Source organism: Mesoplodon densirostris, chromosome 15 (genome assembly GCF_025265405.1).
Source record: "Mesoplodon densirostris isolate mMesDen1 chromosome 15, mMesDen1 primary haplotype, whole genome shotgun sequence".
Lineage (NCBI taxonomy): Eukaryota > Metazoa > Chordata > Mammalia > Artiodactyla > Ziphiidae > Mesoplodon > Mesoplodon densirostris.
Genome location: NC_082675.1, coordinates 51397962 through 51542140, shown reverse-complemented (window position 1 = coordinate 51542140; position 144179 = coordinate 51397962). Strand labels below are relative to the sequence as shown.

Sequence of the window (144179 nt, the reverse complement as noted above, 5' to 3'; positions counted from 1 at the left end):
CCAAAAAGGTTGGGGACTGCTGGTATAAATTATCTTATTTGCAAAGCAGAGAGAGAGACATAGACGTAGAAAACAAATGTATGGATACCAAGGGTGTAAGGGGGTGGGGTGGGAGGAATTGGGAGATTGGGATTGATACATATATACTATTAATACTACGTATAAAATAGAGAGCTAATGAGGACAACGGTGTAGCACAGGGAACTCTACTTAATGCACCGTGGTGACCTAAATGCGAAGGAAATCCAAAAAAGAGGGGACATATGTATATGTATAGCTGATTCATTTTGCTGTACAGTAGAATCTAACACAATATTGTAAAGCAACTATACTCCAATAAAAATTAATTAAAAAAAAAACCCTACAAACAGTGAGAGCTGGAGAGGGCATGGAGAAAGGCAACCCTCCTATGCTGTTGGTGAGAATGGAAATTGATAATAGCCACTGTGGTGAACAGTATAGAGGTTCCTTAAACAACTAAAAATAGAGCTACCAGTATGATCCAGCGGTCCCACTCTTGGGCGTATATCCAGAGAAAGCCATGATTCGAAAGGACATATGCACCCTAAGGTTCATTGCAGCCTTATTTGCAATAGCCAAGACATGGAAGCAACCAAAATGTCCATCAACACATGAATGGATAAAGGAGATGTGGTCCATATAGACAATGGAGTATTACTCAGCCATAAAAAGGAATGAGATAATGCCATCTGCAGCAACACTGACAGACCTAGAGATATCATACTAACTGAACTAAGTCAGACAGGGAAAGACAAATATCATAGTATATCACTTATAGATGGAATCTAAAAATTGATACAAATGAACTACTTGACAAAACAGAAACAGACTCGCAGACTTAGAATAGAAACTTATGGTTGGGAGGGGAAGCGGGGGAGGGAGGGGTAAATTAGGAGGTTCGGATTAACATATACACACTAATATATATATAAAACAGATCATCAACAAGGACCTGCTCTACAGCACAGGGAACTCTACTTGTTACTCTGTAATAACCTAAATGGGGAAAGAATCAGAAAAAGAATAGATATATGGATATGTATAACTGAATCAAGTTGCTGTCCACCTCAAACAAACACAACATTGTAAGTCAACTCTACACCAATATAAAATAAAAGTTAAATTTAAAAAAAAAAAAAAAAAAAAAAACGTTTGCCATCAATGCAGGTGAGCCAGTAACAACACTCTGGAGTATGTGATGTGCTCCCAGATCTGTGATGACATCAGTTGGCCACCACCACGTTCCAGGCCCCAAGCTAGGGACTGGGGATAAATTAATTCCTTAATATTTGTGTACATATAGGTGAAGAGTACACAGGAACTCTCTACTATCTTTGCAATTTTTCTGTAAATCTAAAATTATTCCAAATTTAAAAAATAAAAAGATTTGTGCACAAGAATTATTGTGATGCGGAGAAATACCACTTCCATGTACCATAGTATTGTGCCCACACATCCTCTCTCCTGGCAACCTGCATGGGGCAGGCTCCAGGTCCCCATGCCCCCAGTTGGCACGACCTGCCATAGCTAAGCAAACAGACTTGTTGGTATAATACTCAAGTGCAACAGCTCTGCAGACCATACCTGTCCATATCCGTAAGGAGAGTTTTGTCAATCAAACAATGTGAAACAAAACTCTGGTTTTGGAGAAACACAGGAAACAATGCAGAACATTTTACCATGAGTTAACTTGCCAGTTTATTACTGGGAAGAGATGAAATGCTTGCATTATTTCTGTTAATTTTCAAGGATTGTTCTGTGCAGCCTGATTGCTTATTTGGCTTCCTGGAATTCTTTGCAAACCAAAAGTCCTGACAGAAAGTGCAAGCCCGGAAATAAATGGATGTTCCTAATGAATCAATCTCTTAGAAGTTCAGCTTTTATAATCTGGGATCCACAACAACACTTAGTCATTTTAGCCCTCAAGAAGATGACTTACAAACTTAGTATAGTGAAATTTATTTTCTATGCAGCTACCCTGTTCACCATAAGGCATTTTCATTCTTCATGAGATTTCTGTGGTGAAGAAAGTAATGATTGAGACAATAGAATTACTTTACTTATTTACTATTTCTCTCTTTTTTTTCCCTTGGCCGCACCGTACAGCATGTGGTATCTTAGCTCGCAGACCAGGGGTGGAACACGTGCCCCCTGCAGTGCAAGCACAGAGTCTTAAGCACTGGACTACCAGGAAAGTCCCCCCTGCCTTTTTTTTAAACTATTTCTTATCTATACTCCATATCTCTTCAACAAGATTTGAAAGCATCAAAAATACATGTCATAAAAATAGTGAGGAAATGAATGGAAGGGAAAAATAAGACAGTGTTGTGGATAAGGACTGCACCTTGATGGTAGCCCATCAGCCTTACAAGGTTCTCCCACTTCTAAAAATTACTCAGCACTATTAAGGATTAGTTCTGGTGTAGACAATGCATCAGGAGCTTAAAATGGGCTGTCATTTTTAGCAATCATGCTTACCTTTCTCTCTCGCCTCTCAGAAAGCTTTTGGAAAACATTTCGGTTTCTCTGCCCAGTTTGCTGATCGATGCAAATCATCTGGCATCTGTGACAAGGTCCCAAAACCTGGGAGGTGAGAAGAGAAAAGACAGCGTTGCCATGAAAGTGACGAGACTGTCACACTCTGCAGGGAGGAATCTGGGTCCGGGAAGAATCGTTGTAAACAGCCAATTTCAGAGTCACAGAGAAATACTCAAACTGCAAGGAGCCAGGAAGTGCCACCTCTTGCCAATGCCCGCTCGGGAAACACCCACATTCGTTTATCAGCTTAAAGGCTACAGCATCAGGGCTTTGGAGAAAACAAAGAGTGGTTGTGACTCACAGGTTGTTATCAGGGAATGTTGGGCTTCCTCCAGGGAAGAAAAGAACTGATTGGAGGGCATACTGGGAGAAGATGAACAGCCACACACCCTGCGCTGCTTTCGTTGCCACAGATCGCTGGAGACTGCGGGACTGCAGCAAGTAGCTCACGCAATCACACGCGCCCCCGTGAAACACACTCGCTGAGAGCTGAGAGCTGCTGGCTTTCTTTCTCTTTTTTAATTACTCCACAATACATAACGGACATTGTTCGGTGTCCGTTCACAGACAGCTACCTCATCCCCGGATTTTGCAGTTTTCACCATGGCCTGGCATTCCCAGGGGTTGATGCGCTTAGCTCTTCTCCTTTGAAGCCATGTGCATGATTTCTAATGCTTTGCTGTAATCAATAATTTTGCAATAAAGGTCTTAATTCATATAACTCTCTTTCCTGTTTGAATTTTTCTTTAGGCTAAATCTCCCAAAAGGAGATTATAAAGTCAACAGGTATAAACCTTTTATGACTTGATGATATCCAGTGAAAAACTGCTTTCCAAAAGAGATGTGTTAGATCTTTCCGCCTTGCAACTGCTTCAGCACTGAGTATTATCACCAACAAACATCTCTTAACCATTTACTTAAAAAAATTTTTAATTGAAGTATAGTTGATTTACAATGTCTCAGGTACACAGCAAAGTGATCTGAAAAAAGAATATAAATTATATAAATATATATATAATATTTATATTTATATAATATAATAATAATATAAATATATTCTTTTTTCAGATTCTTTTCTATTATAGGTTATTGCAAGATATCGAGTATAGTTCCCTGTGCTATACAGTAAGTCCTTGCTGTTTATTTTATGTATATTAGCATGTATCTGTTAATCCCAGATTCCTAATTTAGCATTTACTTTCTGAAAGGCACAGTATTAACTATAGCTTATACTTTTTAATGCCTGCACAGGACAACATTGTATGGATGTAGTGTACTTTATTTAATCAACTTCCCTTTTATGGAGACACAGATGTAGAAAACAAACATATAGATACCAAGGGGGAAGGGGGGTGGGTGGGAGGAACTGGGAGTTTGGGATTGACATATATACATTATTGATACTATGTATAAAATAGATAACTAATAAGAACATACTATACAGCACAGGGAACTCTACTTAATGCACTGTGGTGACCTAAATGGGAAGGAAATCCAAAAAAGAGGGGATATATGTGTATGTATAGCTGATTCATTTTGCTGTACAGTAGAAACTAACATAATATTGTAAAGCAACTATACTTCAATAAAAATTAATTTAAAAAAACTTCCCGGGCTTCCCTGGTGGCGCAGTGGTTGAGAGTCCGCCTGCCGATGCAGGGGACGCGGGTTCGTGCGCTGGTCCGGGAAGATCCCACATGCCGCGGAGCGGCTGGGCCCGTGAGCCATGGCCGCTGAGCCTGCGCGTCTGGAGCCTGTGCTCCGCAACGGGAGAGGCCACAACAGTGAGAGGCCCGCGTACCGCAAAAAAAAAAAAAAAAAAAGAAAGAAACTTCCGTTTTGGGCTTCCCTGGTGGCGCAGTGGTTGGGAGTCCACCTGCCGATGCAGGGAACACGGGTTCGTGCCCCAGTCCAGGAAAATACCACGTGCCGCGGAGCGGCTGGGCCCGTGGGCCATGACCACTGGGCCTGCACGTCTGCAGCCTATGTTCCGCAACTGGAGAGGCCACAACAGTGAGAGGCCCGCGTACCGCAAACAAAAAAAAACTTCCCTTTTATGGATATTTAGGATATTCTCCAATTTTTCATATTTATAAAGTATTGCAATGAGTAATTTTGTAATATATCTTTGCATATTTGTAAGAGTATAATTTTATGGGATAGATTTCTATGAGTGAAATTATTGGGTCAAAGGGCATGCTTATTTTAACTTTCATTAATTGATGTTTATTAAGTATCATGACCTAAAGAAAGCAAAGCATCTCAGAAAGGTTTTTTTAGAGTCCTTCTTGTATTCATGTACTCAGGTACCTTACAACTTACTTGTTACAAGGTAAGTTTCTGACAGTGATCCTAGTCTAGTTGTAGTGCTTTCTCTTTTCCTTCTTTTCTTCCTTTATTTCTCCCTCTCTCTCCATCTACTCTGTACCACGCAGGATGTGTAAGAGCAGGTTTGTTTTTTTTTTTTTTTTTTTTTTGGCGGTACGCGGGCCTCTCACTGTTGTGGCCTCTCTCGTTGTGGAGCACAGGCTCCGGACGCGCAGGCTCAGTGGCCATGGCTCACGGGCCCAGCCGCTCTGCGGCATGCGGGATCTTCCCAGACCGGGGCACGAACCCGTGTCCCCTGCATCAGCAGGCAGACTCTCAACCACTGTGCCACCAGGGAAGCCCTTTTTTTTTCTTTTTTAACATCTTTATTGGAGTATAACTGCTTTACAATGGTGTGTTAGTTTCTGCTTTATAACAAAGTGAATCAGTTATACATATACATATGTTCCCATATCTCTTCCCTCTTACGTCTCCCTCCCTATCCCACCCCTCTAGGTGGTCACAAAGCACCGAGCTGATCTCCCTGTGCTATGCGGCTGCTTCCCACTAACTATCTATTTTACGTTTGGTAGTGTATGTATGTCCATGCCACTCTCTCACTTTGTCACAGCTTACCCTTCCCCCTCCCCGTGTCCTCAAGTCCATGCTCTAGTAGGTCTGTGTCTTTATTCCGTCTTACCCCTAGGTTCTTCATGACCTTTTTTTTTTCTTAGATTCCATATATATGTGTTAGCATACGGCCTTTGTTTTTCTCTTTCTGACTTACTTCACTGTATGACAGACTCTAGGTCCATCCACCTCACTACAAATAGCTCAATTTCGTTTCTTTTTATGGCTGAGTAATATTCCATTGTATATATGTGCCACATCTTCTTTATCCATTCATCTGTTGATGGACACTTAGGTTGCTTCCATGTCCTGGCTATTGTAAATAGAGCTGCAATGAACATGGTGGTACATGACTCTTTTTGAACAACCCAACCCAAAAATGGGCAGAAGACCTAAATAGACATTTCTCCAAAGAAGATATACAGATTGCCAACAAACACATGAAAGGATGTTCAACATCATTAATCATTAGAGAAATGCAAATCAAAACTACAATGAGATATCTCACACTAGTCAGAATGGCCATCATCAAAAAATCTAGAAACAGTAAATGCTGGAGAGGGTGTGGAGAAAAGGGAACACTCTTGCACTGTTGGTGGGAATGCAAGTTGATACAGCCACTATGGAGAACAGTATGGAGGTTCCTTTAAAAACTAAAAATAGAATTACCATACAACCCAGCAATCCCATTACTGGGCATATACCCTGAGAGCAGGTGCTTTATATAGCATGGCAGGGACACAGCAACAGAAAATGAAGAAGAGTCAGCTGGGATGGAGGAAGGAGTGGAATGACAGAAGGCTGGTGCCAGAGAGGTCTGTGGAAGAGAAGAGAGATAATTCTTTCAAGGGGGAGCAGCTTCCAGCATAAGAGGAAGTTTAGAGAGTTAAATGGATAACAAAGATCTTTCCGACATCTTTTTCTTCTATTGGTGCCACGCAGTTTACCCCTACCCCAAACCCCAGACCTCTGAAATCCTTCATTGAGGGTTAAATTATTGTTTACTGCTTTCCTGGAAGTTAGAGTGATGTTGCATTTGAGTGCAGTAGCCCTATTACAATCAGTTTATACAACTGACTAATTACTGTTATTAAGATAATTTCATTCCCCACTGAAGAACTGGGGACATTCTGTGCAGATGACCCATCCTTCTGTCCCCAGCTATTCCATAGCTTTCCTGCCCATTCATTCCATCAGCAGTTTGGAGCACTTACTCTGGGTAAGGACTGTCCTAGACCCCAGAGGAACAGCAGGGACGAAACAGACTTGGTCCCCACCCTCGTATGCTCTGAAGAAATAAGGAGACACTGTGCAGAGTGTGACCTTGTGGTGGGTCAGGAACAGCCTTTCCAAGGAGGTAACATCTGAGCTGAGACCCTGTAGGAGCTGGAGGAAAAGTGCTCCAGGTGGAATGGACAGCAGGGCTAAGGTGCTAAGGCAGGAAGCTTGGCTTGTTTAGGGAATGGAGAGAAGGTCTGCAGGACAGGCAGACGGGGAGGGGTGATGAGCTCAGGGAGATGGGAGAGGCTGGGGGATCAGGTCTCGGAGGCCTTATCCACCCTGCGGAATGTAGATGTTAGCTGAAGACTTCAGGTTTGGAGAACCCAAAGCCTGGGGAGGGAGGGCATCCTGGAGGCTTTGCCTCTAACTGCAAGCTGCTCCCCAGCTGCCAATGAGGCCAGAAGCGAGAGAGCATGGGGAGAAGGTACAGCCACCCAGGGCACTGAAGGACCATGAGGCATCTGGGTCCTCCTCCACAAGCTCCAGACAGCGAGAAAATCCAGCAAGTTTCAGGAGGAGGATGTTCTCATAGACACAAGCATTCCAAGAAACAGAGTTGAAGCCTAGACACGGCGACAAAGTCTGTACCTTCATCACCTGTACGTTCTCTCTTCCCCACGTGAAACTGCTGCCCTCCTCGGAGGAAGGAGAGATGGATCATTCCAAGGGGCACCCCAGGATGCAGATGTTACATACCCTTCTGCTGAGATTTTGTGGGTAAGAGTCAACGCCTGGTGGGGGAGGGGGGGCACGTGATGGGGCATGGGATTCCCTGCTACCTGCTACCATCCCGGCCTAGGACTGAGGTCAATCCCCATTGGCAACCCTTGAGGAAGGATAATAGAACTTCTGGGAACTTACCTGGAAATGCAAGGAACCAACTGAAACTTCATCCCATTTCTCTTCTTCAAAAGCCCTTGTTCCATTGGTAATAATATTGGCACGGAAACGTGACATGAGATTGTTCACTGGGAATAATTCTTCCTTTCCATTCTCATCACTGTTTAAGACATACCAAAAAGAGAAAAGGTGGGGAGGGGTGGATAACTGCACTATTGTAATAATTCAACATTTCTACCACTCGATGCCCGAGTTCATCAATTGTACTCTGGCCTGAGGCTTCGATGATCAGAACAAGCTTTTATCATGAGTGCAAGGCCAAGAGACACACATCTGTTGGACAGACCTCCATGATCTCCCTGGAATATGGTCCCATCTCCATGGAGAAGCCCACAAGAGGCAGTGCAATGGGTGAGTAGATCTTTGCTGAAGAGATGAAAAACTTTGGAAACCAAGTGAACTGGGATCGAGTGAATAAACTTATGAGAAAATACCAATTCTACAGACTCAGGACAAGGCATTTAAAGACTGTCAACAGGCTTAATTATCAAGGACCTAAAACGTATCAAGAGCTCATACTCTTTTTGGATATTAGAACATCCTAAAGCAACATAGAGTATACATGGGAGGTTTTAATATTTATTTCCTATAGAGAACTGATTGGTGGTTGCCAGGGGTGGGGGGAAGGGTGGGCAAAATGGGTGAAAGGGGTCAAAAGATACAAACTTCCAGTTATAAAATAAACAAATCATGGGGATGTAATGTATAGCATGGCAACTATAGTTAATAATACTATATTGTCTAAAAAACGACTGTATTACATATTTAAAAGGTGCTAAGAGAATAAATCTTAAGTACTCATAACAAGAAAAAAATTTTGCGGGACTTCCCTGGTGGTGCAGTGGTTAAGAATCCACCTGCCAGCGCGGGGGACGCGGGTTCAATCCCTGGTCTGGGAAGATCCCACATACCGTGAAGCAACTAAGCCCATGTGCCACAACTACTGAGCCTGCACTCTAGAGCCCGCGAGTCACAACTACTAAGCCCATGTGCCACAACTACTGAAGCACGCGTGACTAGAGCCCATGCTCCACAACAAAGACAAGCCACTGCAATGAGAAGCCTGAGCACCATAACAGAGTAGCCCCCACTCTCTGGAACTAGAGAAAGCCTGAGCATAGCAATGAAGACCCAACACAGGCAAAAATAAATAAATAAATAAATTTATAAAAAATGAAAAAGATATAAACAATCTTTAAAAAAAAATTTCCAGCTATGTGTGATGACAGATGTTTACTAGACTTACTGTGATCATTTCTCAGTATATACAAATATAGAATCATGTTGTACACCTGAAACTAATATAATGTTGCATGTCAATTGTATCTCGATTAAAAATTTTATTTCCGGGCTTCCCTGGTGGCGCAGTGGTTGAGAGTCCGCCTGCCGATGCAGGGGACATGGGTTAGTGCCCCGGTCCAGGAGGATCCCACATGCCGCGGAGCGGCTGGGCCCGTGAGCCATGGCCACTGAGCCTGCGCGTCCGGAGCCTGTGCTCCGCAACGGGAGAGGCCACAACAGTGAGAGGCCCACGTACCTCAAAAAAAAAAATTTATTTCCTAGCTTCCATCCCGTTTGCAGTTTTAACTAAGCATATGCTATTTTTGTAATTCTTGTTTAAAATTTTTGTTTATTAGCACAAGTTACCATAAAACAGCTCCCTGCATCTCCATGCACCCCCTCCCCTAAGGTAAAAAAGCATCTGAAAACTTCAACAGAGGAACACACTGTCTGATCCCATTAAATTGAGTTTAAGAAAAGGTGAAACTATCTAGGGTGAAAGAAGGCATAACAGTGGCAACCTTCAGTGGGGTTGACTAAGAAGGGACATGAGGAAGGGGTCTATGGTTCTAGAAATGTTCTCTACTTGATCTAGATGGTGTTTACGTGGGTATATACATGTGTAAACATTCACTGAACTATGTACTTATGATTTTTGCACTTTGTTGTACTTTAATGAAAATTTTTGAAGTTTGAAGGGAGGGAAATCCTTGAGCATGACTGGAATTTGCCCTGGAGACAGAACTGAAAGACGCTGGCGGGGAGTAAGGGGTCCCATGTCTGTATCTCAAAGCCCTTGGCATGTGAAAAGCCAGGGACCAGGATACCCAAGTCCAACTTTACCACTATGTGCAACACCCACAATCAATGAGGACTGCAGGGCCCTTGTGGGAAATGAGAGGGTTAGCACTTTCCAGTCCTAAAATCCTTTGATTCTGGATTTACCGTCCAGGTTACAAACAACAACAACAACAACAAAACCAAAAAACAAACAAAAAACAAACAAACAAACAAAAACCCAACTCCCTTTGTGCTTTGTAATAGGGAAAGTTTTATGTCCAAAAGCTACCATGGCCCGCATGGAGACAAAATCATCCATCAAATTTGAAAACAGAACCAGGGACGCTCACTATGTACTACCCACAGGCTGTTTCTCTTACCTTTGACCACCTGGCCTTCCTACCTCCTGCTTGTCAGCCCTGCACTAAACTAGGACTGCAGGAACCAGGGCTGCAGCAAGCCTGTCCCCACCTCCTCTCTTTCCACACCAAGAATCCCAGAAAACTGCAGACCTGCTCCATCCAGGGCCCAGGGTACCTGAGGAAGGGGGTCACTCAGTACCAGGAAAACTCAGTGAATGCCCAGGGACCAGGCATCACACTTCAGCTCCTAAAGACGGCAGCCTGGACCTCGGCAAGGGAACACTGTTGTGTGTTTTTGCCAATGACTATAAACAGGAATTACTACAAACAGCCCATTTTTGTAGTTTTTATTAAACTATATGTGTACATGTTTGTTCATGTGCACACATGTGCCCAGGACCACAGGGCATGTGAGCGTCACAGGAGCCCCGGCTCACGGTGTTCACAGGTGTGGACCATGAATGATCTGCCGGTCCCAACTCTTACGTAAGAGCTGGGTGATTTTTCTTTTTTGCCCCAATTGTCTGATTACCTTGGGACTTCAATTTCCTCTGAAGGACAATGAGGGGGCTTGAATCAACCAAGACCCTTTCTAGAGCTGACCTTTCCAGGACCCTTGGGAGATCCCTGGGAGTGAGCAGGCAAGGGTGCTAGCTCTGTCTGATGATACAAACAAATAGTATCTACAATTACAACTTTAAAAGCTTTCATAATCACTCTCTTTTCACTCAAAATGACTGTGGAAGTAATGCAAGGCTCCTAGGGACCAGGGGACAGTGGGAGAGTGGGCAACAAAAGTGGGTCCAGGGGGCTTCCCTGGTGGTGCAGTGGTTGAGAGTCTGCCTGCCGATGCAGGGGGCACAGGTTCGTGCCCCGGTCCTGGAAGATCCCACATGCTGCGGAGCGGCTGGGCCCGTGAGCCATGGCCGCTGAGCCTGCACGTCCAGAGCCTGTGCTCCACAACGGGAGAGGCCACAACAGTGAGAGACCCGTGTACCGCAAAAAAAAAAAAAAAAAAGTGGGTCCAATTGCTGGCAATTACATTCAACTAAATGTTTAAGAATTGAAATGATTAAAAATGAGGGTTGGAATTCTCCACTAAGCATCTTGAGGGCATCAAGAAGGACATTGGAAGATAAAAGAGAACCCTCTAAAAGATAAAGGGAAACTGGCCTAAAAACTTTTGTGACTTCTCTGGGCCTCAGTTTCTCAATCAAGGGTCTGGACTCATGATTCTCAGATCTTTTCTCCCCAGGGAGGTGACCAGCTCACTCCCAGGGGCAAGTAGTTACACCTGTCTGCTATTCCCAAGGTAAATAGCAAATAGTACAGGGATCTTACCTGGTGCTTAATTGTCGCTGAAGTTCCAAAACACTGGATCTGTTTATCAGCAGATACTGTGCCTCATTCACCAGAGAGAGGGTGGCTGTTGTACAAGCGGATTGATCTAAAAGTGATGGAGTATTTAAAAGAAGAGTTGCTGGAGAGGGAAACAACCTAAGTGTCCACTGATGGATAAATGGTTAAGGAAATGTGATATACATACACAGTGGAATATTATTCAGCCATAAAAAATGAAATATCACCATTTAACGACAACATGGATGGACCTTGAGGGTATTATGCTAAGTGAAAAGTCAGACGGAGAAAGACATATATACTGTATAATCTCACTTAGATACGGAATCTAAAACAAAACAAAACAAGCTCATAGATCCAGAGAACAGATTGGTGGTTGCCAGAGGCGGGGTGGGGGTGGGGGGGTTGGCAAAATAGGTGAAGGTCAAAAGGTATGAACTTCCACTTATAAAATATATAAGTCGTGGGGATGTAATGTCTAGTGTGGTGACTACAGTTAATAATACTGTATTGCATATTTGAAAGTTCTCATCATAAGAAAAAACTTTGTAAACTGTGTGATGATGGATATTAACTGGATTTATCGTGATGATCATTTTGCAATATATACAAATGTCAAATTATTATGTTGTATGCCTGAAACTAATATAATGTTGTATGTCAATTATACCTAAATTTAAAAATCAAGATAAAATAAATTAGAAAAGAAGAGTTGCTTTCTTGGAATGCAAATGAATCATGCTTCCATTGACTTGCATTTTTTAAATTTAATTTTTATCTTATAGTAGAGTGTAGTTGATTTACAATGTTGTGTTAGTTTCAGGTGTAAGCAAAGTGATTCAGCTATACATATACATATATTCGTTCTTTTTCAGATTCTTTTCCCATATAGGTTATTACAGAATATTGAGTAGAATTCCTGGCCTGGTTAGTACTTGGATGGAAGACTTGCATTTTTAAACATTAGGGACTGTTTCTAAAGGAAAGAAAATGGTCCCCTGGAAATAAAAAATGTTCTAAGCATGGCTCAAACTTCTCAAAAACAGAAAGAACATAAGCTCCTAGAACATTCTGTTGATAATCTGGAAAAAAATAAGAAAATGCTGAAGTTAAATTGTTCCAGCAAAGGAAACTTGGAGGCAACACTTAGAGGAGGAGAGATGGGGCTGCAGGGCGGAGGTGGGGAAGTGGCGGGAGGGGGGGCCCTTCCCCGAGCAAGAAGAAGGGCCTTGATGAGGGTCACAGGCCCAGTGAGCTTCTGAATCTGGTCAGTGAATCTAGTCAGGGAGAGGCTGGGTTCTGCCCTTGGGCAAGTGTGTAATATTGACTTTAGAAATAAATAATACAAGTTTTAAAACTATTGAAAAGAAAAGAAAAAAAAAAAAGAGTGGAGGAAAATATCAAGGGCCTCCAGAACTACTGCAGCCCATCACCCAGCTTCCAGCTCCCACTTTTTGGGCATGCCATAGCTGTCTTTATACAGGATGTTGATAATAAAGGCTGGCCGGGCCAAAACCTAGTGAGCTGTCTCTGACCTAGGCCTGTGGACCCCAGAGTACCTGAGAATGGACACTTCCAAGAGAATCACTTACAGATTCTCTACTTCCATGTCTTCTTTGCTAAAATGGCTCTGTCAGAGCAGTGAGGTGCAATCCCAGGCCCCTCCACAAAAGGCCCTTCTCACCCTTCACAGGGCAAAGGCCGCACCTCTCCTATGGCGCACTGCCCCTGGGGGCTAAAAATCTCCAGGGTGGAAAACAAAAGACCAGCTCAAAACCCTGGGGTCTGTGCTGAGAAAATAAAAGTCTCTCAAGCTTGGGTGACTGATCCTCCTGTAGGTCAGATGGGCTCCAATTCTTTGCTAACCACAAAACTGCCGGAACTAATTAAGTTGTCAAGTGACAGATGATTAAAGTCATCTTGATGTTAGATCCCTGTGCCTCAGAAGAAAGGTTTGAGTGACAGCACATTAACCAAACACCTTCATCCCCAGCTGTTTATTGACTTAAATAAGATTCTTCAGAAGAGAACCAGTGCTGAACACCAGCTATTCTGATCATAGGTGACAGTCATTCATGGACATGGGAATTAATCACAGGTGGCCAGCCATCTCATTAAGAGATTCATTTTCCACTATTTTTTTCTCTTCAGGTTTAATAACTATTTTTCAAAATTTATAATATACTTTTGTTGCTTTCATCAACTGTGTACTATTAAAAACTATGATAAGAACTCAACCTAGGAAAAATTTCCTAACACTGAGACTCTACAATCACAGTAAACTTTAAGAAATTTTATACATTTCAATTTATATATAATTTTAGTTTCAGATAAATATGATGGGGTGCTCAAGGAAAGGTTTTCAAGCTTAAAATATATAACACTGGGCTTCCCTGGTGGCGCAGTGGTTGAGAGTCCGCCTGCCAATGCAGGGGACACGGGTTCGTGCCCTGGTCTGGGAAGATCCCACATGCCGCGGAGCGGCTGGGCCCGTGAGCCATGGCCACTGAGCCTGCGCGTCCGGAGCCTGTGCCCCGCAACGGGAGAGGCCACAACAGTGAGAGGCCCGCGTACCGCAAAAAAAAATATATATATATATATATACATATATATAAAACACTAAGATAAAATTCCTTCAAGGAAGTGGAATGGAAATACAAGTTGAAGAAAGAAAATGAAAGAAAGAAAATTTCTGTACATTAAAAAACAGTTTGTTTATACACATATTTTTTAATTAATACTCATAAGACTCAAATCACTATGGTATTGAGACTCCACTGGCTTATATTTAAAAGGGCAATGTGCAAGTTTTAATTTTAAATGACTACAGGCATACATTGTTTTATTGCATTTCACTTTATGATGCCTCGCAAGTACCTCACAGGTATTAAGTTTTTTACAAATTGAATGTTTGTGGCAACCCTGCATCGAGCAAGTCTATTGCACCATTGTTCCAACTGCATTTGCTCACTTCGTATCTCTGTGTTGCATTTTGGTAGTTCTCACAATATTTCAAACTTTTTCATTATTATATTTGTTATAGTGATCTGTGATCAGCGATCTTTGATGTTACTATGACTTGCTGAAGGCTCAGATGTTGGTTAGAGTTTTTTAGCAAGAAAGCATTTTTAATTAAGTTATGCACACTGATTTTTAGACATAATGCTATTACAAACTTAATAGATTACAATAGAGTGTAAACATAACTTTTATATGCACTGGGAAACCAAAAAATTTTTGTGACTTGCTTTATTGTAGTGGTCTGGAACCGAACCCTCAGTATCTCCAAAGTAAGCCTGTATATTTGCAATATGCTGGAAATCACATCCTTTGCAACTTTTTTTTTTTTTAATTTAGATGGGAACATAAAGAGGTAGTGTAGCTTTAAAAAATGTCTTCCAAGGTGTACCAACACAAAAATGTTCAAAGGCCTAGACCTGGACCATCAGAGACCTCTCCACCATAAGTGGCATCCTTGAAGTATAATATTCACAAGCTGACACTCCTGATCCTGTAGCGAGCAGCCAACAGATTCACTCTGCTCCCACCTTTGCCTACCCAGGCCCCATCTCCCACTAGGACAGTCACTGCCGCCTCCTGCCTGGCCTCTTTGCTTCCTTCATTTCCCTCTCCCTTGCAGCCTCCACACCTCACCAGGGGTGTCTTTCTAATGCAAGCTGCATCATGAAACTCCCCAGGGTAGAATTCTTCAGTTCTTCAACCTGAAGACAGTGCTTACTCACTCCTCAGCAGCACATTCATCTCTTCTCCCCAGCTCTGCCCCATCACTCCCCTACCCGTCTGACCCTCCTAAACCCATCTCTGAACCCATGAAATGCCAAGCTCTGCCATGCTGCTCCTCAGTAATCTTCTTGCCTCTCTCTTCCTGGAACACTTCTACTCTCCTGTTAAGATGCAACTCCAAACTCACCTCTTCCCTGAAGCCCTCCATGACTCACTCCAGGTGTAGAATTACAAGCCAGTCTCCCAGGGAGCTAGTGACTAAGCCAGGTCATTCCTGCACAAACCAGTAATGTGACAACTCTACAGTCCATTCATTTATTCATCTGGTATTTACTGAGCAACTACTATGTGCCAGGTCTGTTCCAAGCCCTGAACAAAGCAGAGAAAAATCCCTCCCTCACAGAGCTTATGATCTAACACAGGGAAGGCAGAACATAAACAGGATAACTGAGTCAAATGCATGGCCTATAGGATGTGAAAAGTGCCACAGAGAAAAATAAAACAGGGAATGAGCTGGAGGTTCAGGTAGGGGCCCTGGTTCTAAGGAGGGCAGCCAGGCAAGGCTCCCCCGAGCAGGTGACATTTGAGCAGACACCTGAAAACTCTCTCTTCCTATACGGTACCGTTAGCTCAAAGTACTTTCTTCTCCGCTGTCTCATTTTATGCTCACAACAGCTTATGGCAGGAAAAACTGTCAAAACCCTTAAATCTAAGTAGATGACATGCTGTCACAATGTTCTGCCATCGAGTTCTACAGAAGTTCAACACCCTGAGGTTCAAGGATTTGCCAAGGTCTCAACAACTACTTGGTGTCAGGGCCAAGACTAGAAATCCAGATTTTCTTAGTATACAGCAAGCTACCAAAGTTTTTCTTTAACAAAACTTAATTGTGCTTCTAAACATGCAGGACTGAGGCAGAGAGCTTGAGCAGAGGCTGCAAGCCCCCCTCGGCCTCCTCGGGCTCATCCTGGAGACCACACATGGGTCCTGCTGACCTGGGGGCCACTACAGCACCTTTCTGCCAGAGGCTGACCACCCCTACTTTCTATTCATGAGCACGTTTGCCCTGTCAATCCATTTTGTGGGCTGATTTTCACGTCTGCAAGGGTAAACCCAAGTGCCTGTCCCCTAAGAAGCCATCCGAAATGTGATACCTTTGCCTCGTTTCTTCCTTGCATTTCTTTGGAAGTCTGAACTTTGTTTGATTAAATGATATGGACGGCCAAAAAACTTTGACAACCAGCTTGAAATTTTTTCTCCACAGTCATAAGTATTTACCCTGGCAGAAAAAAAAAAAAAAAAAGGAAAGATGTTATGTAGTATTCCTTTAAATAATTGAAATAGCAAAAAGTTATGTAATATAATATTATATAATTAATATAATATAATATAATATATAATATAAAAACATGAAGCCCCCAACAAGACAGAAATCTAAAGTGACAAGTGTGCTTAGGAAATTGCAATGAGATTTCCAAGGCACAGGAAGGCCTGGGATCTGGAGCTTATGCAAAGCTTTCAGATCAAATTAAAAGCTTTAGAAATTTCTCTTGAAAGACTTTGTTTATATTACTTACAGCCACTGAGAACCACAAAGCTTGGAATTTAAGAGCTTCCAGAGCATTATTTTTCTTTAAGAAGCTCTGGAACCCAGACTGGTGTCCTGGTTTTTTTTTACTATAGGCCTGACTGGAATATCTTCTCTCACGGCCACGCTGTAGGGACTGACGTGTTTGGTTTCTGAAAAGAACACTATGGCCATAAGTCACCGATATAAGTACTTTTTTTTTTTTTTTTTTTGCTATACGCCAGCCTCTCACTGTTATGGCCTCTCCCGTTGCGGAGCACAGGCTCCAGACGCGCAGGATCAGCAGCCATGGCTCACGGGCCCAGCTGCTCCGCGGCATGTGGGATCCTCCCGGACTGGGGCACGCACCCATGTCCCCTGCATAGGCAGGCAGACTCTCAACCACTGCGCCACCAGGGAAGACCATAAGTACATTTTCTGATCTGGTTTTTAAAAACTCTTCAAACTTCTAGAATTTTTAAATAGAATTTTTAAATTTTTAAAAATTATAATCTACACATCATCAGAGCTAATCATGCAAAATTGCTAATAACTTACATTGGGATTACAAGATAGATATTATTGAAAACTTGTCCTTAATTTTTACTGGGAAAAATAGCTGCCTTTAGGCTCTAGAAAGGAAAGGGAAGAATGAAACCTTGCTTTGTAGACATTCTCTCTGGTGCTTTGAGAGATGCACCTAAGTCCATTTTTCATTATATTGAGTACTTGTGGTTCTGAGTATAAGAAGCCTGACCTCTAGCTATCGAAAAGCTTTATTAACCAGAAAACGCCATTCCTCTCAGTTGCAGCTAAATGAAATCTACAACCAGGGAAGAGCCTGATAAATAATTGCAGGTACCCCTAGATGGCTATATTTCTCTCTATGAGAAGATTTGCTACAGTGACATGCAGAAATGTTTACCCAAAATTCATTGCCCTAATTGAAAATGTGCTATGATGAGTGTTTAAATCTGCACAAGAACTAGCAAGAGGATGCAGAGTGTGCTCACCCCTTGGGCTCCAGGATGGGCCAGGGCCCATGATGCTCAATTGTATAGAGCACGATCTTCACACTATCACCTTCCCACCTTTCCTGAGCATGTAGCCCTTCATCATCCCAGCGTGACCTGGGGCACTAACAACTTGAGTCCAATTTGGATGTAGCTTGAGTATTTGACACATCATTTCATGACTTACTTGTTTGCAGTGCAGAAGGAAATGTACTCTGACTCAGTACTATGCATATCACCGACTACTGAGCACAAACATACCCACCCACTACTTTACTGTGTTAACTAATAGGCAATTAGCATTTTAAAAGACTTCTACTTGGGGCTTCCCTGGTGGCGCAGTGGTTGAGAGTCCTCCTGCCTATGCAGGGGACACCCGTTTGTGCCCCGGTCTGGGAGGATCCCACATGCTGCGGAGCGGCTAGGCCCGTGAGCCATGGCTGCTGAGCCTGCGCGTACGGAGCCTGTGCTCCACAATGGGAGAGGCCACAACAGTGAGAGGCCCGCGTACCGCAAAAAAATAAAAATAAAATAAATAAATAAAAGACTTCTACTATATATAAATCCCTACTGAACCGTTAGAGTTAACCATTTTAGCATTTGGGGGTTAAACCAGTTGGGGTATTAGATGCACTGGGAACCCATCAGATAGGGGCCCACAATCAGAAAATTTGTATTCTATGTGTTTTCAGGTTGAAATTAGATTTAGGTTAAAAGGGATGCAGAAATTTGATGTATTCAATAAATTGATTTGTAAATATTTACGATCAAGAAATAAAATGAAATCCTATAACACTCAACCTCATTTTCTACGTTTCCTAGAATTCAGCAGATGATATATCATCAATAACTCAGATTAGGTAATAATCCACAACTATATGGAAATTAATTGTTGAACTATCACCTGAAAGTTCTACAACCCGAGGGACATCTTGACACCCCCCTCATCTTCCACATCCAATTCATTGGCGAGTTCAGGTTATTCTACCTCCAGAATATATTATATCTGATGCCCACCTGATTTTCTCTCTGACCCTGATCCAAGCCTCCATCTCATCTCACCTGTGTTACTAACACAGATGCTCAGCTGGCCTTCCCACTTGCACCTTTATCATCTTCCAACTTTTCTACACCCACCAGCCAATCTTTTCAAGCTATGAATCGAGTCCCTTGACTCACCATTCCCCTGCGGCCACCCCTCTGAGCTCCACGATGCCTCCTCCAAACTGTCCCCTGCCTCACCTCACCTCCCTCCACACCACACTGTTCCAGGGTCTACAGGAAGCAACACAGACAGTCCTGCTCTCTCAGGGTTGGCATTCTAGCAGGAGGGACTGAAGGTATATGTTGGGGAAAAGATTAATGAGAAGGAGAAGAATTCAGCAGAGCAAGTGGAGAGGGAGGGGCCAGCTCCCGGGGGAGGTCAGGTGGGCCCTCTGAGAAGGAGGTTTTTCAGCACAGACCCGATGGAGGTGAGGAAGTGAACCCTGCGGGGGTATAAACAGGGAAAGAGCATTCCAGGCAGAGGGAGCAGCAAGTGCCAAGTCCTAAGGAGGGAGCATGCTTAGTAGGTGTGAAGAAGAGTTAGGAGCCAGTGTGGTTGGAGTGGAGTGTGCGAGGGGGAAGCGGCAGCAGACTGGACAGAGGACGCAGCCGAGGGCCGATGGCACAGGGCATTGCTCTCCTCCCCGCTCTGAGCCACCCTGCGGCTAGACCTGCGAGTGTCACCTGCTGCGGCCTCACCTGTCCGCACAGACCTTGCTTTGGCAAATCTGAGCCGGTTTGCTGGTCTCCTCAAGTGGCACCGCTATAGGCTCCATCCCTATTGAATAAAGGTTAGAGACAAATTTATCATCATGGAAAAAAAAAAACAAGTATGTCCAAAAAAAGTCCATTATCCTGAAATATAGAAGAATTTTAATGACCCTGGAAATTGGTTGAATGAAGTAAGTGGCTGAGTCTTGGAAATCTCTTTATAACACAGAGATTCTCTTCCTCATTATCGGTACCACCAACAGCGTGTGCATTGAGCAGCTTTGTCATGGAAGACTCTGCACTGGGGCAGTCACATCCACAGTCCCTGGAATACTACAAATTCCTCTGAAAGCTTTCTCTACCTCTGCATGACTCCACATCCTGACATCATTGCTCACTAAGCTACCTTAGATCCTTTAGAAATAGGCAGGCAGACATGAAGGCTCACTCTGTAAGGATGTCAGTATAGTGTCAATTCTCAGTAGCCCCTAGGAATCAGCATCAAATTGGATTCCTGCGTCAATCATCATTATCACCAAGGAAAAAAAACCCCAAAAATCTGTTATTATGTCAGTGGGGTTGAGAAGCCATTCTTTTCTAAAAAATTGTTACATACATCATACATACAAAGGAGTGTTTAACATATATACATAGTGGTCTAAAGAATAATAAACACTCATATACCCAGTACTCAGCTAAAGTAGTATTCATTCTTTCAATAGATTTAGAATAAAATATGTGGAAGAAACTAGAGGAAACTGATCCATGGCCACTGATGAGTGAAAGACCTTTGCTAAAGGCTGGAACGGCTGAGGGCCTCTGCCACTCTGCACTCCTTCTCATCCTTCGTGAGTCATTAAAAATATAGGGAACTGCATGAAGCCAAGACACCTGAGCAGAATTTGTGGCGGCTCCTACTCTGTGGACTCCTCCTGTGTGGCCCACCCATGCCCTGCACCCTCTCAGCATTGCCGCCAGTCACACTGCTCACTGGCATGACCCAACCTGCCCCCAGCAAGCCACATCAAGCACACCTGTATCCCTGCTCATGTTGGTTCTGCTTCATCACACACAGCACAGCAACAGGTACATCCATTCCTACTCACGAGCTTCAGATCATGACTGCTACCCAGACCCATGCCAATCATGACAAGCCTTTCACCACAACAAAGACAGAGAAGTAACAATATGCGTAAGAGGTATTTCATCAGCTCTGTCCCCTGCTTGTCCATGTCTTACACAAGCACGACCAGTTCCACACTCCTGTCCCTGTGTGGGGAAGGTCAGAAGGGGCCTCATCCAGAAAGCTCCAGAAGTTTGGAGAGTGCTGTGCTAAGTGATTAGAGATGCTGCTGTGTCAAAAGGCTGTTCATGGGGCTTCCCTGGTGGTGCAGTGGTTGGGGGTCCGCCTGCCGATGCAGGGGACGCGGGTTCGTGCCCTGGTCTGGGAAGATCCCACATGCCGCAGAGTGGCTGGGCCCGTGAGCCGTGGCCGCTGGGCCTGTACGTCCAGAGCCTGTGCTTTGTGGCGGGAGAGGCCACAGCAGTGAGAGGCCTGCGTACCACAAAAAAAAAAAAAAAAAAAAAAAAAAAAAAAAAGGCTGTTCGTGGAAGGATGGGATTGCACCGGGTGTGCACCCACAGGGGAGAATGGTAAAGTGAGTCCTGGAACGTTGGTTATGAGGAAGTAACCACAGCAGGGGACAGCACGTGTACAAATGCACGGCGGAAATGCACCCCTGGGCTGCCAGCAGGAGGCCTGCGCTCAGCCTCTTTCTACCCTTACCCAAGACTCTGCACAAATCATATATAATCATAAATATGGCCCTCAGCTGGCTTATAAAGGTCAGCGCAGGCCTCTTGTTAAACAGGCAACCTAATCTGGGGTCCCCATATGGATTGAGCTCAAGGGCTACCCCAAACAAAGTTCATGGGGATTGAGCTCATTCCGGATATACTAAGCCCTGTGCTTGTACAGCTCAGAGATACAGAGAAATAAAAGATTCCAACATCTGGACTCAAGATACCTGAAAACTTTTGGAGTGACAAGTCATTTACATAAAACAATTATAATGCCTTGTTTTAATGTTTATTATTTAGGGCCAAAAGTTTGTCCTCCATACGTGTCCTGCAAAGGATGACTTTCCTCCACCCACAGTGCTGGAAGTCCCTACAAGTGAGCAGAACATCTGATATACCACACCACCTCACAAAGTGCTGCTGATTTGGAGTGGAAGATATTTGGGTATTTGTTTTCTCTCTCTCTTATTCCTTATATTCTGGGATAAATCCTATTTAGTCATGATATACATTTTTATGCTTCAGAGAATAGAAAGAAGAGTAACCCATTCAACTCTTTTTGTATGTTAATATCCTGGGTATCCAAACTTAAACAAGTATAATAAAAGAGGGTTACATCTTAATTCAAAGAAATGGAAAGATATCCCATGCTCTTGAATTGGAAGAATTAATATTGTTAAAATGGCCATACTACCCAAAGTAATCTAAAGATGTAATACGATCCCTATCAAATTACCCATGACATTTTTCACAAAACTAGAACAAATACTCCTAAAATTTATATGGAACCACAAAATACCCAGAATTGCCAAAGAAATTCTGAGGAAAAAGAACAAAGCTGGAGGGACTTCCCTTGTGATGCAATGGTTAGGAATCCCATTGCCAATGCAGGGGACATGGGTTTGATCCTTGGTCTGGGAAGATGCCACATGCCACAGAGCAACAGAGCCCATGTGCCACAGCTGCTGAGCCTGCACTCTGGAGCCTGCAAGCCACAATTACTGAGCCCACGTGCCACAACTACTGAAGTCCGCACACCTAGAGCCCATGCTCCACAACAAGAAAAGCCACCGCAATGAGAGGCCCACACACTGCAACAAAGAGTATCCCCTGCTCACTACGACTAGAGAAAAGCCCACGCACAGCAACAAAGACCCAACACAGCCAAAAATAAATAAATAAATTTATTTATTTATTTATTTTTAAATAAAAGAACAAAGCTGGAGACATAACCCTCCCAGACTTCAGACAATACTACAAAGCTACAGTAATCAAACAGCACAGCATTGACACAAAAACAGACATATGGATCAATGAAACAGAATAAAGAGCCCAGAAATAAACCCACACACCTACGGTCAATTAAACTTCAACAAAGGAGGCAAGAATATACGATGGAGAAAAACAGTCGCTTCAGCAAGTGGTGTTGGGAAAGCTGGACAGCCACATGTAAATCAATGATGTTAGAACACACCCTCACACCATATGCAAAAATAAACTCAAAATGGCTTAAAGACTTAAGCATAAGACATGACACCATAAAACTCCTAGAAGAGAACATAGGCAAAAAATTCTCTGACATAAATCATATCAATGTTTTCATATGTCAGTCTCCCAAGGCAATAGAAATAAAAGCAAAAATAAACAAATGGGACCTAATCAAACTTACAAGCTTTTGCACAGCAAAGGAAACCATAAACAAAATGAAACAACTGCCTACAGACTGGGAGAAAATATTTGCAAATGATGTGACCAACAGGGCTTAATTTCCAAAATATACAAACAGCTCATATAGCTCAATAACAAAAAAGCAAACAACTCAGTCAAAAAATGGGCAGAAGACCTAAACAGACATTTCTCTAGAGAAGACACACAGATGAGCAATAGGTGCATGAAAAGATGCTCAACAGCAATTAATTAGTAGAGAATTGCAAATCAAAACTACAAAGAGGTACCACCTCACACCAGTCAGAATGGCCATCACTAAAAAATCTATAAATAACAAATGCTGGAGAGGGTGTGGAGGAAAGGGAACCCTCCTCCACTGTTGATGGGAATGTAAACTGGTGCAGCCACTATGGAGGTTCCTTAAAAAAACTAAAAATAGAATTACCATATGATCCAGCAATCCCACTCCTGGGAATATATCCAGAAAAAAAAATAGTTCAAAAAGATACATGCGGGGCTTCCCTGGTGGCGCAGTGGTTGAGAGTCCGCCTGCCGATGCAGGGGACACGGGTTCGTGCCCCGGTCTGGGAAGATCCCACATGCTGTGGAGCGGCTGGGCCCGTGAGCCATGGCTGCTGAGCCTGCGCGTACGGAGCCTGTGCTCCGCAATGGGAGAGGCCACAACAGTGAGAGGTCCATGTACCGTAAAAAACAAACAAACAAACAAAGATACATGCACCCCAACGTTCACTGCAGCACTATTTACAATAGCCAAGACATGGAAGCAACCCAAATGTTCATCAACAGATGAGTGGATAAAGAAGATGTGGTATATATATATGCAATGGAATATTACTCAACCATAAAAAATAATGATATAATGCTATTTGCAGCAACATGGATGGACTTAGAGATTATCATACTAAGTGAAGTAAGTCAGACAGAGAAAGACAAATATCATACAATATCACTTATGTGTGGAATCTAAATAATGATACAAATGAACTTATTTACAAAACAGAAACAGACTCACAGACATAGAAAACAAACTTATGGTTAAAGGCGGGGGTAAATTAGGAGTTTGAGATTAGCAGATACAAAAATTATATATGAAATACATAAACAACAAGGTCCTACCGCATCGCATAGGGAACTATATTCAGTATCTTGTAATAAACTATAATGGAAAAGAATCTGAAAAGTATATATATATAGTATATATATATATATATATATATATACTATATATATATACATATATTTATAACTGAATCATTTTGCTTATACCAGAAACTAACAACATTGTAAATCAACTATACTTCAATAAAAACAAATTTTTTTAAGAAGATAACTTCTCAGTCTTACTAATAAGAATAGGTACAAAAATCCCAATAAAATATTAGCAAACTAAATCCATCAGTGTATCAAAAAATCATTGCCAAATAGTGTTTTCTTTTCTCCAAGAATGCAAGGATAGTTCAGTACTAGACAATCTACTAATGTTAAGACATCACACTAATAGACTATAAGGAAAAAATATAACCAACAGATGCAGAAAGAGCATTTAGTAAGAACTATTAGTCATGATAAAACTTTTGACTAAATTAAAAAAAAACTACTTTAGCCTGGTAAAACTAATCTATTAAAAATGTACAATAAATACAACTCTTATCTTTGAAATTTTAGAAGCATTTTATTCAAGTCAGTAATAAAAAAGGATATTTTCCATCACTGCTCCATGCAGTAAGAAAAGAAGAAAAAAGAGGGAGTGAATAAAAATTGAAAAGGAAGATATGAAACTGTCATTATTAGAAGATGATATGCTTATTTATATAGAACATGCGAGAAAATCTTCAGACCAACTAATAAAACTAACAGGAATTCAGAAAAAGTACTGGGTAAAACACTGATATACGAAAGTCAACAGTGTTTCTATACTACAACAGTGTTTCTATACTACAAAAATAACCAATTAAAACATTTAATGGAAAAAAAAGATAGTGCTCAAAATACTCAAATAAACAATTATATAACAAAAAATGTGCAAAATTTTTCTGGAAAATATTATTTAAATTATTTTAATAAATTATTATTAAAATTTTGGAGTAAAGAAATCTTCATGGAGAGAGATACTATTTATATATAGAGAACTCAATATTATATGATATAAATTCTGAAATTAATTTATGATATTACAATCAAAATATGATTACAAAATATGTAATTTTGCAATCAAAATCCCAATGAAAATAATAGAGAATGTCAGAATGGATAAAAAGCATGAGCCAACTGTATGCTGGATACAAGAAACTCACTTCAAATATGATATAGGCAGATTAAATGTAAAATGGAGCCATAAAGAAAATGAAAAGGAAGTCTACACAATGGGAGAAAATATTTGCAAATATGATCTAAAGAGTGACTTATATTCAAATATATAAAGAATTCTTACAACTCAATAATTAAAAAATAAGTAAGCAAAGAATTTAAATAGATATTTTTCTGAAGAAGATATACACATGGACAATAAACACATAAAAAGATGGTCAGTATCATTAGTCATTAGGGAAATGCAAGTCAAAACCATGTGAGGTACTGCTACACACCCATTAGGATGGCTATTAAAAAAAACAACAACAGAAAATAACAAGTGTTGGGGAAGATGTGGAGAAATTGGAAGCTTCATATGTTGCTGGTGGAAATGTAAAATGGTGATGGAGTCACTTTGGAAATGCTAAACACAGAGTTATCATATGACCCAGCAATTGCACCCCTAGGTATATATCCAACAGAATTGAAAACATATGTCCACACAAAAATTTATACATAAATGTTCACAGCAGCGTTATTCATAATAACCACAAATGGAAACAATCCAAATATCCATCAACTGATGAATGGATAAAAAAAATATGGTATATCTATACAATGGAATATTATTCAACAATATGGATGACCCTTAAAAACATTACACTAAGTGAAAGAAGCCAGTCATATATTTTTTCCATTTATATGAAACATCCAGAATAGGCAACTCCATAGAAACAGATAGTAGATTAGTGGTTGCCAGAAGCCGGGGATAAGGTTGGGAATGGGGAGTGACTGCTAATGTGTATGGGGTTTCTCTTTGAGGGCGATGAAAATGTTCTAAAATTGATTGTGGTGATGGTTGTACAACTTTGTGAATATACCAAACATATCATTGAATGGTACACTTTAAATGAATACATTTTATGGGATGTTACATAAATATCGATAAAGCTAGAAGAAATAAATATAAAGGTGGAAAATGATACACCATGTAAACACTAACCAAAAGAGAGCTGAATGGCTATATTCATATCAGACAAAGAATTTCACACTTCACACTTTGGAACAAAGAAAATGACCATGTATAAAGAGGAGCATTACTTAGGGAACAATTCACCAAGGAGACATAATAATACTAAGTGAAGCAAAAACTAAGAGAACTAAGGGAAAAATAGACAAATCCACATTACAGTTGGGGACTTCAACACTCTTCTTTCAGTAATCAACAGAACTGGTAGCGAGTACATAAAAATTCAGCAAGTATAGAGAGAAAAACAGCAATACCATCAACCAACTGGTATAGAACTTACATCTATAGAACACTCCACCCAACAACAGGATACACATTCTTTTCAAGTGTATATGGAACACTCACAGCAATAAATCATATACTTGGTCATAAACCAAACCTTAACAAATTTAATTTAAAATCTATAAAGTATGTTCTCTCTTTTGGAGAGTTTATGGAATTAAACTGAGAATCAATAACAGAATGAAAACAGAAACATCTCCAAATATATAGAAATTAACACACTTCTGTAATCCATGGGTCAAAATGAATATAAAGAGAACCAGTAAGGACATAAAAAGATGCTTAACATCATTAGCCAGTAGGGAAATGAAAATTAATATCATGACGAGATAGGAGTTCCCTGGTGGCCTAGTAGTTAGGATTCCAGGCTTTGACTGTTGTGGCCTGGGTTCAATCCCTGGTCAAGGAACTGAGATCCTGCAAGCCACATGGTACGGCCAAAAAAAAAAAAAAAAAAAAAAAAAAAAAAAAAAAAACATGATGAGATGCCATTACACACCTATTAAAAGAAATAAAACAAAAAATACTGACAATACCAAAAGCTGACAGAATGTGGAACAACTGGAACTCTCATACATTGCTGGTGGGAATGAAAAATGACACGGTCATTCTAGAAAATGGTTTGGCAGTTTCTTTTAAAGGTAAACATATCCTTACCATATGACTCAGCAATCAACGCCTAGTATTTATTCTAGAGAAATGAAAACTTGTGATCAACCAAAAACCTGCACATGAATGTTTAGAGTAGCTCTATTCATAATTGCTCAAAACTGGAAACAATCCTAATGTCCTTTAACAGATGAATGGATGAACACACCCTAGTATATCCATGCAATGGAATACTACTCAACAATAAAAAAAAGAATAAACTACGGATTCATGTAGTAACTTAGATGGGACTTAAATGCATCATGCCAAGTGAAAGAAGCCAATGTCAGAAGGTCACATATTGTATATTCTATTTATATAACATTCTCAAAAAAATAAAACTATAGTGATAGAGAACAGATCTCTGATTGCCAGGTGTTAAGGGTGGGGAGAAGAGAGACTATAAAGGGATAGCATGAGGGAGTTTTCTGGGATGATGGAACTGTTTTGTACCTTGATGATGGGAGTGACTACACAAATCTGTGCATGTGTTGAAATTCATAGAGGGAACAAAGGCCAAGAATAGCCAAGACAATCTGGAAGCATGAGGTAGAAGGACATGCCCTACCAGATATCAAAATTCATTCTATAGTTATTAACATTGGCTTATTGGTTCAAGAAAAAATAAACCACTGGAACAGAATAGAACACCTACAGCCAAGAAACATAATCATTGAATATATGGAAATGGGATATATCACAAAAGTACAGCTATAAGTTAGGAGGGAAATTGGAATATTCTATACATGGTAGGTGGGGTGTGGAAGGAGAAGGAATGAGACCAAGCAGAAGTACATAGGGAATTTCAGCTATATCTGTAATGTTTTTATGTCTTAAAAGAAGGAGGAGGAGGACGAGGTAGCGGAGAAGGGAGAAAGGAGGGGGGTAGTGGGAGGTAAGAGAACTGGGGAGGAGTAGGGAGAGGAGGAGGAGAAATTGAAGCAAATGTGGCCAAATGTGAAGGTTTGTTAAAACTGGATGCTGTAAGTACGTATTATAGTATTCTCTATACTTGTGCTGTCCAACACTGTAGCCACTAGCCACATTTGGTAATTTAAATTAATTAGAATCACATAAAATTAAAATATAGTTCCAGTGTCCTGCTAGTCACATTTCATGCACTCAGTAGCCACATCTGACTGGTGGCTACCAAACTGGATAATGTAGATGTTGAAGATTTCCATCATCACATAAGGGTCCACTGGACAGAGCTGGCCTATGAATTTATATGTGTTAGTTCATAATAAAAATCCACAAGGGGGAATTCCCTGGTAGTCCAGTGGTTAGGACTCCACACTTTCACTGCTGAGGACCCAGGTTCGATCCTGGTCTGGGAACTAAGACCCCGCAAGCCGCGCTGCCAAAAAAAAAAAAAAAATCCACAAGGAAGAATCAAAGCTAGCAGAACATATGATGAGTGAAGGAATTAAAAGGAATGTAAGTAAAAGGACAACATATAATTTCAATATCTATATCTCTTTACTTTCTGATTGGACCATCAGATCTTTACCCCTTCCCCAAAATCTGCCCCCAAAGAAATCCCAAAAACACAAAAGGAACAAACTTTCCATTGTCTCTTCTAGACATCATTTCACTTCCTTTTGGATTATTTTAATATTTGGTAAAGGAAAAGCCATGACTTTACTTTCCTATGAGAAAAAAAGCTACTCTTGACAGCTGCTTTGTAAAACTGAACCCAGTTTCCAGACCTTGGGCTTTGATGACCATGATCCTTCGCTGCAGGTCAATGACGGGCTGGATCAGGCAGAGCCGGGGTTCCTGCTTCTGACTCAGGCAAACACCATTGTGATTCACAACCATCCAGCTCCGGTCGTACAGCAGCCCTTGATTTCCTAGAGGCCACTTGGTCACCTAAACAAAAAGGTCAATGTATTTTAAGCCAGGGCTCCTCAAAACTCATCTTCGCATTTATTGCACAGTGGCTGTACAAAAGCAGAGGACTTCAGAAACTCAGCACAGACTCTTGAAGGAAAAAAGGGATGAAGAGAAGGAAGTAAAACAAAGAAGACAATGCAAAGGAGACTTTGGGATTGAGATACCTTCCATTCACCCTCCAGATCCAGTTTGCACCCTTCTCCACTTCAACCTGCTTTTTAAGTAGGTAATGCATGTGCACAGTACAACATTCTGGGAGCATAAGAGTGTACTTGAAAAGTAAGTCTCCGCCCCAGTCTGTGTCCCACTCCCCTCCCCACAGGCCTCCACTGCACCTGCTTTCTGTGTGTCCTTCCACAGTGGTGGATGCCTGAACAGGCATATATCCTGGTACTACAGACTTATTGCACAAATTGTGGCTACACTGGAATGGTCCCTGAGTTGATCCACTTTAGTGTGTAAGTTTTCCTCAATTCTTCATATTTCTACAAAATTAAAATACAAATTATGCCCAGTGCCCAGATCTTGCATTTAATACCATTCTCCAATAAAAAGAACCAGGACTCCTTGGAGAAATGGTTTATTCTAGGGCTGGGTCAGAGAATATATACAAGATGAGCCAGGAGCACCCTGTAGTGCTAGAAAAGTAAGGAAGTGCTCAAAAAACAAAATGATGGAGGTATGTCAAAGGGACGCAGGAGTCAACTGAAAGCATTCCCAATGGCCAAAACTGGAAAATATTGAATAGTAATAATAATAATAATGTAGTACTGAATTATAATCCAAAGTATAAAATAAATACCCATGATTCCAAATAAATAAATAGAAAAAGTCAAATCCCTCATACAGAGGAATCCCAAATAATTGATGTAGGTGTTCCCTCCTCAAGAAAGTGGAGCATAACTCCCTATAACTCCCTACCCCTTAAGTGTGGGCTACACGTAGTGACTTGCTTCCAAAGAGAACAGCATGGGAACAGAGTAGAGGAGAAATTTTACAGCGAAGAAACCTGGCAAATACCGGGTGCTCCAGGTTCACGTCAATAGTGGTAAGTCATGCTGACAGTACCCTAATATGATACGATGAGAATAGCCCTTTACTTCTGTGGTCCTACTTCCAAAACAAACCATAACCCCAGTCTAATCCTCAGAAAGACATCAGACAAACCCAAACTGATGGATATTCTAAAAAATACCTGATGGATACCCCCCAAAGTATCAAGGTTATAAAAACAAGGAAAGTCTGAGAGACTGGTACAGCCCAGAGGAGCCTAGGGAGACACAAGAACTAAATGTCATATGGTGTCCTGGATAGGATCTGGAACAGAAAAAGAACATCAGGGGAAAACTAATGAAATTTCAATAACATGGGACCAGGTCTTTGCAGGAGTTTTGTCCACAAGTTACACAAGTTGCTTACAGCGCGGCAGGTGCAGTAGTTCCATCTGTGAGGGCTCTTCTGGAGCCAGCTGTCTGTTAAAGAAGGGTGTAGCTCAAGCAATGGCTTTGAAATAGTATTACGATTAAGAGACCAACATTCACACACTAATTGTGAATCAGTTCCATCCCGTCATTTTCCTCTGAGCACTCAAATCAACTTCTCAAAGGAATCTGAAAACTTCAGTTGGGGGTAATGAAGAAAGGAAAGCAATTTTTAACCTAGGGGCACTGTGGGGTGGGTCCTGCTGGGAGGGACCTGAGGGAAGACTGAGGCATCAGGGAAAGTGAAGGAGAGGAGCTGGGGGCCCCAGGGGGAGGGCGCAGAACTCAAGAAGAAACAGTGTCAAGGCAAACTGAACCTCAAGCAAGGTAAGCCCTGCATCCAAGACGCAGAAATGTGGTGCAGTGGGGTGGGAGTGGGGAGAGTACTTTGAGGACTGACAAACCTGGGCTTAAATCTCACGTCAGCTAGTTATTAGCCTTGGACAACTAACCTTCCTGAGCCATGGCTTTGTCATGTGTAAAATGGACATTATTATCATTTCTCATAGGACTGAGTGAAAATTAAAACAAAATATAAAATGTAAAGCAACTGAAATAGATCAGATGATCCACAGGTGTTAATCCCTTTACCTCTGCCCTTCACTTGTCTTGTGTGTCCGACCTCTCCCCACAGACTATGGCCACTTCTGCTAGTACAGCACTCAAGTTCAGCAATACTATAGTCTATATAATGGTAGCTAGGCCCAGAAACCACCATTGAATCATTATTTCTATAGGAGAACATGTTTTGAATTACAAATAACTTTTTAGAAGACAGTCTATTATTGGGAGGCATTTCTCCATGGATTTCTCATTTCTGCATGCCTGTTTCAACAACTGCCCTTTTGTTCCAGACTACCTTTTCAAGGATATTTGTATAGTGAACAGCTCTACAACCCTCTGGAGCAGAGGGCAGGTTTGCTCACAGTCCAATATTATAAATGTAATGGCTTCTCCGTGATCGAAGACTACACAGGTTGGCTGGCATCCTATTATGAAAGAGTCAGGTTTCCTGAGTTAGAGGTTCCTGAACATGAGCACAGCATCCACCTGGGCCCCTCTGGACCCTGTCTTGGGACCTGGGGGACAAAGAGAAGCAACACACCGTGAAGCTCATGCTGCGTGCTGGGTTGTGAGTAAGTCCTTTGTCTCTGACCCAGGAATCTCATGTCTTCTGTCAGCAACTATGAAACTGTGGCGGGCTGTTTCTCAGACCCTTCACGGTTCTTCACACCCATCTGTTGGAACATGTCTATCATTTACTGGCTTCCTGCGTCCTTCTTCTTCGTGTGGGCCAAGTTTTCAGCCAGTGTGTCTGTGTTGGCATGTGAGGGGTGAGCTTTCAGCTGGTGCAGCTGGGCTTTGGGTTACGGAAGGAGTTGGGCAAATAAGTATTCACTGAGGACAGTGGGAGCTAGGGTTCTCACAGGATTTACAAGTGCAGAAGGGGGGACGGCTAAATAAACTTTGTGGTGTTGGATTGGAATTGGAGGCATTAGTACGAAAGCATGGCCTATGGATAGATGATGGAGTTGGATGGATAGATGATAGATAGATAGATACACAGATACATAGATATGTGTGTGTGTGTCATAAAGTGTCTGTTTCCCTTCTGAGATACTGCACACCCTGAGAGAAGGAACCGTTTCCATTTTGCTCATCACTGCACAGCAAGTGCAGGCCCAGGGCCCAGCAGGTAGCAGGTGTTCAGTGTATAGTTTCTGAAAGAGCAGATGGATAGAAGACCTTTAGCAAAAAAGGAAACCTACTGAGTTTCAGTGTCCTTGTCTGTAAAATGGAACACTAATTCCTGCTACGCTATCTGTGCAATGCGGCTCTTCTATGGGACATGACTCATCTGTGAAAATAGAGTCCTGATACTCCTCACCTGCCTCCATTCAGGAGTGGAGGTGAACTTGCTTATTTATGGTCTCAGGTTGGAGGACAGGCTCCTGTGTGACCAGTCCGAAATGCAGGCGACAAACAGCCTTGACCATGGTATGTCCGACCAGGAGCCAGGGAGCCTGTCATCCCAGAGGCTCAGGAGGCTGGGACCTCCTCAGAGGCTCAGGAGGCTGGGAACTTTCTATGAGGCTGTCTTTCTATGATCTATGTGTGTCCCTGGGACTTGGTCTCTAGCTCCCAGCTCCAGTGACTACCAGCCCAGCATGTTTACAGACATTATGTAGTTCACCTCCACGGGGAGAGCTGAGCAGAACAGATGCATGAGAGCAGGGACCCAAGGAGTCAGCAGACCTGGATTCAAATCCTTGCTCTATCATTTATTAGGGGGTCATGACCTGGGCAAAGTGCTTAATCTCAATAGCCCCCGGGCTCCATATCTATAAAATGGGGATGATATTACCCAGCACCTCATATTATTGTTTTGAGGATCAAATGAAACAAAGCACGTACGATGCTTCAGCAGGGAGCCAGTGCACACACATTCAGTGAAAGTGACATCCTTAACTATCAACAGTAACTAGGTGGTCACACCCAGAAACAGGATCCTCTCAGGGGTCCCCATAAGCAGAGCCATGGTCAAAAGTCAGCCCAAACCAAGAAAGGCAGAATGAGAGTGGCTACTATGATTCTGATTTTCTGCATGTTTTCCTTCACTTCCTGAACTTTCTTCTTTGCTTTATCAAACAACATCATAAAGTAAACAAAAAAGAAGCAATCTCTTTAGCTGCCACTAAAACCCTTACCTCAAATGCGGCACAGGATTTGATTGGGTAGAGGAAAAGGTTGGTGACGATGTGTGACCCAAGGCCCCCAACCGGGATGCCTGCAGCTTTCTCTGAAGGGGTCTGCTGGGTTCTGGTGGTCTCCAGCAGAGGTGGGCGCAAACTCACAGCATCCACAGTGGTGGGTGAGTTGTCCCAAACCCTGGAGTCTGGGGAAGCATCTTCCTGAGGTGAAGGACTACGTCTGGCCCTGGTGGCAGGCACGGCGTTCTGAGCCTCGCTGTCTGCTGGCAGGGCTCCAGCCTCCCCAGGCGTGGCCAGAGGGTGAGGCTGGCCATGAGACGGGCGCAGTCGGGTTGCTATGATGAACCTGAGAAAGGCCTGGGCATCCTCAAGCGTAGACATGTATCCAAACGAAATCCTCACAGATCCCGTCGGCTGCCCATCTATGAGGTCCACATCATCACCGCAGACATGACCAGCCTAGAATAAAGAAATAAGTCAGCCAGAGTGACTCATTCCTCGTGGATAAAGTGGAACCATTTTGTAAAACAAGTTTTGTTAATTTTATAAGATAAAGTTAACCCAGGAATAAAGAACTACAACACTAATAGGAGCCGTGTGCCTGAGGCATAGTTCCAGAAGCACAGGGACTCACTCTCTGGACGTCTCTCTTTGCTCAACTGTGAATTGGGATCTATACCAATCTCAGGGGGCCACTGAAAAGTCTAAAAGATACAACACTGTAAATCAACTATACTTCAATAAAAATAAATAAATTTTTTTTTTAAGTTTAAAAGAAATCATTCATGGAAAGCATTTACCAGAAACACACACACAGTGCCCACCCACAGAGGTATCAAAAGACAGACCAAAGTTTCAGAAGCACAGATGGGTCAGCTCCTTGGTCTACCTAGGGCTTGAGTGAGAGGAACACCTGCTGGCCATGTCTTTTAGTCTCTCTCAGAACCAAAGGGAGGTTTGCATCCCTGACAGCTGCCCTTTGACAAGAGGGCAAGACAGGGGTGCTGCCCCTATGAATAACCGGCCCACGGCCAGGATGAAAGCCAAAGGCAGCATGAGTGTCCGGTCGGGAGGTGGTGAAAGAAAGGCAAGACGTCCCCAAGCCTCTCCAAGCCTGGCAGCCTGGTGTTGGTCGCTGCTCCAGCTGCTTACCTCCCCCAGAGCTGAACCCAAGTCAGTCACCCAAGGAGATGAGGCCACGGCATTCCACAGGATCAATATTACATCTGGAACTGCATTTGTTTGTGTTCTGAGACTCCTTCTCTCTCTTTCTATTTATTTTATTTTATTTTATTTTATTATTTTTTAACCACACCATGTGGCGTGAGGGATCTTAGTTCCCCGACCAGGCATCAAACCCACGCCCCATGCAGTGGAAGCACCAAGACTTAACCACTGGACTGCCAGGGAATTCCCCCTTCTCTCTCTCTTTTTTTTGGCTGCATCAGGTCTTAGTTGTGGCATGCAGGATCTTCATTGAGGCATGCAGGATATTTCATTGTGGTGCGTGGGCTTCTCTCTAGTTGTGGCATGCGGGTTTTCTCTCTCTAGTTGTTGTGCATGGGCTCCAGAGCGCGTGGGCTCTAGTTGAGGCGTGCGAGCTCAGTAGTTGTGGCGTGCGGGCTTAGTTGCCCCGCAGCGTGTGGGATCTTAGTTTCCTGACCAGGAACCTGCGTCCCCTGCATTGTAAGGTGGATTCTTTATCACTGGACCACCAGGGAAGTACTCCCCTCCTTTTTAAATAAAACATTGTTCACAGGTGGTTGGGATTTAATATATTCAATATTTAGTGGCAACCAAAAGAAACTTGTTAGAAACTATTCTGATATAAATAAGGGCTCTTTGCCACTCAAACCATTCTTATGAAATGGTTCAAAACAGGCTGTACCTTGAACTGACAAACCTCAGCCCAGAGGAGAGACAGGAAGAGAGGGGACCCAAGAAATGCCGAATGCCCCGTAGAAGAGTTCCTCTCCCCACGCAACCCAGACATGAGCTACCTCCTGCTTGGAGATTTCACTCTGGCAGGACCGAACTAGCTAAGGGCCCTCTGCATGTACAAGCACATTTTCACATTTGCTTGCCCCCTGTTAAAAGCCCTCTTCTGGAAAACAAAAAACAAAAAACCCTCTTCTGCCTCTAAATATTTGCCCTCAAACTAAAAAATGACTGCCAGAGAGATACTATCTTGAACTGTTTTCTATTTTTATTGACCCCTTTTTCTTTACACATTCACAGGGTGGGCTCAGAGAAATGAGCTCGCAGATCCAGCCCCGACCCCAGACACACGACCAGCCTCTAATGAAGTTAGAGGCACCACCATTGGGGTTTGCTGGCCAGCGTTTGGACCACACAGTCCAGTACCAACCTTAAGATGCTTCTTGACCATCTCATCACTTATCCCCAGGTGCCTCTGGCAGGCCCCAGTGTTACAGAAGCAGCCGGTTCGCAGGTGGATGTTGTGAAGACTGGCCATTTTATCCACCTGCGGGTTTAATATATGACACAGAACCAGTGTTAGGAGTGTCCAGTTTTACTCTGATTGCCTGGGAAGGAGTTTCAGATCCATACTTGGACCTCTCTTTCTTAACAGTAAAATGAAAATATGAGCTTGGAATTTTGCTCTAAAGTGCCATGATCTATTGTGGGTTTACTAAACACATTTTATAAAATGTTACTGATAATTAAATCTTATCCAGTTGGGTTATAAACATATGCCTGAGAAAAGTGAAGGATATCAAATTCACACCAAACTCCAAGTTAAGAGCTCACATGTAAAACAAACAATCTGATTTCTTAAATGAGCAGACATTTTTCCAAAGAAGACATACAAATGCCCAACAGGTACATGAAGAGGTACTCAATATCACTAATTGTTAGGAAAATGTAAATCAAAACTGCAATGACATCAGCTCTCAAATATCTAATAGCTAGCATCTAATATCACACCTGTTAGAACAGCTATTATCAGAAAGACAACAAATAACAGGAGGTGGAGAGAATGTGGAGAAAAGGGAACCCTCGTGCACTGCTGGTGGGAATGTAAACTGGTGAGGAACTATGGAAAACAGTAGGGAAGTTCCTTAAAAAATTTTAAATAGAACGAATTGCTGGAACTTTGATCCAGCAAGTCTACCTCTGGGTATTTATCCGAAGGAAATGAAATCACTGTCTTGAAAAGATATCTGCACCCCCATGTTCATTACAGTATTTGCACTAGCCAAGACATGGAAACAACTTAAGTATCCATCAAAGGATGAATGGATAAAAAATATGTGATTTATAAATATTATTATTCAGCTATAAAAAAGGAAATCCTGCCATCTGTGACTACATGGATGGACCTTGAGGGCATTATGCTAAGTCATAATGAAATATGCTAAGTCATAATGAAAACTGCTAAGAAATAAGTCAGACAAAGACAAATACTGTATGATCTCACCTACATGTGGAATCAAATCAAAATTCATAGATACTGAGAGCAGATTGGTGACTGCCAGAGGCAAGGGATGGGGGTCGTGAAGGTGGTCAAAAGATACAAACTTCTAGTTATAAGATAAATAAGTCCTGGGGATGTAATGTACAGCGTGGTGACTATAGTTAACAACACTGTATTGCACGTGTAAAAGCTGCTGAGAGAGTAAGTCCTGAAAGTTGTCATCACAAGAAAAAAAATTTGTAACTATGTGTGGTGATGGGTGTTAACTAAACCTGTAGTAATCATTTTGCAATATACATATACATCAAATCACTCCACTGTACACCTAAAACGAATACAATGTTATACATCAGTTATATCTCAATTGTTTAAAAATTTTTTTAATAAATTAATCTTTGAAAAAAGAGCCCACATGTTTCAAGGGAGATTCACAAAAATAAAATCTGAGGGCGGCTGGGACGTGGGGCAGCTCCTTGGCGTCCTCTGCTACCGGGTAGATTCCCGGAGCAGGACTTAGCAGAGCTACCAGTCAGAGCAGCTCTGCCTCAGCTCCCAGCCCAGGCTGCAAACATTACTGTGTTGACACTGTGTGTTATCGATTTGTTTTCATAGTGTCTCAGACTTTGGGTTGAAGCACAGAACTAACTGCTATTCAATCCAGAAGTTCCAAGGCTCTTTCCTGTCCCATGGAAGCTAGACAGGTGATTCGTAGTCCCAAGGCTCAAAGGTGAGCTGGCACGAGGGATGTTTACCCCAGCTCCTCTGTTTGTGGGTCCAGGGCTCCATTCCCCCAAGGGCCTGGGGGCCCAGTGTGGGTCCTCAGCCCTGGTGACTCAGGTTAAACTTGGGGGAGTGCCCTAAATGCATTCAAGGAAACAAACACATCTTGCCCAGTCAGAGAAGCCTTTGAAACTTTTCTCCCTGGGAAGTACAGGTGGGGGACACAGACACAGGTCACCACGTGGTCAGCCTGGCCTCCCCGCTAGGCAAGCACAGCGGTGTTACCTCCCACACACCCTTATGGGGACCACAGTGTCTTCCCTTTAGCCGTCTCCCCTGGACGGTCAGAGTGAAAAGAAGCCACTTCTGCTGGTGAAATCCAGGAGTTCCCTGCTCTCTGAGGTGAGACCTGGTGGCACCACTGGGTCTGGCCTACTCCACCTCCAGGATCAGGTGGTCTCCATTCAAGGGGCAGCCCCTAGGAAAGCCCCTCACTCCCTGACCCCAACTCTCGCCAAGCTGAATGAGAAGTCTCCCCCACCCAGCCCGTATCCACTATTCCAGCTACCACAGCCACAAAAGAAGCCACCCAAATTTGGCAGCCTAAAACAATAACCATTTTATTGTGCTCATGGCTACAGGGGGGTCAGGAATTCAGAAAGGCCCCAGAGGAGATGGCTTGTCTGAGCTGGGAAGACTAGAAGGCTGGGAGCGACATGACGTCTGGGGTTGGAATCACCTGGAGATTCAGCTTCTCATGTATGTGTCTGGCCTCCAAGCCAGAAGGGCTCAAAGCAGACAGTCACCATCATGCCTGCTTTTGGCTTCCTCACAGCATGGCTGCTCAGCGTAAAACTCCTTACCACAGTAACTCGAGGTTCCAAAAGTGAATGCCCCAGGGAACAATGCTGATGCTGCGTGGCCTTTTCTGACCCAGCCTCCAAAGCCAAGCAGTGTCACCTTCTGTAGCATTCTGTTGGTTATGAGTGAGCCATAGACCTGCCAAGATTCTAAGGGGAAGAGACAGGGACCCCACCTAGAAGAGCATGTGGGTGGAAGAGGCTGTTTTGAACACACTTACCCTTCATACTAATTTCTCATCACAACTTCATCTCCTCTCACCCTGAGACCTTTGGAATCCCATACAGGCTTGGCCAGTGCCCAGCCAGGTGAAGGAGTTGGCTGCTGGGGCAGGATGAGCGCTGCATCCAGGGAGGGTGAGAAACCGGCCTGACCACAGTGCAATAGAGCACTTGCTTCATACCAGCTCAGTGCTAAGGGGCTGTGTATTGTAACCCATTTAATCCTCGTGACAACCTATCAGCAGGGAAGATTATTACCCCCATTTCACGGAGACTTGGGGAGCTTACAATAACTCACCCAAGCTCCCAGAGCCAGCAAGAGGCAGTCCAATCTGAACCCACCCTCTTAACCACTGGGTAGACTGACTTCAACAGAGGGGAGAATGAAATTCGGAGACCTGGATGTCAAAAACAAGAACCCAAAATCTTCTCACAGAAGGCTCGATTCTTTCACGCATCCCTTGAAAAAGGGACAGCCAGACCCAGCCATGACGCCATCTGATTTTTCCGAAGGCCCCCCCCAAATCCCTGTGGAATTCCCACATGTGAAGGAGCCCAGGAAAACCCAAGATTCTCCTGGGCTGGGACAGCTGGCCATGCCTCAGCCTCGGCCTCCACTCATAGGATGAGCTTCCTCTACAAAGGCACAGAGGGAGAAACTCATCCTGTGTGATGCCTTTGAGAATGAAGGTCCTGGTGAAGTCAGCCAGGCACCCAGATAGGCTCCCTGAGTGGGAGGGGGAGTCTTCCTCTTGAGGCTTCTCTGGGCAAAGGGGGGGGGTTCTTTCACCGCTGCTTGGGCCAAGCAGAACCCTGTGGGCCCCCCACCGCCAAGTACAAAGGCTGCCTCTTATTTGTAGAAAAACTGAAGTCTCCCAAGCCTCCCATAGTCACAAAAGAAAAGGCTTGAGCAGTTAAAGATTAGGACAAGAGAGTCACAGACTCTGTGTCTGATGAAAGAATGGGATTAATGCTATTGTTCGTAATAATCTATATCTTTGTGGGCATAGGAATAACTGTAGCTTGCTCTGCCCATATATGTGAGCGGGCAACTAAAATTGTCAGCAAAGAGATGCTACAGACCCATGTCGACATCTTTCACTCTAAGATCTCAACACCTTCTCTCAGCATGAAGCAGTTACAGAAGATGGACCTTCACTCCTATTCCCATAGAAATGTAATGATGTCTGATAGTGGGGATTTGTAAGCAGCTCTTTTGCCCCTTTTCTGTTTGTTCATTTCTGTTTTCCTCAGACAGACCTTAATTGTAAAAATGAGATCACTAGGTAACATTTAACCTAACTCCGGACTTCTGCTCTACTGAATGTACACAATGCCTTGCTTAACCGGTTGATTCCTTTCCTGGATTAAAAGGAGTAAGAATGAAGAATTAAGTAGTTAAAGAATGACTGACTCTCTAATTAAGTAGTTAAAGAATAACAGCTTCCCTGTTAGCAAATTTGCAGGCGGACAACAGGGGCAAGAGAACATCCAATTGCAGGTGGACCATGAGGGCAAGACAGTACCAAATGAAGATCAGAAGTCAGTGGGTCTGCATGCAATGGAAAAATGATGAAGAATCTGATCTCCTACCTTAATGATTAACTGAGACTCTTTCCCCTTTTTCCCTTTAAAAATTGTCATGGCTGAACAGAATCTTCAGAGTTGGTCTCCGGACATGAGTCCACTTTCTCCCCAGATTGCCAGTTTTTCTGAATAAAGCACCTTTCCTTTCTACTGACACTTGCCCCTCGATTATTGGCTTTTGAGTGGTGAGCAGCCCAACATGAGTTCGGTAACATGCCTGCCACAGCACACTTCATGGTCGCTTGTCTGCCCTCCTCCACACCCCTGAAAAAATACACTTATTTTAGGTTTGAGAATGAAACTTATTGTACCAATAACCTAGAATAACATATTTGAGAAGGCAAACCTTTGGCCCCGATGCATTTTCCACCACTCCTCAGAAGCATTTAAATTGCCTGCTTCTGGGCTTCCCTGGTGGCGCAGTGGTTGAGAATCTGCCTGCCAATGCAGGGGACACAGGTTCGAGCCCTGGTCTGGGATGATCCCACATGCCGCGGAGCAACTGGGCCCATGAGCCACAACTACTGAGCCTGCGCGTTTGGAGTCTGCACAGAAACGAAGACCCAACACAGCAAAAATAAATAAATTAATTAATAAACTCTACCTTAAAAAAAAAGTTAAAAAAAAAATTGCCTGCTTCTGAGTGGTGCTGGGCTGTGTAAGTGAGGGGCAGTGTGGGCTGGGGTCTTCACAGTCAACTCACCCAAGAGACAGCTTATGGTTGTAGAGTGTTGGCCCCTGGACACCAGTGAGAACCAACATTTCCCCCAGAGAATATTTCTCAAGTTGGTTCCTCAGAAAGTTTATGGCTATTCAGAAGTGGGGACAGGATTCCCTGAGAAATGGATTTTGTTTGAGAAATTCCGGGTTTGACAAAGGTGTACGGAGATAGTGGCTTTCAAGGGAAGACAAGCACTATCTTCCAAACTTATGTGATGATCAAATCTGCTCCTCACGGCAGTTCTAGAAACCCGGGCTCTGAGAAGGGCTTGGGCTCCCCATGCCCAGAGTGTGACAGCCCAGCTGCTGACCACCTAGTGCCATGTCTGAGTGCTCAGTGTGACTCTAGACTTCTTCATGTACTGGGCAGTGACCAGCTTACTCAACTGTGGTAAGGATCCAAGCAGTTCCCAAACCTGAATTGTTTACATGGGAAAATACATACAAAGGGTGTATCTACAGAAACTATTTTATAACCAATCTACCAAATCCTCTGAACTCATAATATGGATGAACTATGGCAGACATAAGGGCTTTTGTGCTACTAAGGACATCATTCCTACTTCATTAAAAAAAAAAGAGTTATGAATTCCAAGCAACATGCAAACAAATGGTGGTAAGAGGCACAGAATTTTGTGTAACACTATGATATGATCTGATGTATCAGTGGGGCTACCAAGCTATTTGTACATGAAATGACATCAGACAGGCTGTTCTGTCTACACTATTTTAGGGTGTCTTCCCTTGCTGGCAAGCTTCAGCTGTCCCCTCCCACTGCCATCAGAGACTCGACCTCTCTCTCTTCCCATTTGAAATTGATCACCTGTGGCTAAATAAGGAGGGCTGAAGAACTAAATAGCCGTGCTTGTTAGAACAAGAGTAAAGAGCCTCTAAGGAAGGACCAGTGGCCTCTCCAACAGTGCACAGGATTCATCATGGCTATTGCAAGGGCCCAGAGGCCTTGACTGCAAATTTCAGGGCTCAGAAAGGCTTCAGAACTCCCGACAAGAGTGATTCTGTTGCGAACAGGTCAGCAAGATGAAACGAAAACCCACCTGGGAGTAACCAATGATGTTCCCATTGTCATCGAGCATGTTGAAGCTGATGACCGGACCCTGAACCTCTGGGCTGCTGAACTCAGAGTCGCTGTATATCTGCACGACAGGGGCTCCGTTGGGGTACCGAAGGGTGGACAGGGCAGCGTAGGTGTACTGAACCAGGGTAAAGGTGTGCTGCCTGATGTTCTCCATTCCACCTCAAAACAGTTATGAAAACAAAAGGGGATCATGAACTTTATGTAAAATTCACTATCTCATTTTTAAGAAAATGAGATCATTATAACTGGCAAACTTGGACCTCATATTAATGATTTTAAATACTTGTAAATAGTTCCTGGTACTGCCCACATGATAAATGATTAGGTCATTGGTACTGAACGACAGTTTACCACTGCTGCTTCTGTGGAATTTTTCCATAGGAATTGTTGTTGTCATCTTCCTTTTTTTTTTTTCTTTTCCAGCTTTTTGCACTTTAACATGTAATACTCGAGGTGCAAGAAAACTGCATCTAACATTGTCATAAGTCAAAGAAATCAGATCAGTCATCAAGGGCTCCAGAGTGAACAGCATCTTCATAACCTCCATGCTTATTGTCTTTGCTTTCTGGGTATAATTTAATAAGATCATCAATTTGAAGAATGGTGATTGCAGCTTCAGTTGCAACTTTCAAACTCTTAACTTTAACTATGGTTGGTTCAAACACCCCTGCTTGTTTGTTGTCTCGGGGTTTACCATTGACCAAGTCAAGGCCAATCCATTTTAGATTTTTGCATTCTGGGTTAACTTGAGCCTCATTATGAAAAGCTCTTAATTTTGCAACCAGATCTGTGGAGTCTTGGGCAGCATTAACTGCAAGAGTACTAGGAATAACAAGAAGAGATCTTCCAAACTCGGCAATAGCAAGCTGTTCCCGGGAGCCCGTGCTGGCGCGTAGTTTTTGAGGTGTATGGAAAGGGATGCTTCTACAGCATCCTCACCCAGAGCCACAGATTTCGACTCCAAAACTCTTCACTACACAAAGAGTATCATGTAAAAAGCCCTCCACCTCGTCACACATGAAATCATTTGCCCCACGTAAGATGACTGATGCAGAGGTATGAGCCTTAGTGCTGTTTTAAAAACAATGAAATTCTTAAATCAATGCTTTAATAAGTCCATGCAGAAATTCACTCTAAGTGCCTTGAAATCCTGCTTACACAGGACATTTAGACATGGAAGCAATGTCTAGACCATGGAGAAGAGATGAAATGGTTACTTCACCTCAATTTACAATGGCCCAACATTATTTTACCCCATGCGTATAACTGCTTATAGCATTGAAAGACTATAGCAGCCAATAAATGGGAAGTCATCTTCCTTTAAAAAAAAAATGTTACTTAAGCATTCAGATAATTTAGACCCTTTGGTAACAGATTGCAAAAATGTACAATTTTGTCTTTAAATGTATCTCTTTTTTGCTGTTGCTGTTTGTTTTCGTTAATGTTTAAATCTTTTTTTTTTTTTAGTTTCTTGGCCACACCGCACAGCATGCAGCATCCTGGTTCCCCGACCAGGGATCGAACCTGCGCCCCCTGCAGTGGAAGCTCTGCATCCCAACCACTGGAGCGCCAGGAAAGTTCCCTAAATCATTTTAACATTATACAAAGCGGTTAAGGATACTTGCTATAACATGGATGAACCCTGAAAACATTATGCAAAGTGAAATAAGCCAGACACAAAAGGACAAATATTTTATTATTCCTCTTACGTAAGGTGCCTAGAATAGGCAAATTCATAGAAACAGAAAGGAGAATGGAAGTTACTAGGGGCTGGGGGAGGGGAAATGGGGAGTTACTGTTTTTTCAGTTTGGGATGATGAAAGTCCTGGAGAAGGATAGTGGCGATGGCTGCTCAACGATGTGAATATACTTAATGCCACGGAATTGAATATTTTAAAATGGCCAAACTGGTACATTTTATGTTATATAGATTTCACCACAATTTTTTCCACAAAAGAGCCTAATTAAGTAGGAAAAATCAGGGTTTGCCTTACTGTGGGGCTGATATTGTCAATCTGCCTTCAGAGGTGCCCCTGGCTCTATCGGACCCTCTCACTTGTGGTTTGGATACCTTGCTAGTATCTGTCCTTGAGAAAGTGCTCATTTCTCAATGTCTATCTTGATCATCTCCTCTTTGTCTGGATGATGCCCACTCACCTCCCTGCCTTACTGTCACGACAGCCCTCCTATGAATTCTGTCTGCCTGTAGTTTTAGGCTTAGGCTAAGGTCCTAAGGGTCCCCTTATTATGACGAGAGAGAGAGAGGAAGGGCTGCCTAACTGCTAAGCCGCGTCCCCGGTTCACCATAACCCCATACCCATGTGGACGGTATAAGCAGTGTCACCCCGTTCTAGAAGCTTAGTCTCTGAAAGGAGCGTCCAGAGTGCAGCAGGAGTGAGGAGTCATGGCTCACCAGACAGAGGTTCTTCCAGCCTTGTGCCTTGTGCCAAGCCCCATAAGATGGGAAGTGGCATCCATCTGTGTGTTAGCCTGTGGGGAATGTCCCCCACCTGCTCACACACCCCAACCACTTGTCAGAAATGAAAACATGTATCATTGCAAAGCCCGGCAGAAGAGATAGTGTTTGGGGACTCAGGGTTAGGCGTTAGCATTGCCTGGGTTTAAACCCTAGCCCTCCCAGGTCCCGGCTCCCTGGTCCTGGGGAAGTCATTCAACCTCTCTGAGCATAAGCTCCTTCGTGGGCAAAGGGGGCTCGTCACAAAGCTCCCCTGTGGGAAGACCCAGCAAGGTAAGAGCTAAATAAGGTCTCAGGATCTGTAAGCATTCCCAGTGCAGGGACCAAGGAGGGCTCCTCTGCGTCTGTGAGGTTATTAATCTCTGGATTTGGAATGTCTCTCACTTGTTAAAATGTTCTTTTAACCGACCAAGAAAAGGTCCCGTTTCTTGCTCTTGCCTCAGAAGTCATTTCTGCAAGTTCTTTAGAATCAGCTTCATCTGCATCAGTGCAGAGCTGCCATGTGCCGGTCACCTGCACAGACTCTCTCCTTATCTGAATCCCACCCAGGCCAGGGCTCCCTCAAGGACACGGGCAACAGGAAGCAAATTCCACACAGATAAAGAGGTCCACTGACCTGTGAGGCGCTCTAAGACATCGAATCCATGTTTTAGCGCTATCACGTCAAGGAAGGAGATGGTGCCATCTTCAAACCTGTAATGGTGGTGAGGGGGATGAGGTCAAGCTGTGGCTAACTCCTCCGTGTGCGTTTCGTGTATGTGACAACCAGGCTTTGACTCTAGCCTTAGCCGTACTCTATGGAGATCTTGCCTCTGCTGCCTTATACAATGCTGCTCTCCCCTCTCCTCCTCAAGACAGAGGGCCATGCACACCGAGACATGCAGGCTGCCTCTGGCCCTGACCTGGTCTGCAGCTTACTTGGGATGGGCTGGCAGTAGTGATAAAGGGCCCTGAAAGTCAGTCACCACCTTGGAAGACTTCAGACTTGACAAAACCTCAAGTGCTGTGGGCTCTGGAAATGCTGCCCTTGACCCCAAGAGAGCACCACTGACAGGGCATCAATCCAGTCAGATCAATTGTGCAGCCATGAGGTTCTTTTTTTTTTTTTTTTTTTTATTTATTTATTTATTTATGGCTGTGTTGGGTCTTCGTTTCTGTGCGAGGGCTTTCTCTAGTTGCGGCAAGTGGGGGCCACTCCTCATCGCGGTGCTCGGGCCTCTCATTATTGCGGCCTCTCTTGTTGAGGAGCACAGGCTCCAGACGCGCAGGCTCAGTAATTGTGGCTCACGGGGCTAGCTGCTCCGCGGCATGTGGGATCTTCCCAGACCAGGGCTCGAACCCATGTCCCCTGCATTGGCAGGTAGATTCTCAACCACTGCACCACCAGGGAAGCCCAGCCATGAGGTTCTTAACAAGAGTCTATGATTCCGAAGTCTATAGGACCACAGCTATTATAAGGCTCTCGATAAACTTCCTGACTATCATTATAATTATATTTGCATTTTATAATTATTCATTTAGACAAAATCCTCATCAAATCTTTATTGTTCATGTACTGCATGCCGGCACTGTTCTAGGTGCTAAGGATACAGCAGTTAACGTGACAGGTAGGATCCCTGCCTTCACAGGGCACAGAAACAAGGAGTAACGAACAGCAAACGCGCAGGGAAACCAAATAAGCATCAAGCCAGGGGGTGACAAGTGCAATGAAGTTGCCTAAGCAGGAGGGCTGGTGGCTGCTTTAGCTGAGATGGTCAGGGGAAGTCCTCTATGAGGGAGATCATTCGAGCAGAGACCCAGTGGAATTAAGGGAGCGAAGGAAACTGCTCATTGTTGAAACAGTTTTGGAGGGAAACAGAGTTCCAGGGAGAGGGTGCAGCAAAGGCCCTGAGCAGGTAGAGCCAGAACAGCAAGGAGGTCAGTGAGGCCAGAAGCCAGAGAGCAAGGCGGAGGGTGGTAGGAGAGCACGTCAGAGGGCTTCACCCTGCATGAGACGAGGGGCCAGAGGGCTCTGAGCAGAGAGGAGTGACGGGATGGGGCCTAGGCTTTGATAAAACGCCTCTGGCTGCTTCATTAGCGAGGGGGAAGCCTGGGGCACAGCGAGGAGTTTCCAGCAAGCATCCCACAAAGGGTGGTGACAAACAGCAGTCTTACGCAAGTTGAAGCTTTCAATAGAAATACCGTGCTTTGTATTTTAACACTGTAGGGATAAGAGTTGCTCAAAATATCATTACCAGAATGTTAATATCCTTATAAAACTAATGGTAATTAATAGATATCTAGAAGTAATAATGAATCAGTTGATAATTAATTGACCATTAATAAGTTAGTAACTAATGACTCCTTAATAAATTAAACATGGGGCTTCCCTGGTGGCGCAGTGGTTGAGAGTCCGCCTGCCGATGCAGGGGACACGGGTTCATGCCCCGGTCTGGGAAGATCCCACATGCCGCGGAGCGGCTGGGCCCATGAGCCATGGCCGCTGAGCCTGCGCGTCCGGAGCCTGTGCTCCACAACGGAAGAGGCCACAACAGTGAGAGGCCCGCGTACCGCAAAAAAATTAATTAATTAATTAATTAATTAATTAAACACGATTAGGCAATAATGGCTTCTGTTATTAACTGATCAATAATAAATAATTATTGATTGATCAATAATGAACAGACTCTTAGGAGAAAAGGGAGGTTTTTTTGTTTCCATCAGGGGTTGTTTCTCACTGGGTTATAAAACAGAAAAGATTAAGAACAGGGTTCAGATGTATGTTCAAGAAACATTTGAGTTCGGTATCAAATCTCAAACTCTAGTCCTAGGTTCACAAGAAAAATATGAGGCTTCTAATGGTAAATAAACACATTCAGCTTTCTGGGAATCTTGGTGCAGCACCTGCTATAAGGCGATTCACCCAAATTGAAGACAAGAGGTCCGGCCCAGCCCAGCCCACTCATGCCGTGCCTGTAATGAGCTGCCCCACTCCTCTAGGTCTTCAGGTGCCCCTACTGACTAAATAAAGTTTGGGTTGTCATTTTGTTCTGCCTTTAATTTACATGATGTTGTGCCTGTCATTCTTTTCTCACCTGGTTATATTATATGCTACGTTATCACACTTGGTTTCACAAGGTTTTACATTAGCTTTCCTGTTTTAGAATCACGCAACTATGGAGAAGTCCTAAATGAAAGAGACATCAGATAGCCTCATAGCCTATTGATGCCATCTCAACCTTGGAGCTTCACCTATATTAGCTCTAAGGAATTGTATCCTTTTAGAGATGCACTTTATAGAAAAAACATGAGGCGCAGAGATCAAGTCACAGGCTCCTATTCCCACAAACAGTGTGCAGTGGAGCCAGGATTCACTCCCCAAGGGTCCAGCTCCAGAACCTACACTCTGGACAAGGACTCTACTGCCGAGGCCATGCCCCTACCTGCAGAACCCTTGAGTCTGCACCTGGGTCTGCGGGGGATCTGAGCCACCTTCCCATACAGGCCCCGGGGCCTTCTCAGGCACCAGCAGAGTGACCAGCTCCTGGCCCCCACCTCATGGTATCTCCCACTGTTGGACCCAGCAGAACCCTGGGTCAGCTGCTATTTTCACCCTCTCATACCTTCAACCTTGTGGGCCCTAGCCACTGGTATCTGGGGGATTCCTGGGCATAAGCCACACTGCCTGCCCCTGCACCCTGAGAATGACACATAGACCAACAAACCCAGGCAAGGAGCTGCCAGCCCTCAAACTTCCTTGGTAACCCCTGGGAGGCTCACAGAGGCTGCTGTTAGCTGTGCCCCCAAGTCTGGTGGCCTCTGATTTAACTGGTTCCTCTTGCTGACTAGACACCAAGCTGAGCTAATACTAGTTGCTGGAATACAGCTGCTGCCAACATGTATGCACACTTGTTCCAAAGGGCACCATCCTTTTAGATCACTGCTTCAATCGCTGCCTCCTCATGTCAGTGCTGTGGCAAAAGGCCTGGGGCCCATCCTCCTTACTCCCTGGAAGGCCTTCACCTCTTCTGCTCGCAGCCCTTCCCTGCAGGCTCTCATCCTCCCACAGCTGTGGAGAAGCCCACACACAGGGCAGAGGTCACAGCCCCCTGTGGCAGCTCCAGCTGACCTCTGACTCCCGGATCTGGGCCCTGCCACCCAGCACCTCCCTTGCACCATCCTACAGGTGGCATAGGGCAGACCCGAGCCTTGCTGAGCTCCAGCGCCACTCCCATCGCCGGGTTACCTTTCAGCCACCGACTCTCTGGGGATATAAAAGTCTTCTCCTGCAAGGTATGCAGCGGCCGTGCCTCCTCCAAAGTAGGTTTTCCTCAGCAGAGGAGCTGAGCGGCTATTCACCAGCAGGGCGCCCAGGCCAGTGGGGAAGCCGAAGATCTTATAGAAGGAGAGGGGGACAAAGTCGGCCCGGTGAACCGACAGGTCCAGAGGCGAGGTGCCCACGTAGGCAGCCGCATCCAGCAGCACGAACCACTTCCCAGGCCATCCCACGGGGTGCATCCGCCCAGACTTGACCTCTTCTATCCAGGACAGGGGGTACCTGGTCCCGGAAAAGTTACTCTGAGCTGGGTAGCAGAAGAGATGCGGAGGCTGGCCGTTGGGGTCGCTGGTGGCGGTAGCATCCTGTTCTTCCGCCAGCCACATGTCCTCTGGCCTGACTGGGATGGAAGTGATGTTCATGGCCGCGGTGACCTCCCTCATGCCCACCACAGACGTGTGGCTGTCAGTGAGGTAACAGAAGCGACTCCCGCTGTTTTCTGGGCCTGGGGACACCCAAGGGAAAGCCTCTGCCACCAGTTTAAGAGCAGCTGTGCTCCCGGCCGTGAAAATCACAGTGTAGTCCTCTGGGGAGGTGTGGAAGTGTGCCAGGATCCTGGAAGAAGCACAGCATCAAGGAACTCCTTGGTTTCCCTCCAGTGTTAGATGTTTGGAGCTGGTTGTATTTCAACTAAATATGACATCTCTCTACCTTAAGAGCTAGGGAAAAGCCAGATAGGCATTGCCACATTGTGAAGTTAGGACCGGGGCAGAGGAAGTTGTGGGAAGAGATGGCAAATGGGTGCAAACCGGCAAAATCACCCAGCCTCCCAAATCCCCACCCCCAAATGGAGAAGACAAAAATCCACAACTACCTTAAACTCAGTTGAAAACGCCCCTTCTTGGTCTACTGTCTGGCTCTATCATAACAAGTTTTCAATCATCAACTTGTTTAACATTGCTTTTAATACGGGCAACCCTATAGCAAAAGAGTATCATTTTCAAACTGGAAATAATTTGAAATTGTATAGATTCAAATATCTTTAGGTACCACCTAAATTATTTGCCAAAAACTAATTAATTTGCTATGTGCAAATATTAGTAAAGGGGGGAAAACTGCAAAAACAAGATGTCTAAATCTGAAATACGAAAAGAAAAAAAAACAGAGAAAGCGTATTTTTTTCTCCCTGAAAAGAAGACTTAGGAACCTGGGTCACTCTGGCCCCCAGGAACTCTGGCACCAGGCCAGAGCCACACACAACAGCTTGGGCACCTCAGAGGTGTCTACCTGTGCTTCTGGTCGGCCCCGCTCTGCACCTGCCCGGGCTCACCTTCCTGTCCTCTGACCCTGATGGTTATCAGCACGCATGTGTGGCCATTTAGCTGAATGTGATCTTCCTGAAACCAACTCAGAAGCTTTGTGGGATGTGGGCAGGTGGTAGGAAGTCCATCCACCCACAGGTGTCACACAAGTTGGCACCTCTGCTGCTCACCTGTAGCGCACCTGCTCCACCGTGTCATGGGTGAGCTTGCTGCTGATGTTCTGGCTGTGAGGATTACCTGGCAGGTTACAAAGACAAAGCAGTTGGGTCACTACTTATAGTCTCTCTCTTTTTTTTTTTTTTTTTTTTAGCGGTACGCGGGCCTCTCACTGTTGTGGCCTCTCCCGTTGCGGAGCACAGGCTCCGGACGCGCAGGCTCAGCGGCCATGGCTCACGGGCCCAGCCGCTCCGCGGCATGTGGGATCTTCCCGGACCGGGGCACGAACCCGTGTCCCCTGCATCGGCAGGCGGACTTTCAACCACTGTGCCACCAGGGAAGCCCTATAGTCTCTCCTTTTGTGTTCCTCCAAAATCGTCTCCCTCAGTTTCTCAAAATTTAAGCAAAAAAAATATCATAGGACCCAGCCTTCCCCAAGTTCCAAACAGTAAATTTAATCAGGGAAGTGAGAAAATGCAGAAAGAAAGGAAAAGTCAAGCAAGACAAAATAATAATGGTTTAGCCATTAAACAAAGTCCGGGACCTTTAGTTCCTCCTCAAGGGCTATAGATAATATTCTGGGCCATATCCTTTGAAGTATTTTATAGATACTAAAACCCATACCAGGCGGAAGAAGTGAACTGTATGCGGCCCCTCCCCAGTTCTCCATTCACATCTCCACCGCTCTCCTCCCCTCCCTGGTTCTGGGCTGGTTCCTGAAACCACCGCAGGGTCTTGGCTCATGCTGTTCCTTCTGCCTAATCTGCCCTCTCCTCTTTTCCGAGTGAATTCCTGCTCCTCCTCTAGCATCCGCCCCACTCCTGTAGAAGCTTTCTGTGACACTCACGCTGCCAACTCACCATCACTCTGCAGATACAGACCCCCATAGCGTCCGGGGCCTTTTGGTCACAGCCCTTTGCTCAGTTGATAATTTACTTTATTTACATTTTACACTACTTTACTTCTCTTTTTTTTTTTTTCTTTTTAACATTTATTTGGTGATCACTTGATTGAGGTCTTGTCTTTACTAGACCATAGTCCATGAAGGCAGGGACTGTATTTACTTTGTTCCCATTACAGCACCATGCCCCCAATACCAGAGTGGCTTAATAAACATTTACAGAGTGAACGAATGAATGAATGAATGAATGTTCCTCCTGCTGTCCCACCCTCTGCACTGTGCTGGTCCCACAGGGTCATCCCACCACCAAACACAGCACCCTGTGCCCTTCCTGCCACTGACCCCTTCTTCTGGAAGTAACCTGTGTGTCCCTGAGGCAGTCCCTCCCACCCAGCAGCACATGTGCTACAGGGACTGACCCTGGGTGCTTGCTTGCCTGACCCCCTCTCTCACGGGGCTTACTCAGCTTTGTGTGTTCAGCACTGTCCCCGCCTGCTAATGTGACATTTTATTAAGCATAGATATATTAGCTGAATGTAGTTGGCTAATGTTCAATGCAAAATCAGTTATGCTGTGTTTTTCTTTACCATAAACATTTTCCATGAGATCTTTAGTGAAGCTTGTAAGCTGGCTCTGGGGGAACAACGTGGCTCCTGCATGGTCAAGATAGACAGTTCCTGAAAGAAAACACAAAATAAAGCTGTGATTATTTTTCAGAGGTATTCCACTCATTTCAGCTAGATCTAGTTTGTGTGAACCTGACCAGCGCCCATATGGTGTGTTTAGACGTAACACCAGGCTACTGATTTCTCCCAGCCTCTTGATATGCATGCTCATTTTTTTTTTTTTCTCGGTATGCGGGCCTCTCACTGTTGTGGCCTCTCCCGTTGTGGAGCACAGGCTCCGGACACGCAGGCTCAGCGGCCATGGCTCCCGGGCCCAGCCGCTCCGCGGCATGTGGGATCTTCCCGGACCGGGGCATGAACCCACGTCCCCTGCATCTGCAGGCGGACTCTCAACCACTGCGCCACCAGGGAAGCCCTTCTGACACCTTTTGAGTTTGGTGCTATGTTAAATGTATTACCTAGCCAAAAAAATTAGTTTTAAAATAATGTTCTCGTTTACTAAAGATTCAGAAATAGAAAGGTACCACATCAAAAGAAAGGCTTTTGTCCACCCAGCATCAGGGAGACGCTCATGGGGAGCATTAGTGTCATTATTAGAAGAAGTAGGCAAACAACCCCCAAACCAATCGGCATTAGGTCTTCAAGAAAGGGAATTCCAGGGTCTCTTCTGGCTCATGCACCTTCAGTTCTTGGTTCCATGCAGGGTGAGTGACCATCAGTCAGCACCCAGAGGCTTTAAGAACCACTTGAACCACAACTGTGTAATCAATATGCTCCCTTCACCAAAACAAGGACATTCCCATCCAATGGGTTATGCAAACTATTTCAGCACTTAAAGGTTAAGCATTTAATTATCCAGAGCAACCACTTAACCAGACAAATTCTCAAACCTGCAAGAAAACTTCGGTGGGGGGTAGGGGTCAGGGATAGAAAGAGGAGGTGAATCTTACGTTATTGTGGTTTGGTTTGCTTGTTTTTCCCTGCCCTCTTTCTGGTTTGTTTGTTTCTGTGTGAAAAAAAGAGGGGGATATGTTCCTAGACTCCCAGCAGCGGGAAGGGTGAGTTTATAGTCCACAAAGTCTACTTGAACCATAATGTAGAGGAAATGCTGGGAAACTGTACTAGAGAGAGAGAGAGAGAGATAGATAGTAGATAGGTAGGTAGGTAGATAGATAATCACAGAACACTATCACAATTACAGTAGATGTTAAAAGGGCACTGAAGGCTAGCCTGGGATCCTGGCTATCACATCTAAACTTTACATTTGAGAAAAAGGGTGCTGTTCTCTGAGAGACAAGAATGAAACAAGGAGGGATCTACTTTCTACTTTCCCAGGGTAGTGTTGAGAGGAGAGGTCAGCCAATGATGGGTGTGAGGGATGAGAGCTGGAGGGGATTAGGGGATTAAGGAGGAGTGATGCTGAAATAATTACCTACTGTACGGTAACAGCTACTGGGATTTGCTTCAAAAGAATGGGGAGACTTTCTCAAGTCCTCTGCACCTGTGGTCTGAGAGAAAAGGAAAGAGAGAGAGAGAGAGAGAGAGAGAGCGAGCACTGTCTCCAGCAGGTGAATGGGCAACTAGGAAGATCGCGGAAGGAGTGAAGAGAGGCCGCCAGAGGGCCCCTGTCTCCTCCCTTGAGCTTCCCTCCTTAAGTACAGACGGCGCCACTCGAGGAGGAGGGCACAGCCCTTAAAGCTCCCAAAGGGGGAAAAAACAATCACGTTCCGGAACATGAGAAAATGACCCAAAGAGCTGAAGTCAGCTACCTGATAACTGAAACATAAATCATGGTTGCTGTTCTGCCACAAGCAGGCAAGCGGCACCAACTGTTCACCACGACAGAATAAATACACCTCAAATCCCAGTGCCCGGCGCCACGACCTGCCCACTTACCCGGCACCCCTCCCAGTTCAAACAGCACGCCCTTCTAAGGCTTGGTGAAGCCCCTCACAGAAGGTTGCTGGAAAAGGATGAGTCCCCACCCGGTGCGGAACGCCCTCCCGCCCTGCAGCAATGGGCTGGGAGGACCACTGGCCAGATGAAGCTTGTCTTCCAATTTAACCTGCCTGCTCCGCCTTGCGGAACTCGAAGGCACGATAAGATCCCGGTCCTCACATCCAATGTACTGGCTCGTCCTGTACTTAAAGTTCAAATTGCACGGTTTGCTAATTCTTCAGGTCCCCCAGAGAGCTGGACTTCCGAGGCATTGTTCTGCCTACACTAGTGAGGAAAATGAGACTTCGAAAATACAAACTGCTGGGAGTCACCCCAGCGGAGTCTGGAGCGCAGCCTCGGGAAGCTCCTGCACGGCGGCCGCAGCCCCTCGGCCCCCAACCCGCGCGCCCGCAGAGTCGCGGTCTCAACCCCGCGAGCTGGCCGCCCGTGCACCGCTCCCGTCCCCGGGCAATCACCCGAACGGTCACGGCCACCGGGCATTCCTGCATTTTGCAACCCCAGTTCCAGTTGGAACTTTAGAGCCGGGAGTCTCGTGGCAAGCGAAGGCAAAAAGAATCCTCAGCCCTATTCGCAGAGGGCGGAGACGGGTGGCAAAGGACCGCTTTGGTCCCACATCCCTGGAAAGTCTAAGGAGCAAGAAGTCTTGGGGTTGCAGGTGGTACCTCAGGGAGCCGCGTCCACGAAGAGAGGTCGTGGACACATCCCTCCAGGTCTTTCGATTCAAAATGGGTCCCTAATGAGGTAACGCCGCTCCCGCCGGGAGCAAAAGTTCCTTCCACGTCGGTTCTAGAAACCGCGTGTCCCCCACGGCCTCCCGGCAGGCCCGGCGCAGCTGCCCCCGCCGGTCTCACCTGCCAGGCGGCCGAACTCGCGCGCCCGGAGCTCATGCAGGCTGCGCCGGCCGTACCCGTAGACGAGAGGCTGCGGGCTCGAGTCCAGGAACTGCGCAAAGGCCAGCAGCTCGGCCCCCGGCTGCCCGGCCCCGCCAGCCATGACCCACGCCTGAGCGCCGCGCAGTCCAAGCGGGCTGCGCCGGGGAAGCGCCGAGGCCCGCCCTCCGCGACTCCGCCCCGCCGCGCCCCGGCCGCGCCTCCCGGCCAGCCAGTGGCACCGCGCCCCCGCCGAGGGGCGGTGCCTTTCCCGGATGGCCGGGCTTGCCCCGGGCGCGCTGACTCACGGAGTTTCACTGCTTTCTGCCCTTTTCCCACCTGGGGGCAGGGGGTGGGAGTGCCCGTGGTTGTCTCTTTTAACTGCTTTCCAACGGAGTCCACGGAGACACCCCCAGACCCTTGGAACACAAAGTTCTCGTTTACGGTACCACGGAGAGGCTGATGCAAGATGCAATGAATTGCTTTTTGCTGCTGGGCATCCTGGAACCTGGTGATCCTCCCCGCCGACTCTCCCTGGCCCGAGCCCAGAGCAGCGCCGGGGAGCCTCGCTCTCCGTGGAGGAACCCCAGTGTGCGGGGCGGGGCGTTTGCAAGGAGACTCCCCCAGTTGCTGATCCCCAGTGGGGCGTGTGCTCGGCGTTTCTGAGAATGTGGCTGAGCAAAAGGTGGAAGAGGAAAAAGATTGGGGACCGATGAGTTTGGTTAATAAGGTCGCGGCAGGTGGGCACCCTCGGGACCTGGTAGCTCCAGTGCAACCCAAACAAAAGCACCTCCTCCGCTCCGCCAGGGGCCTGCATCCCAGGACACCATTGCCTCAAGTGTGGAGAGGCGGGCCAAACCCACGGGCGGGAATTGCCGGGCCCAGTGTGAGTGTGGAAGCGGGTGGGCAGGTGGGGGCCGGCTTCCGGGGATGGAGTGAAAGGTACTGGAGGCCCAGGAAAGGTGCCCGAGGTGAGGGGAGGGCTGTGCAGAACCCGCATCGGAGGGCGGCAAAGTCTGGAGGCTTAAGTGAGGACTCAGATTCGGGTCCTTGGGGACCCAAGGTGGGGCCCCAGGAATGGACCACTGGCTCTGTTGTAGGAAAAATGGGGCGTGAGAGGGTGGTCTTGGTCATATCCCAAGTCATATTCCTGGGTCAGACGGTGCAGATAAGAATTCAAGAGCTAGCCATAGTAAAGTGAAAGGTTTATTTAGACAGACACACACTCCGTACACAGTGTGGTTCGTCTCAGAAGGCAAGAGAGGTGCCAGGGAAATGTGGGGTGTTTAGTTTTTATGGGCTGGGTAATTTCATAGGCTAATGAGTGGGAGGAATATTCTAGCTATCTTAGAGAAGGGGCAGGGGTTTTCAGGAATTGGGGCAGCACCCACTTTTGGTCTTTTATGGAACTGTCATGGCACAGGTGTGTCGTTTAGCAGATGCTAATGTATTACAATGAGAGTATAATGAGGCTCAAGGCCTACTGGAAGTTGAATCTTCCGCCATCTTGGGCCTCGTAGGTTCTAACAGTTTTTGTCACGTCCTGTTCTTCTTAATGGTTGTGTCATTCCTTTAATGGTTGTACTCTGCCCCCTTCCTTTCTGTCTCAGCTCTCAAAGCATGCTGCAGTGGGACAAGGTGGGGAGGGCACCCAGGCCACAAGTTCACTGCCTATGCTGCAGCCAGGCCCTCAGTCACCCTGTATGTGCGCTGCAGGCACCTTGGGATGCATGACAATGTGTGCAGCAGACTCCCCTGTCCAGCCTCTGCTTGTATAAAAAGCAAGGGTTCTGCTGCCTGGTGGCCCACCAGCCCCTCCTGGCTGAGCCCCCAATACCAGGTCTGAGAAAGACCCTGGGGGTGGGAGACGCGGGTTGTGGCCCAGGCCAGAGCCGTTGGGTACCGGGCTGCAGTGCTAGAGCCAGTGTCCAGGCTTCCCCTTGCCTAGGTGGCCCCTGCCTGAAGACCGCCCTGGCTAGTCTCACTCACTGCAGAATCCCCAGGATCAGGACTTCCCTGGTGGTCCAGTGGCTAAGACTTCATGCTCCCAACGCAGGGGCCTGGGTTTGATCCCTGGTCAGGGAACTAGATCCTGCATACCGCAACTAAGAGTTCACATGCCGCAACTGAAGATCCCCAATTCTTCATGCTGCAATGAAAAAAGATCCCACATGCCGCAACTAAGACTCGGCACAGCCAAATATATAAATAAATATTTTTAAAAAAGAATCGCCAGGATCTTACTCTGGAAGGAATGAACGTTATCGATGGATGGATGCCCGAGTTTGCTCCTTAGCATTCACCATACAACCACCTCCCTGTGGCATACCTTTTGGCCATCCTTGGAGCAGGAACCTTGGGCATCTTGGCCTGGCTCCCTTGCACTCTAACCTCTAAATTTGACTTCTGGCAACAGTACCGACAGGAGCAGGCACTGCACTGGGCACATGTATACTCTTATGTGTGCTAATTATTCAACAGTTAAATAAACAGATCTATGAGGTGGCTCTTACAGGTGGGGTAGCCGTGGCAGAGAGAGGTAGAGTAACTTGCTCGAGGGCACACAGCTAGAAGAAGGTGGACAAGCTAGCGCCTGGGAAGTCAGTCTCCAGAGCCCAACCAGTTAAATGTGTTCAACAATCTCTCCGGTGTAAGCCACGGTGGTCCTCAGGGCCTCCGCCTCCCCACCTCTAAGTTGGGGACAGTGCTGGGGGTTAATGCTCCCCTCACCCCTCCTTTTAATGCACTATTTCTCCCTGAGGATCTCCTTGAGGCCAGCCCTTTCAGGAATTAACCTGCCAGAATCATCTGGAAGCCTATTAAAATGCAGATTCTGATTAAGTTGGGGGGTGTGGTGGTTAAGGTTCTGTGTTTCTGACTCGCCTGGGCGATGCGGGCACTAGAGTCCTTGGACTGCACCCTGAGCAGTGAGGGCTTAGGTTACTTCCCTGGGAATGTAAGGAGTACCTCTCATCAAGGTGTTATGTGGCCAAGTAACAAATCACAAATCCACAAGGGTGTTACTTTAGGACAAACTTGCTAGGGAACAATCTGAATGGGCCAAGTCAGAACTCCTTTAAAAAAAATTTTTTTTAATTGTGTTAAAATATACATAACATAAAATTTACCCCTCTTAGCCATTTTTAAGTGCACAGTTCAGTAATATCAGGTATATCCACCTTGTTGAGCAAACAATCTCCAGAACTCTTTTCATCTTGCAAAACTTAAATTCTATACCCATTAAGTAAGAAATCCCCTTTCCCCCTCCCCCAGCCTCTGGCAATCACCATTCTATTTTCTGTATCTACGAATTTGGCTACTCTAGATACCTCATATAAGTGGAATCATACAGTATTTGTCTTTCTGCGACTAGCTTATTTCACTCAGCATAATGTCCATGTGGCAGCATGTGTTCAGAATTTCCTTCCTTTTTAAGGCTGAATAATGTTTCACTGTATGTATATACCATATTTTTTGACCCATTCATCTATTAATGAACACTTGGAATACTTCCACCTCTTGGCTATTGCAAATATGCTATGAACATGGGTGTATGAGTATCTCTTTGAGAATTTACTTCCAATTCTTTTGTATATATATAGTCAGAAGTGGGATTGCTGGATCATATGGTAGTTCTATTTTTAAGTTTTGAGGAATTGCCATAGTGTTGCCCATAGCGGCTACACCATTTTACATTCTCAGCAATGGGTCACAAGGGCTCCAATTTCTCCATATTCTCACCAATAGTTATTTTCTGGTTTGGTTTTGTTTGGTTAGGTTTTTGTTATTGTTACAGTAGCCATCCTACTGGGTGTGAGGTGGCCTCTCATTGTGTTGTTGATTTGCATTTCCCTAATGATTAGTGGTGTTGAGTATCTTTTCACGTGGTTACTGGCCATTTATATATCATCTTTGGAGAATTGTCTGTTCAAGTCCTTTGCTCCCCCCTGCTCTGCCCCCAACTTGGTTGTTTTTTTATTGTTGAGTTGTAGGAGTTCTTTATATAGACTGGATATTAACCCTACATCAGATCTATCATTTGCAATATTTTCTCCCATTCTGTAGGTTGCCTTTTCACTCTGTTGACTGTGTCCTTTGAGGTACAGTGCAGAACCCTTAAGGTCATTAAAAACCACTGAATTACCACTTAGTCAAGAAGTATCTTTAAGCCCCTGGCTCTGCCCAGGGGACTGTGTGCTCAGGAGGATGTGAAGATATTGTGCCTACATCCACGTAGGGAAATGACACAGACAATGGGGGCTGAGTGCCCTGTTGCTTCACTTCAGGATGCAAGTGTAGAATGGCAGGAGAGAAGAGAGAAAGGAGCTCCTTCCAACCAGGGAGTCCAGGGAAGGCACCCCAAAGGACGAAGCCTATGATCTGGGCCACAGTAAAGAAGGGAGGGTAGGGTGGGTGGAGACATCGGAAGCCTCAGTCTCTAATTGGCACCTTCAAGTGCATTTCACCATGATTCCCTGGGCCTCTACTGCCAGAAAGAGACTGTCAGAAATCGGATTGCTCGCTCTTACCCTGCCTGAAGCAGAACCTCCAGTCCCCTTCAGTGAACGTCTTACACGTGTTCATCGTTCAATGAACTCCTGTGCTAAAGGCCTACCACTGCTTCATCTCCCCTGGTCCATCTGCTGGCCCTGGGACCTTGGAATAGCCTGAGCTGGTCCATGCTGAGGTCCCAGGCAGCCAGCCTCTGCACCCAAAGTTCACAGCTTTGTAGTGAAACAGCTCTTCAGCTCCTCCGGACACCCCTCTCTCAAGCAAGAACTGTGAAAAATATGTCTATAGCCAGATTGGGTAGACAGCCCCAATTTTGTCTTAAAATCTTTCCCCCTTGGTGAGGCTCTGCCCCTGGTCCATCCCACTCAGCCTGGTTCTGTACTCAGGATGATGTGTTCCCTGGCAATGGACTCCATTCTTGAGAGTCTCCACAATACAGGAGACATTCATTCACAAAATATTTATTCATTCACTCACTTGGCAACAGTTCAGTGAGTGCCTGTCAGAGTTAGAGTCTGTGGGGATTGAGGAAGGAGGTGGTGCAGGTTTGGGGGCAGGTTTTGAAGGGCAGGTTTAAGTCGGTCTAAGGGAATAGGATTTCATTCCGAAGATTTTTGAGCAAGAAGGTGTCCCCAAGAGGTGATTTCAACCAAACTGTCTAATGACTGTGCCCAGGCTGGATGGGGTGGTGGAATTGGGGGCAGGGAAACCAGCTACAACCTCTTGGAACTGTCCAGGCTGAATTACTGCAGGTGAAAACGTGCTTTGGCAGGGACACTCATTCAATGTTCATTGGAAAGCTGCTTCCTGCTAGGAACATGGTAGGCGCTGGGAAGACAACAGTCCATAATGCAGCCTCTGGGCTGAGAGGCCCCCAGGACAGTGAAGAAGATGGCTCTACAGCCAGGTCACCTCTCCATGCTGCAGAGCTCAAGAAGGGGCCTTCCTTCAAAAGGTTAAGCCTCCTCCACCTAGGACTCCAGAGGGTCCTGGGTTGGGTGGTAGCATTCCACGTACAATGGCCTGAAGGTGCAAAAGGCTCAGAAAATTCCCAAAGCAGGAACTTCAGTGAGGCTGGAGCACAGCCTGTGGTAGGGGATGAGGGGTAGGGATGGGGACTGAGGCAAGAGAGCGGGGCAGACCCTACGGTGCAGAGCATGGCTGGGGTCCAGGAGGGATGGGAAGAGGTGTGTCTGAGGCCAGTGACATTTAAGGATCACCTGCCTCCATGCCACTGACTACTGAGAAGGTACAGTCAGAGAGATGGGAGGAGAGCTAGAGGAGAGCGCCTTGGTGGTAACTAAGGCTGAAAAGCCAGTTAGGACAAGCACTGATCAGATTATTCAGCTTGCTTGGTTCGGTGATATGCAGTGACCTAAGTGAGCATTTCTGTTATCCTGGTGGGGATGGAAGCTCCATTATAACGGTCCAGTCTTAAATGGTAAGGAAGGGTAGAGGTTTTCCACTGGCTAAAACCCCCGAGGCCTCTGGATCATGGAGGTAGTTGGGAGCTGCCAATTATGATGGATCATATTTTCTGCCAAGTAGTTGAGATGGGGTCAGTGTTTCAGAGGAGGTTGAATTTAGTTTGGATAATGAAATTGGTGCTTCCTGCCATGTTGCAGTGGTTCAGTCAGGGACGAAAATGAGTCCAACACACGAGATGTATGCGTTAAAGCACAGTGGTAGCAGGCTGTTGCTCGCTCAGACAAAACAGCAAAGCCCTCAGTCCACTATGGCGTATTTAGTTAAGCTTTATCTAATAGAAAAAGGTTCTTTTTAGCACAGGCTGTGTCGTCCTTGAACATCTAAGCAATGCACCTCCTTACTTTCTTATGTTCCCAATTATACCAAGGACATGCGTGGATCAGTGCCCAGAGCAATCAGTACTGCTTGCAGTCCTGAAACATTCTCACGCACCCAGCTTGTTCGGTGAGCCGACTCTTGGGTCACGTCTTTTCCCACGTCCTCAGTTACCCTGCTACACTGCCAGAAGTGAAATGCATACCTCCCTAACAATGAGAACCTGCCGACCTAGATATCCTGAGACCGGAGAAAGCAGAAGAAGGCCTGCAGAGCAGGAGGAGAGACAGCAGTGGAGAGGTTTCTCTCCAGAGCCTGGAGGTTGGAAGCTCTGGCAGAAACAACTTGAGAGTAGTGGAAAAAAAGATGAGAAAACCCCAGGAAGCTCCCTCCCCTGGAGTGACAGGAGACCTTTTTTGTGAACAGAAGCTAAAAGGGCAGCTCAAAATCACCATGTTTGGGAACAAGGCTCCGTTATATCCAGACTCATGTTCAAAACAACACCCGGCCCTCTGCCCCCAGTACTAGGCAGACAACAGGAGTGAGAGGGTGGGTGGACCCACAGCTGAGGCCCTTTTCCTGGGGGCCCCAGCTTCTCCTTGTTCATTCAAGGGTGGGTGGACTGGGCCAAACCACGCCCTTCTTTTTCCCTTCTGGGTTGACATCTCCTTCCTGCTCTTTGTTCCCTACCTCTTTATGCCACCAAGACAGGGAAAGGATCTGATGCCAATTTTCCTATTTACTGACCAGTGGATTACACTGAAGAATGCTTCCTCCACCAGCCAGCCATCTGTGCGATCAAACTTATTCTTGAATTCAGCAAATATTTGACAGAACACAGGGCCAGCTACATTGTTCTAGATGCTATGGAAAACAAGAAAACAAATCTGATGCCCTGGAGAGAGGGGGAAGATGGCAGAAGAGTAAGACGCGGAGATCACCTTCTTCCCCACAGATACATCAGGAATACTTCAACACGTGGAACAACTCCTACAGAACACCCACTGAACGCTGGCAGAAGACCTCAGACCCCCCAAAAGGCAAGCAACTCCCCACGTACCTGGGTAGGGAAAAAGAAAAAAGAATAAACAGAGACAAAAGGATAGGGACGGGACCTGCACCAGTGGGAGGGAGCTGCGAAGGAGGAAAGGTTTCCACACACTAGGAAGCCCCTTTGCGGGCGGAGACTGTGGGGGGCGGAGGGGGGAAGCTTCGGAGCTGCAGAGGAGAGCGCAGCAACAGGGGTGCGGAGGGCAAAGTGGAGAGATTCCCGCACAGAGGATCGGTGCCGACCAGCACTCACCAGCCCGAGAGGCTTCTTTGCTCACGTGCCGGGGTGGGCGGGGCTGGGAGCTGAGGCTCGGGCTTCGGTCTGATCGCAGGGAGAGGACGGGGGTTGGCGGCATGAACACAGCCTGAAGTGCGCCACAGCTAGCCCGGAGGGAGTCCGGGAAAAAGTCTGGACCTGCCGAAGAGGCAAGAGACTTTTTCTTCCCTCTTTGTTTCCTGGTGCGCGAGGAGAGGGGATTAAGAGCGCTGCTTAAAGGAGCTCCAGAGACGGGCGCGAGCCGCGGCTAACAGCGCGGACCGCAGAGACGGGCATGAGACGCTAAGGCTGCTGCTGCCACCGCCAAGAAGCCTGTGTGCGAGTACAGGTCACTCTCCACACCTCCCTTCCGGGGAGCCTGTGCAGCCCGCCACTGCCAGGGTCCGGGATCCAGGGACAACTTCCCCGGGAGAACGCACGGTGCGCCTCAGGCTGGTGCAACGTCATGCCGGCCTCTGCCGCCTCAGGCTCGCCCCGCGTCCATGCCCCTCCCTCCGCCCGGCCTGAGTGAGCCAGAGCCCCCGAATCAGCTGCTCCTTTTTAACCCTGTCCTGTCTGAGCGAAGAAAAGACGCCTTCCGGAGACCTACACGCAGAGGAGGGGCCAAATCCAAAGCGGAGTCCCGGGAGCTCTGCGAACAAAGAAGAGAAAGGGAAGTCTCTCCCAGCAGCCTCAGAAGCAGCGAATTAAATCTCCACAATCAACTTGATGTACCCTGCATCTGTGGAATACCTGAATAGACAACCAATCATCCCAAATTGAGGAGGTGGACTTTGAGAGCAAGATTTATTATTTTTTCCCCTTTTCCTCTTTTTGTGAGTGTGTGTGTGTGTATGCTTCTGTGTGAGATTTTGTCTGTATAGCTTTGCTTCCACCATTTGTCCTAGGGTTCTGTCCTTATTTATTTATTTTTTTTACTTAAAAAATTTTTTTTTCTTAATAATTATTTTTTATTTTAATAACTTTATCTTACTTTCTTTTATTTTATCCTCTTTCTTTCTACTTTTTCTCCCTTTTATTCTGAGCCGTGCGGATGAAAGGCTCTTGGTGCTGCAGCCAGGAGTCAGTGCTGTGCCTCTGAGATGGGAGATCCAACATCAGGACACTGGTCCACAAGAGACCTCCCAGCTCCACGTAATATCAAACGGCAAAAATCTCCCAGAGATCTCCATCTCAACACCAACACCCATCTTCACTCAATGACCAGCAAACTACAGTGCTGGACACCCTATGCCAAACAACTAACAAGACAGGAACACAACCCCACCCATTAGCAGAGAGGCTGCCTAAAATCATAAAAAGGCCACAGACACCCCAAAACACACCACCAGACGTGGACCTGCGCACCAGAAAGACAAGATCCAGCCTCATCCACCAGAACACAGGCACTAGTCCCCTCCACCAGGAAGCCTACACAACCCACTGAACCAACTTTAGCCACTGGGGAGAGACACCAAAAACAATCGGAACTACGAACCTGCAGCCTGCAAAAAGGAGACCCCAAACACAGTAACATAAGCAAAATGAGAAGACAGAAAAACACACAGCAGATGAAGGAGCAACATAAAAACCCACCAGACCTAACAAATGAAGAGGAAATAGGCAGTCTACCTGAAAAAGAATTCAGAATAATGGGAGTAAAGATGGTCCAAAATCTTGGAAACAGAATAGAGAAAATGCAAGAAACAGTTAACAAGGACCTAGAAGAACTAAAGAGGAAACAAGTAACGATGAACAACACAATAAATGAAATTTAAAATACTCTAGAAGGGATCAATAGCAGAATAACTGAGGTAGAAAAACAGATAAGTGACCTGGAAGATAAAATAGTGGAAATAACTACGGCAGAGCACACAAAAGAAAAAAGAATGAAAAGAGCTGAGGACAGTCTCAGAGACCTCTGGGACAACATTAAATGCACCAACATTCGAATTATAGGGGTCCCAGAAGAAGAAGAGAAAAAGAAAGGGACTGAGAAAATATTTGAAGAGATTATAGTTGAAAACTTCCCTAATATGGGAAAGGAAATAGTTAATCAAGTCCAGGAAGCACAGAGAGTCCCATACAGGATAAATCCGAAGAGAAACACGCCAAGACACATATTAATCAAACTGTCAAAAATTAAATACAGAGAAAACATATTAAAAGCAGCAAGGGAAAAACAACAAATAACACACAAGAGAATCCCCATAAGGTTAACAGCTGATCTTTCAGCAGAAACTCTGCAAGCCAGAAGGGACTGGCAGGACATAATTAAAGTGATGAAGGAGAAAAACCTACAACCAAGATTACTCTACCCAGCAAGGATCTCATTCAGATTTGATGGAGAAATTAAAACCTTTACAGACAAGCAAAAGCTGAGAGTTCAGCACCACCAAACCAGCTTTACAACAAATGCTAAAGGAACTTCTCTAGGCAAGAAACACAATAGAAGGAAAAGACCTACAATAACGAACCCAAAACAATTAAGAAAATGGGAATAGGAACATACATATCGATAATTACCTTAAATGTAAATGGATTAAATGCTCCCACCAAAAGACACAGACTGGCTGAATGGATACAAAAACAAGACCCATATATATGCTGTCTACAGGAGACCCACTTCAGACCTAGGGACACATACAGACTGAAGGTGAGGGGATGGAAAAAGATATTCCATGCAAATGGAAACCAAAAGAAAGCTGGAGTAGCAATTCTCATATCAGACGAAATAGACTTTAAAATAAAGACTATTACAAGAGACAAAGAAGGACACTACATAATGATCAAGGGATCGATCCAAGAAGAAGATATAACAATTGTAAATATTTATGCACCCAACATAGGAGCACCTCAATACATAAGGCAAATACTAACAGCCATAAAAGGGGAAATCGACAGTAACACACTCATAGTAGGGGACTTTAACACCCCACTTTCACCAATGGACAGATCATCCAAAATGAAAATAAATAAGGAAACACAAACTTTAAATGATACATTAAACAAGATGGACTTAATTGATATTTATAGGACATTCCACCCCAAAACAACAGAATACACATTTTTCTAAAGTGCTCATGGAACATTCTCGAGGATAGATCATATTTTGGGTCACAAACCAAGCCTTGGTAAATTTAAGAAAATTGAAATTGTATCAAGTATCTTTTCCAACCACAACACTGTGAGACTAGATATCAATTATAGGAAAAGATCTGTAAAAAATACAAACACATGAAGGCTAAACAATACACTACTTAATAACGAAGTGATCACTGAAGAAATCAAAGAGGAAATCAAAAAATACCTAAAAACAAATGACAATGGAGACACGATGACCCAAAACCTATGGGATGCAGCAAAAGCAGTTCTAAGAGGGAAGTTTATAGCAATACAATCCTACCTTAAGAAACAGGAAACATCTCAAATAAACAACCTAACCTTGCACCTAAAGCAATTAGAAAAATAAGAACAAGAAAACCCCCAAAGTTAGCAGAAGGAAAGAAATCATAAAGATCAGATCAGAAATAAATGAAAAAGAAATGAAGGAAACGATAGCAAAGATCAATAAAACTAAAAGCTGGTTCTTTGAGAAGATCAACAAAATTGATAAACCATTAGCCAGACTCATCAGGAAAAAAAGGGAGAAGACTCAAATCAATAGAATTAGAAATGAAAAAGGAAAGGTAACAACTGACACTGCAGAAATATAAAAGATCATGAGAGATTACTACAAGCAATTCTATGCCAATAAAATGGACAACCTGGAAGAAATGGACAAATTCCTAGAAATGCACAACCTGCAAAGACTGAATCAGGAAGAAACAGAAAATATGAACAGACCAATCACAAGCACTGAAATTGAAACTGTGATTAAAAATCTTCCAACAAACAAAAGCCCAGGACCAGGTGGTTTCACAGGCGAATTCTATCAAGCATTTAGAGAAGAGCTAACACCCATCCTTCTCAAACTCTTCCAAAATATAGCAGAGGGAGGAACACTCCCAAACTCATTCTACGAGGCCACCATCACCCTGATACCAAAACCAGACAAAGAGGTCACAAAGAAGGAAAACTACAGGCCAATATGACTGATGAACATAGACGCAAAAATCCTCAACAAAATACTAGCAAACAGAATCCAACAGCACATTAAAAGGATCATATAACATGATCAAGTGGGGTCCATTCCAGGAATGCAAGGATTCTTCAATATACGCAAATTAATCAATGTGATACACCATGTTAACAAACTGAAGGAGAAAAACCATATGATCATCTCAATAGATGCAGAGAAAGCTTTCGACAAAATTCAACACCCATTTATGATAAAAACCCTGCAGAAAGTAGGCATAGAGGGAACTTCCCTCAACATAATAAAGGCCATATATGACAAACCCACAGCCAACATCGTCCTCAGTGGTGAGAAACTGAAAGCATTTCCACTAAGATCAGGAACAAGACAAGGCTGCCCACTCCCACCACTCTTATTCAACATAGTTTTGGAAGTTTTAGCCACAGCAATCAGAGAAGAAAAGGAAATAAAAGGAATCTAAATTGGAAAAGAAGAAGTAAAGCTGTCACTGTTTGCAGATGACATGATACTATACATAGAGAATCCTAAAGATGCTACCAGAAAACTACTAGAGCTAATCAATGAATTTGGTAAAGTAACAGGATACAAAACTAATGCACAGAAAATCTCTGGCATTCCTATACACTACTGATGAAAAATCTGAAAGTGAAATTAAGAAATCACTCCCATTTACCATTGCAACAAAAAGAATAAAGTATCTAGGAATAAAGCTACCTAAGGAGACAAAAGACCTGTATGCAGAAAATTATAAGACACTGATGAAAGAAAATAATGATGATATAAATAGATGGAGAGATATACCATGTTCTTGGATTGGAAGAATCAACATTGTGAAAATGACTCTACTACCCAAAGCAATCTACAGATTCAATGCAATCCCTATCAAACTACCACTGGCATTTTTCACAGAACTAGAACAAAAAATTTCACAATTTGTATGGAAACACAAAAGACCCCAAATAGCCAAAGCAATCTTGACAATGAAAAATGGAGCTGGAGGAACTAGGCTCCCTGACTTCAGACTATGCTACAAAGCTACAGTAATGAAGACAGTATGGTACTGACAGAAAAACAGAAATATAGATCAATGGAACAAGATAGAAAGCCCAGAGATAAACCCACGCACATATGGTCAACTTATCTTTGATAAAGAAGGCAGGAATGTACAGTGGAGAAAGGACAGCCTCTTCAATAAGTGGTGCTGGGAAAACTGGACAGGGACATGTAAAAGTATGAGATTAGAACACTCCCTAACACTATACACAAAAATAAGCTCAAAATGGATTAAAGACGTAAATGTAAGGCCAGAAACTATCAAACTCTTAGAGGAAAACATAGGCAGAACACTCTATGACATAAATCACAGCAAGATCCTTTTGGACCCACCTCCTAGAGAAATGGAAATAAAAACAAAAATAAACAAATGGGACCTAATGAAACTTAAAAGCTTTGGCACAGCAAAGAAAACCATAAACAAGAACAAAAGACAACCCTCAGGATGGGAGAAAATATTTGCAAATGAAGCAACTGACAAAGGATTAATCTCCAAAATTTATAAGCAGCTCATGCAGCTCAATAAAAAACAAACAACCCGATCCACAAATGGGCAGAAGACTTAAATAGACATTTCTCCAAAGAAGATATACAGATTGCCAACAAACACAGGAAAGAATGCGCAACATCATTAATCATTAGAGAAATGCAAATCGAAATTACAATGAGATATCATCTCACACCGGTCAGAATTGCCATCATCAAAAAATCTAGAAACAATAAATGCTGGAGAGGGTGTGGAAAAAAGGGAACACTCTTGCACTGCTGGTGGGAATGTGAATTGGTACAGCCACTATGGAGAACATTATGGAGGTTCCTTAAAAAACTACAAATAGAACTACCATGTGACCCAGCAATCCCACTACTGGGCATTTACCCTGAGAAAACCGTAATTCAAGAAGAGTCATGTACCAAAATGTTCATTGCAGCTCTATTTACAATAGCCAGGAGATGGAAGCAACCTAAGTGTCCATCATCAGATGAATGGATAGAGAAGATGTGGCACAGGGCTTCCCTGGTGGTGCAGTGGTTGAGAGTCCGCCTGCCGATGCAGGGGACACAGGTTCGTGCCCCGGTCCGGGAGGATCCCACATACTGCGGAGCGGCTGGGCCTGTGAGCCATGGCCACTGAGCTTGTGCGTCCGGAGCCTGTGCTCTGCAACGGGAGGGGCCACAACAGTGAGAGGCCCGCGTAGCACAAAAAAAAAAAAAAAAAAAAAAAAAAAAAAAGATGTGGCACATATATACAATGGAATATTACTCAGCCATAAAAAGAAACAAAACTGAGTTATCTGTAGTGAGGTGGATGGACCTAGAGTCTGTCGTACAGAGTGAAGTAAGTCAGAAAAAGAAAGACAAGTACCATATGCTAACACATATATATGGAATCTAAGAAAAAAAATGTCATGAAGAACCTAGGGGTAAGACGGGAATAAAGACACAGACCTACTAGAGAATGGACTTGAGGATATGGGGAGGGGGACTGGTAAGCTGTGACAAAGTGAGAGAGTGGCATGGACATATATACACTACCAAACGTAAAACAGATAGCTAGTGGGAAGCAGCCGCATAGCACAGGGAGATCAGCTCGGTGCTTTGTGACCACCTAGAGGGGTGGGATAGGGAGGATGGGAGGGAGGGAGATGCAAGAGGGAAGAGATATGGGAACATATGTATAACTGATTCACTTTGTTATAAAGCAGAAACTAACACACCATTGTAAAGCAATTATACTCCAATAAAGATGTAAAAAAAAAAAAAAAAGAAATCTGATGCCTTGATGTTTAGGCTTTAGTAGGCTTGTATGCTTGGCTTTCATTGGCTACCTATCCAGCATCCACTGCCCCTCAGATTTTGCTTTGGAAAACCACCCCATGTAGAGCAACCACATGGTCTTAATGGGACTGACCCTGCCCCAGCTCCAGAATAGGTAATCTCATGCTCTTGCTACATGGGCAGGCTCCAGCCACTCAATGTGTGGTTTCCTCTGACCACTGTGATTAATTCAGGATGGTCCACTCAGAGTAAAGCTAGGGACTTCATGTTTAAAGGTTAATTTTTTGGTTTTTTTTTTTTTTTTTTTTTTGGCCTCACCACACAGCTTGCAGGGTATTAGTTTCCTGACAAGGGATCAAATCTGGGGCCACGGCAGTGAAAGTGCCGAATCCTAACCACTGGACCGCCAGGGAACTCCCAAAGTTTTGTTCTTTTTGATATGAATGAGCAAGGAGATATATAACCTCAAGGGCTGCTTTCATCCATCTCATAGCCATGAGATAGGACAGCCTTAGAAGACAACTGACACATGGAGAGGGCAGAGCTGAGAGAATGAGAGAAAGGGAAACAGTGTCCTGGTCAAACCATACATGGGCTTTGTCCTACCACTGGACTGTTTTCAGTTATGTGAGCTAATAATTCCCTGTATCTTTTTGAGACAAACTTTTCTTAGCATAGAAAGCATCTAATTGATACTGCTTAAGACATACATTAATAAAACACAGGAAGTAACAAATGCCATAAAAGAAAATGAGAAGAAAATACTATGAATTCAGAGAAAGAATACTTGAAATGAGGGGATTAATAAAGACTCTATGGAGATGACATGAGCTGAGCTTTATTTAATTGTAACAGTTACCAATTATTGGTGTCTTACTATATCCAGGACTTGGGCTAGCATTTTTCATGCATTGGCTCATTTAATCCTCAAAACAACCCTATGAAGTGGTTACTTTTTATGAAATGAGACTAACATTTGTTCTTTCTTCCAGAATAAAGCACTTCAATTCCCAGCTAAGGACATGACCACCTGTAATAAAGATTTCATTTCCTAGCCTCTCTTGAGGTATGGCTACAAGACAAAATTCAGGCCACAGAGATTAAGCACAACTGTATGGACTTCCAAGTTTTCTTAAAGTTAGGGGCAAGCCTCTTATGCCTTCCTGCTTTCTGCTGGCTGGGATGCAAAGGTCATGGCAGGAGGCCAAGCAGCCACCCTGGATAGTGAGGAAGCCACATGCTGAGGATGGCAGCAAAGAGCCTCGGTCCCCTGACCATGTTGAGAAGGCTCCCTGCCCAACCTGGTCTGCCTACCTTGATTGCTTTTGAGAGAGAAAACTTCTATCTCGCAATAAGCCAGAAAGAACATTTTGCATTTTCTTTCACACAGAGCTGAATCGAGGTCAGACTGATCCATTAATATTATCTCCATTTACAGAAATGAGGGGGAAAGCTTACCCAGTTATAGCCAGTGTAAGCCAGGATTCAAACACACTTTTGATTCCTTACATCGGGGTTCCAACCCTCACCCAGATTGCCTTGAGAAGTACATAGGATTTGTACAGAAGTGGGTAGGCCTTGCATTTTTCTTACAGACAACCCAAGATTTTCTATGGTGGTGAGGATAATTTAAGACAGGGAATGATTCTGGCTTCCATTTTATTCCTGAATTGGCACAGTCTCCCTCAAATCCCCACAGTCTGTCTTTGGAACCAATAACCATGGCTGCTCCCCGAGGCTACTGGGAAGACAGTGATTTGGCTCCTTGTTGCCCAAGGTAAACATGTGCTGGGAACACAATCCAATCACCTCTCCTCTATCTAGGAAAGTCACGTAGGTCAGAAGATAGCAACTGCTTAGGTTGGCACTTGGCATCAGGCTGAGCTCTGATGCTGTGACTCAGGCAGAAAAATGAAATTATCAGGGAAAACTAGGAAGGGCAGGTCAGGGATTCTGAAATACTCCTCAGCAACTCCAGAGCAAAGCTGCAAGACTGCCTTTTGCTTTAGATGTTGTGAACTACTACAGTATGGTTCAAAGTGTTCTCCTTCAGCAGATGAAGACCATCATGGTAAAAGTACAATGTATGTGTATGAAGTTCAATGTACTGTCCAAACGTACAGCAAGTCCTGGGAACACTTACTGAACGGAATTAATTACACACGTGATTACTGAGGAAGATGCTTCAGGACAACTTGGGAAAACTGTCTATTTACAACTGGCAAAACAACAACTAACCATGAACTTGGTCTCTCTAAGACTAGGCCTGCTTTCAGGAGACCTTAGTGGGTTGAGTTCTGTGCTGGAAAAGGCTCTAAAGGACTGTTAGTCCACTGAATCTGCTCTGGAATCCCATGTGCGCAGGATCTGAACAAATTGCTGTGTGTCAACGGGACGATTCAGATCCTTCAGCAGATAAGCAAAGAAATCATACTTCAGAGCATCCTGGTTTCTGAGGTTAAGAAGCTCAGGTGCTCATTGCCTTGGTGCATACACGCTCACATGCATACACACACCCCTAAGGGTGTAAGACAAGTTTATACAGATTCAGTGGTCTAGAACTGCACTGTCCAAATATGGATATAGCCACTAGCCACAGGTGGCTAGTGAGCATTTGAAATGTGGCTAGTATGAATTGAAATGAGCTATAAGTGTAAAATGCAATTTGTAGTGTACAAAGATTTCATACAGAAGAAAGGGTAAAATATCTCCATAATTTTTTATATTGACTATATTAAAATGACACATACTGGGTTTGAACAAATGTGTCATTAAAATAAATTACACCTCTTTCTTTTTACTTTATGTGGCTACCAGAAAAGTTTAAAGTACATAGGTAGCTCACATTATATTTCTGTTGGACTAGAAATACTGGGTAGTTCTGGTCTAAAAACCTTCATTTAGACTAAGTATCACTTAACTTCTTTGGAAGTAAAATGTCATGTTAGATAATAGCATAAACCCCCACCAAGAAAATCCTCGCCTCCCTCCTTCCAGCTGTTTACCACATACAGTGTGCAAAGTGGCAATCTGCCAGGTGGCGCATGTGCCCACAGGGTCAGGAGAGGCCTGGCCCTCCCACCAGTCTTCGAAGGCTCTCCCACACCCTCTCTTAACCTCTCTCCACCCAACTCCCAAGTGCTCAGCTCTCGTGGGCAGCCTCCCAAAGCTCGGCAGGCACACCCAACACTGTCTTTCTGGTGTGTTCTTCTGCCCTCTGCTCCCATCGCGCCCTCTCCCTGGGGCACATCCTTCACGCTCATGACTTCATCCTTCCTCTTGTGACTCATCCTTGCAACTTCACAGAAATTCACGTGGTTCAGACGCTACTTTCCAGCCCCTATATCTCTCAGTTACTTTAAGCACTTTAAGTCAAACTCTGAAGGAAGAATCTATGTACTTTTAAAGAATAAGAGAAGGGACCGACTACAGTTCAAACTCACAACCTGCCAAATTCCTAGAATGGTTGGTGTGTACTGGGAGGGAGGGGTCAAGACCACACTTTGTGTGGTCTGCGTATTTACAAAAAACTGTTAAAATAAAAATTGAGTAATCTGGGTTTTATCTCTTTTTATTTTCGAGGCTCTCCCTCAGAGGAGGGTAGTAAATAATGAAACATCCCAAACATTTGAAAAGAGAAGGCCCGAAATGACACAAAATTAGGCAAATTTGGTCATGAAAAAAGAAAGAATAGAGGCTCTCAATCTGGGACACACAGATACAGGTCTGAATCCCTGAAAGTATGGGCAAGGTTCTGAGACTGTGTGTATATAAACATTTTGAGAAAAGTGTCTGTAGCTTTCATCATATTTCAAAGGGTCTGAGACTCACATAAGGACTACTGCCATAGGTCTTAAGCATGAAATGCAATGAAATTATGAGGTAAAGAAAGGTTATCTATTTACATGATAAATATTTTTAAGACACCAACGAGTATATGCTTGCAGTCATTAAGTCCTTTACAGTGCACATCTGTTAACTCTGTGTATCTTCACAGTGTGATCTTCACCACAACTTGCAAAGTGTAACCATTCAGTGCCTTCTGCTTCATTCTGTTCAGTTTTTCCATTACAGTTCTTCCAGCATAATTTTTTGATAGCAAGTGTATGACTTTGGCTAAAACAAAGAGAGAAATCATGAAATGAATGTATGCTGTGACTATGAAATATTTTCCTGGGCGCTCACCTGCAGATTAATTCAATTAGTATGCTCTTCCTATTAGTGTTGTTAACATAAACAGAAGTCAAAACCTGACCATCTAAATGTACAGGTTTTAAAATCTCATCACTAATATTTTAGCAATTTTATGTTAGCCTTGAAAACATTTTACTTAATGACCAAGGACACCACCAAAAAGAGGAAGAAATAGACAATGCATTTATGTCAAATTTTGCTTTAACCATCAACTTTAACTATTAAAATCAGTCTTTCAGGTAACATTACTAAATGTGCTTCTTTTCTAAAGAATTCCAACTTTGCAACATATTCTACATTATTTGATCTTCTGACATCCCTGTAACTTGAATGGATGCTTACTCTCATTATTTACTGCTGGGTAAGGAAAGACAGTGAAAGATTTAATAAACTACCCAGTGAAAGAACCTTGGTCTCCAATGTGACCTGTAACTGCACGACCCTGGCCAAAATGTTCATATTAACGCACTGCCCCCAGCCCCCGTCCCCATGGCTGACCTAGGATGCTACCAAACATAGATTATTAATAAATCTCTATGAAATATAATATCCTCTATAAATTTAACCTGCAAACTAGTCCTCCAAACCAAAACGGAATAAGGTGAATAAGGTGCAAGTCTTAAAGCAGTAAACACTGAAAATAATCCTGAGCTCACAAATTATACTTGCAGACTCTGAGAGTCCCTGTCACCAACGCACTCTCAGGATCAAAAGAATGAAGTATAGCCTCGAAGTGATGAAAGGGTAAGGGTAAGGTAAGGTAAGGAAGGTAATGTAAGCCAGGAATTAGTTCTTGCAAATCCAAAGTCACCATAATGACTAAAAAATTTTTAAATGAAAAACTCAAATTCTGTACATGTTCCCTGCCCATACTTTCTGAGGGGCTTCTTGCCACTGTTCCACATTTGGGCCACAGAAGTGGTCTGGGTACTAGGCAGAGGCAGACCAAGCATCATGGGTAGGGCAAAGTGAAAGGAAGGAAAAGAAGAGGAGGAGAGGCCAGGAAGAGAGGAAACTTCTAGTGACCGAAACATGGAATTTCATTGGATACCTCTCTCTTCAGTAAGCCAATAGCATGAACTGTTTCAACAACTAAACCCAGCATCAGAGAGGTGGGAGAGAACCCATGAGGACAGCAGTAATAAAGCAGATCTCATTTTAAACACATTTAAATAAATACAATTATCATGAGCATTAACATGCTTTGCCGGTAAGGAGACAAACTCCCCTGGAAGGTACATCTTGTACAATATGTCTCTCAGCATCAAGCCAATGACATTCCTCATGATGCTGTTGTTTGGAATTGTATTTGAAGTTATATTTTGGATAATTTAAATACATGAAGGTTGAAGAATCCTAAAACAAATCTAACACAGAATGACATTAATGACTTTTTGAAAGTTAGTCATTTTTAATTAATGAAACGGGTAAAGAAGTAGATTAAAAAGTGTTCCCTACTGCCTAAGCAGGTAGATGAGGAGAAGGCTGTAAACAGCAGGTGCTCTGAGCAGCTCAGGTGGTAAAGGCCCACGCCCAGGGCACGAGGCTCAGAAGCACTTACTCTGCCTGAAGGCTGGTCACAGGGCTTTGAGGGGCACTTGACGGTTTACTCCATTTCAGGATGTGAGCTGAAGTGTTCAAACATGAGATTCGGCTACCAAACACAATCTATAATATTTCCAAAAAACCACCAACATTTTGAATTAAATTTTACTAAGATTCTACTTAGTCAAATTCTGAAACTCATCATTATGAAAATCACTTTCATCTCCAATGCGTTGTCTGTAAACACAGTATCATGCAAACAAGCAATTTGGTCAAATAAACTTTTAAAAAGCAAGTGCAGTATAGTAACAAACGTCAACTTCAAGAGACTGTCACAAAACACAGAGGTACAAATTAGCAGTAAGCACCACGAACAGATTTGTGTTTCTCTCCATGCAAATGTGACATAAGATTTGCTGCTAAAGACTCCATGATATTTATCTAATCTGATGGAAGCAAAAACAGGAAGGAAATACCTTTGACTTGTTTCTACACAGTGCCTCCAGTCATTTATTTCTGGAACTTGATCAGTCTTTTTCCAAGAATATAAACAAATCTTTCCACACTCTAATCCTACTGCAACAACGTATCTGTTTTTAAGGGAAGGGAAAGACGGTGATTAATTTAGCATGAACTTCTGTTATCGCCATCACCAATCTAAAGTAGTTCTTCAGTGCTCCCAACTGTCTCTGGCTTACAAAGGACTCTGTTTAAAATTCGGGCCCAGGATCCAGTGCACTGCTCTACCGTGCGCTCAGAGCCTCCTCTCCATCGAGGATGCTCACAGTTTTACCTCTGCCCTCTGCGGGCAAGGCCCATGAGCCAGTGTCTCCCTGGCTGGCAGGAGAGACCCTTGTTCTACCGAAGATACTTGTTACAGAGAAAGCACCACAGTCCTAAATGTGGTGGAATAAGAACCTTTGAGCCACACTCCCAATCCCTATTTCACCACGCTGAATATCATCAAGCTCTATCAATTTAGCAATTCTTATGAGGGGAGTTCCATGGTGGTCCAGTGTTTGGGGCTCTGAGCTTCCACTGGGCGGGGCGGGGGGGAGCCTGGGTTGGATCCCTGGTCTGGGAACTAGGATCCCACATGCCACGTGGTGCAGCCAAACAAACAAACTAACAAATAAATAAATAGGGGTTGAACAGAAAGATAAGATAAAATAAAATCGTGTTAAAAACAAAAAAGAAATCCTATGAGAAACATAAGCATTATAAAAAAAATAGTTAACTTGGAAGCTAAGAGAACCCAAAGATTAAAGTATAAGAGGGCTACACATCGAGAAACGAAGTGGTCTTCTTCAAGAAAACATAAGATGAAGCCCCCCACAGAGACTGACCGTTGGGAAAGGTTAAGTACTGGGCAGACACCGACGGCAGTCACAGCTCCGCCCACGTCCAGAACGGAGGAGCAGGGGCCGATGCTGTGCTCAGTGGAGTCATCGCTGGAGTCGCACTCACCCCAGACAACCACCTAACACAGAGAGATCAAACTCTGTAAAACTTTCTCTTTGCAAGGTTTCTAGCAATGTATTAGAGCGTTTCAATGGCACAGAGGACGCTGACATTTTAAAAAATGCATCATTTTCATTTGTGTTCCAGGACTTCTGAGCATTTCAAGCATCACAGAGAAGCCACCATGTAGCAGATACATGTCTCTGAGACCTCAACTGCCCAACTGTGCTGGTCCAAAGATGACTGTCCTCACCCAGAGACGAGGGGTGTTTAGCCTGCTCTTTATACTCAGGAAACCAGTTCTGATCCAGTGAGATTCTGTCCACCATGTCCTCAAGGTGCTCGTGCACCACCCCAAGAAATTACCACAAAATGCATGAAAGCAACCAAGTCCCTGGCTCTTCTTCTACACCACCCACTGCTCATGAAATCAGCTCAGCTCACTCGGGAGGCCCTCACCTTGATGATACACCGCATTAGAACTGAGGCTTTCCTGGAAGCTCATTCCTCAGAAGGGTGTGAATGGTCACAAAGAAATGGGAGAGGCAAGTGAAGCAAGATTCTGAGCAGAGGGGCTCCGCCCAAGCAAGCAGGAGTGCATTTCTGAGACTGCACGGCGGATGATGCCTTGTCCGTTTCAGCCTTGACCTAAGTGTGACAGCCACAGCTGGACCATCTGCTACCGGGCCTGACTGTGGAAGGCAGAAGCAGTCCTGCTGCCTGAGCAGCTAGCAGAGAGTAGGAAGACAAATGCCGGGGAAGAAATGAATAGGCGAATGACAGAAGCAAAGGTCTGAGAGAAAGCACTTCAGAGGCTAACATTTCAGCGTTTCACTGAGTGACAACATGCTGCGTTAGTCCTCTGCTTCTGTAACTTGTACCATGACTGTGACTGGAGAGGGCAGGAGAGGAACGCTCAAGTGCCTCAGCACCTCTGGTCTGCAGGAAGTGCCGAAAAAGGAAAGGATGCTTTAAAGAGCATGAAAACAGAGGAAAGACCAGAGGCCAGGGGAACATTTCCCAGAGGCCAGGGCGAGGGTCATGGTCAAGAACCTACTGCTAGCTAACTTGTTCTGATTTTTTTCACAGCTCGTGACACACACAGGCACACACCCCGCCTCCTTCACTGAGTGAAAAGGTAATAATCATTCATTATAGAAAGAATTTTAAATTCACAAAAGTACAAAAAAGAAAAGCAGAAGCTGTCTTTCCCTATGTCCCTCCATCCACTCCTGCTCTCCTACTTTCTTAGTCTTGACCCATTTCATTTACTACTTTTCTCCTACTGGGGCCATCTGATAGTCATGTGTCTGAAGGGCCTTCTCTTATTTGATATTTCAGAGACATGTATTTATAGAATTTAACAAGTAAGAAAAGCCTTTTTATGTATGCATATGAAAAACACAGAAGGAAATACATAAACTGATTTTTAAAAGATGTATCAGAAAATTAGGATTATGTGTTTTTTATCCAAACACACCTGTAATATTATTATTTTACATTTGAAAAAATATTAAGTTAAAAAAAAAATTACCTTTTTGTCCCGACTTCCAGTGAAGAAATACTTGCCATCAGGACTCCAATCACAAGACCAAATAATTCTACTGTGCACAGCAGTGATTTTGTTAGTGAAGGCAAAGAGACTGAAAACTGGGTCTGAAAGAAACACATATGCACTAGTCACAAAGTGGAGAAAGCTGTTTTTTACCTGTTAGAAAGCTATGTTTAAATGCCATATACAACATGTAATTTAACAATCAATTTATATACACAGACTTTGGCAACCGACCAAGGCCAGGCAGCTGATCCCTCACCAGAAGGCTATGTGCATACAGTTATTTTTCTAGTAGGAAATGCTTTTATACTGACTAGTCACTCTCTAGTGACTGATGACAAACATCTTCTGGACACTTAACTAAATGTTCAATTTATGCTTATGGAAGAAGCCTGATGAAATTTAAACTTAACTCAGGAAGTAGCCAGATCTGTGTATTAAGCTATGGAAAAAAAGACTAATGAACCCTTAAATAATGTAAATAAAAAAAAAAAAACGAACTTAAAAAAAATCTCTTCCCTTGCAGTATTTTAAGTGTAGGGTGACTAACTTCTAGACCTCATAGGGACTAAACCTAAAAGACATAACTGTGTATGGAGGGTAGACTACTGTATCTATTAATCCACAATCCATAAAGATATAACAAATTAAAAGATTTGTTATTAGTATAATATCACTTTAACTTTTTTAAAAAAGTAAAAGTTCCATGTTAGGAAATCACTAGTTGCAAATGAAATCAGTCTGTTACAACACATACTGCTCAGTATGTGTCATAGTCCCTGGTATTCTCAACACAAAAAACCCAAAGGACTAAAAATATCATAAGATCAAATTGCAGTAGGTTTTATCAATGGAAAAATTAAAAACAGGATTAAACAACACAAAGTACTTTAAACGCTCTCTAGATTTTCCCTACTCAATGAAACTGGAAGAATAAGATTAGGCTACTGCTGCAATCACATGAAGCTTTTTTTCCTTTTCCTTTTTTTTTTTTTTTTTTTTTTCAATTTATGCCAGATCCAAAGTAGAATGCAGGTAGGTGTGTTAACATTTTGCCCAGGGGTCATGTTATTCACAAATGGAGGCCTAAAACACCCCTCCCAATTATCACTGTGACAGAGGTGGGCAGGTGGATGGTAAAGACAATGGTCCTTCTGAGTTTCATAATTTAACTGTATATTCATTATTCCTGTCCCATAAAATCCTCAGTATATATCATCCATTTGGTTTTATGGTGGCATTCTGTAACCATCTGCGAAATCCAAATTTTCTACATGTAGATTTTTATGTTTCTTTAACTGAGATGTCTGAACACATATCATCCTTACAAGGAAGGTCAAGTCTTCCTCAGTTATCACAAAACTTTGAAAGACTCACAACAACCAGACTCTGCCCTTCACCCTGTTATCATTTCTATTTCTCTTTACACAATAGCTGCTCAAAGTAGGTAAATGGACATAACTGTTTCACTAATAATCTTCCCAACCAGCAGCTGTTTTACCTAACTCAGGTGAGATTGTGTCCTGCCTTTTCCACAGTGACCAGGTCCGATCTCTGGAAACAGCTAGTAAGAACTTGTCATCAGGAGAGAAGGCCATCTGTGTGACAGTCAAACTGTGGAAAATTAAATTCTGCACCTGTTTCCAAGATGCAGTGTTCCAAAGAATGATAGCTGCATGCTCTTTCTTAGCTGCCTATAGGACAGAGATGAAACAATAAAGCAATTAAAGTGAAATAAACTGAAAACATTTTTCAAAATAATATATTGTTTCTATGGTATTTTTTATGTATCTGTGTAAAAAAAAAAAACAACTTCTGAGAAAATACTATAAATACTATAACCAGGTGTAACTTCTGAGAAGAGAGAGACTGGAATTAGAAATGAATAATTAGAGACTGGCACTGAAATCAGAATTTTAAAAATTGAGTTATATTTAACATACAATATTATATTAGTTTCAGGTGTATGACATAGTGGTTCAATATTTTTATACATTATGAAATGATCACCACAGAAAGTCTAGTTACTATCCATCATCATACAAAGTTGTTACCATATTATTGACTATATCCCCTATGGGTACCTTACATCCCTGTGACTTATTTATTTTATAACTGAAAGTTTATACCTCTTAAACCCCTACTTCAGTCATCCCTTCACCCTGCCGAAAACACCCTGTCTATTCCCTGTACCTATGAATCTGTTTCTGTTTTGTTTGTTCATTTGTTTTGTTTTTTAGATTCCATATATAAGTGAAATCATTTGGTGTCTGTCTTTCTCTAACTTATTTACTCATTTCACTCAGCACAATACCCTCCAGGTCCATCCATTTTGCCACAAATGTCAAGATTTCATTCTTCTTTTTTAAAGCTGAGTAATATTCCATCACTCACACACACACACACACACACACACACCCCACCCCTTCCTTATCCATTCCTCTATCAATGGGCACTTAAGTTGCTTCCGTATCTTGGCTATTGTAAATAATGCTACAATGAACATAGAGGTACATATATCTTTATTAAATTAATGTTTTCATTTCCTTTAGATAAACAGCCAAAAGAAGAAGTGCTGGATCATATGGTATAGTTCTATTTTTAATTTTTTGAGGACCTTCCATACTACTTTAATATTTTACAAGAAGAATACATCTGTGTATTAACTGTGTAATTAGTAGTTTAGAAACTTTCACTTCTGGTCAATATGGAGTAACAGGGACCAGATTTACTCTCTTATGTGAAAAAAACTAAAAGATCAGACAAAATACACGAAATAATGGCACTCCAAAATATTAGATATCTGGCAACAAAGAACACTGATACCTAAAATACAAAATGAATCACAGAGTAGGAAAAAAAGAAAAAGAAAAAAGAAAACAACAATCACTGAACTCAATGACAACGTCAAGCAGCCAAACATAGGTATAACTACGGTCTGCAAAAGGATAAGAAAAAAATACTTTAAAAGATAATGGCCAAAAAAATGTCCAAATTCAATGAAAACAACAAACCTACAGATCTAAGACGTTCAATAAAACCCAAGCACAAGAAACACAAAGAAAACTATACCAACAGTACTCAAATTGTTTAAAACCAGTGAAAAATATAAAATTGCAGTTGGAGGAAAAAAGAACATTACTAAGTAACAAAGAAAAATGACAGTGGGCTTCTCATCCAAAACAATGCAAGTCAGAGGAAAATGGAGCAACATTTTTAAAGTACCTAAGGGAAAACCAACAATTCTTTAGCCACCACTAATACTGTTAAAAAATGAAGGAGAAATAGATCCTTTTCAGACAGGCAAAAAGCTGAAAAAATTCCTGACCAGCAGAACTGCATTATGAGGAATGTTAAGAATATCCTGTAGGCAGCAGGAAAATAATATCTGATAAAAATTTTTTTATTATTTAAATCTCTTTAGGGATAATTAACTGTTAAAGCATAAATAATATTGTGGGATTTCTGTGAAGAAGTAAAATGTACAAAAACAATACCACAAAGTAGAAGGAAATGAAAGTATACTTATGTTCTCGTACACAAATAGTGCAATATTACTTGATGGTAAACTGTGGTAAATTAAAGATATATAGTGTAAAATAACAAAGAGTTATATCTACTAAACAAAACAAAAGAAATAAAATGGAATCATAAAAAGGAATCACTTAATCCAAAATAAGTATAATGGATCAAAGAACAGATAGATCAAATAGAAAACAAATAGCAAGACGATAGGAGTTAATCTATCATATCAATTATTACATCAAATACAAATGATCTAATAAGCACCCCTATTAAAATGAAAGATTATCAAGATGAGAAAAACAGCAAAACCCAATTATATGCTGTCTCCAAGAAACCCACTTGAAATAAAAGGAAACAAACAGCTTAAAGTAAAATGATACAAAAAGATACATAATTCAAGCACTACTCAAAGGAAACATGGAGTGGCTATACTAACATCAGAGAAAGTAGACTTCAGAGCAGAAAATATTACCAGAAGTAAAGAGGTTCATTGCATAATAATAAACTAGTCAGTTAATCAAGAGAAAATAACAATCATAAATGTTTAGGATCTAAAAACAGAACTTCAAAATACATAAAGTACAAACTAAAGGAACTATAAGGATTAAAAGACAAGTCCACAATTATAGTCAGAGATTTCAAAATGCCATTCACGATAGAACCAAAAGAATAAAGAGACAATACAGTCAACCAATGTAATTCATATTTTCAGAACACTCGACCCAAAAGAAACAGAATCCAAATTCTTCTCAAAAGAACATGGAAATTTACCAAGATTAAATTTCAAAGGATTGAAGTCATACTATGTTTTCTGAACAAAATAAACTTAAATTAGAAATCAATAACATAAAGATATCTGAAAAACACTCAGTATATGGAAACTAATACATTTCAAAATAACCTAAGTTAAAAAATAAAATAAAGAGAAATTAGAAAGTGTTTTTAATTGAATGAAAATGAAAACACAACGTATCAAAATTTGCAGAATGCCTCGAAAGCAATACTTAGAGGAAAACTTATAGCACTTAACACCTATATTAGGAAAGAAAGATCTAGAATCAGTGACCTCAGTTTTAACCTTATTAGAGACAGAAAAAGAAATGAGGACTTCCCTGGTAGTGCAGTGGTTAAGAATATGCCTGCCAATGCAGGGGACACGGTTCAAGCCCTGGTCCAGGAGGATCCCACATGCTGTGGAGCAACTAAACCCGTGTGCCACAACTACTGAGCCTGTGCTCTACAGCCTGTGAGCCACAAATACTGAGCCCACGTGCCACAACTACTGAAGCCTGTGCACCTAGAGCCTGTGCTCCACAACAAGAGAAGCCACCACAGTGAGAAGCCAGCGCACCACAATAAAGTGTAGCTCCCGTTCGTCGCAACTAGAGAAAGCCCGTATGCAGCAACAAAGACCCAATGCAGCCAAAAGTAAATCAAAATAAATAAAATAAATAAATAAACCAAAAGCTTGTTCTCTGAAAATATTAATAAAATCATAAACTCATTAATTTCCTGGTCAATTCCCAGAATTCTCTCCCACCAAAAAAAAAAAAAAAGAGGGTATGAGAGAAAAGAGACAAATTGCCAATAACAGGAATAAGAAAGGTAACATCACCAGGGATTCTTCAGGTAATAAAAGGATCAAACGGGAATACTATAAACAACTTTATGCCAACAAATATGACAAATCAGATAAAAGGGACAAATTTCCTGAAAGACACAAACCATCAAAGTACACCCATGAAAAATTAGATACCTTGAATGAAATAGCCCTGTATCTATTTAAAAAATTATAGGTAGTTAAAAACCTTCCCACAAAGATAACTCAAGGTCAGTTTGCTTCACTGGGAAATTCTACCAAATATTTAAAAAAGGAAATACCAATTCTTCACAAACTCTTCTAGAAGATTGCAAAGGAGGAAATATTTCTATGAGGCTAATATTACTGTGATACCAAAACCAGATGAAGCCATTACAAGGAAAGAAAGCTACACAGCAATGTCTCTCACATACTATATATGAAAGTTTTAAACAAAATTTTAGCAAATTGAATCCAACAATATATAAAAATATAAGAAATCATCAACAAAATGAAAAGGCAACCTACTGAATGGGAGAAAATGTTTGCAAATCATCTGATAAGAGGTTAATATAAAAACTATATAAAAACACATACATCTGAATAGCAAAATATAAAACAAAATTAAATAAATAAATAAAAAATAGGCAAAGGACCTGAATAGACATTTTTCCAAAGAAGACATACACATGGCCAACAGAAACATGAAAAGATGCTCAATATCACTAATCATAAGGGTAATGCAAATCAAAATGACAATGAGATATCTATCACCTTACACTCATTAGAATGGCTATCATCAAAAAGACAAGGAATAAGTGCTGTAGAGGATATGGGGAAAAGGGAACCCTGTGCCTTGCTGGTGGAAATGTAAACTGGTGCAGCCATGATGAAAAACAGTATGGAGGTTCCTCAAAAAATTAAAACTGGAATTAACATATGATCCAGCAATTCCACTTTTGGGTATTTACCCAAAGAAAATAAAAACACCAACTTGAAAAGATATGTGTACCCCCATGTTCACTGCAGCATTATTTATGATAGCCAACATATGGAAACAACCTAAGTGTCCATCAAATGGATAAAGAAAATGGATCAATGGATAAAGAAAATGGACAGACACACACACAATGGTGGAAGAGTATTCAGCCATAAAAAACAATGAGGGCTTCCCTGGTGGCACAGTGGTTGAGAGTCCGCCTGCCGATGCAGGGGACGCGGGTTCGTGCCCTGGTCCGGGAAGGGTCCCACGTGCCGCGGAGTGACTGGGCCCATGAGCCATGGCCCCTGAGCCTGCGCGTCCGGAGCCTGTGCTCTGCAACGGGAGAGGCCACAACAGTGAGAGGCCCGCGTACCGCAAAAAAAAAAAAAAAAAAACAAAAAAAAAAACAACGAAATATTTCCATTTGTGACAACATGGATAGACCTTGTGGGCATTGTGCTAAGTGAAATAAGTCAGACAAAGACAAATACTGTACGATCTCACTTATAAGCAGAATCTAAAAACAGCAACATCTGTTCCCATATCCCTTGTATATGTATAACTGATTCACTTTGTTATAAAGCAGAAACTAATACAAAAAAAAAAGAGATGTATATCATGAAAGGATTCAGTCAACCCCAACCTCAAGCTGCAGTGTTTTTTAGATAAAATCATTGCGACATGTAAAGCCCATTTAAATCTATTAAGTAAACTATTTTTGCTCCCTGTTCAAAAATTAAAAAAATAAAAAATAAATACATAAAAAATAAATAAATAAAAATAAAAACAGCAACAATAAAAAACCCACCAAGCTTATAGACATACAGAGAATGGATTGGGAGATGCCAGAAGCCAAGGCTGGGGGATAGGTGAAATGGATGAAGGGAGTCAAAACGTACAAACATCCAGCTATAAATAGCTAAGTCAGAGGGATGTAACATACAGTATGGTGATTACAGTTAATATTGCACTGCGTATTTGAAAGTTGCTGAAATCTTAAAAAGGCCTCAGCACAAGAAAAAAATATTACTTGTAACTATGTATGATGATGGATGTTAGCTAGACTTATTGTGGTGATCACTTCACAATGTATACAAATATTGAATCACTATGTTGTACACCTGAAACTAATATAATGTTATATATGTCAGTTATACCTCAATAAAAAGAATAATTGAAAAAAATATATATATATAATATAAGCATTTGGGGTTTGGTTCCAGGAATGCAAAGTTGGTTCATCATTTGAAAAATCAATCCATGTAATTCACCATATTAATAAACTAAAATGGGAAAAACACATGATCATGTTAAGAGATAAAGAAAAAACATTTGACAAAACCTAACATCCTGATAAAAACCCTCTGCAAACTAGGAACCGCAGGGAGATTTTGCAACCTGATAAAGAAGAGTCATAAAAAACAATCCACAGCAAGCATAATGCTTAATGGACAAAAACTAAGTATTTTGTTGCTGAGATGAGGAATAAGGTGAGGACTTCTGATGTTACAACGTCTAGTCAACGTTAAGACATCTATATGGGAAAGGAAGAAGTAAAGTTTTCTTTATTCACAGGCAACATAAGCATCTATATGGAAAATCCAATATCTACAATAAAGCTATAAGAATAAGTTTAGCAAGTTGCAGGATAAAAGACTGATTACAAAAAGCAACTGCATTTCCTTATGTGAGCAACGAACAATCAGACATAAAATATATGAAATAAGGATAAATCTGACGAAGTATGTGTAAGACCTGACACTGAAAAGTACAAAATATTCCTGATAATATTAAGATGTTAACACTGGGGAAAATTGGGTAGGAGGTATAATGGTATTCTAGGTACTATCTCTGCAACTTTCGTTAAATATACAATTATTCCAAAATAAAAGGCTTACTAAAAAAAAAAAAAAACCCTGAGAGAAATTAAAGATCTAAATAAATGAGAGGCATACTGCATTTATGTGTCAAGACTCAATATTGTTAAAATTCTTCCACAATTAATCTATAGATTCAATGCAACCCCCATCAAAATTCCAGCACATACTTTTGTAGAAACTGTCAAGCTGATTATAAAATTCATGTGGAAAAGTAAAGAACCTAGAATAGCCAAAATACATTTGAAAAGTGAGAAGAGAGTTAGAAGACAATTACGTCCTGGTTTCGAGACACAGTATAAAAAGCTATAGTTGTTAAAGAGACTGTGGCACTGGCATCAAAACAGGAAAGGAAAACAGAAAGATGAACAGGACAAAATAGAGTCTAGAAATAGACCCCAACATATATGGACAGCTAATTTTGACAAAGACGCAAGAGGTACGAGGTGAAGGGATAGTCTTTTCAACAAATGATGACGGAACAACTGGATATTCACATGCAAAAAAAATCAACTGTAATATATACTCCATACAACAGGAAGAATTAATAGAAGATGTATCATAGGTCTAAACATAAAACTTAAAATCTATAAAACTCCTAGAACAAAATGTGGCAGAAGATCTTGAGTCAGGCAAAGATTTCTTTCTTTCCTTTTTCTTTTTTGGCCGCTCTGCACAGCATGCGGGATCTTAGTTCCCTGACCAGGGATCAAGCCCACTCCCCCTGCAGTGGGAGTGTGAAGTCTTAACCACTGGACCACCAGGGAAGTCCCAGGCAAAGATTTCTTAGATACTACATTAGAAGCACCAACCCAATACAGAAAAAAATTGATAAATTAGACTTCACCAAAACATACAACTTCTGCTCTTTGAAAAACATTGTTAGGAAAATGAAGGAAAAGTCACTGCGGAAAACTACCTACATAGCGTATATCTGATAAAGTAGTATCCAGTGTCTATAAAGAGCTTTTCAAAAGTCAGTTATAAGAAAACAATACAATAAAGAACTGGGCAAAAGTTTTGAACAGATACTTCATCAAAGAAGACATACAGTTGGAAAATTAGCACATGAAAAGCTGTTCAACATCATTAATCATTAGGGAAATGCAAATTACAGGCACAATGAGATATTACAAACCTATCAGAATGGCTAATGTTAAAAAGATTGACAATACCACACACTGGTGAGGGCGTGGAGCAACTGGAACTCTCATATATTGCTAGTGGGATTGTAAAATGGTACAACCACTTTGGAAAGTAGTTTGTCAATTTCTTAAAAATTTATACATCTACCATATACCCAGCAATTCCACTCATATGTATTTACTCAAGAGAAATGAAAGCATATATCCATGTAAAAACTTGTACACAAATGTTCATAACTGCTTTATTAATAAAAGCCAAAAACTGGAAATCACCCAAATGTCCATTAATAAGTGAATGGATCAACAAATTGCAGTATATCTGTAAAAGGGAAGACTATGCAGAAAAAAAAATGACCAACTGATACATGCAACAACATGGATGAATCTCAAATTATTTTGCTAAATGAAAAAAGCCAGATGAAAAAGAGTGCATACTATATGACTCCATTTATACAAAAATTTAGAAAATGTAAACTACTCTATCACGATAAAAAGCAGATTAGTGGTTTACGAGGGATGGGGCAGAGGAAATCTGGGGGGCTGATGGCATGTTCACTATCTTGATTGTAGTGATGATTTCACAGGTATCAACATGTCAAAATTTATCAAATTGTTCACTTTCAACATGCAGTTGACAGCACGCTAATGATACCTAAATAAAGCAGCTAAAAATCTTAGTTCAAAAAAGAAATGCACATACTTGTTACAAGTGAACCAACTTGAAAAGGAGAAAATAATCAATTATGTGATTGACAGTGCCCTAAGACACAAATTAGCTGCTCAGCAGAAGCACAGTTATTCTTGCTACTTATGCCCTGTTCTTTCCAAAGGCCCTTGTATTAACGGAAGGAAGTACCACCCTCTCAGTACCACCCTCACAAAGAGGACAACAAACAAGGGGGGTGGGGCAGAAGGAGCACAACAATTATTGCTTAGGATGTCCCTCAATACAGGCCCGTAGCAAGGAACCACAGCAAGAGCAGGGACAAAAAACAAACATACCAAAAAACCCCCAAAACAAAAAAACCCCGTAGGTGCCCATCCGGGTGGGCAGCTCTCATCATCATGCTTAAAACAGATAAATTAATTAATTTTCTTAGTTAAAACCAGTAAATAAATTTTAGGAAATTTAGGGGAATGTGTAGGTCTCAGACCTTTCACACAATCCTCCACAGTATATAGATAAATACTGAATAGCAATTTCAAGATCATTCTCCCAGGCAGAGGTCTGAGATGCACCATTCAGCAGTGTCACGTGCTGCTGGCTCACTGAGCTGGCCACCACCCTGCCTCACCGTGGCAAGGGCCAAGGGACTCTACTCACTTAGGTCAGCATCCACAGTGTCCTCAAGACATGGTCAGATGGCGTACATGGTGCGGGGTTTCACCTTCTCGTTCCCCTCTGTCTCCAGGACTCCCATTACTAAAAATTTATGTTACCACATTTTTAGCTCTCATTTTAAGATACCTGATTAAATAGTTTCTGAGTAGGGGCATAAATCGGCTCAAACCAAGTATTTAAGAACAAAAATGTGCAGCTGAAACAGATTTAAAAGGCAACTGCAAGCTTCTGATGGGACAGAATGGAAAAGAGACGGAGAAAGCAAGATTCAGAAAAATCAGGCACCTGTGGCCTTTCGTGTCAAATTCTGCCTCCATCACTACTAAGCTTGCAGGAGCCTGATGACTCAAATAACCTGTGACCAAGTAGAATAAAAAAGTAAAATGCCCTACCTTACAAGCTGAGGCAAGCAGTGTCTTTGAATTGCTACAAGCAACACAAAATATTTCATAACCATGTCCGTATCTAAAATTAAAAAAGAGAAAATGGATGACCCCTGTAAGTAGGTAATTAGTAAATGTACCTATTCTTGTGCTGCAAAATTTTTAAATGAGAGAAGAAATCAATCTCTCCAGCTAACACACAGTTCTTTTAAGAAACATTGTACTTTTGTCTAGGTAAATATTTGGAGTAAAAGCAGAGACTGGAGAAAAATGCCAACTTCCTAGTAGTAATACAACTTATTCAAACAACTAGATTAAAATACAAGTTTTCACCACCAGCCAGCCACTACCATAAATAACAAACCATAGAAAGGTCCTGATAGGGAAACATTGTAGGAAAAAAAAGACCAAGAGAATAACAAAACTTAAAACTTTTTTTAAAAAGGAAAAAAAATAGTGTTATGTCTCTCTACTTTAAAAATCAAGACCAATAAATCTAGTAAATATAATATATAGCAATATAAATATCTATGTGAAGTTTGATTTTCACCCCTTATGAAGGCCATCAAGAGATGTTTACAGCAGGGGGGAAAATGTAGGAAAGAGGAAAGCAAAGGAGAAAATCAAATTGGTTGGGAAGGGGGCATCACAAGTTATGATCGAATCAGACTAAAGAGCTAAGTACAATTTAACTTACAGTTTTTGAACTTCAGGCCACAAAGTATTTTGCAGAAGATGATCCTCAGTGGGAGGTTCTACAATAAATTTATAGCATTGCAATTAATTTTTCCACTTTCATGCTGATAAACAAGTGAATTCTGCAGCACTTATTTAGGTCAGTGGTGACAGACCCCATACTATGTGTACTGTACTAATGATTCAAGCAAACCATCTGTTTGCCTTTTCTTACCAGTAAGTATGGAGGGTTGAAAGGCCACCTGGTGATATTCGAAACCGGTACTAGTTAACAGCTCCTCTTCATCAGAAGGCTGAGAAGCTATATCTCCTAGTTTAAAACAAACATCAACATCATGAATGTAGTCACCAACTTTATGTCTCCTGCACATGTCCCAATATTAAGGCCACTAGTTAGAAAATAGTGGTACCTGAAGGCAGTGTAATTCAACGCTGTATCCGCGTGATGGCAAAGCCAAGCGTATTTCCACTACTCTGGTATTTTCCAAATGCGCTCCTTAGAGCACTGGTCAATTCCATAAAGATTCCTTCCTTTTCCTTTGACCTAATGTTTCCCAAACTTTTTAAACTGTGGAACACATTTTTCAAGCTATCCACATTAGCATCTGTGGTTGTGAGTGCTCCATGAAATACACTTTGTAAAAGCAGCACCTATTTCAGGGTCTGCATGTGTACACAGAGTAATTACCATGAAATAGCTGATAGAAAAGAGATGCATGTATTGTGATTTTTAAAAATAATAAATCACCTATAATGAACATTAGGTACATAATATACAAATGTGTAACTAGGTTTTAAGCACCACTATAGGTTCAGTAATTTTGGAGACGAAAGCCTTACCCTGAAAGACAGCTTTATTTGATAATCCCAAAGCAGGGACAGTAGCTCCTTCTGGAAGATCACCATCTTGCTGGAATAAAAAGTATGATACATGTTTTAAATGCTAAAAGTTACTGTTACCTCAAGCACTATAAAAAAATGTTATGCTCATAAATGCTGAGAAGCAGTGTAAAGACCATTTTACCATTCTGTGTAGATATCTGCCCACACTTCCATTTCCTGAACCGAGATGCAATACCTCTCCAGCAGAGAGGCTCCAGCTAATCCCCAGCCCGACCCAATTCATAAAGTCGGGCATCCTCTCATCCATAAGCTCATCGAACCCTGACAGCTCAATGGGTATCAGGGTGTGACAAGGAAAGCACTGTGCTGGCTTCTAGCAAAGAATGGGCTGAGAATGGAAGGCCTAGAGCTTTATTTCCAAGAGAGTCTCATAGGCACATCCCTGGTGATGCTCATACAAACACACGTTTCCCAGGAAGGTACAGTCATAGTATTTTCATTAAACATATTTAAAATTTTGAATATTTTAAAACCTTGTAACAGAGTGCCCTTTGAAGTGGCAATATCTGCTTATATCCTGCAATATCAATTAAATTATTATATATGAAACAAATGCTAACCATCAAAATTGGCACACGTCCATAAGCTAAGAGCATTTCTTACAATTTAAATTTTAATACAGGGGCTGGAACTGAACACAGACATGAGCTATGGGAATTTAAACCATCACCAAGAACAGTTACCTGAAACACAGGATGCTTTATTTTAGCAAACAAGAAAAATAAAACACCATGGAAAAGAGCAATAAGAGGCATTCCTATATATCCCAACATTTAGTATGGGAACAAACCCAAAAAGCAGCAAGAGGCTTTCCAGTCTACAGGATTCCTGTATCTTAGGACACAGAATTGAATATACACCTGGGACTAGCCTCTTATGGAATACTAAAACCACATTTCAATCCCTAGAATTGTCAGATCCTCAAACCAATTTGCCCTCCACCACTATATGCTTAGCTTGGTATAATAACCAGTCGAGGCCTCCCTTTTGATCTTGTTCCACTGTCCATTAGCATTAGAAACAGCATAACAGAATCTTTCATCTCCTTTACCTAATCAAGAGAGCCTGTGGCCTGAGGCGCCCATGATACACTCCAGGAAACACAGTTGGACATTTCTTTCAAAATGACTCTTACTTTCTTCTCCAGTCTTACCCAGACTGGTGCTAGTGTCCCTGCCTCCAAAGTCTCTGGGCTCAAAGGTATCCTGCTCCCACATAACTCTTCGCCCCAAAGTGCTTTTCATCACTTTCTTTGTTTAGGGACCTCCGCTGGTACCAGAGTCTGAACTACGCCTGCCTCCCAAGGTCCTCCACCATTTGACTTTCCCCCAGCCCCTCCATTTCCCTCTATATACTCTTCATTCAAGCAGCTCTGGCCACCCCACTGCTCTCTGTCTTTCCATCTGCCTATCAAAATTGTACTCATCCTTTTCAAGTTCAGAAGCAAATTCATGACCCAACTCTAAGTACTGCAACGGACTGTATGACGTGCACTTCTGTGTAACACAAATACCTTCTTACTTACTCTCCCTTCCTTCATAACTGGTTACTTTATAATGTTTATAACCTATGTATCTTTGTAAGTGCTCAAATCTTTTGTAGAAAGGGGGTATAAACAAACATTAATAAAAACTTACCCTCTCAAAACTCAAATGAAGCCCCATTTTCTCATTACTCTACTACAGCGACCACTTCCTCCTATGAAAATTACTTTAGCCACAAGATTTAGCAATTAACTGGTTTCATCTAATAATTACAGGAACATTAGTTCCATTGTCCACTACCCCTAATCTACATCTAGATGGTAATCTCCTTGAAAATATGACCCATCTATTATGCTTTGTTTTACTGTAGTTACCAAGCACAGTGAAGACGCATAGTACTCCTGCCTTAATTTAACATTTTAATTCTTTACAGTCTCTTGGGCTTAACTGTTACAAAATTTCTTATATTAATATTTAAATTACTGCCTGCCACAGTGCACACACAAGTTTGTCAAGCCAATAATAAAATGATTTGACTTTCTTTCTACCCATATACTCCATTTACAGCCTTAAGTGAAACTTTCTAAAATTTTATATGAAGTGGCTAGATCTAGTTAAAACATTTAGAGGAATACTCACATTACAAAGCACGTGATTCAGTGATTGGCCCGTAATGGCACAAAAATTTTCCACAAAAATTCGAGGTGCAGAAAATACTCGAAGAACTTTTTCATCCGCTCCAGATACAAACTGAAACCTACTGATCATTGCCAAACATTTCAGGTCATATCCATGTATCTGAGGCCTTGCAATTTCATGCCAGGTCACCTGGGTATCAAAAAAAGATAAACAAAAATGATCACGCATTTCAAAAACTGAATTCTTTTCAACAAGCAAAATATCAGACACAAAATCATTCATTATGCCATGGAAATGTGACCATGGGACAGATTCATCCATGCTGTTCTGTTTATCAACAGGTCAATACTTTTTATTGCTGAGTAGTATTCCCTTGTACAGCTATACCACAACTTGTTGATCTATTCACCTACTTACAGACATCTGGGTTGTTTTCCAGTTTTTGTCTTACTGGAAAAAGTCACAAATTTTCGTGTATAAGTCTTTGCATGAATATATTTCTCTTGGGTAAATATTACCTATGGGTACAATAACTGGATGATGTGGATGTATATTTAAATTTTTAAGAAACTGCCAAATGATTTCCCAAAGTGGCTGTACATTTTACAATCCCACCAGCAGTGTATGAGAGATCCAGCTGCCCACACCCTCCCTCATCAACACTTGTGCAGTCAGCCTTTCAACTGTAATCATTCTAATAGGGGTGTCATGGTATCTCATTGTAGCTTTAATTTGCATTTCCCTAATGACTAATGAGAATCTTTTCCTGTTCTTATTTTCCATCCATACATCTTCTTTGGATAAACATCTTTTGCCCCCTTTTTTTAAAAAATGGATTGTTTTCTTATTCCTGAGTTCCAAAAAGTTCTTTATATACTCTAGATAAAAATCTTTATCAGGTATGTGTTTTGTAAATACTTTCTCCCAGTTTGTGACTTTGCATTCTCCTGACAATGTCTTTCAAAGAGTAGAATTTCACATTTTGGTAAAGTCTGATCTATTGATTTTTTTTTAAAGGATCGTGATGAACAACAACTGAGTTATACTGATAACAAATTACCAAGAGCCACAGAAAACCACTCCAAAATTATTTGCCTTGTTTTTTACTTGACTATAGTGTTGCTCCCAATGTCCTCAACTCTATCAATATTAATCTACCACATGCTGCTGAAACAGAAATGTCAGTGGCCAATTTCATTAGCTTCATAGACTGACCCAGAGTCAGTTCCATGAATTTTTATCAGAAACTGAAGCTGACTATAGTTTCTCTGAGTATACAGTTCAATGGTTTATCAGTGGTAAAGTTTTATTGTGGTTTTTTAAAGCTCAGGGCCAAGCCTGAAAAGTTCCTTGAACAAAAACTGGTCTCAACCACTATTATGTAACACTATATGATGTTAGAAATTAGCTGTTACTACAGACTTGATAGTGTTTCTTTCTTTTTTTGGCTGCGCCACGCGGTCTCTGGAACCCTAGTTCCTTGACCAGGGACCGAACCCAAACCTGAGCCCTCGGCAGCGAAAACAGAGTCTCAGCCACTGGACCCTCAGGGAATTCCCTTGTTAGTGTTTCCTAATGAATTAAACCTAAAATTACAAGGTATTATGAGAACTTTTATGTGGAACTGAAGTAAACACATTTTGACAGCTAACATTTTAATTGTCTGAATTATAAAGAATATGTGTATGCTTAAGTTTCCTTTAACTGAAATACAGTTGAAATAAAATGTAATGTTATGTTAGTTTCAGGTGTATAACATAGTGACTCGACATTTAAATACATTGCAAAATCGTCAACCATGGTAAGTCTAGCAACCACCTGTCCCATTACAAAGTTATTACAGCATTATTGACCATATTCCTTATGCTGTATATCACTCTTATGACTTATTTATAACTGGAAGTTTGTGCCTCTTAATCCCTTCACCTATTTCACCTGGCTTCAAACCTCTGGCAAACACCCGTTTTTTCTTTGTATCTATAAGTCTGTTTTCACTTTGTTTGTTTTTTAGATTCCACATATGAGATCATAAGGTATTTGTCTTTCTCTATCAGACTTATTTCACTCAGCACAATATCTTCTAGATCCATGTTGTGATAAATGGCAAGACTTCATTTTTTTTCCATTTTTAAAAATTTTTTATTTTTTAATTTTATTGAAGTAGTTGATCTACAATGTTGTGTTAATTTCTGCTGTACAGCAAAGTGACTCAGTTGTGCATATATTTCAGACTTCATTTTTTTAACAGCTGAGTAATATTCCATTGCCTATATACCACATCTTCTTTATCTACTCATCAATGGACACTTAGCTGCTTCCGTATCTTGGCTATTATACATAATGCTTCAATAAACAAAGAGGTGAATACATTTTTTCTAATTAGTGTTTTTGTTTTCTTCAAGTAAATACCCAGAAGTGAGACTGCTAGATCATGGGGTGGTTCTGTTTTTAATATTCTGAGAAACCTCAATACCATCTTCCACAGTGGCTGCACCAAACTTACATTCCCACCAACAGTGCAGAAGGACCCCTCTTCTCCACCTCCTGGCCAACATTCATTATTTGTTATCTATTTGATGATGCCCATTCTGACAGGTGTGGGGTGGTAACTCATTGTGGTTTTGATTTGCATTTCCCTGATGATTAGTGATGCTGAGCATCTTCTCATGGGTCTGTTGGCCATCTGTATGTCTTCTTTGGAATGCTTCAGTTTTTAAGAAAATATTAAACTGTTTTCCAGAGTGGCTATACCATTTTGCATTCCCATTAGCAATGTAAGAAAGATCGGGTCACTCGGCATCCTTACAACCACTTGCTATTGTCAGTATTTTATACCTTAGCCACTCTAGAGGGTGTGTAGTGGCATCTCATCATGGTTTTAATCTGCGTTTCCCTAATGGCTAATGATGCTGCCCCACTTTTCATGGGCTCATGGATGCTTTGCAAAGTGGATCAGTCAAGTAGGAAGACATTTTACCTGTGATTGGTCTTTTCTCTTCCATGGAGCAAAAAGCCGAGTTGTCTGGTCATTACCAACAGTGATGATAAATTCTCCTTCTGGATCCCATGTTAGGTCTTGGACACCATCAAAGTGTCCTGAAATAACAATCTCTGGAGTCCACTCTCTCTGCAATGAAAGTGCTCATGACACATCAAAATAATCAAAGACCATCACTCAAAATTAAACCTGATAATACCTTCATCCCTCAGGTCTGATATGGGAAAGACCTTAGCCCCCAAGCAAGGTGAAGAGCTAAGTAAACAAGATGGGAACTTAAAGTAATAGGATCTGTTTTCCAGTCAAGTATCAATATATTAGAACTTGAACATTCAAACATGCGTTGTGTCCTTTAAAGCAGTAATCTTGGGAAAGTCCCCTCCATTCATCATTTATGACTGCCTCCTAGAACACTGCCTAACCTTTCTGTGCCTCAAGTAACCCTTCTGTAAAAGAGCTACCTAGATCATGTTTGTTATAAGAATTAGATGAATCTATATTCGTACAAGGCTGGCCCATACTAGATACTATGTGAGTATTTATCTGTCAAACTCAATGGTAGAGCACCGTGTGATGTGAGTCTGTAGATTCTGTGTGCCTGACCAACTTTCTGTATTAAGTGAAAAGAGCTGCAGGTGTAGAGGACAGAGGTTAAATCAAACATAGTTAGTCCACCTCCTGAGGGAACCTGCCTCAGCAACCACACAAACAAACAGTGAAGTGAAATACAGAAAATGTCATATGCCTGGTCCACAGAGCATCTTTTTCAACAACTCAAGTGGTGGTAAAACTTGAACTTTGGAGGAAAATTAAATTTGCATAAATAGCTAAAAGGTCATTCAAAGCCAAGTCTGATGAATACGGTCAGCTAAGCTATATTATTTTCTGGTCAAAAACATAAATAGGCTGGAACAAAGAAATGCTGTTAATTTCTTCTGTGACATAAAAACTGATTCTAAAGTTAGCTCTAATGGGAGGTTCCAAAAAGTTCTGAACAAAGTGCAGCACTTTTGACTATGGGTACAGTCCTAAAGGGCAGTGTTTGTTTTTAGAAATCACCCCTGATTGTAATAAATTTCCACTCTGGTGTGGGATGCTGACAATGGAGGAGGCTGTGCATGTGTGGGGGGCAGGGGAAAATGGGAACTCTGTATTTTCTACTCAGTTTTTCTGTAAACCTAAAATTTCTCTAAAAAATAAAGTCTAGGGACTTCCCTGGCCGTCCAGTGGTTAAGACTTAACCTTCCAATGCAGGGAGTGTGGGTTTGATCCCCAGTTGGGGAGCTAAGATCCCACATGCCTCCTAGCCAAAAAAAACAAACCATAAAACAGAAGCAATATTGTAACAAATTCAATGAAAGACTTTAAAATCGGTCCACATCAAAAAGCAAAAAAAAATCTTTAAAATAAACAAGTAAAAGTCTATAAAAAAATCACCCTAAACACTTGGTAAATAGCTATTATAAATATGAAGTCAAGTTACAAGCAAAAGTACAGTGAAATTCTGTCCTCTGGTTTGAGTTTCTCCCTACTCAGCTGATGCTTTTTTCTATGAAGGCCCTCTGAAGACCAGCTGAAATACAGCTCAAAGGAGCTCTGAACAAAATTAAGGGACTTCCCTGGTGGTGCAGTGGTTGAGAATCCACCTGCCACTGCAGAGGACACAGGTTCGAACCCTGGACCAGGAAGATCCCACATGCCACAGAGCAACTAAGCCCGTGCACCACAACTACTGAGCCTGCGCTCTAGAGCCTGCGAGCCACAACTACGGAGCCTGCGTACCACAACTACCGAAGCCTGCGCTCTAGGGCCCATGCTCTGCAACAAGAGAAGCCACCACAGTGAGAAGGCCTGCACACCGCAATGAAGAGTAGCCCCCGCTCGCCACAACTAGAGAAAGCCCACACGCGGCAACGAAGACCCAACACAGCCAAAAATAAATTTAAAAAAAAAAAGAACAAAATTACATTTATCCTAAAAAATATCTTATTTACAAGTGTCATAGCTAATGGTTCCCTGGTTCATTTAACAGTAAAAACAATCTTAAAGATCAACTCCAAATCGAAGATACAAGGGAAAAGTAAATCACTCCATATACTGAGAATTCAAATCCTCCTGCCTGACACAACTATTACAAAGCCCACAAACTAAAGGTCATGCAAATCCATGAATTTGTACTTAAGTACCACACATTAACCGATTGCACCACTGGAGCTCCATGAATTTTTACTTTATAAGGGAAGCCATTAGATGCACATTCAAAATCTGCTAACTCACATTTTGCTCTATGTTCTGACTTCTTTGATTTATTTACTTAAAATATGTAGTATCCAGTATGTACCAGGCCCTACTTCTCATACTATACCAATATTAATTCATTTTAGTATCATAAAAATCCTCTGAGTAGGTGCTATTACTGTCCACATTTTACTGATGAGGAACCGGAGACAAAAGTTCACGAATGACCTCAAAAACACAGCTAGTAAGTGCTGGGGCCAAGATTTGTGTGCTCCTACCCACTTTTCCTGCTATCTCATTTCCCCAAACCCAAAAAAGCATATCAGAATCAAATTAGAAAGAAGAGATTGGAATAATGCTGAGAGGCAGCTACATGATTAGAGGAAGATTACCCCTCTCTGAGAAGAGACTAAAAACTATAAGAAAGATCTAGAAGAGCCCAATATTTGGAGGACCATTTAGAATTACACATTATCAAGAGCCCCTGAGAGAATTAATATATTCTGTCATAAAATAACAGGTGCTTCTAATGCCCTTGTGTCAGTCATTCATTCAATAATTATCAATGGAGTACCTAGCTATCCAACAGGAAAATATCAAATTATGTTATTTTTAAGAAGACAAAGAGGGACTACCCGGGTGGTGCAGTGGTTAAGAATCTACCTGCCAATGCAGGGGACATGGGTTCGAGCCCCGGTCCAGGAAGATCCCACATGCCACGGAGCAACTAAGCACGCGTACCACAACTACTGAGCCTGCGCTCTAGAGCCCGCGAGCCACAACTATGAGCCCGCGAGCCACAACTACTGAAGCCTGCACGCCTAGAGCCCGCGCTCCGCAACAAGAGAAGCCACCGCAATGAGAAGCCCGTGCACCGCAACGAAGAGTAGCCCCCACTCGCAGCAACTAGAGAAAGCCTGTGCACAGCAACGAGGACCCAACACAACCAAAAATAAATTAATTAATTAAAAAAGAAAATTAATTTAAAAAACAAGACAAAGAAATTATACATTTTAGGAAAAACTCCTACCACAAAACGTATATAGCTTTAAGGGAGAGCTTAAACTTCCCTTATGTAAGTTTACCTACCTGCAAATTTCAGTATCTCAACAATGCTGGACAACTGAATTTTGTTCTTAGAAAAGCATGAGTTTCTTACCTAATATAACTACAGAATAAATTTACATAAAGAAGTGATGTCACCTGAACTTAAATGCCTCTACTGTGTTTCTGTAGAGAGTTATACATAAAACAACACTGTTTTCCTAGGTTTCACGTAGGATTTACTCTATCTAATCAGAAATGATTTAAAAGCACTTTTCTTACTGGGTTAGTGGCATTCTGTTTCCAAAGGTGCAGTGCTCCGTGGAAAGCATGAGCAATGATCATGGAGCCATCTTCACTGAACTGGCAATCGTAAAATCCCAGGGTATTGCCACCTACTTCTCCTACTCGAACCTATTCAACAATAGATGGAAAACAATTCATAACCAATTTCTCACAACAGAAATAACTCATTCCAGAGACTACGTTCTCACTTATTTAATGTACACAAAGAGCAAATATTTGCAGCTCAAGGAATACAGACTTGGGATTTATTGTCTAATAAACCCAGTTTTCTGTTCCTTAAGTATTCACATTTTACCTGTTCTAGCCAAACTCCTGACTCTTCATCTGGAGCCCAGAGAATCATGGTTTTATCCATTGAGGCAGACAACAATCTCATTGGCTGTTGCAGAACACCATCTAAAGAAAAAAAAATAAACAACCAATGCCTTTAGGTGATCAACAAGCATCCTGTTTGTAGATTACCAGAAAAACACAACATGGGTACTATAAGAACATTCATTGTTCCATTGCAATAGCAAAACACTGGAAACAACACAAAAGTCTATCAGTAGAAGACCAAATAAACAACTTGTGGTAATATTTAGACAATGAAATATTATACTGCAATAAAAATAAGTAAATTAGAGTTACATGAATCCAAACCATGTTAAGCTAAAAAGACAGGTCGTAAGAGGACAAAGGCATATTGATATCAAGTTTTAATAGCTGTAAAACAATACTGTTTATGGTTACATAAATGTTCAGTAAAGGTATAAAAATATGCATGAGAATAATATACACTGAATTCAGCCTCAAGGGAAGGATGAAGGGGAAAAGGTTCAGGAAAAACTATACAGGGATTCCCCAGTATCTATAATATCTAATTTATCTTTTTTTAACTGCAGCAAATATGGCATAATATAATAAAAGCTGGATGGTGTTACCTGAGCATTAATTATTGCTATTCTCTATTGTTGTCTTGGGGGAAGAACATGAGGCTGCTGCCGTGCGCACCTCTACACCCTAGCACCAGTCGTCACTCCATAGACAGAAGTTAAGGGCAAAAGAAAGAGTGGGAAGTCTTTACTTTTTCATAAATGACGTATCTTGGTATTACCAACATTGTATTTCCAAGGGTAAAGGTTCCAGTGAAGCTGGCTTGAAAGTCAACTTCCCTTAAATCCCATAAGGCCTAGGTAAAAACTTTAAAGAAAAAAAGTTAAAAGGCATATGGTAGTTTGGGCATCATGGCAGAATCATACTTCTCCCTCTTAGAAATACAATTTTCAATGGAATTGAGTGTCTAGCAGAACAGGGCTGCAGTATTACACTTTGCCAACTTGAAACTGTCTTATAGTTGAGATTTCTAATTACACTCAAAAAATATCCTCTACTTCATTTGTTCAGCTTAAAATTCTGTAAGTGAGATTGTACTGAAATGACAGCTTTGTGTGTTTTTCTTCCTACCTTTGTAAAATGAAGGCTGCCAATGAACTGCATTTACCCAGTTTTCATGACCAGCCAGCACAGTCTCCAGAGTAACTGCAAATGGTATTTTAATACCTGCAACAACAAAAAAAGGATTTTTTCCACAAAGCTCTTCTAAAAAGAACATTTTCAAAACCAGCTCAGTTGTACAATTACATCCAAAGAAAAAAAATCAGAACAGAATATGATTTATTTTCAACAAAAAGCATTCATTCTAAATTTCATTAACTTTACCCACTGTTCAAAACTACAGGACAAAAAAGTTCTAAAGATATATAAATTTTTTTTACAGTTTCACTACCTAGTCATAATAAAAATTAAGGTATATGTTCTATTTTAAATTTTCAGGGATACTCTTACACTGCATTTAAAAAACAAAAACAGGGAATTCCCTGGCGGTCCAGTCAGTGGGACTCCGCACTTTCACTGCCAAGGGCCTGGGTTCAGTTCCTGGTCGGGGAGCTAAGATCCTACAAGCCACACAGTGCGGCCAAAAAAACAAAAAAGACTCAAAAAAAGCAAAAACAGACATGCCAGCCTCCTTGCTATCCTCACTCATTTTGTGTAATAAGTCTAAAGTACCATTAAAAAAAAAAAAACACCTAAGATAAATGCAGAAATAAAGGAAGTCAAATCAGTACTGTGACCTTTCAAACAAAATAATTAATGAAAATATCACAAAAATGTTCATATTTGGAAATAGCTACTCACAATATGCTGGTTATAGTATTTCTTGGTTCTCTCCATAAACCTGTTAACAAATCTCAACTCCAATGGGCTTTACAACCAAGAAGAGTAATAACAAAGAAGAATATTCCTGGATGAAGTGTTTACTGAGGACTAATTTTATAATTTAGACACACATCCAAAAATATCTCCTTCAAATACAACATTCCAACAGGATCTACCATGGAGGATTATTGTTCTGATGCCAGACAGTGAGAAAATCAGAATTATATATACTACTCAAATATAGGGATTTAGTTATCTCTGATGAATATCCTCCAAAAAAGGTATGAATAATTCACATTAACCCTTTTGATCTTCCTATGCTAAAACTGCAAATTAAGTAATATTTTACAAACTAATTTATTGAGAAAATAACATTATTTTCAGCAATTTAAAAAAATCTCACTAACATGGTTTAGAAAGAAAATAAGTTTCATATATGAAAAATGACTTACCCTCACATAAAAATAAAAAAGGAAAAATGCATATATCAGTTTCAGCTAGGGATCTGATACTTCTGAAAACCTAACCTTCGGGCTTCCCTGGTGGCGCAGTGGTTGAGAGTCCGCCTGCCGATGCAGGGGACACGGGTTCATGCCCCGGTCTGGGAAGATCCCACATGCCACGGAGCGGCTGGGCCCATGAGCCATGGCCGCTAAGCCTGCGCGTCCGGAGCCTGTGCTCCGCAATGGGAGAGGCCACAACAGTGAGAGGCCCGCATACCGCCAAAAAAGAAAAAAAAAAACCTAACCTTCACATATGTGTGTAGTGAAACATAAGTAAATCAGCTAGGAAACCTGAGTATTGTTAAATCAAATATTTTCATTATTACTCACTTTCATTTTCTATAGTAAAAGTATTTTCTTTCAGTCTTATATTATCATCTTCCTGAGTTTCTAAAAATGTCGATTTTATATACAGCCTCCATATGCGTATCAGGCAATCTTGTGAACAGCTTGCTAGGAAAAGATCTCTACCTAATTAAAAAAACAAATTTTATTACATTTAAAACATTCTATTCTTAAATTTAAGTATAAGAGTTTTTCTTCTACAATATACACATTTCTAGATTTCCTGAAAAAATTAGACTTTGCTTCCTATCCTTCATTCATTTGACCTATATTCATTTTCAATAACACTGACAAATATACAGACAATGCTAATAAATGGTTATAGTATGTGGTATTCCTGTACAATCTACTAATTTCTACAAAGAACTTCTCAAGAACGTCTGCATGTGTAACAACTACTGTCCTCTCATAAATATCAACTTGTTTCATCCTCTACCAACCCAACTAATAGTGAATACCAGGGATAAGTATCCTCTTTTCTAATTGGGCCAATAGGAAAATGTTACATACAAAGAAAATTTTTAATTAAAACATACACGGGGGACTACCCTGGTGGTGCAGTGGTTAAGACTCCACGTTCCCAATGCAGGGGGCCCGGGTTCAATCCCTTGTCACAGAACTAGATCCCACATGCATGCTGCAACTAAGGAGCCAGAAGGCCACAACTAAGGAGCCCGCCTGCTGCAACTAAGACCCGGCACCACCAAATAAATAAATATTTTTTAAAAAAGAGGCTGCTTTGAAATTACACATACTTGTCCCCATATATGTACTTTAGCAAAATTTCATACTGACCAAAGGCTGCCCATTCCACGCCTCTTATCCAATCCTCATGTCCAGATAGAAAAAGCACTTTCTGAAACTAGTAAGATGACAAAAATGATATGACTTGATGTAAGAATTTAATATTTTCATGTATATCAGTGTCTTAATTTGGTCTCAGCCAGTCTGACTGCATTGCTTTTTTTTTTTCTTTTACTGGGAACACTATCTGATCAGACATCAGATAGAGCTCTCATTTGGGAATGAAAAATCTCATAATCATCCAAATTTAACTGAGCAATCCTGAGCAGATAATATCTGTAGTTCTCAAATACACTAAACATTCACAAGGTAAAATGACATATGCTGTGGACACAATATAGAAAAAAGCTGGGTGGCTGAACATTCACAGTCATTTTTAACTTTCTTACAAAATACAAAGAAACAAATACCTCTGTTATTAACTAAACGAGCCTAGAGTTAACCAACCCTCTTTCTGAAACTTTCCTCTAGTTTAACCACTCAAAGAATAGGTAAAGTCCAGAAGGACAAATAACCACTGCTAAGGAGGACAAAACACTACTACAGCATCTTCCTTCTCTTCTTCCCCACCTAACGACCTGTTTCCCCCAACGACTCTGGACCTGGTAGCCAAAGCAGCAGCAGTATACCTGGTGTTCAAAGAGTGAAAAACTGTTTAACCGAAGACTGCCAGAAAAGATTCTCCTATTGGATTATTTAGATTGGAACATCCTCAAAATCCTATAATCTAGAAATAATCTGTATTAAGATATGTAATTAAGCAGAACATAATTCTAGCCTCTTAAGAAACATCATTAATTACCTGATCATTTTGTTGAACAAGTAAGTGAATTTTGCAGTCATCATCGCCACAGGCTAATATTGGTACTGGTGGGGGGAAAAGAGGCATAGCTGTTAAGTATTCCATCGTATGTTATGACCATCACCTGTGCTGGATCCTAAGCTCTAGGTAAAGAATCCTGACTCCTGCTTCCCACACCACTGAACAAATAAATTGAAAGTGCTCAATAAACGTCTTTAGGAATAAAATGAATATTCTAAAATGTTCCATTAAATGGTTACTCGGCAAAGAATGACTATTAACTGAGAATACTTTCCTTAATTCTGTGTCATTTACGATAGAAGGAGCAGTAAAAAGAGAAGTTCGAGAGCAAGATGGCAGCACTTAACTATGTCAGCCAGAAGACTAACAAGAAATGTTGTTAGCCCAAGTGAATAATAAAATTTCCGGGAGAGCTACTATGAGCCCAGCATCAGGGCTACTGCACAAAGATTTAAGGGTATGCTTGTTACTTTGAGGATCCTACATTTTGAGAATTTGATAGTAAAACAAAATCCATGAAGTAATTAAAGAACAAAATAAAAGAGCATATAATTAACTATGTGGATAAAAAGTTATGAAAGGTGTGACTGTAAAATTAGTTTTCTTTAAATCAACTTAAAAAGAAAAAAAAAAAACCAAAAACTCCAGTCACTTGGCCTCAACGTAGATGCAAAGAAATCAAATTCTATGTAATGAAACCAGAACGTGCGTAGTTCCTCCTCTTGGGGAGCCCTCGCACAAAGTGGAATGTCACGTGAGACCACAGAGTCGCAGCTCCTGCTGCAAAGGGCAAAAGAGCCTGGAGGCTTCCAGGCCTGGCCTCTCCCCACCAGGTCTGTCCTCCAGGTAACTGAGGAGGCATAAGACTGTCTGACTTGCATTGGCCATCATCTTTGTGGAGGATAATCAAAGATAGGTACAGATGGATTTCACAGCAAAAGGGGAATTTTTTCTTTGGAGATTTTAAGTGGTCTTAGGCAAACTGTCATTACGCAGGCGCAGGGGCTGTCACCTTGAGAGAAATACTCATATGATCCATGTTCAGTACTTTCTCAACTTATCCCAGACCTTCACCTTCTATAGAGCTAGGTAATTTCCCCAAATTACATCTATATATATCGACAGTATATTTGATAAATAGCAGTACCAATCTTGAGTACATATTGAGTCACTTAAATTTTTAACTGCTACTAAAGTTTCTAATAGCCACCCCCCTTAACCCCCTTTGACCTTATGTTTTATACACAGGTCATTTGAATACTGAGAACAAAAGTATGTTATCCATGCCTCAACTTGTTTCCTGAAAACATTTAGACACAAAATTGAGATCCAGTGTGTTTTTTAGGTTCTGGTTGTATGGGGATATAAAAATACATTCCTCTTTTAATATACACTTAGCAGGATACTCACCATCAGTATTAGGCAAAAAAGACAAGCAGAGAGCCAGAGTGAAGCCATTTCCAAAGTCCAAGGTCTGAAGGCATGTCACTAAGAAATAATAAAACACATCATGAACAACTAACTCTGAGTGTATCCAACCTTAGAGGTTGGATAGCATCATCAGATGTCAGCAGGGAGATGAGAGAAGTCAGTCCTGAGCCCCCAGGGATGATGGGAATTTAAATGGCCAATTTCTAACAAGGTTACAGAGAACAAAAAGACTTATACGAAAAGACTTTGAAGGAATTTACATTATCAAACAGCTTGGTAAAGAGGAATTATGGAAAAGTGCAAAAGAAACAAATATGTAGATTAGAATTCTAACATTTTTAAAACAGCTTGAAAGACTGAAAAATTACATGAATGCTCTTCTAAGTTGTCCTTCATCTGATAATTAAATTACTTAATTTCATTTGCTTGGATCACAATGTCTCTAAACTTACCTTCAGAACCCTGTTTAGACCAGACTCGAATAGTAGAATCAGAAGCAGCAGACACTATCAGTGTATGTAATGCGACATCCGATGCCCTCCTCTGGTAAACAGCATGCACTGCATAAACAGGTCCTTCATGGCCGTGGAGGTGGACTGCTTTTAAAAGCTGAATCACAAAGAATAACAAAAACATTATGATAAAAAAGGAATTATCAGTTTCACCTGCATTTAACTAGAATCAGAGGATTAAAGGTACTGTTAAAATGCCTGATCCAGGGGCTTCCCTGGTGGCGCAGTGGTTGAGAGTCCGCCTGCCGATGCAGGGAACACGGGTTCGTGCCCCGGTCTGGGAGGATCCCACATGCCGCAGAGCGGCTGGGCCCGTGAGCCATGGCTGCTGGGCCTGCGCGTCCGGAGCCTGTGCTCCGCAACAGGAGAGGCCACAACAGTGAGAGGCCCGCGTACCGCAAAAAAAAAAAAAGAAAAAAAAAAAAAAATGCCTGATCCAGAAATAAGTCCTCTCAACTGAGAAGAATGTAAACGTTTGAGAATCCTGCCTGATCATATTAACTATACACAAAATGTGCACACCCTGTGACACAGCAATCTCACATCTGAGAATCTACTCTGAGAGAGCAGTACTAGTTTAACAAGTAATAAAAGACAAATGCAGAAGGACATTCATCACACACCCTTTACGAAAACTTCAATCAACCTATAAGTATTAATAGGAAACTGATTAAATAATTGTAGATACATATTCTAAGCCAACAAAAAGGATAATGCATGCTTATTACCATGGAAAGACATGCATGACGTTGACATCTTTGAAGAATATAGGCCAGCTTTGTGGACTGTCCCTCCTCTTGGATTAGTCTGATATTTCCTCACGAACAGACTCAGGGTGTACATTTTGACGTCACCACTACATAAGTGCATCACATCAGGAGGCACAAAATGTCAGTTTGTCTCACTTTTAGTAAAATTAACCCTGATATTTTAGTAGAGGTAGTGTCTGCCATGTTTTTTCACTGTGAAATTAATTTTTTTTTTTTGGTGGTAATATGTGAGATTATACTTTGGGACTGAGTAAATACTCTATTTTCCATCAAACTTTTACCAAGTATTTTTAGCATCCACTCATAATACTTACCTGTATCAAGCAGAGTTACAAAATGGAAAAATGACAAAAAGAACTGGGAAATCCCATGTTTACCAAGTCTTCTAGCTTGCCATGCAAGATTATTCCCTGCACCATCATTTCTATTTTGGATCTATTTTTTTAGAGTTCCAAATATGTGAGATTCTACCACTTCCTTGGAGAGGTACCTTTTGTAAACTGTTGTCTGCTGAAACAGAGGTGTCTCCTAAATGTCTCCTCAATTATTTTCCCAATTAGTTAAGCAGAACTCTGCCACTCAAGAAGGTAACTGATAGTTACGTATAAGGGTCTGTACACTAACTTCCTGTAATCATTAACCTTTGGCTTCTCTGAAAAAAACACTTTTTAAAACTCAAGTATAATAAAGTCACATTCATGTATAATTATACACACATAACCAGAGATCTGGAACAATGTTCATTAGAATGTTAACTGTTGAAATTTTGTATCTTCTTCCTTCTTCCTATCTTTCTGTATTTAAACTTTACATGAGTCTGTATCATTACCCCCTGAAACATTAAATCTATAGAAAAACTCACTTCACATCCTTTTTTTTTCTACTTTATTTATTTTTTAAATTGAAGTATAGTTGATTTACAATGTTGCATTGTGCTAGTTTCTGGTGTAGTTATATACACACACACACACACACACACACACACACGTATTCTTTTTCATTATGGTTTATTACAGGATATTGAATATAGTTCCCTGCGCTATACAGAAGGATGTTGTTGTTTATCTATTTTACATATAGTAGTTTGTATCTGCTAATCCCAAACTCCTAATTTATCCCCACTCCCACCCCCTTTCCCCTTTAGTAACCATAAGTTTGTTTTCTATGTCACTTCACATCTTTTAAGCAGGGTTGTATTTCAACCATTAGAGAACCTTAAAAGCTCAAACAAAACAAATCTCTCAAGTTCACCAGCTTTTAAAAAAATGATGCCCACTGTTCAGAGACTCAAATCTCTCATTATATCAGCTTAGAATTATTTCCTTTTATCAGAAGTCAAGATGTAGTGAACACCTGTGTGCATGGAAATGCATACCAGAAGGAACCTTTAAGCCTCTAAGGTTATAATATGTGACTTCTTCCCCCAAATCCTCGTATTCCCTTCATCCCTCTTTTATGCCTTTCATCCTCCTCCCTGTTTGGCCTCACATTCTACTTTCTGGTCCGGTCTCTAAGTTCGCAGTCTGCCAGATACTCAGCCTGCAATCCTCTCTACTGACAGAAGCGTAGGGCAGTACTGAGGAAAGAGTCTTGCAAATCTCAACCCAAGGTCTCAAAAATGAGTGCTCAAATGGCTCTCTCTGGATTCCTCTGCCAAAGTAAATCCAAACAGGAGCTGCTTTGCTACACAACCATTAGAACTCTCATTCAAGTCTAAGTGACCCCACAGTCCCCTCCTCCACACCTGCCCCCTGTCTCTGGCTGGCAATACAAGTAACATGTTAACAACTGAATTCCACATCTTCCCTCTAACTTGCCTATTCTGCTTTGTAGAAATATCTTTCTTCCAGAGCCCTGAGCCAGAATCCCACTCTTTTTGATTTCTCACTCCTCTACCCAATAGCTCCCTACTCCTTCGACAACTATCTAGTCAATGCCCAAATCATTTTCCTTCAAAACTATATCCCATATCTCTTCCTTCATATTTTTTTCCTATCCTAATTTGGCACACTCCTGTCATTCATCTTCTTTGGTATTCATACTCCACTGGTTAGAAATCCTCAATGACTTCCAAATGCCTGCCAATAAAAAACAAACTCTTGAAGCAAGTATTCAAATTCTCACAAGATCTTCTCCTTCTCTACTTCTCTAGTATTACAGCCCATAAGTGTTATCTAGAAACATTTCCAAAACTATGTTCCTCAAAGTTACAAGGGATACTAAAAGATCTGAAGGAAAAAAAAAAATCAGACTTGAAGTAAGTTTAGGAAATATTAGTTAAACAAACATAAGCAGGTTTTTCCATATCAGAACTTTTCAGAGTCTTCACTATGCTCATAGGCATTGTGATTCTCTAAGAGAAGTATATGATATGCATTGTTGCCCAAATTTGACTGGCCACAATCAATAACTGAGAGATGAATAATTCTCTGAACAAGCTCTGGAAAGCCCTGCCCTTAAAACATCTTAGGCTTTAACACTGGATACTTCTGAGCAAATGGTCTCCTTTCTTACCTGCACTTTGATTCATAGATTTTCCCTACCTGGAACCCTCACCACTTTAATGTTTCCTAAGGAAATCATCTCACACTATCAGACCCAACCCAAAGGCCGCCTCTTAAGTCTCTAGTGAACTTCCACGGCAGCATGGTTGTGGTACAGCAAGTGAAATCACCCACCCACAGAGCCACCTTTGTACTTCAGTTATTCAAGCGCATTTTGCCTTCAAAACTATGTACACGATTCATGAATAGGATTCTGCCTCATCTACTACACCTTCCACATGGCAGATGTTCAAACATATGATGCACAAACTTTACATTTTTAATCTTTGCTTGTGACTAGAAACAACCTAAATGTCTATCAGTAAAGGTCCATTCACACCCAGTATTGCACATTATAACATCACTCATAATTATGTAAATCTATATCCACGTGATAACTGCTGTCCTATGCACAGAGCAGTATTAATTTTTGCTACCAATGAAAACAAGACAAACATCCCCTGTAAGAGGAGTTTGAAAATTATTCCAAATGATGAGAAATTCACAGAAATGACTGACAGCATATGAATACAGAAGCAGATTACAGGGAAGGGTACAAGGCCTGTGAAGTATGGAAGATACAGGATCTGGATTACTGACAAGCAAGAATGAGGAAACTTCATAAAGGAAGAACACAGTAGAAATAAGGGAAAAGACTGAAAATAAAAGTAGATATAACAGTCATTTCTTATAACCATAAACATGTCTACCCACCTGATTATTCTCTATTTCCCAGTGAATCACTTGATTATCAGATCCTCCAGAAACTAATTCAGTAGAAGGAGCTGAAAAAAAATCATACCTCAGTAAACATTTTAATTCTTTTCCAGCTATTTTGAAAAATTTCAAAGCTATAGAAAAGATAAAAGAAAACTCATATACCTTTACCTAGCTTCACCAACTGTTTAGATTTTGCCATATTTGCTCAATTATCTTGCTCTATGTATACACACACCCCCTTTTTTGTTTTTGACAAATGATTTAAAAATAAGTTGGAGGGACTTCCCTGGTGGTGCAGTGGTTAAGAATCTGCCTGCCAATGTGGGGGGACGTGGGTTCAAGTCCTGGTCCAGGAAGATCCCACATGCCGCGGAGCAACTAAGCCGGTGTGCCACAACTACTGAACTTGTGCTCTAGAGCCTGCGAGCCACAACTACTGAGCCCACGTGCCACAACTACTGAGCCTGTGTGCCACAACTACTGAAGCCCGCCTGCCACAGCTACTGAAGCCCGTGCACCTGGAGCCCATGCTCCACAACAAGAGAAGCCACCACGATGAGAAGCCCACGCACCGCAACAAAGAGTAGCCCCTGCTCGCCGCAACTAGAGGAAGCCCGCGTGCAGCAACCAAGACCCAACACAGCCAAAAATAAATAGACAAAATAAATAAATTTACAAACAAACAAACAATAAAAAATAAGTTGGAGACATGATGACCTCTCATCCTTATTTTACCATTTTTCCCAAGAACTGGAACATTCTCCTGCATTACCACAATATAATTATCACATTCAAGAATTTTAACACTGATACAGTATTGTTATGTAATACATAATCCATATTAAAATTTCCCCAAATTGTCCCAGTAATGTCTTTTATAACTTTTTTTTTTTAAGTTAGAATCTAAGGACCACACATTGCGCATTTGGTTGTCACATCTTTTTAGTCTCCTTTAATCTTGAATAGTTTCCCAGTTCCCTCCTTTTTTGTGACAATGAGAGTCCAGGCCAGTTGTTTTGCAGAATGTCCCTCAATCTGGATATGTCTGGTTGTTTCCTCATAAGATTCAGGCTAAACACTTTTGGCAGAAATAAGATATATGAGACATTATAGTCAGCTGCTGCTATCAAGTAGTACATGACATATTTTTGAGATCAGACACATTTCAAAATAGTTCTTTTAAACATTTACAACTTTTTGTTGAAGATAGAAGAAAAAGGGAGTAAGAACCAAAAAAGGGGGAAATAATCTAACATAATTTTGGTTTGGATTTTGCATCCATTTGTTTCTTCTGGCTTATGTCTAGATAGTTAGGTTAAGAAGCTGGGGGACTGTCTAAAGAACATTACATTTATACTCAGAAGTCCCAGGTTCACGTCCTAACCCTGTTGCCAGCCAGCTGTGATCTTGGACTTTAATTTCTTCATGTGTCACAGAAGTTAAGCCATTTACCTAACTACATGATTTTGATAATTACTATAAGGTACATGAAGGTAATGTGTTAAAAATAAGACACTTTAAAAATATGAAATGGTATTATTAGAATTTTATATGTCACTGATACATGTGTTAGAAAGAATACATGAGTTATCTGACAGTGGAGCCAAATCTGAGAAAGCCAATCATAGTAGAGATTACAGTGATACACAAGCAGTTTATTCTATGTAACCTCACTTTTAAAGGGAAAATAAAACATACAAGCCCAAATTAATATTTTATAACAAATCCCTTTACTGAGATTCAAGTAGTCTTTGATGTCATTTGGTGGCAATTAATATAATTACAATTGTGTTTTAGTATCTGCACTAACAGACACTCTTTCTAAGATTTAATGGTTTTTACTGACCTACTGCGACTAATCCTGCATCACCAACTGAGGTAAGTAGTTTATTAAACATTTTTTTTCATGTCACAGATAAAAATCATAGCCAAGTCTCACTAATTCAAGAAATTCTGCATTTGTGCCTAGCTCAGAATGCTCTCAATACATATTTAATAAACAGAATAATACATAAAATTAATTGAGAATCCATAAGAATACTACTGGAGGTATATTTAAGACATCTGAGGAAATTCCATAGGATTTTAGAAGCCCATCTAAAAGCATTCTTAATTAAAAATTGTGGAGCTATGGAATCTTAGAGATGGAAGAGACCTGGAGATAATCTAGTCCAGCAATTCTCATACTTTTTGATATCAGGATTCCTTTACACTCTTATTTTTTCAGGACCCCAAAGACCTTTTGTTTATATAGGCTATATGTACCAATATTAACCACATTAGAAATTAAAACTGAGAAATATGGGCTTCCCTGGTGGCGCAGTGGTTGAGAGTCCGCCTGCTGATGCAGGAGACACGGGTTCGTGCCCCGGTCCGGGAAGATCCCACATGCCGCGGAGCGGCTGGGCCCGTGAGCCATGGCCACTGAGCCTGCGCGTCCGGAGCCTGTGCTCCACAACGGGAGAGGCCACAACAGTGAGAGGCCCGCATACCACAAAAAAAAAAAAAACACTGAGAAATATGAAAAATACTTGTTTATTAGTTTACTTAAAAATAACGATGAACCCCATTAACATAAATAACATTTTTATGGGGGGAACCTTGTATTTTCCAAAACAAAAAATTAATAAGAAGAAAGGCACTGTTTTACATTTCAGCAAATCTCTTTAATGTCTGACTTTATTAGAATATAGCTGGATTTTTATTATCTGCTTCTGTATTTAATCTGTTGCAATATCCCACACCATGCAGCCACTGGAAAATGGCACTGCATACTTGTGACGGAATGAGAATGAAAACTAGGAATAACTTATTATTATTATGAAAATAATTTTGACCTCACAGGTGTCAAGAATCACTCAGGGTCCCCTGATTCAGTCCAAACATTTACTTTTCATATGTTACTAAGATGAAACTGGGGTCAAGAGAGATGCAATGCCCTGCCTAAAAAAACAATAGTTTGTCTGTGGTAGAAAGAGACCTAACAAGCCAAATATTTTGAATCCCAACCTGGGCCTCAACACAGGCCCTGATTACAGGCTTTGGATCAAAAGCAATGGTGGGGTGGTGCCTGAGTAATGGGCTGCCTCTACCTTCATCCTAAGCACCGCTGTGTTATCCATGCTTCAATTGCTATAAAGTAAAAGTACAGGTCAGATAGTTCACTGGGCATACCATTTTTCTTCTATTTTCCAATTGCATAATATCAAATAAGCTAATGCTAAATTAAGAAAAGTCAGATTAATACTTACAACCATCCTGCTTACAAATCCACTGTATGCAGTTGACTCGAGCAGCGTGACCATTCAGGTTGGTAATAACAATACTTTTCTTTAGAGAAGAAAACACTTGTTAGTAAATTATAATTTATCCTACAGAGGAATTAATAAATTAATAAAAATCAGATTTCAGTGTTTTTGATGCTAATAAAAAGTTCAGTATTACTTCAAACAGAATCACCTTCCTTTATGAACTATTAACCATGGCTTAAATCATCCATTCACTTTTTAATTCATTCCTGCCTTTCTCCCCACTCCACATTCACTCACCTCTGTCCTCTTCTTGTCTGGGAAGCCTGTCTTGAAATCCCAGACCAGATAAGGACCTGCGTTCCCACATGTCTTAGGGCCTACTTCTACCATGCTTGCACCAATTTGAGAATCTGGTTGACAAAAACACCCTTCAAGAGAGGAATTCATGATTAATGGATACAAATTCGTGGCTCACTTTGTATGCCTTGGCTGATCTGGTGTTGGGTTCTTCAGCCTTAATGACCCAAGGTCACCAGGCCACAACTACTAAGGTCCTCAAACATCAGATCCCTTCAGGGCCTATAGCCAGGTTCCCTGCAGACCCTCAGATTGCTGCTTTCACCAATGTCACTCCACACTTGGGCTTTTCTTCCCCCACTGCTGAAGACTCCATGCCTACTGAGCCCTCCACTTTATAGCCCCTTTCTCTATTGACTGCCTAGAGCACTGGCTTGATACCTACTTGTATGTCAACCGGAATTCTCGTGGCTGAGAAAAAGGTTTACAGGGGTAAATGTGCATAAACTAACGTATTTCACTTATGGGTTGAGGTTAGGAAACAATTTAAAGCATTTCATTGTCTTTCTCACTAGAATCAGAATTCCCTGATGGGCAGGAGTTATTACCCATTATCTTTGTGTCATCACCACTCAGTTCAAGGTTAGCCCATAAAGGGTCTTCAAAAGTTTGCTGAATTAACATCATCCCCAAAACTTTACTTTAGCATCTGACGTGTTCTTATTCTTATATTTCATTAAATAACCAGTCAACAAATATTTATCAAAACAAAATAAGTACTTTCTAGGCTCCATATACTTTTTTTTTGATGTTAAAATCCCCTAACGTGGCCAGCAGATTATCATTAAAAATAAAAATGTGGGGCCTCCCTGGTGGCGCAAGTGGTTGAGAGTCCGCCTGCCGATGCAGGGGATACGGGTTCGTGCCCCGGTCTGGGAGGATCCCATATGCCGCGGAGCGGCTGGGCCCGTGAGCCGTGGCCGCTGAGCCTGCGCGTCCGGAGCCTGCGCGTCCGGAGCCTGTGCTCCGCAACGGGGGAGGCCACAACAGTGAGAGGCCCGCATACCGCAAAAAAAAAATAAAATAAAATAAAATAAAATAAAATAAAAAATAAAAATGTGATAGAGGGCATGGGGCACAAACCCATTAAACAGCTGCAGAATGACAGGCTTCCAAAGCCTTGGTTAATAGCCACTGTAAAGTTTACCCTTGGTTTTAAGTGCTTTATCTTGCCAGTTAACAGTGCATGGTAATAACAAAACAAAAACTGGGAGGAGGTGAGCAAGCACAAGGTAAGAAAAATGAATACAATTATTTCGTTTATAAGTTCAAATCTGCAATGGATATGAGGATGACAGAATTTTTTTAATGGAAGTATACTTGATTTACAACATTTCAGGTGTACAACAAAGTGATTCAGTCATATATATATGTATTCTTTTTCAGATTCTTTTCCATTGTAGGTTATTACAAGATATTGAATATAGTTCCCTGTGCTATACAATAGGTCCTTGTTGTTTATCTATTTTATATATAGTAGTGTGTATCTGTTAATCCCAAACTCCTAATTTATCCCTCCCCCCTTCCCCTTTGGTAACCATAAGTTTGTTCTCTATGTCTGTGAGTCTATTTCTGTTTTGTAAATAAGTTCATTTGTATCATTATCATTATCATTCCACCCATAAGCAATACCATATGATATTTGTCTTTGATTTACTTCACTTAGTATGATAATCTCTAGGTCCATCCATGTTGCTGCAAATGGCATTACCTCATTCTTTTTTATGGCTGAGTAATATTCATTCCACTGTATATATACACCATATCTTCTTCATCCATTCATCTGTTGATGGAAACTTACTCTGCTTCCATGTCTTGGCTACTGTAAACAGCACTGCTATGAACAATGGGGTGCACATATCTTTTCGAATTAGAGTTTTTGTCTTTTCCAGATATATGCCCAGGAGTGGGATTGCTGGATCATACGGTAACTCTATTTTTAGGTTTTTAAGGAACCTCTACACTGTTCTCCATAGTGGCTACACCAATTTACATTTCTCCCAACACTGTAGGAGGAGGATTCCCTTTTCTCCACACCCTCTCCAGCATTTACTGGTTGTAGACTTTTTGATAATGGTCATTCTGACCCGTGTGAGGAGAAACCTCATTGTAGTTTTGATTTGCATTTCTCCAATAATTAGCGATGTTGAGCATCTTTTCATGTGCCTGGTGGCCATCTGTATGTCTAGGATGATGGAATTTTTAATCAAATTAATAAAGCAGTGAGATAAGAAAAACATTTATCTATCTCCTGCACTGCATTTTAATTTCCAGCACTTTACTTTTTATACTGAGGCTCCTTTTGAGAAGCAACACTAACTGCATTGTCCAAAATTAGCCAGGGGGGATGAGGTCATGATGAACTCTGGGAAGAATGCAGAAACTAGTCACTTGAGAAGTTTGATAGGGAAAGGGCCAAGGGTGCAGTTCAGGGAATAGGTAAATCCTGCCTTACACCTAGTGCTTAGGGTCCCCATCCCCTATGACCTTTACCCCAATGGCACTTTCTTTAAAATGTCCATTCTCAAAGCTAAAACACAAGTGGTATGTCTTTGAAATTCAAGAAAACAAAAGCTTATTTGGTAACACTAAGGGAAACACAGAAATGAGATAGCATCTGTGTGATAGATTCAACCCATACCTAAACTGCACATTTTTAAAGTTCAAACTGATTCTTTAACAGTACTACAGTTCCCACAGGCGGCTTCGGAAAAGGTTGTCATCATTTGAGATTCTACCTGGGGCTAACAGGCCACTGGTAGGACATGGTGAGCCCAGGCTGACGCAGCGCACGAGAGGGCGAGGGGCGAGTCCCGCTCGCCAGAGACAGACTCCCCGCCCAGACACCCTCCCCGAAGCGGACAGGGCAAGACACCCGGTCTCCACGCTCTGGAGCAGCGTCTACAGTCCGCCCCAAGCGCACCCAGCATATTTGGCCCCAGAAGCACACGGGGTCGGGCGTATGGCCACTTCTCTTACCTGAGGGTCATAGAGCACCACGGAACAGGACGTGCCGAAGGCCAGAAGTCCTCCGGGCCCGGAGCTCCAGCTCAGGGCTCCCCGCACCCGGTTCGGGCAGCAAAACACGTGAGAGGTCTCCAGCACGGGTGCCACCATGTTTCTGCCTGGTCAACGGCCGAAACCTGGGCACGCACTTCCGCCCTCGGAGCGGAACTGCTCGGCCGCCGCGTCTCCCGCTGGCGTTATCCGCACCGCGTTTCCAAGGCGGCCGGGGGCGGGACGGGAGCGACCCCACCCACCTCCCCTGCCAGTGGTCCTCAGTGCCTGTCGCCTCTACCAGCGCCTGTCTTCTGGATCTTGGCCCAGGGCACAAGCACGGCCTCCGTCCCAGGAGGGAAGACCCAACCGGAACAGCTCAGGACCCTCTAGAAAGACCCGGGGCTCGTGTGCCGGGGCGGCGGTAGGAAAGTAGGAACGTCCCACTGCCCCTCACGGCCGGGCTCCCAGCAGCAGACGGGGCTGGGTTGGTGCGGAGCCTTGGCGAGAGAGTCTCCGGCTTCAGAGAGGCGAGGGCGCAGAGGGCCTCGAGGAAAGAGCCCCCGACTGATCTCGGTGCTCAGAGCTCACCCGGACCGCGTCTCCGCCCCCTCCCGCCCTTGCGAGCCCCGCGGAGCCGGCAAACCGGCGGCCGCGCGGATCCGCCTGCCGGGGACGGGGTGGAGCCGCACTGCGCATGCCCCGCAGTCATGGCCGGCGGGGGCGGTGGTTCCCGGCGGCGCGCTGCGAGCGGCGGTAATTAGTAATTGTTCTCCTGCTCCCGGGAGGCTACGGCGCGTTGGGTGCTGCTTCCCAGTGTCTGCGCGGCGGTACCCCGACCGAGGGGCAGCCGGGCCGATGAGATCGTCGCTTCTCCGTGCCGTGTAGAGGTTTTTAGGGAGAGAAGCACGGGCCGGTTCCGAGCCCTCCGGACCGCCGGCGGGAACTGAAGCGGCGCGCGGGACCGGGCCGTGGGACGGCGAGGCCGCGGAGAGGTGAGTCCCGCAGGTCCGGGAGAGGTGGGCGGAGAGGGGTACACCGCGGGCCGGCGAGGCCAGACTTCCATTTGGGCTTCCCATCCCACACATGGGCTTCGGGGTACAACGCGGTAAGGAAACGGTTTGTCCTGTTCATCTCATTTTCGAAAAAGGTACTGTCGTGTTTAAAAATAGCCCTTAGAAACAGTTTTGTGCCCTCTTTTCCGTTTTCTCCACTCACCCGTTTCTCCAGGCCCTTTCGTTCTGATTTCTTTTCTCCAACACCCGCGGACTTGCGGGGACGGAGATCGCCGACAGGTCCGGGACCGCCCTAATCATCCTCCGTGGAGAAAGGCACGGAGCTGCCCTTGAGCCATTCGTCTGTGTTGTCCCCACGCATCTCGCTCCTCTCCTCTCTTCTGCGAATGATTTCTTAATGGTTCTCTTCTGCCTATTAAAACTTCAGGCCCCAAGGATTGTTCTTTCAGGAGTCTAGCCCCGTGGCAGTGCGTACTTCCATTTTCCACAGTATGATAAGCAGCATTTGTGCAACACTGCTGACAGTGTTTGCAGCGCTTCCACATCCATCCATTCATGTGGTTTTCTCAGTCACCCTATAAAATGGGTGTTACCAGTGGGTCCAAGGAAGAACAGCTGAAAGTGGTAGAGCTAGGTTGCCTCTCTCGCCTTTGCTGTCTCACTCCAGAGTCCGACATCTGCGTCTTTCACTGGAGGCAGATGAATTTAGTCATGATCACTACCCATCATTGGTGCTGGACATCTGCTGGCTGGGTGCTGAGATATTAGTCTATCCGCTTATCTGGACTATACCTTCCTCTCCTTAACTGAATTCAGTGCTCAACTGGATTCCTAACTCCTCTTTGGAGCATAGGCCTTTGGTTCCAAACACTATTGTATGGATGAGTAATAGTCTGACAAAATTTTCACTGGTTTATAGCAATATAAGAGCAACATAGTTTTTTATGAAGTTTAATTTACTTAAAAACTGCAGTCATTCAAAAGAATGTGGTCCCTTTATATGTACTGACATGGAAAGATGTCATTTGTTGAGGGGGACAAAAAAGAGATCCCGTTTGTGTGGTTAAGGCACACATCTGCCTGAGTATGCATGAGGGAGTCACAAGAAACGGGCAGAATTGGGTGCCCTTGAAGAGTGGGATTTCAGGAGAGAAGCCTCAAAGTGATTTGCATATAGTTTAAGAAAAAAAATTTAAATGCGACTTACTCTGAGATTGCCCTTTCTGCTTTTTTCGATGTTGAAAGATTGTCCTATGAAATGACGGTGGTGGTGGTGGAGGTAGTTAGTTGGGTTTTCTTTTGTTTAAAATCGTTGTTCAAAGCAATAAGAAGTTGCCAATGTGGCTGTGGCCACCTGGACCCCTCCAGTCTCTGAATTACTGTTGCATTTACAGTGCTAATTACAGAGTCTTAGCACTCAGCTGCTCTCCAGTTGCTTCCCATGCTTTAGCAATGCAGGGGTAGAACCTAGGACTCCAGTTCTTTTTTTCTTTTGTTTTACTACACTGATCACACTAGATGATACTCTGTAAAACTTGGCTATTTGATTAGACATCAGTTTTCAAGCATAGGATTTCTTAATTCAAATTGTTTTGGAAGTGAAGGCAAGGATTTTTTTTTCTGTTTTCTTTAGGAAAGTGCAATGGCGAGGAATTTATCAGTGATCTTGATCCTGACCTTCGTTCTGTCAGTCACACATCCCCTTCATGAAGTAGGACCAGCCACTGCTTTCCCTCAGACCACTGAGAAAATTATTCCGATTTGGGAATCTGGCATTAATGTAGACTTGGCAGTTACCACACGGCAGCATCATCTGCAGCAGCTTTTCCATCGCTATGGAGAAAATAATTCCTTGACAATTGAAGGGTTCAGAAAATTGCTTCAGAATATAGGCATAGATAAGATTAAGAGAATCCATATACACCATGACCATGAGCATCACTCTGACCATGAGCATCACTCTCACCATAATCATGCTGCTTCCAGTAAAAATCGAAAAGCTCTTTGCCCAGACCATGACTCTGATAGTTCAAGTAAAGAGCCTAGAAACAGCCAGGGAAAAGGACCTCATCGATCAGAACATGCCAATGGTAGAAGGAATGTTTTAATCAAGGATGGCGCTGGTGCTAGTGAAGTGACCTCAACTGTGTATAATGCTGTCTCTGAAGGAACTCACTTTCTAGAGACCATAGAAACTCCAAAACATGGAAAACTTCTCCCCAAAGGTGTGAGCAGTTCCACTCTACCCAGTGTCACAGAAAAGAGCTGGGCGACCTGGCTGGCTAGTAGGAAAACAAATGAATCTGTGAGTGAGCCCAGAAAAGGCTTTATGTATTCCAGAAGCACAAATGAAAATACTCAGGAGGTAAGATGAGTGCTGTTCATTATTTTAATCAATACGCCTGCTTGTCTGTCCTGTCATTGCCATTCTATCTCAGTTGTAAGGAGTTTAAAATAAAAATAAAATGGTGAGTTCATTGAAAGGGGAATTTCTACTCTCTCAGCAAGGCACTTAGCTCAAAGTGTCCCTACTGTGTTGTAAACATCCCTGATACAAAACTTGGGGGGGGTAGTTCTTTGGTAAGAATAGTGCTGCCTGCTGAAACCACTTTCTAATATAGAATTTAAAGTAAGTGTAGAAACAAGATGTCAAAATTATTTTTGGAGAAAATCTTTAAAGGAGAATCCTATTAATTAAAACACAGAAACCGAAGGTCGAAAGAGCAGGAGTTAGAATCCCTGTTTCAGGAAAAGTGTGGTTGGAAGGGCTGAAGAGTGCGGGAAGAGCAGCTTCGCCTCCTTGGCAGAGGGATCGCAATGACCTGTGGAGTGACTGCCAAAGCAGCGATATGCTGGACACGTGAGAAGTCTGGGCAGTGACCTTCTGAGTTCATGTGTTTTTTTCCTAGACTAGACTTCCAGACTGTACACAATTTGCTTTGGCTGAGAGATGTCAACAACACGGAGTTAGTTGGTATACATTAATAGGCAAAACTTAAGTACTTCATTCAGACCATCACATGATTTACTAATTCTGGGATAATCCTACTAATGGTCATTCCCATAGCGACACTAGTGATAAAGTTTGTTCTGAGTAGTATTGGCCAAGATGAGAAACAGGTGCTACCACCAGTTTTTTTTGGTGAGAAGGGAGAGCTTACATTTCCCAGGGGAGATTCTCTTCAAACTAAACTTGTCATCTAATTAAATTTTTGAAACAGCAACCTGCCGGTACAGGTTTATTTTATTAACCAGCCTTGTCCTCCGCAAGAGTAATTGACATAATTTAATATTCTCTCGTTGTGGAGCATTACTTTGCCAAGTATGCAGACAGAACTGAGCTAAGTTTTGCAATTACAGTTGTTGCTGGAAGAGTGACATGTCTTGGGCTTGTTTAGACCAGGTAGGGTAGTGTTAGTACTAAAGCAACATATTTCTCAATCTCTAGTGAACCTGTCTCGAAATTAAAGCTCATTTCCTTAATAGGTTTATACAATGAGTTAACAGGCTTGTGGATGTCCATTTATCCTCAAGTTTTTTCCACATGAGGCTTTCTCCCAAGGTGACTAGTGATGTGACTGCTTCTCCCAAGAAGAAATAGGTGGAAGAGATGGGAAATCACCCCTGTGATGTAATATCTCCAGGTAGCTTGAGGCAAGTTCCAAAGTAATTAAAACTAAAGTTGATTTTGATTTAACTTAAATAAAGAAGTAGGTACCTTCAGTAGGAAAAGGGTGTTGTGTCATCAAACAGCCTTTTTGGATTCTCTCATGGGAGTACCTTTTGGTGATTTCACTGTTTCCTTTTCTTCAGTGTTTCAATGCATCAAAGCTGCTTACATCTCATGGCATGGGCATCCAGGTTCCACTGAATGCCACCGAGTTCAACTATCTCTGCCCAGCCATCATCAATCAGATTGATACTAGATCATGTCTGATTCATACAACGAATGAAAAGAAAGCTGAAATCCCTCCAAAGACATATTCTTTACAAATAGGTAAAATTTCCTTTTTCGTGTAAAAATCATTTCCAGTAGATACATTTATGTTGTACTTTTCCTTATATTTACATCAACCTGTTCATTTTTCAGCATAATTCCAAATATATCATCTTACTGTTCTCTGCCTTGAATGTGAAGAAAGCAAGTGTGTTAGCCTTACCCTTAAAACAAACAAAACAAACAAAAATGAGAAAATAAAATTTAGATCATAACTTGTCTGAGGTCCTCCCACAGGATGTGTCAGGGTCATTCAAAATTTGGGATCTTTATATGTTGTCATACCGTTTGGAGGATGGTCAGAGTTAATCTCTGCTCTTTAGGAGCCTAATTCTCGTACATTCTTATTAATAGATGAAATCAGGATACGCTCTGCTATAGTGTAAGTTGCATTGCTCAGAAACTATCATGAAGAATTAATTGCTTTGTTCACTGAGGAAATTATTGAATTCCCAGTTTCCTTTTCTTACTCCTTTCTTCCCTCCTTCTTTCCTTCCTTCCTTTCCTAACTTTTTCCTCTTCTCTCTCATAATTTAGCTGTTACGAGAGTCTGAAAGCTCAGTTCCCAAGTGAGCTAGAGTTCATCCTTGGTAACCGTGTCTTCCCCTCCCTTCACCCCTAGCTGAAGAATTTTCCACTGGGTTTATGCCCTTTACCTGGAGGGTTCAGTCACATAGTTCATTTGATCGAATTTCTTGGTTATTGCTCTGTTACCACAGTCCTATTCCACTGAGTTTATATTTCTTTAGCTCCCCTGCTTTTAAGTTGTCTTAAGCCACTCCACAGTCTCTCTTTTAAAGGTTATCAATTATATGCTTTTTCCTTTCTCTGTTTTGTTTGACAGCCTGGGTTGGTGGCTTTATAGCCATTTCTGTCATCAGTTTCCTGTCTTTGCTGGGCGTTATCTTAGTGCCTCTCATGAATCGGGTGTTTTTCAAGTTTCTTCTGAGTTTCCTTGTGGCATTGGCTGTTGGGACACTGAGTGGTGATGCTTTTTTACACCTGCTTCCACATGTAAGTACAGTAATTTATCCCATTAGTGTATTTTACTATTCAACATTAAATATATGTGTGTGTGTCTATATATATATATATGTATATATATATATACATATGTGTGTGTGTACTTTTGGTTTGTGCTTTGTATTGATATGTATAAAAGGCTGGAAATTTGGTTTCTAGGAGCACGTGGGTGGGGCGTACCCTGTGACCCTCCCCCCCTCCCCGTCTCACTTCTGTTAGTGTGTGCCACACCTGGTTCCCTCACACGCAGTGGCAGAAGTTCCTATTGCACTCAGCTGCAGGCCACTGGGGCAGTGCACCTGGATCTCGGGTACCTGCCAGGGCCCATTACCCAGACTGGGCTTCTTGTAAGCACACTGACGACTGTGGTAGGGGCTTTTCAGCTGGGAGTATAAGCAGTAGACACTATATGCCTATTAAGTTTTGCAGTTCCCTCTTATTTGTGGCCATGGGAAAACATTGGAAATACCCACTACCTGTATGCTATGAGGGTCACTGGGGAATGTGTCTGTCTTTACATTGAACAGATCCACTCTACAAAGTGCCATCGTACATTACATACCTTAAGCTGTAGATCTCTGCTGCTTGTTGGTCATTTTATTTTTAATATCCTAAAGTTGCCCTCATTCCGAAGCATCACATTAATTGCCTAATTCTGAATAATTTCAAATTTGATGTTAATTATCTTAGCCAATTTTTCTGACGTGTGAAACTACTGAATTTATAAAATCCATATTATTTTGCCTTTAGTCTCATGCAAGTCATCACCATAGTCACAGCCATGAAGAACCAGCAACGGAAATGAAGAGAGGTCCGCTCTTCAGCCATCTCTCTTCTCAAAACATAGAAGAAAGTACCTATTTTGATTCCACGTGGAAAGGTCTGACAGCTCTGGGAGGCTTGTATTTAATGTTTCTTGTTGAACACGTCCTCACATTGATCAAGCAATTTAAAGATAAGAAGAAAAAGGTAAAAGGATTCTGAATACTTACTATGCATTGGATATTTATTTAGAGCAGTACCTGAACTAAACTGGGCTTGTGCAGGGTGTATGATCTTCATTTGTGAGGGGGTTCAGTGCCTTTCTGTTCCCAGAAGCATTCATGGAGAGCAGTTCTGTATCTTTATAACCTTGAAGTTCTCTATCTTCAGTACTCCCTTCAAAGTCACAAGACCCTAAGAAAGGCAAGGGTAAATATCTATACAAACCACCAAACAAGGCACACACAGGGCCTTGAAGATGAGAAGCATCGTGATTATGGCATTGATGATGGTGATGGTTTCACGGGTATATGCTTATCCCGAAACTCGAGTTGTATACATTAAATACGTACAGCTTTTTATATGTCAATTACACCTCAATAAAGTGGCTTAAGAAAAAAGTATCATGGATTAACTTTTAAATTACTCATGCAGTAGCTGAATATTGAAAGACTATGTGACTTTCACATACTTGCCCTTTGCAGATGGCCACCAGAAGAGAGTGTGAAGCTGAACAGTAGGCTATTTCTGGTAAAAATATCTTTGGAGTTGCCTATGGTTATCTGCCTCTTCCTATCTGATGTGACTGGGCAAATGAGTCAAAAGATTGTCCTCATGGGTACTCTTAAAAATGACATGTACACATCTTGGATGTTTGTGTACTCATATACTGGTCATTTGATGTTGACCAAACTTTTCTTTGAGTTGGAGTTCTGTATGATTTTTTTTCTCTACAGCCATGCTGCTTCATCTAAATTTCCAATTTTGGTTTTCTCTAAAATTTAGCAAGAGGTTACATACTTGTAAAGCTATATTAAGTGTAGAATCTAGATCTTTGGAAATATAAAAAATTTTATACAGTGATTGCCTTATGTAATTTTTTTAAATTTTATTTAGTTTTCTTGTACAGCACGTTCTCATTAGTTATCTATTGTATACATATTAGTGCATATATGTCAATCCCAATCTCCCAATTCATCCCACCACCACCCCCGCACCCCCTCTTTCCCCCCTTGCTGTCCATATGTTTGTTCTCTACATCTGTGTCTCTATTTCTGCCTTGTTAACTGGTTCATCTATACCATTTTTCTAGATTCCACATATATGCATTAATATATGAAATTTGTTTTTCTCTTTCTGACTTTCTTCACTCTGTATGACAGTCTCTAGGTCCATCCACACCTCTACAAATGACCCAGTTTCGTTCCTTTTCATGGCTGAGTAATATTCCATTGTATATATGTACCACATCTTCTTTATCCGTTCGTCTGTCAATGGGCATTTAGGTTGCTTCCATGACCTGGCTATTGTGAAGTGCTGCAGTGAACATTGGGGTGCATGTGTCTTTTTGAATTATGGTTTTCTCTGGGTATATGCCCAGGAGTAGGATTGCTGGGTCATATGGTAATTCTATTTTTAGTGCCTTATGTAATTTAATAGCCTTGTTTTTTTTTTAACAACTTGCCTTTGAATCTTTCAGAAGCCTTCAACTTAAGTTTTCATGGAAGTAACTATTCTCACCATCATTTCATAGTTTGAATAATATGTAATTAAATTGTGCAATTGCAATAACAGGTATAGCTGGCATGAAGAGGCTTGAAAACCAACATAGTTGATTCTTGCTGAGCATAGAGCTCACGTTGGGAATCAAGTGCATGTGTGAAGAGAAGAGTGGCCTCCTCCATCCTGTGAATATTTGCCCTTATGGATTCTACATTCACTAAAATTTCAAATTGCAAATTTTGAACCTTTACTGAACCTCAATTTACAGGGAAGAAGTGAAATAACAATAGCTTACTCGTTCTTAATCCAGGAAGTCATCTTCTATGTTCCTGTTGTCCCTGTTGCTTCACTTGGATGGGTTTGAGACTATATCCATACTTCTTTGCATTCTCTGGGATTATTCTCACCTTAAAAAAAAAAAAAAAGATCATTTTTAGGGTTTTTTGGGGGGAGGGGTTGTTTGTGTTTATTTGTGTTACTGTGTTTCTATTTCAAATGCCATAATTTATTTAGCATTCTAATTTCAATTTAATTTTCAAGATTTACCTAAAGATTGCTTTATATTCATATGGGACTCTAAGAGGTAGGCTCTCTGTTTTCTAATACAGAACAGTATTTTTTAGACTCTTAAATTTTTTTTTTTAATAAACTTATTTATTTATCTATTTAATTTTTGGCTGCGTTGGGTCTTCGTTTCTGTGCGAGGGCTTTCTCTCGTTGTGGCAAGCGGGGGCCACTCTTCATCGCGGTGCGCGGGCCTCTCACTGTCGCGGCCTCTCGTTGTGGAGCACAGGCTCCAGACGCGCAGGCTCAGTAGCTGTGGCTCACGGGCTTAGTTGCTCTGCGGCATGTGGGATCTTCCCAGACCAGGGCTCAAACCCGTGTCCCCTGCATTAGCAGGCAGATTCTCAACCACTGCGCCACCAGGGAAGCCCCTAGACTCTTAAATTAATAATCATTTGTGAATTGTGAAATAAATCTTGTGTCACGACCAATGTTTTTAAATGCAACCGTGATATTACAGTGTATTCCATATATTACTCTGTGTTTATTACATACATTACTGTGAACCGTAGTCAAAGAAGTTTGATAATCTTTGTTCTAAAATAGTTTCTACTAGAATGTAAGATCTTAAGAGCCAGGACCTCTCTGTCTTCTTTTTTTTTTTTTTTTTTTTTTTTGCGGTATGCGGGCCTCTCACTGTTGTGGCCTCCCCCGTTGCGGAGCACAGGCTCCGGACGCGCAGGCTCCGGATGCGCAGGCTCAGCGGCCATGGCTCACGGGCCCAGCCGCTCCGCGGCATATGGGATCCTCCCAGACCGGGGCACGAACCCGTATCCCCTGCATCGGCAGGCGGACTCTCAACCACTTGCGCCACCAGGGAGGCCCCTCTCTGTCTTCTTGACTGCTGTATCTCCAGTGCCTAGAATAGTATCTGGCACATAATAGATCATTGGTAAATATTTGTTACATGTATAAGAAACATTAAAAGGCAAGTAAGCATAATTTCTAGACAAAGACTTCCCACAGGAGTTTTGCAAACATTACATGTTCTCTTCCTTTTTATTGTTTTTTAATTTTTATTTATTATTATTTTTTAATTTTTTAATTTTATTTAATTTATTTTTTTATACAGCAGGTTCTTATTAGTCATCAATTTTATACACATCAGTGTATACATCTCAATCCCAATCACCCAATTCAGCACACCACCATCCCCACGCCCCTGTGGCTTTCCCCCCTTGGTGTCCATATGTTTGTTCTCTACATCTGTGTCTCAACTACTGCCCTGCAAACCAGTTCATCTGTACCGTTTTTCTAAGGTCCACATACATGCGTTAATATACGATATTTGTTTTTCTCTTTCTGACTTACTTCACTCTGTATGACAGTCTTTAGATCCATCCATGTCTCAACAAATGACTAAATTTCGTTCCTTTTTATGGCTGAGTAATATTCCATTATATATGTACCACAACTTCTTTATCCATTTGCCTGTCGATGGGCATTTATGTTGCTTCCATGACCTGGCTATTGTAAATAGTGCTACAGTGAACATTAGGGTGCATGTGTCTTTTTGAATTATGGTTTTCTCTGGGTATATGCCCAGTAGTGGGATTGCTGGATCATACGGTAATTCTACTTTTAGTTTTTTAAGGAACCTGCATACTGTTCTCCATAGTGGCTGTATCAATTTACATTCCCACCAGCAGTGCAAGAGGGTTCCCTTTTCTCCACACCCTCTCCAGCATTTGTTGTTTGTAGATTTTCTGATGATGCCCATTCTAACTGGTGTGAGGTGATACCTCATTGTAGTTTTGATTTGCATTTCTCTAATAATTAGTGATGTTGATCAGCTTTTCATGTGCTTCCTGGCCATGTGTATGTCTTCTTTGGAGAAATGTCTATTTACGTCTTCTGCTCAGGTTTGGATTGGGTTGTTTGTTTCTTTAATATTGAGCTGCATGAGCTGTTTATATATTTTGGAGATTAATCCTTTGTCCATTGATTTGTTTGCAAATATTTTCTCCCATTCTGAGGGTTGTCTTTTGGTCTTGTTTATGGTTTCCTTTGCTGTACAAAAGCTTTTAAGTTTCATTAGGTCCCATTCGTTTATTTTTGTTCTTATTTCCATTACTCTAGGAGGTGGATCAAAAAAGATCTTGCTGTGATTTATGTCAAAGAGTGTTCCTCCTATGTTTTCCTCTAAGAGTTTTATAGTGTCCCGTCTTACATTTAGGTCTCGAGTCCATTTTGAGTTTATTTTTGTGTATGGTGTTTGAGAGTGTTCTAATTTCATTCTTTTACATGTAGCTGTCCAGTTTTCCCAGCATCACTTATTGAAGAGACTGCCTTTTCTCCATTGTACATCCTTGCCTCCTTTGTCATAGATTAGTTGAGCATAGGTGCGTGGGTTTATCTCTGGGCTTTCTGTCTTGTTCCATTGATCTGTGTTTCTGTTTTTATGCCAGTACCATATTGTCTTGATTACTGTAGCTCTGTAGTATAGTCTGAAGTTAGGAGGTCTGATTCCTCCAGCTCCGTTTTTTTCCCTCAAGACTGCTTTGGCTATTTGGGGTCTTTTGTGTATCCATACAAATTTTAAGATTATTGTAGTTCAGTAAAAAATGCCATTGGTAATTTGATAGGGATTGCATTGAATCTGTAGATTGCTTTGGGTAGTAGAGTCATTTTCACAATATTGATTCTTCCAATCCAAGAACATGGTATATCTCTCCATTTGTTGGTATCATCTTTAATTTCCTTCATCAGTGTCTTATAGTTTTCTGCATACAGGTCTTTTGTCTCCTTAGGTAGGTTTATTCCTAGATATTTTATTCTTTTTGTTGCAATGGTAAATGGGAGTGTTTCCTTGATTTCACTTTCAGATTTTTCATCATTAGTATATAGGAATGCCAGAGATTTCTGTGCATTAATTTTGTATCCTGCAACTTTACCAAATTCATTTATTAACTCTAGTAGTTTTCTGGTAGCATCTTTAGGATTCTCTATGTATAGTATCATGTCATCTGCAAACAGTGACAGCTTTACTTCTTCTTTTCCAATTTGGATTCCTTTTATTTCCTTTTCTTCTCTGATTGCTGTGGCTAAAACTTCCAAAACTAGGTTGAATAAGAGTGGTGAGAGTGGGCAACCTTGTCTTGTTCCTGATCTTAGTGGAAATGGTTTCAGTTTTTCACCATTGAGGACGATGCTGGCTGTGGGTTTGTCATATATGGCCTTTATTATGTTGAGGAAAGTTCCCTCTATGCCTACTTTCTGCAGGGTTTTTATCATAAATGGGTGTTGAATTTTCTCAAAAGCTTTTTCTGCATCTGTTGAGATGGTCATATGGTTTTTATTCTTCATTTTGTTAATATGGTATATCACATTGATTGATTTGAGTATACTGAAGAATCCTTGCATCCCTGGGATAAATCCCACTTGATCATGGTGTATGGTCCTTTTAATGTGTTGTTGGATTCTGTTTGCTTGTATTTTGTTGAGGATTTTTGCATCTATATTCATCAGTGATATTGGTCTGTAATTTTCTTTTTTTGTAGTACGTTTGTCTGGTTTTGGTATCAAGGTGATGGTGGCCTCAAGAATGAGTTTTGGAGTGTTCCTTCCTCCGCAATTTTTTGGAAGAGTTTGAGAAGGGTGGGTGTTAGCTCTTCTCTAAATGTTTGATAGAATTCACCTGTGAAGCCATCTGGTCCTGGACTTTTGTTTGCTGGAAGATTTTTAATCACAGTTTCAATTTCATTACTTGTGATTGGTCTGTTCATATTTTCTATTTCTTCCTGGTTCAGTCTTGGAAGGTTATACCTTTGTAGGAATTTGTCCGTTTCTTCCAGGTGCTCCATTTTATTGGCATAGAGTTGCTTATAGTAGTCTCTTAGGATGCTTTGTATTTCTGCGGTGTCTGTTATAACTTCTCCTTTTTCATTTCTAATTTTATTGGTTTGAGTCCTCTCCCTCTTTTTCTTCATGAGTCTGGCTAATGATTTATCAATTTTGTTTATTTCTCAAAGAACCAGCTTTTAGTTTTATTGATCTTTGCTGTTGTTTTCTTTGTTTCTATTTCATTTATTTCTTCTCTGATCTTTATGAATTCTTTCCTTCTGCTGACTTTGGGTTTTGTTTGTTCTTCTTTGTTCTTTCTTCTTTTTAGTTCCTTTAGGTGTAAGTTTAGATTGTTTATTTGAGATTTTTCTTGTTTCTTGAGGTAGGCTTGTTTAGCTATAAACTTCCCTCTTAGAACTGCTTTTGTTGCATCCCATAGGTTTTGGAACATCGTGTTTTCATTGTCATTTGTCTCTAGGTATTTCTTGATTTCCTCTTTGATTTCTTCAGTAATCTCTTGGTTATTTAGTAATGTATTGTTTAGCCTCCATGTGTTTGTATTTTTTATGTTTTTTTCCCTGTAATTCATTTCTAATCTCATAGTGTTGTGGTCAGAAAAGATGCTTGATATGATTTCAGTTTTCTTAAGTTTACTGAAGCTTGATTTGTGACCCAAGATGTGATCTATCCTGGAGAATGTTCCGTGTGCACTTGAGAAGAAAGTGTAATCTGCTGTTTTTGGATGGAATGTCCTATAAATGTCAATTAAATCTATCTGGTCTGTTGTGTCATTTAAAGTTTCTGTTTCCTTACTTATTTTCATTTTGGATGATCTGTCCATTGGTGTAAGTGAGATGTTAAAGTCCCCCACTATTATTGTGTTACTGTCGATTTCCTCTTTTATAGCTGTTAGAAGTTGCCTTATGTATTGAGGTGCTCCTACGTTGGGTGCATATGTATTTATAATTGCTATATCTTCTTCTTGGATTGATCCCTTGATCATTATGTAGTGTCCTTCCTTGTCTCTTGTGACATTCTTTATTTTAAAGTCTATTTTATCTGATATGAGTATTGCTACTCCAGCTTTCTTTTGATTTCCATTTGAATGGAATATCTTTTTCTGTCCCCTCACTTTCAGTCTGTATGTGTCCCTAGGTCTGAAGTGGGTCTCTTGTAGACAGCATATATATGGGTCTTGTTTCTGTATCCATTCAGCAAGCCTGTGTCTTTTGGTTGGAGCGTTTAATCCATTCACATTTAAGGTAATTATAGATATGTATGTTCCTATGACCATTTCCTTAATTGTTTTGGGTTTGTTTTTGTAGGTCCTTTTCTTCTCTTGTGTTTCCCACTTGGAGAAGTTCCTTTAGCATTTGTTGTAGAGCTGGTTTGGTGGTATTGAATTCTCTTAGCTTTTGTTTGTCTGTAAAGCTTTTGATTTCTCCATCGAATCTGAATGAGATCCTTGCAGGGTAGAGTAATCTTGGTTGTAGGTTCTTCCCTTTCATCACTTTAAGTATATCATGCCACTCCCTTCTGGCTTGTAGACTTTCTGCTGAGAAATCAGCTGTTAACCTTATGAGAGTTCCCTTGTATGTTATTTGTCGTTTTTCCCTTGCTGCTTTCAATAATTTTTCTTTGTCTTTCATTTTTGCAAATTTGATTACTATGTGTCTCGGCATGTTTCCCCTTGAGTCTCTGTGTGGGACTCACTGCACTTCCTGGACTTGGGTGGCTATTTCCTTTCCTATGTTAGGGAAGTTTCCGACTATAATCTCTTCAAATATTTTCTCAGGTCCTTTCTCTCTGTCTTCTCCTTCTGGGACCCCTATAATGCGAATGTTGTTGCATTTAATGTTGTCCCAGAGGTCTCTTAGGCTGTCTTCATTTCTTTTCACTCTTTTTTCTTTATTCTGTCCCACAGCAGTAAATTCCACCATTCTGTCTTCCAGGTCACTTATCCATTCCTCTGCCTCAGTTATTCTGCTGTTGATTCCTTCTAGTGTAGTTTTCATTTCAGATATTGTATTGTTCATCTCTGTTTGTTTGTTCTTTAATTCTTCTAGGTCTTTGTTAAACATTTCTTGCATCTTCTCAGTCTTTGCCTCCATTCTTTTTCCGAGGTCCTGGATCATCTTCACTATCATTATTGTGAATTCTTTTTCTGGAAGGTTGCCTATCTCCACTTCATTTAGTTGGTTTTCTGTGGTTTTATCTTGTTCCTTCATCTGGTACATAGCCCTTTGCCTTTTCATCTTGTCTGTCTTTCTGTGAATGTGTTTTTCATTCCACAGGCTGCAGGATTGTAGTTCTTCTGACTTCTGTTGTCTGCCCTCTGGTGGATGAGGCTATCTAAGAGGCTTGTGGAAGTTTCCTGATGGGAGGGACTGGTGGTGGGTAGAGCTGAGTGTTGCTCAGGGTGGGCAGAGCTCAGTAAAACTTTAATCCGCTTGACTGTTGATGGGTGGGGCTGGGTTCCCTCCCTGTTGGTTGTTTGGCCTGAGGCAACCCAACACTGGAGCCTGCCTGGGCTCAAATTTTGTGGGACTAATAACAGACTCTGGGAGGGCTCACTCCAAGGAGTGCTTCCCAGAACTTCTGCTGCCAGTGTCCTTGTCCCCACGGTGAGCCACAGCCACTGCCCGCCTCTGCAGGTGACCCTCCAACACTAGCAGGTAGGTCTGGTTCAATTTTCCCTGGGGTCACTGCTCCTTTCCCTGGGTCCCGATGCACACACTACTTTGTGTGTGCCCTCCAAGAGTGTAGTCTCTGTTTCCCCCAGTCCTGTCGAAGTCCTGCAATCAAACCCCACTAGCCTTCAAAGTCTGATTCTCTAGGAATTCCTCCTCTCATTGCCGTACCCCTAGGTTGGGAAGCCTGACGTGTGGCTCAGAATCTTCACTTCAGTGGGTGGACCTCTGTGGTATAAGTGTTCTCCAGTCTGTGAGTCACGCACCCAGCAGTTATGGGATTTGATTTTACTGTGATTGCACCCCTCCTGCCGTCTCATTGTGGCTTCTCCTTTGTCTTTGGATGTGGGGTATCTTTTTCAGTGAGTTCCAGTATCTTCCTGTCGATGATTGTCCAGCAGCTAGTTGTGATTCTGGTGTTCTCACAAGAGGGAGTGAGATTACGTCCTTCTACTCTGCTATCTTGGTTCCTCCCCTCTTCCTTTTTAGAAAATATTTAGTTTCTCTTTTTTCAAGGGCATCCAGATCTTAGTGTTACTTACATAACAGCTTTTAATCTCATTTGGTTCTCTCAAAAAGAAAAAAACTATTCATTATATGGCAAATATTGGGAGCTCTTCAGACCCATAACAGAACATTTTACCTAAGATTTCCCTTAAGACATCCATCCTGCACCCCTGGAAAATTCTATATGTCATAGTTTTAGGTTACCTTCCATATATGTTGATCTGAAATCTCTACATTCAGATTAGGGTTAAATCGCATACTTGGTGTAGTTAGATGGTTATAATAGTTCCATGTCAAACTTTCTTTCTACTGGATTCTCAGGTTTCTTGCTCATGCTGGAAACCAGAGAATCATCTGTGTCTCCCTCATCCTTATATCCAACCTAGTTTTATTAAATGTATCCAGAAATGAAATTTTTCATTTCTCTCCATCTTCCTTGCTATCATCCTGGTCCATGCCAGACTTACGTGGGTGACAGCAATTGCCTCCTAACTGGCCTGTCTGTTATTTTGTTGTCCTAATGCAGAGAAGAGCAGGCAGAGGGGTTTGTTTAAATGTTTGTTATATGCTCTCATATATATATGCTGTCATAGCACTGTGTATTTTTCCTTTGTAAAATATATCAAAAATTTCAATCAAATAATTGTATAATCATTACCTGTGTAATGTATTACATGATAATGTAATACATAATATATTACAGTATGTATTACATGATACATAATGTATCATGTAATGTATAATCATTACCTGTGTAATGTATTACATGATAATGTAATACATAATGTATTACATTATGTATTACATGATACATAATGTATCATGTAATGTATAATCATTACCTGTGCAATGTATCATCCCTGTGGGTGATAAGCTTCCTTGGGAACAAGGACTATGTGTATCTTGTTTTACGACATATTGATATATTGCCACCATTCAGCGCAGGGAACATTACAGGCTCTTAATACTTAGGGAATGAAAGAATTGCTTAAAAAGTCTATGTTCTACCGATAATCATTGGCAAACAAATAAAGCATCAACTAAAGTAATTTAAAATATCATGAATTCACTTATTTTCACAAATATTTAAGTACTTTCTCTGTGTTTGAGGCATTTTGCTAGAGGTAGGTATAAAGATTTGTCTGTGCTTGCCTTTAAAAACTCTTATAACCTAAGAAGGTACAGATATTTTATATACTGTTAGAGCTAGAATGAAATCTCAGGTATGGTGATGATTAAGTCATATTCAAAAGATACTGCAAATAAGAAATCTATTATTTTTGTGACAGTTTTCATTATCTTGAATATTCTATGTAAGTAGTAATAAACAGGCACTGTTGTTAAAACAGTGACCTTTATTCTTGGGCTCTGAGATATAGACAATCTCAAGTATCGTATTCAGTTGGTTAAAAAACCTAGTGATAAATTCAAGGCTAACTAATAGAGATTTGTTTAAAAAGAGAAAAGCTTGTTAATGGTGTTTTACCACACGAAAAGTATTTTAGTTTTATAACAAATACATATCGATATCACAGTATAGTTTTAATTTATAAAAAGTGTGGAAAGTATGGGGTTTCAGTGCCCAGAAGAGGCACTGGAGGAAACTAAGCAATTGGTTAGCAGATCACTAAATTTCTGGAAGACAGGCCTCCAGCTGGTTCTAACTCAATGGCCTGAGGCAGAGCTCAGCTTTAATGTGTGTATGAGTCACCTGGAGGTCTAGTTAAAATCCCCATTCTAATCCATTAGGTCTGGCGTGTAGCCTGAGACTGTGCATTTATAACAAGCTCCCAGGGGATGCAGTGCTGTTTCCATAAGACCAAATTTAGACTGTGTGACCTAGGGGGACATTCAGAAAGATGAGTGTAATTTTTCTTTCATACTACTGAAGCATTAATTCTTTACCTTTCTGAACAGTTTATGCCTAAAACAAACTACTAGGTGCTATGCAAGTTAAGTACAGGCCCTGCCCTTAGATGGGGTTTATTCCATTAGAAGTCTCTTACTCTGCTGTCTTTTTCAATGAAATCTTTTGCTTAACTGTTTACCTAAAGATGTATGCATAAGCAACCTGCCTATTTTAAAGTATTGCTTTTCCTTGCTATTGTAGAATCAGAAAAAACCTGAAAATGATGATGATGTGGAGATTAAGAAGCAGTTGTCCCAGTATGAATCTCAACTGTCAACAAATGAGGAAAAAGTAGACACAGATGATCGTAAGTCCTTATAAATCTGAGAGCTGGAGGGAATTCAGTGCTCTGTGATTTGCAGGCAACCTGGATTGTCTGGAAGAGGGGGAACCATATTCCACCCCCACCCACACCCCCTTTTTTTTTGGCTGTGCCACGTGGCTTATGGGATCGTAGTTCCCCAGCTAGGGATCGAACCTAGGCCCCAGCAGTGAAAGCGCGGAGACCTAACCGCTGGGCTGCCAGGGAATTCCTCCACCCCCTCCCCCGCTCTTTTTTTTTAAACTCATACTTTCTTTTAATTGCCAGTGAGTTGGTTATTTCTATATATACTTACATCTCTTTTTTCTCTAATTTTTTATTTTGAGGTAAATTCAGACTTAGAGAAAAGTTCCAAGAATAGTACAAAGAATTCCTGTACCCCTTTCTTATATTCCCCATTTATTTTACCTACATTTATCATTCTTTGTCTCTTTCTTTCTGTATACACACATACATTTTTTTTCTAAACCATTTGAGAATAAATTACAAACATAATGCTTATTTTACCTCAAAATACTTAAGTTTATGTTTCCTAAGAAAAAGGACATTCATTCCCTTGTAATCACAGTTCAGTGATCAAAATCAGGAAATTAAAGCTGATACAATGCCATTTTCTAGTCTATAGACCTTTTTCGTGTTTTTCCAATTGTCTTAATAATTTCTTTATATTCCCCCAACCCCTAAAAGGAAAATAAATGATCCAGAGTACAATTCAGGATCAAATGTTGCATCTAATTGCCCCTCATTTTGGGTTTGTCTAATGTTTTCACCATTAGGTTGATCAGTTTGGGCAGGAATACCACAAAGTGGTATTGCATCCTTTTCAGTGACATGGTGTGCCACCCTACATGATGCTCTCTTTCACACACAGGTGGTGTTAATTTTGATCACTTGGCTAACGTTGTGTCTACCATGTTTCTCCACTGTAAAGTTACTGTTTCCTGTAACTTGTTAGCTTGGCATTTCTTGTTGGACAGACTCAGTTAAAATTAAAATTTTAAACGAAACACCTTACGACGACCTTCGCTGTCCTGCCCTGCCCTCCACTCTCCCCGACGGTTTGCCCTGTCCAGCCTCACTGGCCTCCTTTTCATCCTGTGAGCACACCAGGTCTGTCTCAGGGCCTGGCACTCACTGTTTCTTCAGTTCGGAGTACTCTTCTCCCGGGTCTTCATCTAAATTCCCCCATCATTCCAATCTCAACTCAGACATCTCGTCCTCAGAGGTCTTCCCTGATCACCTGAATACAAAGGTCTCCCAGTCATTCTCCTTCATGTTACCCTGTTCTGTTTTTTCTTCCCATGCGTTCCAATGCCTTAGATTACCTTATTTATACATGTATTTCTTTGTTAAGTGGCTATCTCCCCACAAGAACATAAGCTTCTCGAAGGCAGAGACTTTGTGCTGACGCACTTTGTCCCAGTGTCTGGGCAGGTGCCTGGCCCAGAGCAGATACTCAATATATAGTTGCTGACTAAGGAGGAAGAAGAACGTTATTGTTGCTACCAAGTTATTTGTAAGATTTCCTGTCCACCCTTTGTTTTCCAGCATGTTGCTTTTCTCTAAAGAGCAAGTGAATACTCTCATTCATCTTCCTGCATCTATTCCGTCTTCAACCTTTGTAATGGGCTCCAGTGAAATTTATAATGATGAGAGGAAACAGCTATTCTAGAATTGGGCCACAGTATCGGGAATGCTCCCAAGAAAGTTGATACCAGTGTATAAAAAAGAGAGAACAAAAACTTATTGTTGCAATTTATTTTACACGGATAGATAACAAATGTTTCTTGGTGATGATGGTATTTCAGACTCTTCTGTTTTTCCTTTTTTTTTTTTGGCCACTTTTTGGCTTGCAGGGATCTTAGTTCCCCGACCAGGTATTGAACCCAGGCCCTTGGCAGTGAAAACACTGAGCTCTAACCACTGGACTGCCAGGGAATTCCCCTCTTCTGTTTTTCCTTGAATTTTGAAAGAGAGGAACTCAGATGACAGAATTATGCATGTATTTTATTTCCAATTTTTCTGGAATATTTTTCTTAAATATTTTAAATATCAAAAATGAAATATTTTTATAAAGTAAGTATGTGCTTCTTTTATAATTGGAAAAAAATCATCTTTAAACACATAAGAAGGCAGAAGAAATTAAGGGAGGATCTGGGGGTAGTTACTGAAGGTTAACATTTAAAATCCATTCTTAGTACGTGAGGTCATTTAAGTACTGATTTTTTTTTCATCAACAATACTCTAATGTCTAGTTCTGCCAGGTCTGTGTGAGAGAGTTGCCATGCTTTAAGATCTTTTGTTGACTTTGTCAGTGGAGATGTTTGAAATGTGTCCATGCACATTAACAAAGCCATTTGACTTTGTCCCAATGTCCTTTATGTTTATACCTAGGACCTGAAGGATATTTGCGAGCTGACTCACAAGAGCCCTCCCACTTTGATTCTCAACAGCCAGCAATCTTGGAAGAAGAGGAGGTCATGATAGCTCATGCTCATCCACAGGAAGTTTACAATGAATACGTACCCAGAGGGTGCAAGAATAAATGCCATTCGCATTTCCATGATACACTCGGCCAGTCAGATGACCTCGTTCACCACCATCATGACTACCATCATATTCTCCATCACCACCACCACCAAAACCACCACCCACACAGTCACAGTCAGCGCTACTCTCGGGAGGAGCTGAAGGATGCCGGCATTGCCACACTGGCGTGGATGGTGATCATGGGGGACGGCCTGCACAATTTCAGTGATGGCCTAGCAATTGGTATATATCTACGTATCTGCCCCTTGTTGGTTGACTCTGAAAATGTCACATGAAAGTACCAGTCTTATTTTAACAAGGAATAGGTTGGTTTGATAAGGCTATTGACTTCTAAGATTATCAAACCGTTATTTCGTTTTTGGCTGCTTTGACAATGAAGTACTTGATAAATGTTAGTTTAAGTGCTAGAAACTGTGCTTGGCCCTTTATCGAAATTGTAACTACCAAAAGTTGTTTTAATTTGCAGGCTCAGGCTCTAAGGTGTTTGGAGCACATGTGAGGATTTTTTTTTTTTCCCAAATACATTTGAGTTCCCTTATCTGCAATATAAACAGTATTTATTAAAGTAAAATACTTCCATCATCTTTTCTTTTATGCTAAAGGAATCTTCATATATCTGATAAGTTTAATTACTAATCTCTACCCAAAGAAGAATTACAGTTTTTTTGCTATTAAATTGTTGTGCTACAATTGAGAGGTAATAGAAATACTTAAAAATTGTAGTAACTTAGTGCTGGGAGGAACCATGGAAATAAGTACAGATTAGGTAGCCAAGGCCTGGCAAGGTGAACCACTTGCCAAGGAGGCAGTGTTGTTTTGTAGCCCAGCCTGGCTCCCTGGGAGCTTGGTGCTCTTCCTTCTCTGCACTGTGCACAGCATAAGCGACAAAGGAGGACGTGCAAACGCTCAGACATGGTTGTCTAATTATATAGTGAATTCCTCTGAGGCCCGGAAACATACCTGTACTCTTGACTGCTGAGGGTTTTTTCCTAAACCTTTTAAATCAGTTTGTTTCATATTTTTAAGTAAGTGTTCTGTGTGGTAGCAATTTACTTCTCAGGTTTGTATAAGATCATTTAATCACTCTAAGGCATAGTGGAAGCTTCCCTTCTCAATTGTATCTGCTTGTGCTCCTTTGGGAAATTTAAATCTAATTGAGTGTAATCTAAGATTACTTATGAAGACGGTACAGAGTGCAGTTGAGAAAGTTCTGTTTATTCACAACCAGAATATTATTTCATTTCTTTTACCTCATTGTGTATGCTGTTAAGATTTTTAAAATACACACCCACAAAATAATGCAGTGATTTTTACACAGGTGCTGCTTTTACTGAAGGTTTATCGAGTGGTTTAAGTACTTCTGTTGCTGTGTTTTGTCATGAGTTGCCTCATGAATTAGGTAAGAGAATCCTACAAATGGTATTTTCCAGGTGGGTAAAGTGTCTTAGTGTCCCTGGCTTTTGCTAATGATAGCTTCCAGCAAGCTTCCTCATTTATGCCTTCTCCTAAGTCTACTAACCTAGCCAGCTTTCTTTCTTACTGAGGACAAGTTTGTTTCCAGCCGGAATTCTAACCCTGCGATTACAATTACACAATTGCCTGTGGGGGGTTGCCAGAGAGATACCTGAGTCCCCTCTCTTTTCCTCTTCCCCTACCAGATATCTTCCTATACCAGCATACTGGTGACATCAGTGATCGTTTTCTTCATATGCACAATATGAGTAAGACCACAGGCATCTAAAGAATCATCTTCCATTAACAGACAGAAGTTGACAAAGAGTATTTCACTCACTAGAGCTAAAGAAATGTGAAGTTGATGAATAGTGTTTTGAATTCTTTTCCTCTGTCACTGGGACTTAAAACCTTCCCACAGTTGTCCTGGTTCCCAGTTCATGTCCTTGTTTTTCTTCATATAGATGCATATTCGCACATTTTCAATTTTGTTCCTTGGCATGTGTTCTGCCATTTAGAAGGCCTCCCGTCTTCATGCTTCATGCTTGTAATCCTCAACATCTGGTCTGTGTTGTGCATTCTATTTTTATTTTTGTTTGTTTATTTATTTATTTATTTTTGGCCATACCACGGCGGCTTGTGGGATCTTAGTTCCCCGACCAGGGATCGAACCTGGGACCCCTGCAGTGGAAACGCAGAGTCCTAACCACTGGACTGCCGGGGAATTCCCTATGTTCCACATTCTAGATCCTTCATGCGCCACGAAGCCTCTCTCAGCTATTCTCATCTTAATTTCTTTTTTTCTCCTTTTATAACCAGAACATTAGACTCTTTAGCTCTTAATTATATATTTCCTTAATCATTTGCTGATCATTTCATTTGTGTTCTCTACTCCCTCTTCCTCCTTGTGGCCAGTTAAAAGCTCCTTGAAGACAGTGCAAGAGCACAAGAGTTGATACTTATTGACATTTGTAGTATTGACATTCATTGACAAAGTGGAAGCCTTAAGAAATACTTTGGATAAAAGATATCTTAGTTTATAAAGCTGTTAGGGTGTTTACACTGATTAGCACTGTTAGCCCTGAGTAATTCTTTTTTTTTTTTAAGTTAATTAATTAATTGATTTTTCTGGCTGCGTTGGGTCTTCGTTGCTGTGCTCAGGCTTTCTCTACTTGCAGCGAGCGGGGGCTACTCTTCATTGTGGTGCACGGGCTTCTCATTGCAGTCGCTTCTCTTGTTGTAGAGCACGGGCTCTAGGCGTGCGGGCTTCAGTAGTTGCAGCACGTGGGCTCAGTAGTTGTGGCACGTGGGCTCAGTAGTTGCGGCTTGCAGGCTCTGGAGCACAGGCTCAGTAGTTGTGGCACATGGGCTTAGCTGCTCTGCAGCATGTGGGATCTTCCCGGACCAGGGGTCAAACCCGTGTCCCCTGCCTTGGCAGGCGGATTCTCAACCACTGCGCCACCAGGGGAGCCCTGGAGAATTTCTTAAATCTGGAAAGTTTTTTGCGTATGTGTCTTAAAAATGATTTTTTAATTACCTTATCTCCTTTTTTTGTTTTCTGTTAAAGGTGACTTTGCTGTTTTACTAAAGGCTGGCATGACTGTTAAGCAAGCTGTTCTTTATAATGCTCTGTCAGCCATGCTGGCGTATCTCGGAATGGCAACAGGAATTTTCATTGGTCATTATGCTGAAAATGTTTCTATGTGGATATTTGCACTTACTGCGGGCTTGTTCATGTATGTTGCTCTGGTTGATATGGTAAGTTTTTAAGAAGTCAGTAGAGAAAATGTTCAATTAAACCATTTTTTAAAGGGTTTAGATTAAATATGGTTGCAGTGAGAAGTGATTCTATGCTCGACAAAGTAGCATATAAACTATAAGTCCTTGATGGTTTTATCTTTTTGGATTGTTGCTCACAAGCACATCTTTGTCCTGCCTAATGTGTATCAGGATACACAAAAGTATTTACCCCCTTCTGATGTGTCTTTTTGAGAGGAGAGTTTCAGTAATTAGGCATTGAACTGTCTATAGACATGTAGGAAACCTAGCACAAGCCACATACTGTTGGCGAACTGTGTATACTTCAGAATGCTGAAAGGTTTCTTATTAATGGACGAAGGAGTCATCTTTTTGTCACCAAAGTCCACCTAACAATCTCAGCCAATGTTATTGCTAAAATTATATTTTATATTATGTAAGGCTTCCATATCTCTGAATTTCAAGCGAGCCACATGTTATATATAGATACAGACAGTAAGCAGGGTAATCAGTGTAGCTCTCCATTTTACAGTGGAGCAAACTAGACCAATATAAATTTTGACTTGCTGAGCAGACCATGAATAATCATTGCTAATTAAACTGTTAGAAAATGCTGTGTGACATTATTAGCTAGAGTCAGTATATATATGTGGTCATGTTTTAGAGAATTGACTCATAATATATCCATCTACATATAAAGCTGTCCTGTAGATTCTTCTAAAAACTAATCTGTGGTTCTGGAAACTTAAAGGTTGCTCTTTTTTTTTAAGGTACCTGAGATGCTGCACAATGATGCTAGTGACCATGGATGTAGCCGCTGGGGATACTTCTTTTTACAGAATGCTGGGATACTTTTGGGATTTGGAATTATGTTGCTTATTTCCATATTTGAACATAAAATTGTGTTTCGTATAAATTTCTAATTAGGGTATAAATGCTAGAGTAGCTTAAAGCTATAGTTTGCTGTCTGTAGTTTGAATAGGTCATAGGGAGATGAGTTAGTATGCTGTGATACGTAACATTTACGGTTAGTGGATTTTGTGATTTTTGTATTGAATATTGCCATTTGTTATGCTTATAAGGTCAGTTATGGTGGTAACATAAAGGTACGTTTAATATTTAAGTTATTCTATTTGGGGAATGTAAGCTATATGTGCAATTTACCAATATTACCGGTTTATGGTATAAACAAGAGATTTGGCATGACATGTTCTGTATATTTCAGAAAAAAAATGTCTTTAATGCTTTTTCTAGAACTAATTTAATATAGTAATTCCCATGCTGGATTTTAGGCCTCTGAAGAACTGCTGGTGTTTAGGAGTAAGAATACACATGAAGCCTAAGATACCAATAAAGCTTAAACTGAATTTAAGCTAAGAAATAAGGGAAAAAAGAGAAGAAACTGTATAAATTGAGAAGGCATAGGTTTCATATTAGAAAATCACAAAACTGGTTTAAAAATAGAAGGGAAAAATTTAGATTTAAATGAAAAAAAGCAATATTGAGTACAGAGTACATTGGTAAACATTTTTGTCAGAGTATTAATGTTCCCATAAAATCTCAGCACTTTTTACTAATTTAGTTGTACATTTAACTTTGTATAATAGAGACATCTAAATGTATTTAATAAACTCAAGCAAAATATATTACTTGACCAAGAAATTGGAATTTTAAAATATTTGTGTGGATGTACACCGGATGAGTATGAGCAAGTTTATGTATTGTCAAAAGACTTGGATATCCCAGGTTAACTTATGTATCACCCAAGTTACATTACTGGATGTTCTGGTTATCTGGTTTACCACATGTCAGCATATTAGAATTTTGATATATGTTAGGACATTAAAACCATACTGGTTATAATTTGACTTCTTGGATTCAGAAAGTACTTTGGTATCTTTCAGTGCTTCAACATCGTTGTTATGAGCAATTGTCATTTTCATATATAGTACTTTAGATGTACTAGGATTGTATGGCATTCTCTAGATGTTGCTTTTCTACAAAATAAATTCCCTGTATCAGCTTAATATCAGATATCTGATTTTTTTTTTTACCATCTTAACCATTTTTAAGCATACAGCTCAATAATTTTACGTATATTCACATTGTTATGCAATTGATCTCCAAAACTTTTTCACCTTGCAAAACTGAAACTATACCCACTAAACAACTCTTCGTTTCCTTCTCCCCACAACCCCTGGTGACCACCATTCTACTTTCTATTTCTATGAATTTGAGATGTCTGATTTTCTTAAGTATAATCCAGATTATATATACTTATCAACACATTTATATTATTGTATTGGGTGGGCTTATTCAATTTTTAAATTGTTTACCACAAAGGGCACTTCAGAAAATATTGGTCCACAGTTTATTCCAAGCTGTCCCTAACTTAAAAAAAAAAAAAAAAACCCAAAAAACAAACCCCAGAGCCTAAGCTTGAAAAGACGCCCTAATGCCCTACATTCTAAAGAGAATCAAGAACAACTGGACAAGACCATACAGCCCACCTACTGAAAGACAGTTGGACCAGCATTTCTATTCCCCAAACCAAGTGAAAGAGGAATGAGTAATGAGAATTACTTGGATTGGGGGGTGCCTGAAAGGATGAGATAAGGCATCTCCTTCTCGGGCTGAATGATTACTCTGCTTCACAAACCCACAGACCTACCTTAATGCCACTGCTGGATCAGTGCAAGATGAAGTTCTGGAATCATTGGGAATGTTCCTCCAGGAGTTTTGGAAACACAGACTTGTACCTACTTCTTTCACACAGATTCTGAAGGTGGAAGGTGTGCTGGACCAGCCCACAAAACAGGATGATAGCAGCCTTAGTTCCCACTCCAGTTTGAACTCACTAGTGAGTATGTAGAAGATTTAAGTAGTTGGTTCCCATGGCTCCCTGTGGGAGAGAATGGAGATTAGAGGAAAATGCAGGAACTGTAGAATATGAACCAAAGGCTGATCCTTTACAGGGGGAGAAACTTATCAGACTGATACAAAATGAAAAGGCACAAATAAATAATATCTTGAATGAAAAAAGACATAAATAGAGATATGGTAGATTCAAGCAATCATTAAGCTATTTGAAATTCTTATGGATTTTTCTGGAAAAATAAATGTCCACTCAAGGAAAAACTGAGAATCAGTAACTTTTAAAAGAAAATGCTCACCACATCACAGTCGTCCTCAACCTCCCTCAAAATAACACCCTTTTGCTGTGAGTTTTACCAAAACTTCAAGTAACACGTTTATCCAAGTAGATTCTGGGGTAAGAAAAAAAGAATGTTCATCATGTTAATTGAGGTTAGTGTAATCTTGATACAAAACCATGCTGGGAAGGCAATTTGCCTTGTACCCTAAGTCTCCCTGCACATTCATGCCAGCTATGTCAAGAATATAAGGCCCTGGGGGCTTCCCTGGTGGTGCAGTGGTTGGGAATCTGCCTGCCAATGCAGGGGACACGGGTTCAAGCCTTGGTCTGGGAAGATCCCACATGCCGCGGAGCAGCTAGACCCGTGAGCCACAACTACTGAGCCTTCGCGTCTGGAGCCTGTGCTCCGCAACGAGAGGCCGCGACAGTGAGAGGCCCACGCACCGCAATGAAGTGTGGCCCCTGCTCGCCGCAATTAGAGAAAGCCCTCGCGCAGAAACGAAGACCTAACACACCCCAAAATAAATAAATTTATTTTTAAAAAAAAGAAGAATATAAGGCCCTGAACACTCTTTGCCTCGATTAATTATCAGTGAACAACCCTGAAAGATGAGGTCTGAGACAAAGAGCAGGCCTTGTATAAGAGAGGTGGATTCCCCAAACTCAAGTTTTCCTCAATGCTACACAAACTCAGCATG

The 144179-nt window shown here is 41.7% G+C and overlaps 3 protein-coding genes and 1 non-coding gene across 6 annotated transcripts in view; 1 reads left to right on the top strand and 3 right to left on the bottom strand.

The window, feature by feature from the left end:
• MOCOS (molybdenum cofactor sulfurase) overlaps positions 1 to 54696 on the bottom strand; it is a 55634-nt gene extending 938 nt beyond the window's left edge. The window contains exons 1-14 of the mRNA XM_060118705.1: positions 54555 to 54696; positions 51706 to 51795; positions 50232 to 50298; positions 48710 to 49354; positions 45101 to 45177; positions 41968 to 42167; positions 35733 to 35849; positions 33362 to 33823; positions 28986 to 29148; positions 19527 to 19605; positions 16358 to 16482; positions 11442 to 11547; positions 7639 to 7777; positions 2500 to 2604 (exon numbers count right to left, since the gene is read on the bottom strand). Coding sequence (XP_059974688.1) covers positions 2500 to 2604; positions 7639 to 7777; positions 11442 to 11547; positions 16358 to 16482; positions 19527 to 19605; positions 28986 to 29148; positions 33362 to 33823; positions 35733 to 35849; positions 41968 to 42167; positions 45101 to 45177; positions 48710 to 49354; positions 50232 to 50298; positions 51706 to 51795; positions 54555 to 54696 — 2517 coding nt within the window. The remainder of the gene's footprint in view (positions 1 to 2499; positions 2605 to 7638; positions 7778 to 11441; positions 11548 to 16357; positions 16483 to 19526; positions 19606 to 28985; positions 29149 to 33361; positions 33824 to 35732; positions 35850 to 41967; positions 42168 to 45100; positions 45178 to 48709; positions 49355 to 50231; positions 50299 to 51705; positions 51796 to 54554) is intronic.
• On the bottom strand, positions 43189 to 43318 carry LOC132503372 (small nucleolar RNA SNORA20). Its single transcript, XR_009534611.1, has one exon. It is a non-coding gene; the product is annotated as a small nucleolar RNA SNORA20 (small nucleolar RNA).
• Positions 54697 to 72674: 17978 nt separating the features above from the next.
• ELP2 (elongator acetyltransferase complex subunit 2) lies at positions 72675 to 116916 on the bottom strand. Of its 3 annotated transcripts, none has more exons than XM_060119759.1 (23): positions 116255 to 116337; positions 113216 to 113346; positions 112919 to 112997; positions 109662 to 109732; positions 105575 to 105731; positions 105102 to 105179; positions 103671 to 103735; positions 102860 to 102926; positions 102050 to 102190; positions 100464 to 100559; positions 99313 to 99413; positions 98994 to 99125; positions 95409 to 95558; positions 92432 to 92620; positions 90246 to 90315; positions 89620 to 89715; positions 89407 to 89464; positions 88719 to 88791; positions 79378 to 79570; positions 77856 to 77977; positions 76207 to 76340; positions 75337 to 75450; positions 72675 to 73237 (listed from the first exon to the last, which is right to left on the bottom strand). In XM_060119759.1, the coding sequence occupies exons 2-23, from the start codon at positions 113306 to 113308 to the stop codon at positions 73081 to 73083; spliced, it is 2436 nt and encodes an 811-aa protein (XP_059975742.1). In that variant the 5' UTR covers positions 113309 to 113346; positions 116255 to 116337; the 3' UTR covers positions 72675 to 73080. The 3 variants fall into 3 exon arrangements, with proteins under 3 accessions (XP_059975742.1, XP_059975743.1, XP_059975741.1); XM_060119760.1 differs by having other exon boundaries at positions 113216 to 113328; positions 116255 to 116316; XM_060119758.1 differs by lacking the exon at positions 113216 to 113346 and having other exon boundaries at positions 116255 to 116916.
• On the top strand, positions 116510 to 142354 carry SLC39A6 (solute carrier family 39 member 6). The gene is made up of 10 exons (XM_060119761.1): positions 116510 to 117267; positions 118922 to 119653; positions 121102 to 121285; positions 122130 to 122299; positions 123059 to 123277; positions 134447 to 134552; positions 136962 to 137339; positions 138436 to 138516; positions 140137 to 140327; positions 141098 to 142354. The coding sequence occupies exons 2-10, from the start codon at positions 118931 to 118933 to the stop codon at positions 141248 to 141250; spliced, it is 2205 nt and encodes a 734-aa protein (XP_059975744.1). The 5' UTR covers positions 116510 to 117267; positions 118922 to 118930; the 3' UTR covers positions 141251 to 142354.
• The last annotated feature ends 1825 nt before the right edge of the window (positions 142355 to 144179 follow it).

What these genes read in the sequence shown, in the direction of transcription:
- ELP2 (XM_060119758.1), bottom strand. Translation starts at nt 116,392, where the DNA reads ATGGTGGCACCCGTGCTGGAGACCTCTCACGTGTTTTGCTGCCCGAAC. An exon ending in TTGTTCAACAAAATGATCAG is followed by an intron (nt 102,927 to 103,670) that starts GTAATTAATGAT and finishes TCATCTTACTAG; the next exon opens with TTTCAGAAAGTGCTTTTTCT. An exon ending in CTGGAAGTCGGGACAAAAAG is followed by an intron (nt 76,341 to 77,855) that starts GTAATTTTTTTT and finishes TCTCTGTGTTAG; the next exon opens with GTGGTTGTCTGGGGTGAGTG.
- SLC39A6 (XM_060119761.1), top strand. Translation starts at nt 118,931, where the DNA reads ATGGCGAGGAATTTATCAGTGATCTTGATCCTGACCTTCGTTCTGTCA. An exon ending in CAAATGAAAATACTCAGGAG is followed by an intron (nt 119,654 to 121,101) that starts GTAAGATGAGTG and finishes CCTTTTCTTCAG; the next exon opens with TGTTTCAATGCATCAAAGCT. An exon ending in TTTTACACCTGCTTCCACAT is followed by an intron (nt 122,300 to 123,058) that starts GTAAGTACAGTA and finishes TTTTGCCTTTAG; the next exon opens with TCTCATGCAAGTCATCACCA.